General features: G+C 37.1%; 10 protein-coding genes across 25 annotated transcripts; 7 read left to right on the plus strand and 3 right to left on the minus strand.

The window, feature by feature from the left end:
• Positions 1 to 1,114: 1,114 nt before the first annotated feature.
• septin2 (septin 2) lies at positions 1,115 to 14,263 on the plus strand. 2 transcript variants are annotated; one of them, XM_084412153.1, is made up of 13 exons: positions 1,115 to 1,259; positions 2,314 to 2,355; positions 2,527 to 2,641; positions 5,242 to 5,328; positions 5,515 to 5,638; positions 7,810 to 7,944; positions 8,065 to 8,182; positions 8,265 to 8,366; positions 9,234 to 9,379; positions 9,626 to 9,709; positions 12,637 to 12,700; positions 12,795 to 12,886; positions 13,166 to 14,263. In XM_084412153.1, exons 2-12 carry the CDS (start codon positions 2,332 to 2,334, stop codon positions 12,858 to 12,860), a joined length of 1,065 nt encoding a protein of 354 aa, XP_084268279.1. In that variant the 5' UTR covers positions 1,115 to 1,259; positions 2,314 to 2,331; the 3' UTR covers positions 12,861 to 12,886; positions 13,166 to 14,263. The 2 variants fall into 2 exon arrangements, with proteins under 2 accessions (XP_084268279.1, XP_084268280.1); XM_084412154.1 differs by lacking the exon at positions 1,115 to 1,259 and adding an exon at positions 2,135 to 2,182.
• Positions 14,264 to 14,973: 710 nt separating this feature from the next.
• Positions 14,974 to 25,380, minus strand: stk25b (serine/threonine kinase 25b). Its single transcript, XM_084412152.1, has 11 exons — positions 24,967 to 25,380; positions 24,319 to 24,549; positions 23,334 to 23,390; positions 23,097 to 23,205; positions 22,816 to 22,973; positions 22,335 to 22,520; positions 21,705 to 21,850; positions 21,422 to 21,530; positions 18,769 to 18,840; positions 18,464 to 18,600; positions 14,974 to 15,235 (listed from the first exon to the last, which is right to left on the minus strand). The coding sequence occupies exons 1-11, from the start codon at positions 24,994 to 24,996 to the stop codon at positions 15,196 to 15,198; spliced, it is 1,275 nt and encodes a 424-aa protein (XP_084268278.1). The 5' UTR covers positions 24,997 to 25,380; the 3' UTR covers positions 14,974 to 15,195.
• Positions 25,381 to 30,693: 5,313 nt separating this feature from the next.
• On the plus strand, positions 30,694 to 35,498 carry bokb (BCL2 family apoptosis regulator BOK b). The gene is made up of 4 exons (XM_084412155.1): positions 30,694 to 31,623; positions 32,042 to 32,170; positions 33,713 to 33,876; positions 34,665 to 35,498. Exons 1-4 carry the CDS (start codon positions 31,389 to 31,391, stop codon positions 34,782 to 34,784), a joined length of 648 nt encoding a protein of 215 aa, XP_084268281.1. The 5' UTR covers positions 30,694 to 31,388; the 3' UTR covers positions 34,785 to 35,498.
• Positions 35,499 to 36,060: 562 nt separating this feature from the next.
• Positions 36,061 to 37,708, minus strand: thap4 (THAP domain containing 4). 2 transcript variants are annotated; one of them, XM_084412157.1, is made up of 5 exons: positions 37,553 to 37,708; positions 37,154 to 37,307; positions 36,975 to 37,084; positions 36,780 to 36,883; positions 36,061 to 36,619 (listed from the first exon to the last, which is right to left on the minus strand). In XM_084412157.1, the coding sequence occupies exons 1-5, from the start codon at positions 37,575 to 37,577 to the stop codon at positions 36,503 to 36,505; spliced, it is 510 nt and encodes a 169-aa protein (XP_084268283.1). In that variant the 5' UTR covers positions 37,578 to 37,708; the 3' UTR covers positions 36,061 to 36,502. The 2 variants fall into 2 exon arrangements, with proteins under 2 accessions (XP_084268283.1, XP_084268282.1); XM_084412156.1 differs by having other exon boundaries at positions 37,154 to 37,322; positions 37,553 to 37,702.
• A 4,169-nt stretch (positions 37,709 to 41,877) lies between these two features.
• LOC311292618 (F-box only protein 15) lies at positions 41,878 to 47,972 on the plus strand. The gene is made up of 8 exons (XM_084412347.1): positions 41,878 to 41,978; positions 42,039 to 42,272; positions 43,877 to 44,074; positions 44,158 to 44,284; positions 45,413 to 45,495; positions 46,361 to 46,494; positions 46,947 to 47,068; positions 47,346 to 47,972. Exons 2-8 carry the CDS (start codon positions 42,106 to 42,108, stop codon positions 47,610 to 47,612), a joined length of 1,098 nt encoding a protein of 365 aa, XP_084268473.1. The 5' UTR covers positions 41,878 to 41,978; positions 42,039 to 42,105; the 3' UTR covers positions 47,613 to 47,972.
• On the minus strand, positions 47,923 to 51,957 carry agxtb (alanine--glyoxylate and serine--pyruvate aminotransferase b). Its single transcript, XM_084412346.1, has 11 exons — positions 51,489 to 51,957; positions 50,642 to 50,834; positions 50,491 to 50,555; positions 50,263 to 50,363; positions 49,918 to 49,988; positions 49,722 to 49,806; positions 49,509 to 49,607; positions 49,348 to 49,417; positions 48,669 to 48,764; positions 48,448 to 48,576; positions 47,923 to 48,360 (listed from the first exon to the last, which is right to left on the minus strand). Exons 1-11 carry the CDS (start codon positions 51,738 to 51,740, stop codon positions 48,253 to 48,255), a joined length of 1,269 nt encoding a protein of 422 aa, XP_084268472.1. The 5' UTR covers positions 51,741 to 51,957; the 3' UTR covers positions 47,923 to 48,252.
• A 4,036-nt stretch (positions 51,958 to 55,993) lies between these two features.
• kif1ab (kinesin family member 1Ab) lies at positions 55,994 to 91,076 on the plus strand. 14 transcript variants are annotated; one of them, XM_084412330.1, is made up of 49 exons: positions 55,994 to 56,629; positions 58,898 to 59,084; positions 61,209 to 61,282; positions 61,429 to 61,608; positions 61,757 to 61,822; positions 61,903 to 62,081; positions 62,793 to 62,904; positions 63,151 to 63,228; positions 63,320 to 63,385; positions 63,475 to 63,492; positions 63,578 to 63,656; positions 63,819 to 63,897; positions 64,545 to 64,687; positions 64,889 to 64,927; positions 66,415 to 66,617; positions 66,718 to 66,797; positions 66,905 to 66,980; positions 67,059 to 67,138; positions 68,144 to 68,334; positions 68,435 to 68,615; positions 68,821 to 68,893; positions 68,994 to 69,087; positions 69,235 to 69,383; positions 69,496 to 69,674; positions 73,686 to 73,823; positions 74,198 to 74,497; positions 76,266 to 76,384; positions 76,873 to 76,958; positions 77,108 to 77,234; positions 77,479 to 77,653; positions 77,978 to 78,068; positions 78,169 to 78,287; positions 78,379 to 78,434; positions 78,515 to 78,623; positions 78,751 to 78,817; positions 79,406 to 79,490; positions 79,664 to 79,769; positions 80,085 to 80,108; positions 80,245 to 80,359; positions 80,556 to 80,689; positions 80,864 to 80,925; positions 81,051 to 81,196; positions 81,306 to 81,491; positions 81,780 to 81,851; positions 82,149 to 82,267; positions 83,175 to 83,288; positions 84,999 to 85,191; positions 85,320 to 85,438; positions 88,762 to 91,076. In XM_084412330.1, the coding sequence occupies exons 2-49, from the start codon at positions 58,979 to 58,981 to the stop codon at positions 88,802 to 88,804; spliced, it is 5,430 nt and encodes a 1,809-aa protein (XP_084268456.1). In that variant the 5' UTR covers positions 55,994 to 56,629; positions 58,898 to 58,978; the 3' UTR covers positions 88,805 to 91,076. The 14 variants fall into 14 exon arrangements, with proteins under 14 accessions (XP_084268456.1, XP_084268469.1, XP_084268462.1 ...); XM_084412343.1 differs by having other exon boundaries at positions 66,484 to 66,617; positions 88,762 to 89,646; XM_084412336.1 differs by lacking the exon at positions 80,085 to 80,108.
• Positions 91,077 to 92,990: 1,914 nt separating this feature from the next.
• On the plus strand, positions 92,991 to 112,644 carry espnlb (espin like b; the record flags this gene model as incomplete). Its single annotated transcript, XM_084411456.1, has 10 exons — positions 92,991 to 93,284; positions 93,568 to 93,758; positions 102,555 to 102,741; positions 102,855 to 103,037; positions 103,159 to 103,290; positions 109,413 to 109,529; positions 109,610 to 109,748; positions 109,876 to 109,997; positions 110,735 to 110,908; positions 111,018 to 112,644. The coding sequence occupies 10 exons, from the start codon at positions 92,991 to 92,993 to the stop codon at positions 112,503 to 112,505; spliced, it is 3,027 nt and encodes a 1,008-aa protein (XP_084267582.1). The 3' UTR covers positions 112,506 to 112,644.
• A 1,986-nt stretch (positions 112,645 to 114,630) lies between these two features.
• Positions 114,631 to 120,704, plus strand: rab6bb (RAB6B, member RAS oncogene family b). Its single transcript, XM_084411758.1, has 8 exons — positions 114,631 to 114,846; positions 116,738 to 116,796; positions 116,905 to 116,958; positions 117,050 to 117,155; positions 117,314 to 117,425; positions 118,495 to 118,588; positions 118,797 to 118,863; positions 119,711 to 120,704. Exons 1-8 carry the CDS (start codon positions 114,777 to 114,779, stop codon positions 119,773 to 119,775), a joined length of 627 nt encoding a protein of 208 aa, XP_084267884.1. The 5' UTR covers positions 114,631 to 114,776; the 3' UTR covers positions 119,776 to 120,704.
• A 1,699-nt stretch (positions 120,705 to 122,403) lies between these two features.
• Positions 122,404 to 132,058, plus strand: aire (autoimmune regulator). The gene is made up of 13 exons (XM_084411547.1): positions 122,404 to 123,743; positions 123,889 to 124,063; positions 124,143 to 124,277; positions 128,055 to 128,120; positions 128,219 to 128,332; positions 128,484 to 128,623; positions 128,763 to 128,884; positions 129,734 to 129,800; positions 129,968 to 130,078; positions 130,563 to 130,684; positions 130,781 to 130,853; positions 130,932 to 131,015; positions 131,138 to 132,058. The coding sequence occupies exons 1-13, from the start codon at positions 123,597 to 123,599 to the stop codon at positions 131,216 to 131,218; spliced, it is 1,437 nt and encodes a 478-aa protein (XP_084267673.1). The 5' UTR covers positions 122,404 to 123,596; the 3' UTR covers positions 131,219 to 132,058.
• Positions 132,059 to 140,951: the final 8,893 nt, after the last annotated feature.

Genomic DNA, 140,951 nt, shown 5'->3' on the forward strand with positions numbered 1-140,951 from the left:
ATAAGCAGACATACAGTATACCCTTTAAAAGTTTCCTTTACACCTGCAACTGAAAAACCACCCAGATCTCTCCTTAACTTACACAAACACTCAATTACAAGACTATATAATTGTCCAGAAAGAGGACAACCCTGTCTAAATACCTCTTGTGACTGTCACTGGGACACTTATTCCTCCACCAACCTTAATTAACACTGATTCATCAGAATATAACAATTTAACATTTTAAATAAAATTGATCACCAATTTCAAAACTCTTTAACACCTTTAAAAGACTGAATGCTTTTTCTTGATCTATTGACATGACACCCATATTAGAATAATTTATACCCATAGACAACTACTGCTTCTGTTAATTCTCCATATGTCCATTTGTATCATCCAAAGCTTTTCTTTTTCCTTGCTCCAACTGTGGTAGATCTTTAAGTAAGTCCTTTGCACTATCAGGATCACATTCCTCAGCACTGTTAGTCTTGCAGGAGAAACAGGTTCCCATGTACCTGTTTGGCATTTTTTGTAACCTGTTTTTTTGGGACCCTAATGGTGTCTAGGTAAGAATTTTTGATGTTGCCAAGGTCAACTAAATGTCCCATGGGATTTGTTTGGCGGCCATCTTAAAGTGATGTCAGTGCTAGTGGTGAAAAATGCAGATTTTCATGTCTCCTGAACCACACAGAATACAAAGACAAAATGTACCCACTTTTTCATATAATTATGACACCAGAAATAAAGTGAAATCAAATTGGCTGGCCTTTGGAGATAATTGCCTTTGCAATCATAATCCGTCCCTGGATATTGAATTATGAAATTAAAATTTACAATATGAAATCCAGAGAATTTACATCCAGAGAATTTACTGAAATAAATGTTCTGTTGAAGAAACAGTTGTTGAAAGACTTTTTATATGTTTAAAACAAAATTTAGAGCTAAAATCTTTTTTCTTTTACTCCATATAAAAAATCCTCCATATAATGAAATCTGGAAGAGGAAGAAATCAAATACACAGAAACTGTAATAGCCCGATTTTAATAACAATTTAAATGGGACGGGTTTGTGCATAAATTCTGAGACTGTAAACAACATTTACATTCATCTGTGATGGGACTTTTATTTTGTAGCAATGAGACTCTATAGTTTCTTACTTCACACTTTTGCTTTTGCTGGCGGCGTCAGAGAGAGTTCCGGAATCTCAGGAATTTGGGCTGTTCGACTCCTCAACCCCCTGCAGTACCAAATTTAAGATTTTCCGCGCCTGAAAGGTATATCTAATTATTTTATTCACTTTCTTTCTGTGTCTCAGATCACAGGTCAGATTTTATCCGATGCCTGACTTTTGCTTCTCTGAAGATTAGCGTGTGTCACTCACTCTTAACCTCTGTGAATGAGCTCCGTTATCAGAGGTGTGTCATCGTCACTAGTGCGCGAGAAAGAGATCAAACCACCACAATCCTACATCATCCCACGACAACAAAACGCACTTTGTTATGCATTACAGATTCACACGTTATGTTTTTCCTTGCCAGTCGTTTTCTGTTTGCTTACTGTTGGTACTTGTAAAGCTACTTTAAACATGAAACGTTACTTTAAAAAGAGCTGTACTGTACGAATAAGACACATTGATTGTACATATCAGTTCTAACCATTTCATGTTTTTATAATGTACTTCTGTGGATTATTATAAAAAGAGTACACTGTTCAGAGTACAGAACAAACAATCGTTTTTATCTCTAAATCGTATCATCAATGTCTAACGTTACTCTGCACATTTGATTTATATTGATTTATATGGTCTCTGTCTGCCCTCGAGTTCATATCATCATGCCTGGAGCATTTCATCATGTTTGAGTCCCAAACGTGCCTCAAAACCTATTGTTTCACTTCTACAAGGATACGTCTAAATCAGTGATGCTCAGCCTTTTTGACTCCAAGACCCTCCAATGTCCACCACAATAATATTCAAACTCAAAGCCCATAACTTTTTCTCTTTCTTTCACTGCATTCAACAAAAATACAATATACTTTCTTTATTTGAATTAAAATGAGTAAACAAGTCCTTGCTTTTAGTGCTCTTAAAATGGCTGGTGCAGGTTTGTGGTGAGACTGATGCTCACAGACAGGAACTGACTTCCTGTTCCTGTAGAGCTGTGAAACTATTCACTTTATCGACAGCTTTCTCGTACATGTAGGTTCAACTCGTTCTGCGACATAAAGATGGTCCATTTTTTTTTTAACACTTAAATTTGTTCTCTCATATAAAGTGGTTACATCCATACTGTAAATAAGCCTGGTTTAAAAAAAATATAATTTTTGCAGGTTTGGTTCGAGCTCAAAATGTCTCAAGCTGAAAAACTGAAGGTAAGGAAATGAGAGCTGACGGGTGGATGTTGCACAGGGTTTGGGTTTTATGTTGACGTGCAAAGAAATGGTTTTGAGAGAGATTTGAGAGAATCAAGTATTTTAGAGAGCCGTGTAGTAAGGCTTTTTAAATGAGCGTCTTCATCGATTGTTCTGTTCTCTTGTAATCAGCAGGGACAGTTTACAAACCCAGAGACTCCTGGGTATGTGGGGTTTGCGAATTTGCCAAACCAGGTACACCGGAAATCGGTGAAAAAGGGCTTTGAGTTCACTCTCATGGTGGTGGGTAAGTAGCATCGATGTGATGTTTTGAATTTGTCTGATAAACTTGGAAATATTACCAATATACACCAATGAGACTTTTGAACAACTTTTTTTTTCATAAAATGAAAATACAAATTTAATTATATGAAAAGCCATCTACATAATTTCTCTACGCTAAATATTACGAATTATTTTTATGTCAACCATAATATAGTGAACAAATTCACTTTTACTTGAATTAAGTAGATTTTTTCCCCTGATCTTCTACTGTGTAAAAAATATGAATCTCTCTAAAATAATTAGTCTAAACCTTTTGCTCATGCTATTTGTGTTTTGAAGACTCTGTAGGCTGTACAGCACTTTTATCTTGATGTGATTTATATCCTAACCAAGAGACACCAAGTTTCCTTTTTTCTTGCCAATAATAATGTAAAACCTACAGCTTATGCTGCTTTCACATGCTATCAGTATTATCGTAAATACGAGATTCCTATTCGGAAATTGGACATGAACACCCTCTCAACTCGTATTTAATACTGGGAAATTCTGAGATGATTTTGATACCTGGATTTCTGAGTTGGGCAGAGTTGAGTTTAAACATGGCAGAGGGGAGAACGATTGCTGCTGTGACTGGTATGCTTTATTCGTTTTTCCACAGAAGCTACAGCAGCTTGTCTTTTTATTAAAGTAGTACATACTTGAATAACAATTTTAAGCATATTGTATACCAGGGCTCGACAATAAGGGCTGACCGATGGGCCGGGATCAGCGTAAAAGACCACTTGTAAAATTGTTGTAAAATTGCTGAATTGCAACGAAAGTCAATCATTTGTGTGTGTTTTTCCACAAGTGGAATGGAGTTCTTATTCACATCTTCTTGCGCTTGCATGGAAAAATACACATAACAAAAGTGTCAAAAAGCCCGTCTTGGCGAGTCTCAGTCTCAGTGACAGCAGCCTAATATACTTAAATGCTGTTTGTGTCATAATCAACCAACAAAAGACAAAAAGAAAATCACTCACTGATCTTGACTGAACATCTTTTGTAGTTTTAACAAGGATTAACCTATATTTAATTTATACAGTGAAGACTAAGCAATATTATTTATTTTACTAGTTTTATTAACTGCTGTTTGACCTACCTGAAAAACTTAAAGCACTGTTTATTTAATTTGTATCTTTGTTGAGTTGTATTGTTTTTTTGTGCTGTTGCGTGTAATTTTTTTTCTTCTTATTTTATTACTGACTATTCACTTGTCTGCATTCTGCAATGATGTTTCAACTTTATAGTAGTTTTTGCTGTGGTATTGAAATTAAAAGCAAGAGTTGTGAAATTTCACTGGTGTCTTTGGCAGCGGCACAGCGCTGATGAATCGTAGTTTTTTTTTTTTTTTTAAGGCGATCGGACTCTCCCATCAGCCCTGTGAGTGTGTATGTGTACAGATGTTGACACACACATGAGATCTGCTGTGGGGGGAGGGAGCCCGCTCAGCAGAGCCCATTGTACAGTCATCCCATCGTCTTAAAATAAATCACAGAGGAATGCAGAACCTCAGCCGCGAGCCCTTTCACTGCTGCACAGCTTCAGCAAATGATGGAAGACAGCTCGACTGAGACGTAGAGAACAAAAACACTGACTCGAGGATCTGGGGTCTTATTTATAAAACTGTGCGTAGGATCCTTACTAAAAGTGTACGTGCGCCGAAAGCCAAAAATGGCGTACGTGCATAAATATTCAGACTTATTAAACCATGCGTGCATTAGAACCTGCGCAAAATTCCCTTTATAAATCCCAGTCATCGGAAGATTGTGAGCACATGTGTTTCCACCCCGAAATAACCATAGCAGCAATCCTCGTTGTAGTTAAAGGTTGTATCAGCGATTTCAGGCCCAAAAAAGGCCCAAACACAAATGATCACATTCATCTAATCTTTCGGATCGTTAGGAAAGATTAGATGAATGTGATCATTTATGTTTGGGCCTGAAATCGCTGATACAACCTTTAAAACAGTAAAAAAACAGCATGCCACAGGAAAAGTGTTCAAAACCATTGCATCCACTACAAATATTTCTGTTTATTAGAATACAAATTTTTTTTGTAACTTCTCGGTAATGATTTCATGTAATTTAAGTGCTTAACTCCATTAATGAGAATGGCATATTTAATCTAAATGTGTATATCAGAGGGAAAACATAGTTAAAATCATTCTTTTATTTATTTAAACTGTTATTGTGAACATGCACTGTATTTATGATTAGGATTCATAAAGAAGATTTTAAGTGGTTTTTCTTCATCTGCCGTCAGTCCCTCAGCTCACCATCGGTGTCGCCAAACTGCTCCGTCTCCAAAATGTTCGTAAGCATGGGTCAGAATTTGCGTGCAGGTGCGCACATTTTTCCGTCAAGTTTGTTTTTAGAAATCACAATTTATGCGTTGGAAGTGGCGCACGCCTGTTTTGTGCGTACGCAACGGTTATAAATGAGGCCCCTGATGATTGCGTATAACACTTTGACGTTCTGCTGTTTGTTAGTTGCGTAGAGAAACACAATCTGCCTGTCAAATTGTTTTTATAGTTGATATGATGAGTTAATGTTTCTTCATTAATACTTCTTCTGTTTTCAGGTGAGTCGGGTTTGGGGAAGTCCACGCTTATCAACAGCTTGTTCCTCACTGATCTCTACCCGGAGAGGGTCATTCCTGGTGCTGCAGGTGAGAGTTTCAACACTGATGAAATTACATCAGATGTTATAGAATATTGTTCAGGTTTTTAAACATTATAATGGGGAAGGGTAAAAATAGTGGGCTGATATTTATGAGGCAGTTTTGCACAGAAGGTTGGAACTTGTTTTTTGAGCCTTGTCTGATGTATCTTTTACACGTGCTCTTGTTGTACAGAGAAAATTGAGCGCACGGTGCAGATCGAGGCCTCAACGGTGGAGATCGAGGAGCGCGGAGTGAAGCTGCGTCTCACTGTGGTCGACACGCCTGGATACGGTGACGCCATCAACAGCCAGGACTGGTGAGAATTGCTTTGATGGTCATTAAAAATACGCGCAGCTCAAATACAGGAATCTTACATTTTGTGTATGTTGTGTGGTTTTGGCATGATTTCCCATTTAATGCTCTTTTTTTTGAAAAGGGACAATTCACCCAAAAATGAAAAAGTCCATGTAATGCAAGAGAATGGTTGATATTTTTCTTATACACACACCTAGTGTTTTGTTTCAGAAGACAGTGATATATTCACTGAGCTTGTAGTGATTAGTCACGATGGCTGTATGTGCTTTTTGGACCTTTGGTGTCCATTCACTCACATTTATTTGCACGCTAAGTCGCTAACATTGCACCAAGGATGCATTTATTTGATTAAAATACAGTAAAACAGTAATATTGCAAAATATTATTACAACAAATATTCCTGTGATGGTAAAGCTGAATTTTCAGCATCATTACTCCAGTCTTCAGTGTCACATGATCCTTCTAATATGCTGATTTGGATTTATCAGTGTTGAAAATGGTTGTGCTGCTTAATATTTTTGTGAAAACTTGATACTTTTTTTCAGGAAAAAAAAAAAAATTGTTAGTTTAAAAGAACAGCATTTATTTGAAATGGAAATCTTTTGTAACATTATAAATGTCCTTACTGTCCTTTTAGTTAATGCATCCTTGCTGAATAAAATTATAAATGACTTTAAAAACAAATCTTACTGAAACAAATCTTTTGAACAGTAGTTTGTCACAGAGATGGATTGTTTTATTTAAATCCTCTTGTGTTTTAAACATCTGGAATGGTGTGAGGTTGAATAGATTAGATTTATTTTGGGTGAACTTTCTCTTTGAGAGAACTTTGGTTGACAAAGAGACATTTGATAGTGTAATTGGAGACGGTCTTTGGTAGGAGACACAAAGACTAGAGAGAGGAATGGAGGAAGAGGTGGTTTTTTTCCTTCTTTTTTTTTTTTTGAGCTCTGGGAATGCTGTTCTGCTAGTGTGGAAGTGGTGAGACAGGAAACATGTGTGACCTCTTCCTGACTGCTCCCTGACCCACTTGAGCACAAAAACAGCAAAGAGAGGATATTCAAGTGCTCATGTCTGAAAAAGGAAATGTATGCCCTCACATAACTATTATACAAGTGAAAATTGACATTTTAATGCCCTGGTTTTGTCCCAGACCAGTGTCATAGAATATATCTCTACAGTGCATGTTAAAATTGCTTTAGCCTTTTTTTCTTGAAGGCCTGGTGCATTTTTCATGTCTCGTTGTTTTTACATAGATGTTATAGAGTGCAACAGTGGCCAAAGCACTTTTTCAGAGGCCTTGGTTCCGGAAGTATTTTTCCCATCGGGATTTAAAAAAAGTCTTTATACACACTTGTAAAACTTCAATTTAAACTGTTTTTTAAATCATAGTTGGTACGTTAATTTTACTGTTTATTTAGTTAGCAAGTCCATTCTTTGTGTTTTTTGAATTGATAAACAGCATCGGGAAAAAACTATAATCTCTTGATGCATTGCAATGACATAATCAAATTAAATACTATGGATACATTTGAAAAATATAAAAACTATTTATTTATTTATTGTTGATTATGTTCATAGAATATGAACTAATATTTAAGTAGTTTTTCTTGGGGATTTTGAATAGGATGGTTTACTTTCGGATGTTGCACTCTTATACTTTTTAGTTTGAGGCTCTTTTAAGGGGTTATATCATGAGGAATCAAATTTGCCTTGAACTTTTGAGATGAACGATGAAAACAATGTAGAATTCAGAATTCAAAACTTCCCCCCGATAAACGGCATTTATGTACAACGAGCTGCAAAAATGATTTAGAATGAAATTTACTGATACCTATTGGGTGGTGAGAAATAGCCCACCCAATCACGACGAGGAGGATAGATGCTATCATTTCTAAACAAGAGAAAAAATAATAAGAGTAAAATGTGGGAAAAATGGTGCTGGATGCATGTGGCCCTCGCTGCTCTGTATATCCTTCAGAAGGATCCTAACATTAAAAACAAGTTGAAGATCCCTGATCAGTCATACAGTTTGTTCTGCACTTTTTTTAATTTGTCATTTGGATGGAGCTTTTTAAATCTATATTTGACAAACTCCTTAAATGTTTCTGTTGCTTGTGAATAACTGTCTTTGTAAGTGTTTAAAGAGATGCTCTGTCTTTTCCTGGGAAGTTTTAACACCATCATCGCATACATCGATGACCAGTTTGAACGCTACCTGCATGACGAGAGCGGACTCAACCGCAGGCACATTGTGGACAACCGTGTGCACTGCTGCTTTTACTTCATTTCCCCTCTGGGTCACGGGTGAGATCTTAGTTGAGACACTTTTTATGACAGCTTCCACTGTTGTAGGTTTAAGTGTTCGCATAGTTCTTGTCTGGGTTTAAATGGCTGATTTCCTTGTCTCATGTTCCAATTTTGTAGACTGAAGCCTCTAGATGTCCAATTCATGAAGGCCATTCACAACAAAGTGAATGTTGTTCCTGTTATTGCTAAGGCAGATACGCTGACGCTGAGGGAGAGAGAGAGACTCAAGCGCAGAGTAAGCATTCTGATTTCTTTTCAGACATGGATTGATCATAAGTTTGGCTTGTTGGCTATATGCATCTCTTTACGTGCTCTAGATTCTGGATGAAATTGATGAGCACGGCATTAAGATCTATCACCTCCCTGATGCTGAGTCCGATGAGGATGAAGATTTCAAAGAGCAGACAAGGATTCTCAAGGTATGTTAATACAAAAGCATAAATGTGTTTTTTTTTTTTTTTTTTTTTTTTTACTGGTTTGAAACTTCAAAAAACACAAAAGCACCATGAATACACTACCATTCAAAAGTTTGGGGTCAAGATTTTATTTTAAAGAAATTAATACTTGACAAACAATTCAACAAATACACATTAAATCAATCAAAAGTGTCTGTAAAGACAGCAGTGTTACAAAAGATTTCTATTTTTTTTTAAATGCTGTTCTTCTGAACTTTCTATTCATCAAAGAATTAAAAAAAATGTATAACAGATTTCACAAAAATGTTATGCAGCACAACTGTTTTTAACATTTGATAATCATAAATGTTTCTTGAGCAGCAAATCAGCCTATTAGAATGATTTCTGAAGGATCATGTGACACTGAAGACTCAAGAAAAAGATGCTGAAAATTCAGCTTTACCATCACAGGAATACATTTGTTTTAAATACAAGTTATTTAAATTGTAATAATATTTCACAATATTACTGTTTAAATTGTATTGTTGTAATAAATGTAGCCTTGGTGAGCATAAGACTTTTAAATAAATTAATAAATAAATAACTTGCTGCCCCAAAACAATGAATTATAGCATATCATAAAAGTGGTCCATATGATTTGTTTACTATATTAAAAGTCGTATTGTAGATTTATGTGAAGAACAGACTAAATGTTGAAAAAGAATTACTAGCAGAACACAATTCAAGCAAATTTAGACCAACATGAGGGTGAGAAAATGTGTTTTTTTTTATCATCTTTTTTTACTCTTCTCCTGGAGAGTAGGAAACCGAACTAAGCATCCAAGCAAGGCCGCATTCTGTCATAAGTTTCCTGTGGTCTTTCTGTTGTAGGCCAGTATACCGTTTGCCGTGGTGGGATCCAACCAGCAGATTGAGGCTAAAGGGAAGAAAGTGAGAGGGCGTTTGTATCCATGGGGCGTGGTGGAGGTGGAAAACCCAGAACACAACGACTTCCTTAAACTTCGCACCATGCTAATGTGAATAACTTTTAAGATATTTTCTGTTTAATGTTCTAAAATTCTTGATATTACACAAATGAGGTTGTGAGGAAGCTTGGAGTCAATCACTCAGTCGACAAAACTTAATGCTAAAGAAAAAAAAAGTTAAACCATTAAATGGACTGTACTTCTGTCCCTCTCAGCCTCATATTCATTCTAAGATCATGTACTTTATCCTCAGTCACTGTTGTTATTGTCTAATGATGGTTATTGGCGTCTGTGCAGCACCCACATGCAGGACCTGCAGGAAGTCACTCAGGACCTTCACTATGAGAACTTCCGCTCGGAGCGCCTCAAACGAGGCGGCAGGTTGTCCTCCCATGGTTACATTCTGCCTCTGTCGCCTGCGTACGTACTGCTCTGCCTGTCTTTCCCCACCTCCTCCCTCAACCTCCATAAAAAAAAAGCAGAGCTTTGTGAGTGTAGTCAGATTATTTGAAAATCACAACACTGGCAGGACTAAGCAGATGTATTGAAATAGCACAACTTTACATAGTCACTTCTCATTTTGCTAAAGACATACATAAGCAGTCAGCAGATAGCAAAAATAAAAGGAGAAGATAAGCTTTGGTTTAAGCTGAATAAACTGTCTTCCATGGACTGTAGAGAGATGAAATCTTGAGTTTTAATGTGTGCTGTGTTGAGTTAGTCTCATGGATCTGCAGCAAGCTGTGGGATCTGTTCATCAGAGGATAGGAGGGGGAGGTACTGCTGGGAGCTCAGTCACAGCTCCACCTGTCCTTCAGCCTGACGCTAGCACTGCTAAAACACTCTCACTCTCGCTCACACAAATACTCACGAAGTAACTTTCTGCTCAGCTTGTTACACGCTTGCACTACTAACTTGGGTTTGTCTTTTCCTTCTTACCTAAACTCTGCATCGCAAAACACTCTGCCGGTGGTTTACTAATTCACAGTTTTTGTTCAATCACAATGTAAATCTGCTGTGTAATTTCAATGGCTGTCAATTCAAATAATATATATATATATATTTAGATAATTTTTGTTTTTACAAAATTAGCAAAAATAAACAATTACTGCCCCTTATTTTCCTATCATCAGAGCACTTACATTTTAAATGCCAGACTTTTTTGTGAGATAAGAGATATATTAAATTTTTGTCAGGCATATAAAAGTTTTTTTTTATCACTATAAGATTATATATATCATTTTTAATTCTTACTTGAATTGTACATTGATTAATCGTGTAATATATATGTATATGTATGTATGTATATGTGTATATAGATAGATAGATAGATAGATAGATATATAGATATATATGTATGTATATGTGTGTGTGTGTATATATATATATATATATATATATATGTGTGTATATATATATATATATATATATGTGTATATGTATATATACACTCACCTAAAGGATTATTAGGAACACCTGTTCAATTTCTCATTAATGCAATTATCTAATCAACCAATCACATGGCAGTTGCTTCAATGCATTTAGGGGTGTGGTCCTGGTCAAGACAATCTCCTGAACTCCAAACTGAATGTCAGAATGGGAAAGAAAGGTGATGTAAGCAATTTTGAGCGTGGCATGGTTGTTGGTGCCAGACGGACCGGTCTGAGTATTTCACAATCTGCTCAGTTACTGGGATTTTCACGCACAACCATTTCTAGGGTTTACAAAGAATGGTGTGAAAAGGGAAAAACATCCAGTATGCGGCAGTCCTGTGGGCGAAAATGCCTTGTTGATGCTAGAGGTCAGAGGAGAATGGGCCGACTGATTCAAGCTGATAGAAGAGCAACTTTGACTGAAATAACCACTCGTTACAACCGAGGTATGCAGCAAAGCATTTGTGAAGCCACAACACGCACAACCTTGAGGCGGATGGGCTACAACAGCAGAAGACCCCACCGGGTACCACTCATCTCCACTACAAATAGGAAAAAGAGGCTACAATTTGCACGAGCTCACCAAAATTGGACAGTTGAAGACTGGAAAAATGTTGCCTGGTCTGATGAGTCTCGATTTCTGTTGAGACATTCAGATGGTAGAGTCAGAATTTGGCGTAAACAGAATGAGAACATGGATCCATCATGCCTTGTTACCACTGTGCAGGCTGGTGGTGGTGGTGTAATGGTGTGGGGGATGTTTTCTTGGCACACTTTAGGCCCCTTAGTGCCAATTGGGCATCGTTTAAATGCCACGGCCTACCTGAGCATTGTTTCTGACCATGTCCATCCCTTTATGACCACCATGTACCCATCCTCTGATGGCTACTTCCAGCAGGATAATGCACCATGTCACAAAGCTCAAATAATTTCAAATTGGTTTCTTGAACATGACAATGAGTTCACTGTACTAAAATGGCCCCCACAGTCACCAGATCTCAACCCAATAGAGCATCTTTGGGATGTGGTGGAACGGGAGCTTCGTGCCCTGGATGTGCATCCCACAAATCTCCATCAACTGCAAGGTGCTATCCTATCAATATGGGCCAACATTTCTAAAGAATGCTTTCAGCACCTTGTTGAATCAGTGCCACATAGAATTAAGGCAGTTCTGAAGGCGAAAGGGGGTCAAACACAGTATTAGTATGGTGTTCCTAATAATCCTTTAGGTGAGTGTATATGTGTGTATATAGTACTGTGTACAATTATTTTGTATATATAAATACACATGCATGTATATATTTAAGAATTTTATTTACATATAAAATATATCTATATATAATATAAATTGTGTGTGTGTGTGTGTGTGTATATATATATATATATATATATATATATATATATATATATATATATATATATATATATATATATGCAAATATTTCTTATGTATACATGCATATGTGTGTATTTATATATACACGATTAATCAATTCTAACATGAAAGTTTGTTTATATAACGTGTATATTATTATATTTATATATTTATAAATATTATTATATTTATATATTATGTATGTGTGCACACACACAAAAGTATAATTATATGCCTGCTACAATAATTTTATATCTTTAGTTAAAGTATAATTATCTAGTATAATTTATTTTATATTTAACGATATTCTGAATAATTGATTTAAGCTACATGGCATTTATTTCAGTTATAATTTTTCAACATTTGGCAGCCCTAGAAATTTAGTTTTGCCAACAGAATAAAGTAATTGTTAGATCTGTGTCATAAATGATCATTTATTAAACTTCAGTGCTCAGTACAGCTGTGTGTGCGTCCCCTCACACCTGCTTTGTGTTTTGCAGGAAGGGTCAGGAGCAGCCAGAGGAAATGGACAAGGATATAATCTTGCAGGAGAAGGAGAAAGAGGTACAGTCTCTCAAACCAAACAAGCTGAACTTGTTAAACAACTGCTTGAGTGTGAAGCTCAGTGTGTGATTGTGTTTGTGTGCGTCTCTCTCAGCTGAGGCGGATGCAGGAGATGATCGCTAAGATGCAGGCGCAGATGCAGAAGCAGGGAGACGAATGAGACGGCCCACACCTGTGAGAAACACGGTAAGAGCACATTACAAACACAGACATTAAAGCAAGCAAGTAAGCCATGCCTGCTCTTCAACATTTGATGTTATATTTGATATTATTGCCTTTTAGACTCTTTTACTTTGTAAAAATGTAATATTTTGTAAATGTATTTTTATGCAAATCTATGTATTTTGCATAACTTGAAATATAATTTAATATTGAGTCACTCTTTTGTTTTAGAGAAAATTGGCAATTTATTTTTGGTATTAAATATGCAGTTAGGGAGATTGTTTTTGTTTGTATTTCTTATAGATGCCGACTTGTGATTCGAGCTTGACCCATTCAGACACAGAACGAGAAGAGGAAGTGTTGCTAAATGTGGAGAAAGAGGAGAGACTGATCCTTAGCTCATCTTGCTTGCCATTTTCTTAGTTTCTTTCAATCTTGTATGAGGGTTTTCCCCCAAATTTTTTAAGCAGTGTTAACGTTTTTTTTTTATTATTCAAATACTGTTGCTAATATTCATAATTTTTTTTCCTGTTCCAGTAACCAAAAATGAAGAACAACCATCAGTAATTAAGATAAAAGTATGTTTTTCTTCTGTTACAAGAGCCAAATTCTACTGAAGAGCAGCTTTAGTAGTAGTGTAGCTCCAGAACACTTTATCCTGTCTAGCTAAACAACACTGTGAAAATACAAGCAGCTGTTGAATTTGAGTGTCACAGTGGCATTTGTTGCATCATGTTTTTGGAGAAATCATTTTATACTGTTTGTAAGTATTGCCAGAAAGATTGCTGTTCCTATTCAGGAGGTTTTTCTCTCTTCCCTGCATGAAGTCTTGAAATATATTTGCTGTTCAGTCGAATGGTCCCCTAACAGATGCAAAATATTATACTGTGACCCATGATTCATTCCCAATGCTATCTAATGAAGGAGAATACGGTTTTTTTTTCCGATGTTAATGCTCATTTTGCTTATTTCTATTTGTACCTGAGTGAATAATGTCATGTATTTACTGTCAGACATTGGTTTGGTATGAGTGCAATGTAAAATTTCCTTGGTGGACATTTGGATACATTGAAAAATGCTGTTGTGCTCTGACATTGATGCATGCCAAGTTTTTACCTTCTTTTGGGATCTATGGCTAAAACTTGTATCTTATTCCTGTGGTTAAAGCAAATTTCTATATCATAAATAATTTCTTATTCAAATGTTACAATGAAATAATATCTGAAATGTGGGTTTATATCTGTTACACAAAAGCAAACGTAAACAGTTGAGCTTTACTTTCCATATTTGGCCATGAAAACGGCAGTTGCCCACATTCCAGTTTCACTTGAAAACTTTCTATTAAACCATTATTGTCTATAATCTTGTAATAACATTTTGTATTAAACAGTTTTTGGGGTTGTGCGGATATCAATTTGCTGGTGATTATAGCGGGAAGGTCATAAAGGACGTGTCAAAATGGTGGCCTAATTATAAAACAGTAACTCGATGGCCACTAGAGGTCGTGAAACAAACTGTACCAATGAAGTTTTTCTAAGTAATATCGTTCTTTCCGCATCAAATTAGCTTATGTAATATTGAAAGTGTAAATGTGAGAGGCCTGACCTATTGACAGTACATGGATTAATGGGCTCGAGCTCAGGTGAGGACAGTATCGTGATACAGATTGAGAAACAGAACACAGATGCTACAAGATCCAGAACCATTGGAATATCATTTGAGCGTATGTAAAAACAAAGGACATTAGAGCATTTATTAAAAATAAAAGATATCAGAGCATAATTAAAATAAAATCTTTGAGCATTTTCATGCTCAACAGTCTGATAACAGTATCTATTTAATAGTAATGTTATTGTGTTATGCATGCTTTTTGCACAATGGTAACGTTAATATACCACAACCATACATAGTTTTGTATAAGTTTTGGTTATAGATAAATATAAGACCATAGACTCCCCTACATGTCTTTATAAATATAACTGTAAATGCCCCATGTCACCTGAGAACCTTACTTTATGATGCACATTGTATAATTTTCATTAAATATTTAAAGAGGTCTTGACAAATGTGTAATTACCACAATTCACACCAATTACCACACAAACACAATGTTTCCATAAACACTTTATAATAGGATTTTGATCTAACAGGTAAACACAGTTCGCTCCATGACATGGCTTTTTCTCTTAAATACTTTCCATTCTATAAAGAAAACTGTAAAAATATTTAATCATAACTAATTAAAAGTTCTCTGGGAGTAAGAGAGGGTGGAGGATGGGCAGTCGTATTGTGGTCCTGATGAAGGAGGGAGGAGCAGCAGCAGAGGCGGGGCTTCACCGTGATGATGGTTTGGTGTTGCCATTCAGAGCAAACCTGACACAAAAGAAGAGTTTTTTTTACAGCAGAACATGACATTTATTACATTAAAAAAAATTAACCCTGTATCCTTGTAAACCCTGGGTAAAAGGAATCCTGGGTTATCTTGCTTCACGTTTCACATTGCTTCTAATTTACCCGGGGTTAACAATTACTCCTGGGTATTCATGGACTTTTCAGACTAGAATGTAATAATGAAACGGTCTCTTCTTTACTCCAATTGTCACTTTCAGTCACTATTTGACATTTCCCCCTCAAACACTGAGACAGTTTCTGTGACTGTCCAAAGCATGTGAATATGAAGCACGTGATTGGTTGTTGGTTGCTGAGCATCTAGTCGTAACCAGACATGTTCACAAGTCTTTGAGTCCAATTCAAGTCTCAAGTCTCTGTTCTATTTTTAGCAATAGTTTTCCTAGTTTTTGTTAGTGATGGGACGGTTGATACCGGGGCCCTGATGCTCTGACAGTTTTCAAAGCACTATTGTATCACACGCTCTATCGATGCTTGTATCGAAATGACAATACCACGTGATTGATGACGTTTTGAAGCTTCGAACGTCATGTAGTATCAGAGAGCTGGTCTGAAAAAAAATTGCTGTATCGTGACCCCACCTGATGCATAAAAGGGAAATGATTATCCCGTCACTTCGATGGCCGTCAGACACACAAACAGCTGTGTGTGTGTGTGCACTTATTTGGGATTCAGTAGAATAGTTTTGAGTCAAATGTAACCACAACACCAGACAGAATCTGAATGCACGTCACACCTCTAATTGCATTTAATCATGTTTTATAGCTGGGTTCTACAGAACATAAGGGTTAAACAGCTCACTCTAAATATTTTTTCAACTACTCAAGTCAAATATTAATTATACTTGTATATTTTATATCATTGATCAATATGTGAATCCGTTGACCAGGCTACACATGACATGAGTTGTGGTCTCATTAGCACAAATTAATTTAGAACTGTACTGATCCCAGATTGATTCCACTCTTGTATGTCACAGACTTCCGAAGCTTTGTTTGGTCACGTGCTTTTTCAAACCGTATATCCTCTGCTCCGCAATGATTTGTTAGATATGGCGGCGAAAACAAGTCCACCCACCAGATGTAGCTAATGCGCACTGTGTTAAAAGCTTTGAGTGTCGAATTTGATGAAAGCTTCAAACGCTTCAGAAAGCCTCGGTTTCCCATCACTTTTTTGTAAGTACCAGTGTTTTGAACTATCAAAACTGATTTCTACTTCAAAAATGTCTAATAAAGCACACAAAGTATCACTTTAATAAATCATTTATTAAATTTTTATTCACAATCAAAAACTATTACTTTCAAACCATATAACATTTTACCATTTGGAAAGCAGGGCCAGTCACCTCGAGAGAGAAAAAGTGCTGTATATTTTGAGCTGTTTGAGTTGCCGTAGTTTGCTGTAGTTCTCAAGCAGTGATGGGTAATGTAGTTTTCCAGTGTGCACCGGCGGTAACAAAACCCATGTATAAACAAGTGCTACAGTAAACAACACAAAGAACAACATTCCCGCCTGCGTGTTGTTTGTGATAAGGCGATATAATAATGCACCCAGACTCAAGATTTGTGGAAACGAGTTGGACAGGGTTCATAAAATGCGAAGTTGTCCAGTCCATATGAAAGTTAACTTGATAAATTTGGATATTATATGCATATATGGTAGTAAATAATTGGGGAAAAAGCATGAAAAGGGCATGGAAACATGTGTACTTGAAAATGGACAGCAAGCAAGCCCTTGACAGATGTGCAACACCGCAGCTCCCCTTTGGATGAATTGCTTTTCAAATTAAAATGACACAAACACGCAGATTATCACAAGTTAAGACTTGGAAATATTGTTACTGTTTGTTGTTCATTTATATAACAGCTCTTTTCCAATGGGTGATGAATATGGGTGCCTTCAGATGCGTCACACGCGTATAGAATAACGCTGGCTTGGTGTGAATTAAGAAAGAATATTAAAATGTTGTGTTTCATGCTGTCATATGGGGTAGTAACGAGAGAACGTAATCGGGAATTCTGTACCAGAATGACTTGTTTTTCACGAGTCTCTGTCTTCAACTCCAAGTCAAGTCACTTCACTTAAATGAAATTTCTGTCAGTAAATACTCACCCTCATTGTCGTTCCAAACCTGTAAGACCTTTATTCATCTTCAGAACACAAATTAAGATATTTTTGATGAAATCCAAGAGCTGTCTTTAATACCTTTCTCGGCCTTGAAAGTGGTAGTGGCGTTGTTGTCTATAGGGAGGTCAGACAGCTCTCGGACTTCATAAAAAATATCTTAATTTGTGTTCTGAAGATGAACAAAGGTCTTACAGGTTTGGAACGTCATGAGGGTGAGTAAATAATGACAGACATTTAATTATTGGGTGAACTAACCCTTTAAGTCCGTAGTTGCAGCCTCGAGTTTCTATCTCTGGTCGTAACGTTCTAAACTTTGGCACCACAATGCAGGGTTAACACTGCAAAGCAAGGTTTCATAACACTGGGTAAAAAGCGGTGCTAAAACCGCTTCTAAATTACAAGTGTGAAACATTCCTTTATGTGGGGTTAAAAGTAGTGTTTAGAACGATGATAACCCAGGGTTAAAGGGTTAGTTCACCCAAAAATGAAAATTCTGTCAGTAATTACTCACCCTCATGTTGTTCCAACCCCGTAAACCTCAAGTTAGTTTACGTAGTGTTTTTGCGCAGCGCGTCTGTGTTACACGTCACCATGTAGGCTCACATCATGTGTGTGATGCGTGTGATGTGTAACACAGACGCGCTGCGCAAAAACACTACGTGAATTCACTCGAGGCCCAGAGAGAAGGAAATGAATAGTGGAATAAAGTCGTTATTTTTGTTTGTTTTTGCGCACAAAAAGTATTCTTGTCGCTTGATATATATTGATTGAGCCACTGTAGTCACTTGGACTATATTAACGATCTCTTTAATACATTTTCTGGGCCAGCAAGTTTCGGTCACCTAGAAGTCTATGGAGGAGCTCTCAGATTTCATCAAAAATATCTTAATTTGTGTTCCGAAGATGAATGAAGGTCTTACGGGGTTGGAACGACATGAGGGTGAGTAATTACTGACAGAATTTTCATTTTTGGGTGAACTAACCCTTTAAGAGCAGTGTGAAAAGCCCTAAATAGTGGCATATATTCTATACCACTGTTCTTTTTCTTCGTACAGATCTGCTCACCTGCACACTCTCTCCATCATATGTGTGACCAGGAGGTCAGAGATGCCAGGGCAGGACTCTTCTGCCAGGTTGAAGGCATTCTCCAGCTCCTCTATGGCACCCATTCCTCCTCCACACGCCCTTCTCTTCTCCTTCAGCTGGAGAACAGATTAACTTACATTTAACTCGATAACATAGAGCTTATCACTGTTTATTACTTTACTGCTGCATTATCTGCTGCCACCGTGATAAAAAGCATAAAGCTTACAGAGAGAACTCCAGTCAGGATGTATAAAAGGTGAGAGTTTGATATTGTGCATTTTTACCTCTCTGAAGATGGGAGAGACCAGCGCCGACAAACATTGTGACTTGGGCTGCCTCTTTACCGTCTCAGCTGCCTGTAAAACAAATTCAAACCATAACATTATCTTTCATGTAGGGATGTCAAAAGTACTGGTGCTTCAGTACAAGGTTAATGCTGAAAATGAAATGGTGTAAAACAGGTACACCGAAGTGTTATTTCAGTATTATTGATATACTATTATAGTTTTTGTTCATTTTTTAAATTCGTAATATTTTTTCTGTTTTCATTTGAACTTTAGTGTACGGTTTAGTAATTTAGTTGTTTTTGTCAATATTTTTAATTTTTTTTTAATATGTCTAGTTTTTATCAAATAAAAGCTACAACAGCTCCCTGTCCTTTTACCTTACACAGACATGCACTGAACCTTTAGCCTTTTATGTTCAAACCAGAGTCAGACAATGATGGAGAGACTCAAGAAGTGACAACATGTAGAATGCAACAGAACATTTCTGAATGGTTAGTTGATGAATTTATGTAGCTGATGTGGAGTTATCTTCTAGTCATTGATTAGCATATTCTGTCATGCTAATCTATAAATCACATTCCCGGGGGCGGGGTTTATGTAAATTCTCGGATTCATGACGTCACTAACCCGGGAGGAATGTCGTGTAGTCCCTACCAGCTGTTTGTTGTAGTCCTTGAAAAACAATTTCTTTAAAAGCAAATATCTTCCTTTGCTTTGAACTCTGAGCATTGTAACTGAGCAAGCAGATGTTGTTTATGCTCAAACAGCAACATTACACACTAACTAAAGTTAGAAAAGTGAAATCATAATCAACCACCCCTTTAAAAAAAAGGCAATACAAATTTTTTTTACTGTGCCGATACTAGTAAAATCTCTATATTGAATGAATAATGTTCTTAATCCTTAATTCTTGTGACGGGAAGGCCCACAGTGAAACCACAGGATTTACCTTAAAGGGATACTTCACCTCTGGGAAGATGAATGTGTATTTAAAATAGGTCATTTAAGTAGAAGAAATGTGAAGAAATTTTTGAATTTGGAGCTTTCTAGACTGAGAAAAGCCAGAAAATGTATTTTTGGCTTATGTGGATGAAAGACAACAACTCCCAGAATGCACTTGCTTCGCTGTCTTAGGAGGCCACGCCTACCGGTAAGAGTGCGCAGTTTAAAACAACAAAGCTAGCCTACGTGATGAGTTTGCGAGGGATTTAGAGATAGCCCAAAATGTCCGGGATTCGCCTTTTGCGTTCTACAGTCGCCATTCATTCATCATGTTTACTGTGGCGAGCAGGACGAGGCTGACGGCCGCGGGAGAACAACGCGAGGCCGGTGGCATGATCACTGAGACGCGCCGGGTCTCGCATCTCTCACGGAGGAGCGGGAATTTTTCTTAGCAATGGTAAAACGCACATCAACCGTGTACATTCTGTGAGTGAGATCCCACCCTGTATGGGCGGGCTGAAAACATGCGGAACAACGCCATCTACTGGCTGTAGTCTTTAGCCTCTGGCCAGAAAATCCTCCGATGACGCAAAATGACGATTTTTGCGTCATCGGAGGATTTTTTCCAGACAAAAAATACATAAATCTCTTGTCTCAGGGGGATATGAGGGTGGAAAGCATGGTAATTCTAAAATACTACAGGTTTTCTACCAATACAAAGCTTAATGCTAAATCCTGAAGTAACCCTTTAAATTAAATGCCAGATACAGTTTATTGTGCAACCAAAATACCAATAATTCCCAGGGGGAAAAAAGCATAATGTGGGAATTAATATAAACAAGTCCAAAATGCAGCAGGACTCTTATTTTGAAATGCCCGATTTACCTTTTCCAGCTGCTCATTCAAACATATGCGAGAAATAAAATATGCACTTTTACAACACATTGCAATATAAATTTTGCAATTTGCATACATTGCAATCATCAACTGTAGATCATGAGCAGGGTTGCCAGGTCTGCACAACAAAACCTGCCTATTGTGCCTAACTGCTAATCAAAACTAGCCCAATTGCATTCCCGTAAAATTCCGGGATGGCTTGCTTCAACCCGCGGCAACAGTGTAAAAGTACCCCAATACAACTTGGCATAAGCAATTGCATGGCGGCATAAAGGCATGTTATTCATCGACTGCAAACTGCTCTGAAACCATGACCCTGTAAAAATGTGCAACAGTGCCGCATTTTGATGCAAATGTGAAACGCTCATATTTATTTAAATCATATTAGGCCATGTATCGCGATTACCGTTTACATGTCATCAAATGTAAGACCCCACAAAATTATGAATTTTGTAATTCCATATATAGACTTTTTGTGACCTTAAATTTGCAGAAACCCTGGAGAAAAACACTACCTAGTCTTCATTTATTTGAATAATTACATGAAACATTTGAAGCAATGTTGCTTCTTTGAAAAATGAAACATTTTAATGTTTTTGTTTAATTTATTATAATTTAATTTGAACTTCTTTTTTTACTTTTGCTGTGATATCAAAATTGGTAACATGAATAGTGAAATTTCACAACTAAAATGTTGGTATTGTGAACTTTCTTCCTTTAAAAAAAAAAAGAGAAAAAAAAAGATGTACAATGACAGGACAACCCAAACTGATGCATTTCTAAACCAAATATGAAATGTTGGAATCCTCACCTCTGAGTCTGTGTTTGTGTAGCCCTTCTGGAGCTTGTTCATGGAGCTGGGTCGGACTGTGGGGAACGTCCACATGGGACACTGGTCTCTGTCATCACTATCGCCATCCCTGTTCAAGTACGAGGAGAAACAGAGGCTGTAACTCATGAAGATCAATTCACCAGAGATGTAATTAAAAGGACAGGGCTCAAGTAATAAGAAATGAATAATACATCATGATGAATTAGAGGGCCGTTATTGATTGTAGAGTATGTGCATTATGATGGACAGATGGATGACATACATGTCAGAATCATCAGAGCTCGACTCGTCTCCGTGGCCTTCAGACTTCCAGCGGCGGTATCGGTCAATCAGCTCCGTCAGATAGGAGGTTTTCTTGGTGTAGCGTGTGATGAATTTGTGCTTCAGTAACTCCTTGGCGGTGGGCCGCTGCACATAACCAGAATAGTGATGCCTTGCTCAGGATGCTCAATGTTTTTACCGCCTCATGTCAAAAATCTTGAGATGTCTGTCTACAATTAGAGCTTGATCATTTATTTTAACAAGTTGTGTGCTATATTACAGCTACATTACCAATCAAAAGTAATAATTGTGGGGTGGGGGGGTTTAAGTCTCTAATGCTCACCAATGCTGCATATTTATTTAATGAAATATTGTTAAAAAAATATATATATTGAAAAAAAGAAAGAGCTGTTTTCTATTGTCATATATTTTAAAATGCAATTTATTCCTGTGATGGCAAAGCTGAATTTTCAGCATCATTACTCCAGTCTTCAGTGTCACATGATCCTTCAGAGACATTTCTTCACTGTTGAAAACAGTTTTTTGCTGCTTAACACTTTTGTGGAAACAGTGATGGACTACAATTCAATTAAAAAGTTTGGGTAAAAGAAATGAATACAAAAATACTCACAAAGCGAGGGTCTTTATTGAGGCACGCCTCCACAAACTCTTTGAAGGGTTTGCTGTAGGAGCCCTCCAGCGTCGGGGGAGTGTTCTTGGGAATGAGAAACAGCACTCGCATCGGATGCAGGTCGGAGTTTGGGGGTTCGCCCTTCGCTAGTTCAATAGCTGTAATTCCCAAGGACCAAATATCTGCCTGCAGCCAAAAAAGCAAACCAAATAGTCTTCACTGATCTCAACTAGATATTATACAAATATGTATATGATTAGCTGCTACTACGCTAAAATGTAAACTCTGTTAGTGACTGGTTTCCATGCCTACCACTTAAAAAAGAAAGAAAGCTGAATGCTTGGGAACAGTTTTACCACTCCAGCCTTTCTGCCAGAGTGCTGAACGTGTGTTTTCACAGCTCTGCAGACACATTTGGACATTAATATTCACGTTGTTCTTTTGCACGCTGAGAAAAGACCATTTATCTGGATCTCCGCACCTTAAAATCATATGCAGACTGTTTGATGACCTCTGGTGCCATCCAGAAAGGAGTTCCCACAAAAGTGTTTCTCTTGATCTGGGTGTCTGTGAGCTGTCCCGCCACCCCGAAGTCTGCCAGCTTCACATCCCCCTGCTCAGACAGCAGCACGTTGGCAGCTGCCACAAGACACAACATGAATCATCAGCACATAGTTCAGATTTCACACAAAGCAAATGATTAAATCTGAAGCCATTCCTAGCCGGCCTGATTCGAGTAGGCAGACGTGCATGTTATCACACCTTTGATATCACGGTGTATCTTCCTTTCCGAATGCAAGTATTCCAGTCCCTTCAAAATCTCCCTCAGTATAGTGGCGATGTACGTCTCCTCTAGCGGTCCTGGTTTCAACTGAGACGTGTGGAGGAAAGTAGAAGACAAATTATATTTCCTAGTCGAAAGCTGAAGGCTCTTATGATCACATGAATACGCGCATGAAAACGTTCCCATAACTGAAGAGCCACTGTTGTTCTACTTACAAGATCTAAAGCAGAGCCGCCTCCTAAATACTCCATGATGATCCACAGCTTAGTTCCCTATAGAAAAGGGCAAAAATAACAAGCACAATTTCTTCAAGTGTCACATGACATTTGTTGTATTTAGTGTTCATATTTCAATAAGACTCCAGTAGGTATGTGGCTTAAAATAAAGGTTCTTTATTGGCATAGATGGTTCCGTGAAGAACCTTTAACATCCATGGAACCATTTTCATTGCACAACAGCAGAAAATGAGATTCAGAGTGAGAAAATATGGTTCTTTAACCTTTAACTCTTGAGTAAAGTGTTTTTGGGGTGCCCAAAATTGTTGTGAAAACATTTTAAGATTGAAGGTGCAGATGAATTTGTCGGAAATCATGACAGATATGGTATTTTGCATCTATGTCAACATAAAGCAGATTTATAATAAATACATAAATAAAAGGTAATTGCAAACAACAGGTTATTTAATGAGAGAAAGTATAGGGCGGGGTTGATATTATCCATAAGAAATTGATTTGACAGTGGACATTACTTACTAAAAGTGAGTTTGAAAAGGGCTCAATGTTTGCAGATGCAGTTATTACACCATTGAGCAGCAAGGAGCATATTTTAGCTTTTGACAGCCATTCAAATTGATATGTTTGATATGAGTAAATATAACACATTTAAAAATTGCCCATACTAGACAAGTGCAATTGAGATGAATGGGGAATGCTAACAGATATCTCTATCCAGGTATTACACAGATCTCCTTGCAGTTTGTAGAAACCTAGCAATTTGGCCATTGGTTAACATAACTTTACATCCTTTGTAAAAAGGTATCATTTTTTTCTTTGGAATAATGCATTGATAAATCATGTCAACATGCATTAAGAAAGTGATTTCATGTTGATATTAAAAGATGCTGTAATGACATACAAAAAAAAACCTCTTACTATTGTTTGTCTGTACACGCCTGAGATCCCAAACAATGGGAGAGTGTACCTTCAGATATGAGCCATAGTATTTGGTGACATAGGGGCTGTCACACTGGCTGAGCACCGTGATCTCCTGCTGAATGTCCTCGATCTCATCTTCCGCCTCCTCCAGGTCGATGATCTTGATGGCCACCACCTCTTTAGTGCGATTGTTGATGCCCTTGTAGACCTCACCAAAAGACCCCTTCCCAATGCGCTCTTGCTTTGTGAAATACTCCTCCGGGTCAAGCCGGGAATTCTGTGTGAGAGAGACAGTAGAGTTGTGATATGAGATTCAATGAAAGGTGTAGAAGAAAATCAGTGAGCATTTACTATGGACCCTTGTAGACTACATTACATCCTTTAGGATGCTCTACTATGAGCAACATATGAACCATTTACATATATATAATAATATTTACAATTGAATTTAAGATATTACATGGAATGTAACAAAAAAAAAAACACAACAAAAAACAGACGTTTCTTTCAAAGGATCTGCATTAAAATAGTTACCCAGACACAATTTAACGTCAAGACTGCCCTCAATTTAGTCAATTACTCTAAATCGAGATATGTCATGACATGACAGGCTCACTAAACATCACTGTGGTTTTACTGATTATGAGATTAATCGTCCTGATGATGAACAGACTCGGCTGGGCAAAGGATTTACCTGGTTCTGCATGTCGCGGAGGTGCGCCATCCTAACAGCAGGTCGGTGTGGATGAGAGCAGATGTAGCCCTTTCTGCCAAAGGAGGGGTGCTGTAAAACTCTTCCAATGCTTTGCTGTTCCTCCTCCGATCCCCTGCTTAGCTAGCTAGCTTTTACATAGAAAAACACCTCTTCATGTCCTGTTCGTCTACCGTGTTTTCGGCCTCCAATCCCCTGATGGCGGACCCCGCAGCCTGGCGAGAATGACAGTTAGGTGTCGTGTGACTCCATGTATGAAAGTATCTGCGTACGAGAAAAACGCTTTCCGCTTGTAATTGTTTTGTCTTGATCAACGCACGTTCCGGCGACTCTTCATTTATTGCTTGCGGGAGAACAAAATAATTGGAGCCACAGCGCATGCGCAGCTTCTGATTCAAGGAACGGGGAATTGTGGGAGTTGTAGTTATACTGGCAGCAGGGAAAGAATTTAAAGTTCCCCTATTACGGACTTTTGAAAATGACCTTTCATGTAGTGTGTAACATAGCTCTAAGTGAATGAAAACTTCCTGCAAAGTTTTAAATCTGAAAGTGCACCGTATATAAAGTTATTGTCTTTAAAAAGTAAGAGTCCACTCTGAGTCAATTAAATGAATCGTTTTTCAAACGAGTCATAAGCCGTTTCGTTGTGACGTCAAAACGAAACATTAGCATATTGCCCGCCCACTTATTGCATGTGCAGACACCAGGGAAAACTTGAACCTCAAACCTGCAGCTGATTCCTGTGGATACTGGATAACATCATGTCGAGAAGACGCTGTGCTGTACAATGTGGCGCTAAAGCCAGTTTTTTTTTCACTGCCAAAGGACGAGAATCAGTGTTAAAATTCATCTTTACCATGATATCACAGCGGTATAATCCTAAACTTTTGCTGTGTTCCCTTTATTTTACTGACGACTGATTCTCAAATCTCGGAGTTCAATGCAGGATTTGTAAACCGCTTACTCTTGAAAGATGGTGTTCAAAATACTTAGTTTTGAGTTTTATATTGTGTAGGTCTCCTGCTAACTGGCTAACTCACATTATCATCATGTCTTACTGAAATACTTCTGCTAATCAGTTTGTGGGCCACTATTACCTAAAATTGTGTCTATTAATGCAGATTGTCTTGTCGTTCTCACTACTTTGAGGAAAGATTAAGCATGGAGCAAGATTTGTTTTACCAACATTTGTTACATCAGTCATTCACGCTAGAGCTCGGCTAATGCACTGTTATTGATAGTTTCCACATGTTCACCGCAATAAATTTAAACTCGGTAAATAAATAAGTACAAATAAAAATAATCGGTTTGTTGATGGACATGCACTTGGTGTTAGTGCATTACATGCAGGGCTTGACATTAACTTTTTTGCTCACTAGCCAATGTGGCTAGTGGTTTTCCAAAGTTACTAGCCACACAGCATTTTTACTAGCCACATTTTTGTTTTTGTGAAATTACCTGATAAAAGTTGACTATGGCGTGCTAAAATTTACTTGAACTAGATTTACAACCCTTTTAAATGTAAAACCACTCTACTCACCCAAATCAAGACTACATAAATATATAACAATACAGGTCATTATCATTAGCTCTGATAAGGTTGTGTGTAAAGCTCCTTTTTAAAAATAAAACCATGTATTATGTAGGCTATTAAATGTCGCCACATAGCTCCACACCGGCATACGACTTAACTCCAGCAGGGCATGCAGCTAACTGTCTCTTCATTTCTGTGTTGTCGGTCACAAAGTTGTCAAAATTGCTCAAAAATTACGTTCAAATATTCCCTCTAAAAAAAAAACACAGCCTATATTCGAACTATTCGAACATCTGGTTGCGCATTTTGTCAATGACGCGCATTACGTCAATAACAGGACAAATGAATACAAAGAGACATAACTACTTGTATAGGTAGTTTATTTAAGTTTAAACATATTTGACAACGTATTACCTACACAAAAACAAGTAAATCAACTATGGCCAAGACCGCAGACCTCACACTCTCTCTCTCTCTCTCTCTCTCTCTCTCTCTCTCTCTCTCTCTCTCTCTCTCTCTCTCTCTCTCTCTCTCTCTCTCTCTCTCTCTCTCTCTCTCTCTCTCTCTCTCTCTCTCATGCTGCGTTCACACCAAACGTGAATAGAGCATCTGGCGCGAGTGTAAAGACGCGTTTACGCACGTCTGGAGGTCTTGCGGCGCGAATGAGGCGTCACGCTCTCTGTGCATAACGGTTTAAATGAACAACAACAATAAAGTGCAAGCAATTTAAGGTCGCGACTCTTATATAGCAGGCTTCATTCAGTGATTGAAACAAATATTATTTACAATAATTTAAGTTTTACAGTAGCCAATATAAAACCGACATTGAACGCTCCGAGCGAGCTGTGCTGTGGTAAACATGGAACTTTTCCTTGACATGAAACAGTCAATAATCAAACCAGTGGAAGCCTGCAGTGCATCATGAAACTACTGTATCTAACCTACCTTATTCATGCAATATCAATTCAGTCAATACAGTAGCCTACACTTTAGTAATGTTTCTGTTTAACGTTAACACTTCTTCCTGTTACCTGTCCCTGATCCCTCAGGCAGCGCGCCCACTCGCAAAGCAGACAGCCGCGCCTCTGCTACCGCGGGCGTTTTTCCACATTCGAATATTCATTTTCACCATCGAAATTCTGTTTTTTAAACCTATTCGAATATATATTCGAATTTAGAATATTTGTTGACATCCCTATGGGAGTTGTAGTGTCACACTTATTTCAGATGCGTTTTGAAAAGACTACAATTATTCAACCCGCCAAAGTGGCTAGTTGGAGTGACTGCGTTACCCGCCACGAGCAAAATCCACCCGCATTTGGCGGGTTGGCGGGTGTTAATGTCAAGCCCTGATTACATGCATTGTTAATGCTGATGGTGAGGAATTACAGTTGCAACATCTCATAATGCAGTTCAAACTGATAAGTGTATCACTGAGAAACGTCATGCTCGAGTCGACCTTGCGATGGAGGTTCGGGTTGAATAACTAGTTCTTACAGTCTTTCATCATCATCGGACTCGCGCTAGAATTTATATGGTAAAATCGACGTCATTGTTCGTTACTGTGTTTAGTTTACGGTGTAGGAAGCCTCAGGACAGCGTTTTTGTTTTCGACACAGTACGCGGTAAACCAATCAGAACAGACTGAGCCGTCTGGCCAATCAGAGCAGAGTAGCTCGCGGAAAGGAGGGGTTTAGAGAGATGTCATCTGACGAGTCGTTTGAGAATCATTGAAAATGTGGTGATGTGCAAATGTATATTATGAGAAAATGAAACCTTTGATGCATGTAAACCTGTTGTAGGAGACTCCAAAACAACATTAGCAAACTTTAAAATAGCATAATAGGGTCACTTTAACAAACATCATGTGAATTTCAGAACTCAAATCTTCCTCTCAGCAAGACAACAAACAATTAAGCATTTATGTACAGCAAGCTGCAAAAATGACTTAGAATTAAATTTAGTGATGCCTAATTTTGCAGATAGTAATCACGGTGTAAGGACAAAAGCAGGATTGATGCTATAATTTCTAAACAAGAGAAGAACTAATGATAAGAGTAAAATAAGGGACAAATGGTCAAACCTTGTGGCTGCATGTGGCCCTCGCTGCTCTGCATCCTTCAGAAGGATCCCAGCGTAAAAGTCAGCATGAAACAGAAGTTGCAATTATTCTTTCCTTCCTTGTGACGTATATCTGAGTGAAATGGCTTCTCAAACAAGAAAAAAAAAAAAAAGTATGGCAGGACTTGATTTGGTCCATTTAGAATTGATTGGTTGTGGTTTGCTATTGGTCGACGTGATTGACAGGTTGTCCCGCCCTCGCGCCAGTAAACACATCATCAGAGAAGAGTTATTTTGATTAAAGATTACGAGGGCATATTCATTTTTTTTAAAGAATAATGTTCATGTATAAATTTATTATAAATGAATGCAATATTCCATAAAAAAACAAGAATTGTCCATTTTGATGTCATGATGACTTTAAAGTCAGCATGAAATGGAAGTTGCGATAATCTTTTCTTCCCTGTTGTGATATAAATCTGAGGGAAACGGCTTTTCAAACAAGAAAAAATGTAGGACGGGACTTGATTTTATCCATCGGGAACATAAACAACATCTGCAAATTTACGACGCTCAAAGTTCAAAGCAAAGGGAGCTTTTATTTTACAGAAATCCTTTTTAAGGACTACAACAAACGGTTGATAGGGACTATAATGAACTTATTTACGGGTTAGTGACATCACTAACCCTAAAATTTACATAAACCCCGCCCCCGGGAACACGATTTATAGATTATCATGACGGAATATGCTAATCAATGACTAGAAGATAGTTAACTCCACATCAGCAACATAAATTCATCAACTAACCATTCAGAAATGTCCTGTTGCCCTTCTTGAGTCTTTCCATCTTTGTCCGACACTGTTAACGCAAGCAATCTGTGCCAGGAGAAGCAGCTCATTTGCATTTAAAGGGACACACAAAAACGGTGCGTTTTTGCTATGGTTTCTGCTCACCCTCAAAAAGTGACAATTTTAACATGCTATTAAAAAATAGTTGTGGGGTATTTTGAGCTAAAACTTCACATACACACTCTGGGGACTTCAGAGACTTATTTTACATCTTGTGAAAAGGGCATTATAGGACTCCTTTAACAGTATAATGCGATTGCATAAAAAAAATTATATTCGACAAATACAGTACAAATAGGCTATGCACAGTACTTGGTGCATGAGCAGGATAAACCAAATAGTCTATGATTTATAGTTTGCATTAATTTAATATCAAATGTATATCTGTCAAAACAAGCAGTTTTGCTACCCACTGAATCCACACAAGTACTTTTTTGATCAGTCAGATTACATTATTTTAGTTGTAGTATGGCATGCAGTGAATGAGCCAAATTAATAAAACATGATGGATGCAATGAATGAAAGTGACATCTCTGTAAACGTGAAAAAATGTAGGGCGGGACTTGATTTTGTCCATGGGAATTGATTGGATTGTGACACTTGTTTGTACCGCCCTCGAGCCAATAAACTTGAATTTTAAAACGATGATGTGCAGGGATTAATCATTTAGAATACTGCAATATTCCATAAAATATTGGGTGGACAGTAACAAAGTACATTTACTTGAATACTGTATATCTTGTGAAAAGGGCATTATATCACCACTTTAAGTACACTTTTTGAGTAACTGTACTTTACTTGAGTATTATTTTTTCTGGAAACTTTTAACTTTAACTCCACTACATTTGAAAGACAATCATGTCTAACTGTTTGTTTAAGCAGTTAGCGTGTAATGTCGCTGTTTGAACAAACTGAATCCACACAACAAGTAGCCTACTTTTATCAGTCAGATTACATTATTTTAGTTATAGTATGGTATGCAGTGAATGAGCCAACTATGAATAAAACATGATGAAATTAATTAAATGAAAGTGACATCTCTGTAAACTTGACTTGCAATTGAACTCTCATACATTTTAAACTGTCTTCTGGGATTACCACTGTCACCATTATGTGAAATATGACTATCAGATAAAGATATGCACATCCACACTGAGGTCTATTCACGAGTCATAGGACTTTAAACTGTTGTGTTGGTTTGTAGTGAGAGGATTAGCTCGCTAAACATAGACAGATAATAACTTCGCCTACATGGTCACCATTAGAGCAAAGCATGAATGAACTTCCCACTGATCCTTAGGGAAGAATCATTATATGAAATAAGCATTATATGGGAAGCCTTCACGCCTGGGTCTGTTTGATAAAAGTCTCCTCTTTTAATATGAGTGTGATTTTTACGAAATTAATATTAATGTTGCATGCTCTTTTTGTATTCATTTTATAAGTAACCTAGGATTTGAAGGAGTTGATATTATTTGATATAGTAGTTCCATGGACTAAAAGCATTGTGAGCCGTGCCAGGATGCCATTTATATTTGGACTAAGCCGTTCATTAGTGGTTACCTAAGCGTTCCAGGTAGAGAGAAAAATCGCTTCCAAGTGTACGATTCAGGGCACAAGCGAACAGCAACCTCGGACAGAACGATGGAAATATAACTGAAAGTGCATTTCAACATTGTAGGTTGTCGTGCGAAACATGGAAGAGACATTGAAGATGAGAAAGGATAAAATCGGTAAGCGGAGCGTTAGTTGGTCGATTGATCAATTTGTTAGCGAGGGAATTTAGTTTGGGCTGTTCATTTGTTTTTCCTGATTGGTTCTTGACGTTTCGGCGAACCTGTTTCATATTTAATTTGCCTAAACTTTCGTCGTTAAAATGCGCTTCGTACTGTTAGTGGAGTCTGTGGGGTGTTTATGTAGGCTACCTGTCCAGTGAACACAGCTCGTGCCTAACAAACATGCGGGACACGAGCGTGTTCGAGCGATCCACCGTGACCGTGTTCGCCGCGGAGATGAAGGTGTTTGATCGGACTCACACGGAAAAAGAGCTCGTCTCTCAGTCCAAGGAACTTTGTAGAGACTTCATTCACTCCAGAATCATAAGGGAAGGATTCAGCTGGTCAAAAGTTGAGCCAGATCTGCCCGAGCCACATGGTGCTCTTATAGATGTATCTGTGGTGCTTCTAAAACTGGGTAAGAGAAACAGGAGTGCGTGTGAATTGATGCTCGTAACAGGTGTAATGCTATTTCAGTATTTATCATCTGACATAACATCAATATGTGAAAATCAAAAGTCTTTCTTTCTTTCTTTCTTTCTTTCTTTCTTTCTTTCTTTCTTTCTTTCTTTCTTTCTTTCTTTCTTTCTTTCTTTCTTTCTTTCTTTCTTTCTTTCTTTCTTTCTTTCTTTCTTTCTTTCTTTCTTTATTGTTTATCTCTATTTTATTTGGGGTCTGGATTAATTGTCTTTAATGTTGTAATTTTATACTGATTTATAACAAGAGTTTATCAAGGCTGCACTGTAAAAAATTATATGATCAGTAAATTATGACAACACCTGTCCCTCTCATTGTGTATATTTAAGACATTTTACAGGTTTTGCTTTGTTTTACAGGTGATGAACTGGAGTGTATGCGCCCATATGTGTATCGTAATATCGCAAAGCAGCTGAACATCAGTGTAGCAGTCGAGGCTGTGGTTTCAGATGCGTTTCTCTCTGTAGCTACAGAGATCCTAGCCATGGGTAAGTGAGCTTGAAGACAATATAACAGGTGTTTCATAGGCAGTGTTTGTGGGCATGACCTTGCTGGCCCTGCATTAAAGTATTTTTGTTTTTTCAAATAAATGAAATGAAAATATGAAATATTGTCCATCCAGAATTGTGCCGAGAAACATGTCATCCGAGAAGAGAAGTCGTTTCAAGTTGAAGGGGAAGTTATTTTGATTAAAGTTTACGAGGGCATGTGAATAAATAAAAAAACGTATGTCATAAGTAGGCTAAATCATTTATAATAAATACTGCAATGTTCCATAAAAACTCTTTTGATTTCATGGTGACTTTAAAGTATTTTATTATTTTTATTTCTTTTATTATTATATTTTTGTTATTATTATTGATACTATTACTATTATTATATTCTGTACATAATTGAGGCTGGTTTGGGACCAAAAACAAACTGCAGCATTGCACATGAGGGCATCTTTACTATAAATGGTGGGAATTTGGAGATTGTTGGATTCGTTCCAAATGTAAATGAAGCGATGTTAGCCTGAGTTTGAGCTTTAAAAAAAACAGTTCAGGACATTATTTTCATTATGTTTGTTTTTATTAAACTACAGTAAAATTGTCTTTACTGGAAGAGCGATTGACTTATTCAGTAGTTATTTCAGTAGTGTGTTTTGAGAGGGCCACTTTGATCATCAGCATCTCTTGTGGTTTAATGACAAGTTCTTCAGTGGTCTTTTTTCGGAACATGGAAAAACCCCTAAAAAGGACATACCCACATTCTTCTCTCTGTACATATTTGGTCACATATTTTATCTTGGTTCTGCTTCTTCTTGATGTGCATGGTGGTTGTGATTGAGCCCAAAACCATGGCAACATCATTCTACTCTGCCTGACAATCTTCTCACAACCTATCTTCTATAGTAAGGTATAGATCTGTGAGTATCTTAAATGAATGCTGAAGATGAAGGACGTAAACAATTGGCATAGTCCCTGACTCTTGGCTCATCATTAGTGAAGCACGACAGTGTGTTAATGCTGGTTTTAGCCTTCCTGTTACATCATCAGCACAGCAGAGCTGCGCCTCTATGTAGTCGAGTAGATTTTCAAGGAAACGAATCTAAACTGTTAGATGCTGTCTTAGATCTGGCCCTGTTTTATACTTAAAATGTGTTTCATGGTGGAAAGTCTGTGTTGTTAGTTGTAGACAGTAATCGGAGGTTGCCATTTCTAAAATAACTACATCATGCTTTAAGGTAGTTTAACTATTTATTAATTTAAATGTCCTCTGAAGACACTCTTGATTGAAAGAGCATAATTATAGCAGCAATATTTTGTGGAGAAAAAATGGTTTGATTTCTTTTGCGATACATTGACATTTAATTTGCATTAGATATGAGCAAATCTAGAATTCTCATTCTAAACTGTTTTTAATATTATTTAGGAATTTAATTTCTAAAACGCTAGTATGATTAATGCGAAAGCAAGAGAGAGTTTGAGGTGCTCATAGCTCAGTAGCCCTCTGGTTCTTCTTCTCACAGAATTGCTTTTACTTTCAAGGGATCACATGGGGCAAAGTGGTGGCCATCTACGCTGTAGCTGCTGGGCTGGCGGTGGACTGTGTGCGACAGGGCCATCCAGTCATGGTGCACACCATTGTGGACAGTCTGGGAGAATTTGCACGTAGGAGCCTGGTCCCGTGGCTCAAAAAGAGGGGAGGATGGGTAAGTGTTCATTCTCTGTACTGCCTTCTGCATAAACCAAGATTGATCCTGACCTCTAGGGGCCATATGAGGAAATGAAGTATTGCTACCCAACTGTAGCCTTTCTGTTAAAAGCGCATCTAATTATTTTCTTTGTGCTACTGCAATTTCATACTTGCATTTCAGCAATCCTGTTAGTCTGAGGAAGGGCCATGTGAGGCCCGAAAGGTCACTAATAAAAATTTTTTTTTGAATGGGAGCTTATTCGGTGTGCGGATCTGTTACTTACTAATACTTGCATTTCAGAGCATAGCATACTACACATTACTGTTCAAAAGTCTGGGGTCAGTAACCCTAATTTAAAAAAAGCAAGAATAATGTTACAAAAGATTTCTGTTTTAAATAAATGCTGTTCTATTCATCAAAGATTCCTGATTCCCACAAAAATATTAAACGGCACAACTGTTTTCAACATTGATAATAATAAGAAATGTTTCTTGAGCAGTAAATCAGCATATTAGAATGAGTTCTGAAGGATCGTGGTGTGACACTGAAGACTGGAGTAATGCTGTAAATTCAGCTTTACCATCACAGGAATAAATTACATTTTAAAATTGAATAAAATAGAAAATATATTTTAATAATGTTACTGTTTTACTGTATTTTTGATCAAATAAATGCAGCCTTGATGAACATAAGAGAATTCTTTAAAAAACATTAAAACAATCTTACTGACCCCAAACTTTTGAATGGTAGTGTATGTGATAGCATTTCAAATGACAATGCTTTCTTTTCATCTTTCATTCCAGGGGGACATTTCAAAATGTGTGGTGAACATAGACTCTAGAGCTCATGCCCACTGGTTATCAACAGCTGTGTTAACATGGAGGGAATTCATAAAGACCATGTACATCAACCTGACGAAGTAGCCTTGTGCAGGAAGCCATCCTGTTGACCGAGAACTGAATCTTTCCATCCCAGAACTATTTGAATGGACCATTGTACTGTTTGTGAAGCCCTGGGGAGCAAACGGCCCCTCACAAAGGTTATAGCACATCACCCAGGTTTAACTGCACCTTAATCATCTTTTACTTTTTATTATTTCTTTAAAATACTTTCCCTTAAAATATTAAACATAGAGTGAAAGAAATACTATGAGCTGATATTGTGTAGAGGGGATGCTACTGCTATATTCATTGGTGGAGCTACATAATATCTGTCTTACTCAGTTTAAAATGACCCTGAAATAAGGTGTGCAGGTAAAGGAGCTCCTTTCGTGCTGAAGATGCATTGCATGGATTCATTCTACTGAGATTTTATACTCAATAACTGTGGCTTGAGTGAAACGTTTTAAATGTTTGACAATGTTCAGATTTTTTTTTTTTTTTTACAAAACTGCTTATGATGTTTGGAGTGACACTTTGCACTTTCGGTTTATACAGTTTGTGTGGTGTGTGTAACACTGTTGTCACCAGCTGTATACATCTTTAAATAAAGATTTTAATGTGGGCACTGAGGGAGAAATTCAGTTGATTCCAGCAGTCATGAAAAACCTGGAAATTATTTTGTGCCCCGGAACTAATAAAGTCACAAAATACAATTTTAATATCACTTGATTGGTGAAATCGGATTGGTTGATTTGTTTTTGAAAGAATTCTCTTATGCTCACAAAGGCTGCATTTATTTGATCAAAAATACAGTAAAACAGTTATATTACTATTCAAATATAAAATAACTCTTTTCTATTTTATTACAATTTTAAATGTAATTTATTCCTGTGATAGCAAAGCAGTCTTCAGTGTCACATGATCCTTCAGAAATCATCTAATATGCTGATTTACTGCTCAAGAAACATTTATTACCAATAATGAAAACAGTTGTGCACCTTAATGTTTTTGTGGAAACCGTGATAGTTTTTTTTTTTTTAGGATTCTTTCATGAAAATAAAGTTCAACGGAACAGCATTTATTTGAATAAGACATATTTTGTAACGTTATAAATGTCTTTACTGTCACTTTTGATTGATTAAATGCATCCCTGCTGAATGATACTTTAAAAACATTAACAACCCCAAACAACATTTGAACGATATTACAGAGTGGATGTTTTTATTGATCTTATCATCGTGAATGCAATCTCTATTAACTGATTTCTTTAAATTATTCTCCATTTGTTCATGATTAGTAGAAATGCCATGACAATTCATCAAAAGGTAAAGAGCTTTATTGAGTCTATAAGTGAATTAATGCATCCCCCTGAATTACCATTAAACACATCAAAGAAGACATTTAGTGTTAAGTTTTACTGGAGAGAAAATGTATGCGATGTGACATTCTGATTATAATTCAATTTGTGAACTTAATCTTATGGAAATAGACATGTGAAAACGAACAGCATTTTCTTCAGAGACAGACTTTGCCATGAGCTACCTCTAAATTTTTATTCATTGTAACAATATTTGCAAAGCTTTTTTTGTTGGTAAGACAGGTCAGATCACATCTATTTACTTTAGATAACATTCTTAGTCACAAATATATTGCCATCAACTGCAGGTTGCTATATATAAACCATCAATATTTTAGGTCAGATGAGTACATTACTTCCAGGTGCTTTTCAGAAATACATCTTCCTCCCATGTGACAGATAGTTAATCAGTCCTGCGGTAAGTGATGTGCAAATGCTGCGTCAGAGGCTGTCCTTCCAGTGCCATAGAGACGGTCTGTTCCAGCCTTCCATCTGACTTCAACTGGATGTGCCTGGAGATCTGATCAAAAATCAAAATTCTTAGTCAAACATTTGTTTTAATAAGTACACTAGTTCAGCACAATTCATGCCACATTTTCTGTATAAAAATATTGCTACAGTAGAGTTTATTGTTTCATTGATCTAACAAGGCACAAGTCAATCAGTTTGATTTATGAGACCTGTTGAACATGAGGCTGCTTGGCAAAAGATGTTCTAGCCAGGGCAGCACTGTGTAGAGTCAGCTGCTGTCCAGTGAGTTCCCCCTCCTCAATTTCCACAAGACCTGAAAGAGGTATAAACAGATACAAACAATAAAAAAAAGAAAAGATATGCCGTAATATAGATGAACCTAAACGTTTTTATGAATCAAACACCTGAGTTCTGGGCAATGATGAAAGCCACTCTGTTGGTGCCCGGCTGAAGCCTGATGAATCCACACTCCCTGTGAAGAGGCCTTTTGCTCTCAGCATGGAATGCATTAAACCTGAGGAAAAAGTTCACAACTTGCACTGCATTCTGAGTTGCAATACCTCTGGTTTATTTTGTTACTTACATGAAATTGACCACGGGCTGTCCTACATGTGAGAAATGAAGAGTCTCTGTGTAACGAAAAGGTGCGATGGAGGGGAAGGAGCCCTCTCCTGGCTCATCGGACTGCCAGGTTCCCAGGAGCCAGTCCAGCGGCAGCACTGCGGGGTTCAGCTCCGCTGCGGAAACACAGGCTGCGGGTTAAATCAGATCGATGAGCGCTTATCCGTGATGTAAATTATGTTCACGGACACGGTCACATTCTGATGCACCTGCAGTTTATTTAATGCTTGATTCATTTTAATTATAACAAATTTGACGTTTGAGCTACAGACGACAGCTCGGAAATAATAAGCCATTAGAAATAAGACAAAAATCAGGTGTCTTGTCTATTAATTTAAATGCAATCGTCATGTTGTCCTACCAGAGTGATTGAATGGGCATGACATTCCGCTTGAATAATTTCAAATAACTTTAAATTTGAACTGTATAATTGACACTAAATGTATTACTCGCTGCGGCTGCTGAACTACTATATCTGTTTGCCATCACAGTGCTTATCTACTTCCTGATTAGACACTAAGAACTCTGGGAGATGTAGTTATTAGGCGTTCTGATGATGACGCGGGATCAAGCTGAAGAACGAAGACTGGAGAAAACATTTCCTCCACTACGCATTTCATACAGCACAATAAAAATGAATGTATATTTACATATTATATTGGTAATGCAATTTGATACAGGCTCGTCTGCAAATAGCTGAAATTGTAAAAAAGAATGAATTAATGAATGAAAAGACTAAAAACCAATAAATAGAGCTGTCAAGCTAAAATGTAAAAATATACATAACGAAATTAAAAACATTTTATTTACTTTAATTTTAAAATAATTGTAATTTACTATTACTTTTCTTTTTACTTTTAAAACACGGGGTGGTGACAGCCCTAAAAGGCTTCTTCGTGAAAAAAAAAAAAAAAAAAAAAAATTAAAGAAAAGAAAAGAAAGCAAAGCTGTTTATGTGTTGTTTATAGAAGAAACATATCTGTAGCACAAAGCAATACAGTAATTTTAAACCATATGAGGGTCATTAATATATCAAACTGTGAGAATCCAATATAACAGATACATGATTTAAAACCATTAACCCTTTCATGTATATGTCACTACAGTGGACAGAGCTATTCAGAAATCGTTTTCTTGCATTAGCATGGGTTTTGATGGTTGCACATCAGCCTCTACAGTGGTGCATCATCCTGACATGTCAAGCCGTTGTCTGTGGATTTTTGCCCCCAGCTCCAAACCAAGATGGGCAATGTCAGAAATGCCAAGTTGCTCTGGAATATCCACCCATTCCTTCTATCCTAGGAGACTCTTGCAGGTAAAAATAAATAAAATGTTGTAGCATCAAGCAATATCTAATGAGTCATACCACAGTTCGATTTTTCAGGTATTGATTTTAGATTGGAGTAATATTCTGATTAATCATCTGTAGTGGACCTCATGCATAATGGCTATATTTTGGCTGCAAGTCATACTATTACTGTGACTGTTGTTTTTGAAAATACTTAATCTGCAGTAACTTTTTTGACAGTAAATAAATATTTTATTTTAATGTAATTTGCATTAACAATAAAAAAGTACTGTGATTACATTATGTATGTGACTTGTAATGCATTACTTTACTCATTACATCAAAAAGTAATCTGATTACGTAATGCACATTACTTTTAATGCATTACTCGTAACATCAAAAAGTAATCTGATTACGTAATGCACGTTACTTGTAGCGCATTACTTTACTCTTTAGATCAAAAAGTAATCTGATTGCGTTATGGATGTTACTTGTAATGCGTTACCCCCAACATGCACTGCTCATTTCAGATGAGATTGAAAACACCTGATCGCTAGGTTTTCTTAGAGGAGAGTTATGTTAGAAATGTATCCATCTTGAACATAATCAGAATTATCAGCTAATAAGGGTAAATTGACATACTCTGGTGGTTCACTGGAGGGAGCATCTGAGTTGGGTTTCCACAGTTGTACCTCGGCAGGCTGCATGTAGATCTCTGATGGAATCACAACACATCCTCATGTTTCTAGCAGAGGTTGTCAGGTTTTGATTTTTTATCTGTTGGTATTTGATCGAATCCATGATGCCATGTATCTGAACAAGATGTCCAGGACCTCTGGTGGAAAATTGGACCCACAGCATTAAATATACAGCAGAGTATTTCATTTTACTCATGGTTTACTTTTTTATTTATAGGAGAGGACTCAGAGCTGTTATCTTGGAAAAAGGAGGTTGCAAAAAGTACTTAATAAAAGGGTGCAAATAATTGTTCCCAATATGTTTTGGAGAAAAACATTTATTTCATAATGTTATTTCCCCCCCCCACTTTAGATTAGCTTAAAGGTTAGATGTTGCATTTTTTTTAAATAGAATATCAAAAGGATAAACAATGCAGATTAATTTTTTACAGCCATCTTTGATAATATTTACCAAGGGGGCAAATAATTCTGACAAGCACTGTAGTTGAGAATCATCTTTATACAAAAAACAAAACAAGAATTGATTGGTGAATGAAAAAAGAATAATTTTTGCCTATACATATAATTTCTTGTCATTTTATTTTTTAAACAACTGAGTCCTGGTGTCCAGAGTACATAGCATAACATATGGAAAAAAAAAATCACTTTAAAAGTTTTTTTTTTACCATTTGTTTCTTATGCTCTTAACAATGTGATACATGAAAAATAAATAAAAAATAAAAAAATAATATTTTTTTTCCCCTGGGTCTCAGGAGGATATATAATTGTATTGATTGGTTTGTTGAATACACACAATATTGCTGTGTTATTATCTCTTGAGTTTAAACTAACCTCTAAATCTGAAAATCTCTTTGAAAAATATGTGTAAAAATACAACAACATTTCTAATCTTGTTTTTCATGCCCTAAGAGCAATAAAAACACATAGGGGAAAAATCTGAGGTTAACAGAATTCATGCATGAAAGGGTTAAACTGATTTTAATTTGATCTTACATTTTATATTTTAATTTATTATCTTAATTTGAACCTAATTCTAAAATCATCAGTTACATTTGAACTGAAAATAAAACATTGTCTTCGGTATCTCTTCAATATATTATATTGCCCTCTAGTGTGTTAAGTTATCAGTCGGGTTATCAGTAATATGTGAGTGAGTTCAAACGCCTCGAAGTCATCATGGCTACTGGTCTTGGTGATTTTCTCCGACGTTTAAGACAAGGCCACGGGAAAGATGAAGAAACTACACTCGGGGAGACTCAGGAAGGGGAAACTGCTCGTGCTGAAGGTGCAAAAAGGTAGACAGCCGAGTTATTTACAAACTTGTTTTGGGCTACTCATTCACTAATGGGATAGACTGAATGCTTATTTTCCATTTGGCATAGGCGGAGAGATTGCAACACCTCCTCGACGTATTTGCAACGTGAGCCGTGTAAAACTGTGTCTGTGTCTGAACAGTGCAGTAGGGGCAGCCGTGGAAATTACTTCGATAGGCAAGTTAATCAATATTTTATACATATTCCCCCGGTTTCACAGACTCAGTCCATTAGAATGCGTGTTTGAGCTTTTTTTTTAAAGGGGACCCTTTGCCCTTTTGCCCCTTTTTACAAGATGTAATACTCAGGTGTCCCCAGAATGTGTCTGTCATTTTTGAGTGGAAGAAAAAACATGTTTTCATATCTTAAAATGCAAATGAGTTGCTTTTTTCCAGAAGAGGGCGGAGCCTATACAGCTCGTGCCTCTGATACTCTGTCAAAAACTAACAAAATATCTGTTTGGTTTTTATTATCATCTCTATCACAGTCACGCTCACATGATATTGCAGTTTTCATCATCATGAAAGTTTATTATCTGCATGTGTTTTAAAGCCATATCAGTCTAAACTTCTTTATTTATGGTTTTCTGAGCGCACACATCCGAAGCACGCGGATGGCAGGTGGCGCATCCTGTGAGTATTAAACTAGTTCTCTTTCATGTGTTATTGCACTTAAATTGTGAAATACACGCAAGGTTCACATAAACATATGATGACAAAATATGTATGTGAATGTAAACAGCAAGTAAAGAAATCGCAAGTCAAGTGTATATTAGATCTGTGTGTATTAAAGTGGAAGCAGTGTAATATATGCTGTTAAAATGAATCAAACAAAAGAAACACAGAAAATCAAATAAATAACTTTAGTAGCTTTAATAAAAATAAATGTCTTACTTGAATGCCGCTGTTAAATGCTCTACCAAGGAGATAAACATGGAGGACTGTGTACAGCTCACTCAGGGACCGTCTGCAGTTGTGGGAGAGGCCTAAGCATTTGTGACATCACAAAAGCTGCAATCTGCAAACGGCTTGTTCTGAGACACTGCTTATGATTTATGGGGATTAAAAAAAGAGGAGTGGGTGGATTTTTACCATTATTGGGTGGTTGTATACACACACTGCCGACACATTTATGTTCAAACACCATGTAAAAGGGAATTTTGCATAATGGGTCCCCTTTAACTGAAAGTAACTTGCACTTGCATATCTTTAAAATTTGTCACTGACATTGTTTCTAGTGCACATTTATAAAAACTAAGGCCAAATCCTGGCTTAATCTAAGCCTTGTCTGTGAAACCAGGCCTATAAGTTTCAAATGTATTTTATTGCATGCCATTGTAGTCTTTCATCATACAAAAAACTGCACTATTCCTTGTCTGTCCAGGTTGCCTTCTGAGATAATCCTGAAGATTTGTTCTTTTCTGGATGCCTCCTCTCTGTTCAATATCAGCTTTGTCAACAAGCGGTTTCATGATCTGGCTAGCAGCAAGTGAGTTCATGATATAAAGAATTTGAATAAGGAATAATATATATTAACATAGATGCCCAGTGCTCTGTGGTCTGTGTTGTATGCTTCTCAGCTTGAGAATAAAAAGTGGAGACCCAGAGGAAGCGTGATGACAGAAGCCGTGAGCAGCACAAGTGTGGAAGAGAAACCTGCGGGATACTGGAAGAAGCTGCTACTCAAGGAGATGGCTGGTTGCAAGGACTCCAAGTGGAAAACAGAGCTAAAACACATGAACCCGCACACGGGCATGCCAGCTCTTACAGAGCATGTTCTCAGGTAGGAAATTAGTACTCACTGCTTTTCTTTGAACAGGGCAGAAAAAGAAATCTTTTGGGACCACAAATGCCATTACCTGCGTTTCATTACCTGCATAACATATATTTAATATTACCCAGAACTAAAGCAGACCCAAAAAGTAATTAAGCACTTAGCCACACCTAAACTGTATGAATTCCTCAAAATATCAAACCAAGTGCGAATAGCACAAAGTAACACACATTAAAGCAACACTAAGGAACATTTTTTTACCTTAAAATAATGTTTCCAAAATAGTATCAGTGATTCATCAAGTCGTAACAGGGTGAAAGGCACTTCTGGATTCGCTTTGCAGCCCTATATCTGCTATAACCACACCATGCAAGTTTGCCAAACCGGGTCGCATTTCTGTAGTTCGAATGAGACATAAGAAAACGAAAAATTTGACTTGCTTTATGTCAAGCGTTACAATAGTCATTATTTAGTTTTCCTTCATTTCTGATGTCTCACTACATCATACTTTCATGAAATCATGCAACATACTCTACCTTGTCAGTGGACATCGTTCATTCCAAAGCCGGTGCTAGATAAACAATAATTCGCCGGGGCGGCGAAATTATTTACGACAGCGGTAATGGACAATTCCGCTTCCAACCTGTAGGGCGACCGAAGAGGAAAAGTTCCTTAGTGTCGCTTTAAGCAAAGCATTTATGAAACAACAAATTGTTATTCAAAATTTAGTAGAGATTGAGTAATATAATTTTTTTCCAATCGGTACTGTTGTTTTTTTTCTTTTATTTGTTTAATGTTTGTATGTCCAATAACAGATATAAAAAACATGCAGAATATTTGTAATCGTTTTAATATGATTTATTACAATAATAAATAAATAAGCATTGCTTCACCACGAAAACATAAAATGTATTATTAAATATTTAAAATATTATTTGTTCAGTAGTGGCCAAAAATGAAGTTATTTACATAATCATGCTTTATTTAAATATTATTAAAAAAATGTTTTAAAAGATTTTTTTATCATATTGCATAGTTGCGCTTGGAGTCATTTGTTTTATTTGTGATAATGCAATAAACATACCAAGTTGTGCGGACATAATTTTTAGCCTGGCTGTCATAATTTCTTTTTATAAACACATGCAAAAACAAGAGAGAACCAATGAAATATAAATAACTGATTATGTTGTAGTCAGTGTATGCTTTTGTAATTTTATTTTTGTATAGTAAAATAAAACTTGTAGCTGTAGTTGGGCGCTTTTTTGCCTTTGTGTCTAAATGGTCAGACATTTAATTTCATTGTTTCTTTTCATTTATTTCCTTTGTTTTGGAATGCCTCATATAGCATAGCAAGGCATATATTATTTTAAAATATATGTCTTGCTATGCTATATTGCTCTTGCTGTGATATGAGAGACAAATAAAAGTAAATGCATTTTTAAACCTAAATAGAGTAAATCTATTGAAGTAGAAAAGGGTGAATACAAGTAAAAAAATAGTATTGGTTAAAACGATTGTTGGTGTATCTATAAAGTTTAGAGCATCTGTCAAACGTAAGTGGAACGTCCATAGTAAAAACGAGGAACCACATCTCTGGTTACTTTGTTTTACAGGAGATTACACATTCAGTGGGAGATCACACTCATAAGTAAGAATGGACGTGAAAGTGTCTTTAAGCAGACGCACAGTTTCTTTGAAGATTCATCGATTACGGTGTACTGGAACCGTGGTGTCTGGCCGTTCATGAGCAGTCTAAATGGCCTGAAGCTTCATGGAATAATGGGTCCATCTCTACCAGCTTCAAGAGACAAGTAAGGAACACAGCTGAAAAATCTGAAGCATGCATACGCTCATACATTCATACCCTCATCTGACTAATGCCTCTTATGTGTAGGCCAAAATGGCGCTCTCTGATTCACAAGACAAGTTTTGATAAAAGTGTACACTGGTCATTCCTTGGTGCTGACAAGCTTGTGAAGTTGCTGCGCTTTAATAATGGGATCATTGTCGGAGTCTGGCGGGTATGTTGATATATTTAGCAAAATTCTGATCATTTCAATATATTAGGGATGCACAATTCAGTACAGTATTTCTGTACCATATTGTTTTTAGTTTTTTTTACTGGTTAATATTGGATATTTATTTGTGCATTTTACATTTAGATGCCATCATCTAAGCTCACTTAAAGGTAATTATTAAAACACTGATAATAGAGCTGCAAAATTAATCGTTAAAAGATTGTGATCTTGATTCAAACACCCATGTGATCTTATTCCTAAATTACTACCATTCAGCTATGTCTATTAAACTTTTGACAACAAGTACGATCACATGAATATGTGTTGGCGCTTCCGCTGACCCAGATAAAACAGTTGTCATGTTTAGGTATGAAACAGTAATCATTATTTACGTGTTAAAATAATTCAAATTATTACTGATGTACTGGGATAAAAGTTTATAGTTCGAATATAAACACTGTTGTCTACAGTCGTGATCAAAATAGAGTAAATCAGTTTGTGATAGTACTTTGATGCTTCAAATAAAGATTGTATCAATTATGCAAGATTAAGATTGTATTAAGCCTTTATGTGTGAGTCATTGAATCATTCATTCAATTTATTCAAACTGATTTATTTATTTTAAATAATCGATTCGAATTAAATATTTTGTTTAAAATAGACATCAACATTTAGTCAGAACCTAGTAAATGGCAAGTTATTTTGTGTAGTTGCCCATTCAATATCATGGGAGAATTGAGTTCTCTATTTTAAACAAAATTTCCAGAATTGTGCAGCTTTAACTTATTTAATAACACTGTTAAATAGAATCCATAGCAAATCTAAAAATGTATGTCCATTATTCACATTGTACCTTTTTATGTTGTGATGCCTATATTTACTTGCAGCATTAAAAATTAAAATCAGTAATTTAGACAAAATAGCGTAGTGTATTTGAATATCAGCCATTATCACACATAACATGAAAATAATTATCTATTGGCTGATTGGTGCATCCCTAATATAAATGATTCAGATTTTCTTTTAGAAAATAAACTTTATATTGTTATTGCGAACATTATTTAACTTCACGTCTATATGGAAGTTTTATCTATGTTGTTTCTATTTTATGTTCATTGGTGTTGTTTGCAGGGAAATTGGAAAATTGCCTTTGTCATGGTCAACCTTCACTTCAACAAACTGATTGAAAGAAGTCTCCTTGGGTCATCATTTTGGTACTGAACTCTTAATGGGCATTAAAGGAGAACTCCGGTCAATTTTAACATTGAGCTCATTTTTTTGTACATTTGGAGTGCTGTCAATACAGAGAACAACGACAAAAATCGGTGTTGCCTACACCGAGTTATTCTATTTTTAAAATTTGCACCCTATTGACTTCAATGGGGCAAGTAGTAAGCCTGCTTTTTAGCCTCTTAACATCCTTTAAGTGTCATTACAAGTGCACAGAAAATGTGAGTGATTCCTTCGGAGTGAACGCGGGTGAATCTGACTGCAGTAGATGTGAAAGATATTAATAAAAATGAAGTTAATTCAGCCAGCGCTCATACCTTTGTTTACATCCTGTTTTCGGTCGAAGTCCACAGTAGTCGATTGTCGAGTTCACGCGCGTGATCATATGTACTAAACCTATGCGCGTGAACTCGACAATCGATTACTATGGCCTTCCACCGAAAACAGGATGTAAACAAAGGTATGTGCGCTGGCTGAATTAACTTCATTTTTCTATTCTATCTCTAACATCTACTGCAGTCAGATCCACCCGTGTTCACTCGGAAGGAATCACTCACATTTTCTGTGCACTTGTAATGACACTTAAAGGATGTTAAGAGGCTAAAAAGCAGGCTTACTACTTGCCCCATTGAAGTCAATAGGGTGCAAATTTTAAAAATAGAATAACTCGGTGTAGGCAACACCGATTTTTGTCGTTGTTCTCTGTATTGACAGCACTCCAAATGTACAAAAAAAATGAGCTCAATGTTAAAATTGACCGGAGTTCTCCTTTAAGGTTATTTAGTATGCTGCTGAAGTTGATAACGTATAGTCCCTTAACATGTAAAGTTTCTTGGTTCACATCAATAGTCCCTACATCCCCACGGAGGACACTGCTCTGGACTCTGACCGTGGACGACATGGATACACCCTGCACATTGTGCTTCACAATCCACTTCAGCGAATCATGTGTCAGCGCTTTTCCCCACTCTACATCAGCAGAGGTAAATATATAATTCGTTTTTGTAATAAAATTAATACAATTTCAAATAGTGTGCTAAAACTGAAAACTTCACTAAACTAATTTATTTTCAACATATTTTGATATTTAAATAAAACATTTATTACCATAGTAAATAAATAAATAAATAATCATCATGTTTCTAAAACATAAAATGTATCATTAAATACTATTTTCAATAATATTTGTATATATTTCTAAATATTTTTAAGCTCACGCATTTAATTTCATTGGAGTGTCTCATTTAGCCATAGCAAGGCGTATATTGACGAAAACCCATTTTTACTTTCTTTTTTCGTAGTCTGATGTGCTAGAACTCGAAACTTCACTAAACAAATTTATTTTCAACAAATTATGATCAAGATTTTGCTATTTAAATAAGATGATATGAATAATATGAGTGTTACTTTGCACATTTGTTCTTGTGCTTTACAGCGCCGTTTCATGGGGACTATGTGCAGTTGGTCGCCATTGATTTGGCTGATGTGACTCAGCACAAGCCTGTGGCAAAGATCAGTGTCCCATGGCAAGCAGAGGGATTGCAGGGAGATGTTGAGGTACCTATGATTGATTCCTAATTCTTACACTCAAGACTGTATTTCTCCCTGGAACTGACTGGTTAGTGCTGGCATGCTATTCTTTGGATATTGCCTATAAAGAGATGGGTAGGTATCATGCTGTGTGTGAATGGGGCAAAATGCTGAAGACTTACTGTACGCGTTGTAATAGACAAGTGTGCCCTGTTTATTATTACGCATTTTGTTTAGATATGCATGTCTTAAACATTCCTTCTTTATCGAAAAGTATTAATGTTTACTTGCTCCACCCGCCTAGCGCTGCTGTATGATGACTTTGACGGTTCTGGATGAGGCTCAGCGTCCCTTCTGGTGTGTGAGTTCTCCTGTTAAGATGTGCAATAAGCTCAGAGTGGTGGACTTGGAATACGCAGGTGAGCAGTTCATCATCATATACGAGGATCTGGAGGGAAAGGTCAGAATGACCTTTGTGTGGATGGAAGACCTTCAGCAGTGCTTTTTGGTGCAGTTAATTACTTCATTCCCAGCAGCAAAAGTGAAAAGGCGCTTTGGGGGAGAATCTTGAAAATGTTGCAATATCTGGTTGGTTTCCATTTAGAAAAGTTGGAATGATTCTGCCAGTGCTTTGAGTTGTAAATATCCAAAGATGATTTTATTTCTCGTTTCTTATTCATGAAAATGGTGCCTATTTGTCAGTTTGTTAATGTTTAAGTCTGACATTTTTTGTTGTTGTTGAGTTTCAAGGACTGTTGTTTAGTCTGGAAATGCCAGAGTGCTAAATTTAAATTTTGTAAAAGTTGTTCATTTTTGGCATCCAATTTTTCATAGTTTCATGAAGTAGAGTAAATTCCGTTAAGACAATCAATAACACAATGGTGTGTGAACATCATGTTTACTGTGTAACTAAAATCAAATTTTGAATTTGCATGAATGATTTATTTCTCATTAATGTTTTTATGAAGGTCAAGTGCTGGAGTGATGCTTTTCGAAAACGTTCAAAGGACATTGAGAAACACTGTTCAAAACGGCTGGATTTGATTGATGTATGGAGGCACAATTTAGAATCAGCTAAAATTCTTCTCCATTATACCAGCTGTCATGAAAACATCATATATAATAGCTCTCCCTTTACATGAATGTGTAATATCCACACTACAAGCATCACCATAAGAAATTGCAAACATTAACAGGTAAACAGGTTGCCTTTAGGCGTTGGTCTTTCGACACTGCTTTAAAGCGTCTTCCAGAGCTGCAAGAACCATCGCAGCGTTGGCCTTGTTGCAGTTGTATCCCATGAGTCCAATCCGTATTATCTAGAAATCAGTTCAGCGGATAATTATTCAGTATGTAGTTGAATGTGTTGTCGTGCACTTATGTCTTGTTGACTACCTTTTACTCACCATGCCAACAGAGGGCCCTAGACCTCCTGTAAACTCTATTTGGTGATGCTTCAGGATGTAAGCCAGCAGTTCCTTCCAGTTATATCCCTCAGGGATGGCAATGGTGGTTACTGAGGGTAATCTCAAATCCTTTGGAAATGGGAATATAGTTGAACTGCTTTCTCTTTTAGGGTATATTATTATTCTCAGAATTAGCAAGTGAATTCAACAACAAAAGTTACCCTGTCCTTGATGAACAGCTTCAAGCCCAGGTCTTCCAAGCCTTTCCAAAGATACTCTGCAACTTCTCTATGATGCCTCCACGAGTTCTCAAGACCCTTGAGCAGGCATTTAAGAATTATTAACCCCATGACATCACATACTACTCATTAAAGATCCTTTAAATGTATTAACTGCCATATTTTGTAACCGATAAACACTACTGTTCAAAAGTTTACTGTCAGTAAGATTTTTATTTCTTTTTTTATATCAAGGACATGTTAAACTGATCAAAAGTGACAGTAAAGACATTTATAATATTACAAAAGATTTCTATTTCTATTTATCAAATAATCCTGATAAGGACTGATATACAAGCAGCAAATCAGCATATTAGAATGATTTCTGAACTGGATCATGTGACACTGAAGACTGTAGTAATTATTTTAATTTGTATGTTATATCATAGTATTTCTGTCTTTACAGTATTTTTGATCAAATAAATGTAGCCTTGGTGAGCATTAGAAAAAAAAAGGAAATCTTACTGACCCAAACGTTTGAATGGCAGTGCATGTAATATCATAGATTCATAAATCTGAGTACCCAGGCTGTTATAGTTTAAACAAAAACACATAGTTAAGAAAACAAGCATCTAAGATTGAATTATTATGTCCAGCTAGGTGTTATATATCTAGCCCCTACCGTTTCAGCAAGGATGGCTAGACTTTCCCTCAGGGCAAAGAACCCAGACACAGGTCCTGTGTGATGATATCTGAAACATAGTTCAGTTAGTTTTACGCAATCCTTCACTCAATCAACTATTGAGTCTCGCAAGAGAAACTGTTTGTGTTTACCATACTTACATTCTGTCTGGCTTGCCATCATTGCCCCAGTAATTGGATAAGTAGGTCATATCAAGGAGGTAGGATACTGGCTTTGTTTTCCTGTTAAACATCTTGTGGCTATATCACATTTGAGGGGAAATAAATAACATTAGTTGATTCCACTAATTGTTAGAATGATTCTGTGTGTGCAAAAACATACTCATGTATATATATTCACAAGTCTCTCCTCACCATGCTCTTTCGCTAAATGAAATTGGTGCTGTGCCGGGTGGAGCATTCAAGGCTTTTTGGGATCCAGTGTACAGAATATCAATATCTACAAAGAAAAAGAGGATTCATTATGTAGGACACAAATGGTTGAATTTAATCCACAGGCTTTTACATAGAGATTTAGAATATGCACATGAACAAATGGTCTTCTACTCACTTTGTTGGTCCATTAAAAGTGGTGCAGCTCCCAATGATGCCACTGAATCCACTAAGAGCAAACAGTTGTATCTGTATAAACAAAACCACGCAAGAGCACATCAGTGGACAATACAGAATTTTTTTATTAACATTATTTTAACATTCCTCGGACCTCATTTATTCCCAGTAGCCAGATGTTTATGTTGTTTTACACTCCTGACAGTTGATTTGTGAATCTTTACAGTGTAGCCTATACCAATCATAAAATCTTCAGAACAGACCTCAAAAAGAATCATTAACATTTTCAGAAAAATAGTACTATAGAAGTCAGACATTAAGCTAAATGATTGTTGAATATTCTTACTTGTGACATATTTCACCAATGCCGTCCATTGGGTGCACCAGTCCAGCTGATGACTCTCCGTGTGTGAGAAAGAAGAGAACAGGCTTATGTTTAGCCAGAGCCTGTAGAATGACAAATGTTGGTTACGGAGCAGTGATTTGCTTTGCTAGTCATATAACATACAGAGGCCATAATAGAAACAATATGCAATGGAAACTTATCATTTATGTAAGAAGTAAACATTTTAACCTGTTCAATTTCTGCATTTGTAAAATGTCCTCCGGGTGGTTTTACCAAGGTGTGAACCTTTGCACCTATGGAAAGAAAGATGTTTAAAGTGGTGCTCTCATCAACAGATAAAGAACCAAACAATGGGATGACATTATTATTAGATTCATACCCATCCGCTCAGCGATTTCTGCAACTCGTTCTCCCCAGATTCCATTGATGGCAACGAGAACACTTTCTCCAGGCTCCACAATGTTGAACACTGCACATTCCATCGCCGTGTGGCCGGAGCCACTCATGGCCAGAGTCATGTTGTTACTGGTCTGAAAAGCATACTGGATTCCTTTCTTCATATCATTCATAATCTATGACAAAATGTGTGCATTGACTGTTAGAATCTTCAAAACAATAGTTTCAATAGAGTTCAATAGTTTCCACAAAGGCAGCTCAGATCTATGAATCATAAAATGATGACTTGATTATTTAGATTTTTTGTTTTGTTTTGAAAAATCCAAACATATAGGTGGTGAAGCAGCCCAGAGATTATGTCCAGAAGAAATGTTGGCACAAGTAGTTTGGCATGTTTTTTTTTTAAATGATTATTTCTTAAATGCTTCATTTTTTTTAATACTATATCATTAAATAATAAAGTATTTAAAATATTTTGTTAATAAAATATGATTTAATATTTAAACTTTAAGTTTTATAAAAAGACGTTTTGAATATAAATATTTGAAGATAGTTTTTTTTTTTTTACCTTGAAAAATATGTTTTAAATACGTTTTTGAAAATAATGCTTGTTTTTATAGTCATGAAATCATTTTAAACATAAATTATTAGTTTTAGGCTAAATGGTAGGCTATTAACGATTTAAAAAAATTTATGAAACCACCATGATTACAAAAATTACATTTCTAAGAACTTTGAACGAGCGTTTTAAACCCAGACTTTCTTATTTGCCATCGGCCCATATCAAAGTTATACAATGCGTTGGTTCAAAAACGCAACGTAAAATTTACCTCAAACATTTCCGAGTGCATATGACCTATTATAGGTCTCCCCCCTGCCGCTAAAATACGAGGCGGCACATTGGAGGGTCCTGGTCCAAACAGGTACCGGAATGGAGCCTCGAGCGGCCGGAGCATGCACGCCGGTGGAGGGATGGTCACGGAGGACATCCCGCGATGGACGCTGTGTTTGGTGGACCGCGCGCATTCCAAAGGCACCTTCGCCAAACGCGCGCATCTGGATAGGACAGTCCTTGGCATCATGTTTCTTCTCTCTGCAGTTCGTTAAAGGGACAAAACTTTGCGTTCGTCCATTTTAAACAAACAGGTCTCTGACCCCTGGAACTCAGAGCAACATGCGTCATGTTTTTGGCACAAAATCCCCCCGCCCTTCATCTTTCAAACAAGGTATAACGGTTCAGGGGTAGATAAGAGGGATGTTCTGAACAGCATAACAAAATAGAACAGCCAGTAGTAGCACAATGATCGAGAAACTTATCCTGTATTATTATGTAAGGCTGTGTTTTTTTTGTTTTGTTTTTTCGTCCTTTGATTCGATATTTGAACCCTTAGTTTCCTGAAACCTCACTAAAATACGTAAACAGAGCACAGGTGTTTATCTGAACTTTTTCACAAAGTTAAACTGCCCTGTACTGAGAGATTAAAATGTTGCAGTCGATTAGTCATTGGGTGGACAGGTATTTAAATACAGTAGGCTATTTTATATTTTGAATGGATATCTAGCCTATATTTATTCATATTGTTAGATTAGGAGATAAGTAAGTTTGATGCTGGTTTAGTTAGTTTAAAACTTCTATATACCCTCTTCAGGTAAAGAGAAATATGTAGAAGTAATAAGGCCCATATTTGCATAAATGTTTTATCAAACAGACAAAAGTGAGTTTTTGTTTACATCCTTTACAGAGTGCTGTATTGATTCATTTATTGTCCACTTGTTTACCAGCTCAGTACAGTCGATTGGTTGTTGTAAACACACACACACACACACATGAACAACATTGGTAGGCTACTCATTTGTCTCTCACTTGGTCTGTGCAGCACATTGCATTAGTTCACATATAATTCTGATATTTCAGTTTACAAACTTTAAGCAATTTTGTTATTTTGATTCTCAATTTTTAATGTGGTTTTATTTCAGTGTTTAAAAGAAACTATAAAAAATTTCAGAATTGTTTCAACAAATGTCTATGGTAATAGTACAGTGAAGGGCAACTGGTGCGCTACTTAGAAAGTTCACACCAGCTGAACATTATTAAGACTTAGTATATATAACTTCAAACTAGTTTTTCCATATTATTTGCATTTGAATAATCTCTATAATGTAATAATGTATCTAGTAACTAAAATCTTTTAATTATGTAATGATTTCCTGAGTTTAAATATATTTAATATTCAGCTATATTTAATTTGACCATTTTTGTATAAATGAATGAGCAAAGTGTTAACATGAATAGATTGCGCTGTTCCCATTCAGTACTAAAATGCTTACTCTGTACAAAACTAGCTGTTCAGAACACAGTGATTCTCCAAAAGCACACCAGTCTTGTGTCATAGGAAGCAGATGCTGATGTCAGAGCAGGGACTTTGACCAGAGCACTGGTCCCCATCACTTATCCTACAGTAAATAATTAGTCTGCACAGTAAATAAGTGGAAACGCAATGTTTACCCTTGTGTGCCCTTTGCACTGTGGTGGGGGTCAACACCCACTTCACAAGCCAGAGTAAGAGAGATGCAACTCTTGCCATGCTTTTGTGAAAGACAAGACATGTATGCAATGCATATTGACCATATTGACGTGGTTGACCTTCAAATGCTAATTCAAAAATTGATTATATATTTAAATTGACATCCACTTGTGCAATAGTGAGCAGAATGATGTCAGCTGCCCAGTAGATGGGGCTGTTCTGCTAAAACTATTTTAGTCAAAAACCTAACTTCAAACCAAGTACATTACCAGACATACACCTCTCTTCTACGCTTTGTAATACCACACTCTTCCTATCTCTTTCACGTTATTTATATAGGGCTTTTTTTTTTTTGCCCCTGCAGCTACCACTTTACACATAAAAAAATAGGCATACACTAACACATGTTTTCCTACCCCTTTTAACAACGTAATTGTGACCACCTAAATCACTAATCAATCTACCCAATCACTAATAATACGTCGCAGCGTCTGTCAACTGTACTGTTTTTTTCGGCCCTGATATTGTCCCATCTCATTTCCTTCTGTGTGTCACCTTGTTGTGTTTTAGGTGTTATGTGTTTCACTCTGTATGTGGTGCTTTAATCCCCCATGCCCTTATAAGGACCCAGGGTCTTGCTAAAACATGGTGAAAGGTTATGGTAGGACAACAGTTAAATGCACTGAATATAAATGTAACTTGAATGTAACATATTGTGTATGTACTTAAAAAAATATATTGCCTTACAAAAAAATTTAAATAAAATAAAGTTGTCCTCCGAAGAGGGGGTTAAAAAGAGGTGGGTTAAAAAAAAAAAAAAAACTATTTTAGTCCATTGAAGTTATTACGTTTTTTATTTGACTAGTACAATAGATTTATCTCCAAAATATTTTTTTCTTGTTTATGCATCAGAGTAAAAAAAGATAATTGTGTCTCTATATTTCACAATGTTACTTTTTATCTTATCTCAAAAAAATGTGTTATACTTTTTATGTTTTACATTGAATATGTTTTTTCCGCCCAAAATAACCACCAGATAAAGTCTGAGATATATTTTTGTTGTTGCTATGGACTAAGTTGACTAGAGTGATTTAGAAGTATTCAATGTGAAGCTTAGACTGGTAGCGTACCTGAGAGAAAACGGATTTCACATTAAGTGATATCATTTTCAGCAGTAAGAAAAATGACTGCTTGTTGTTTTGCAGAACATCAGTTATATATTATATGAGAATAGTAAGGCCTGTAGTTAGGGAGTACATGTTATTTAGGAAAAATATAATTATATTTTTAGGATGACAATTTTTGACAAAAAAACGCCCCTAACTTGTGGTAAAACGCCCCCAGGGGTCATAGCTTCCCATAATTACTGTAGTTACCATGGTATGAACCTCACATCCTTTGTTTTTCCATCAAATGTAATCTATCTAGGTGGGTGAATAAAAATATTTGGACTTTATATGCTTCTATATGTGTCTTCAGTGTCACATGATCCTCCAGTTTAACTGTAACTTGGATGCTAAAAATTAGCATCAGCTAACAATATTTTTCAAATAGGCTGCTTTTCAGCATGGTTTATATTTATTAGCATATTTATCTATTGTTATTTTGGCTGGCCTTTTTAATTTTAAGCTAAAACTGCTTGTTCTCGGATTTAAATGTATAAAGCAAATAGCTTTTTTTCAGAATGGGTCATTTTACCCCAGCGGTGTGGTACAAATTACATTTTTGTTACAAATCTAATAACATGAAAACTCTGGACATTTTTCACACTTGGTTTTATAATTGATGTCATTGTCACTGAAAACTAGGAAAACTATTCAAGACACATTTAACTTTTGTTTTTAGAGAAAAAAATGACATGCTTAAGGGGGATTTCCCCCCACTCTACCACACACACCACTGATAATGGTTCAGTCGATATTACTTTGTATACAGCTATCAAAGTAGTTTACATTTTTTACATAAAATGTATGTACACACTGAACCAAAACCTTTGTATGTAAGATTTTTTATTGTTAAGTCTCCTAATGATCAATAATTTATGACAACATATGCTTTTACATTGCTTTAACTCATCAAAATAAGTTAAGCAATTTGTAACTTTTTTAAAGTCAGTTTAATGTAATTTAAGTTGAAATTACTTAAACATCTAAGTTGATTGTACTTAAAAGTTTAAGGCAGCGAATTTTTTTAAAGTGTATGTTCACCAATTAAGGCGTTATTTATTTGATCAAAAATATTGTAAAATGATGTGATATTACTACGATTTAACTGTAACTTGGTTTACTTTAACTGTTTTCAATTTTAACTTATTTTAAATATATAATTTATTCCTGTGATGGCAAAGCTGAATTTTCAGCAGGCGTTGCTTCAGTCTTTTCTTATTTCTTATTATTCAAACATATCTTTATCCATGTTGAAAATATTTGTGCTGCTGCAGTCTTCAGTGTAACATGATCCTCCAGAAATCATTCTAATATGCTGATCTTGGCATTCAAGAAACATTTCTTAATATTATCAATGTTGAAAGCAGTTGTGCTGCTTAATATTTTTTTCAGGATTATTTGATGATTGAAAGTTCAAAAGCTTTATTTGGAATATCAATCTTTTGTATCATTATAAATGTCTTTCCTATCACTTTTGATCAATTTAATGCATCCTTGCTGAAAAGAAAATTAATTTCTTCCCCAATTTTTTTACTATTATTATTAATTAAAAAATAAATACAAATAATTCAGATCCCTTTTTTTGAAATGAACCCAACTTGTTTGTCTCCTTGCATAGCTGGCACCCTCTAGCCTTCATAATGAGTTCATTGAGAGGGGTCTGTGCTGTGCAGGCTGAGACACAGACTCTGCTGGCTAAGCTTGGAATTTAAAATGAGCTCTTTGTGCTTTTAACACTGTGGTTTATAATATATTCGAGGACACGAAAGCAAATCCATGACCGTGGTCTTTTTTAACAGTGTCCTGTGATGCTGTTATCGCACCCTTTCTGTCTGTGGCTCTCAGCCTCCCATTCTCTCTTTCGCTCCCTCCCTCCCTCCCTCCCACTCCCAGTGCTGCATCAATGCCGCTAGCTCCCACACTGATGATGTCATCAGCGACTCACGGCTGATCAGCATCCTTGGCTCCACCATAAGAGCCATTTTGTGTTAGTCTGAAGAAACGCTCTCTCTCAACACATCCTCACATCCATTAACCCCTCCCTCTGCTTGGCCCTTGATGCACCACTGCGTACCAGACCCTGCAAAACCAGTCTCCCTCAGTCGGATGGTCTTGCCAGGGGGGGCTCCACCTGCATTGATGTCGCTGAACTAGGGAGAGGCTGAGAGCCCATAGGAAAAAATAAAACAACTGAGTGAAGAAGACGGCGGATGGAAGCAGACTTGATGGAATAACTCGCTGCTTTCCGCAATCTCAACAGGATATTGCCATCAGGAATCAGTTAAGTGAGATCTTGATTCTTGTTTGTTTAGGCCTATATTTTATAACCAGTGTTTGTCTCTAATGAGAATAAGGAGGGTGGTGCACTATTCCACTCTTGTTTTGTCTGGAAAGCCACACAGAGGCTGGTGGAATACAAAACCGTCAGCAAAAAAATGAAAAAGATCTGGAAATAGATGTTTATAAAAGGAAAACTCTTCACAGAATAGATAGAATTATTTGTAGATAGAAAATTTGATCTTGTACTATAATGATACTATTTTAGCATATACACATCAGTTGTTTTATTATTATTGGATATCAAAGGACATTTAATGTATAATGCTCTAGTCAGTCTTATTTACATGTACAGTATTGACAGCTCTGAGATTGGCCACAGTGCTGAAGGATGCTGTTTATGTTGAAAGGGTGAGGCCATGTCATGAAATCTGGGCCTTTTTCATCATTTAGATGGTTTCAATTTCAAAGGCCGGTCAGATTGAACTGATAATTACTGAGTGAAATGCCTTCTGCATGAATAGCCTATATATAACGACGTAACCGTATTATTATTTTTTTATTAGTAACGTTAGCCTATTGTTATTTTGAGGTGCGTTCGGGTATTTAAAGTAGCTACGCACTCATATTTGTGGAGGAGGAAACGATTTACGTATTTAATATCGGGAATGCGAAATTCTGTATATTTGCTTGTGCTCTGGACTCAAGATTCTGATAAAATAGTGCCATAGTAACAGACAGACTTGAACACCGCAAGTCTACCGCGACGCGACACCCTCGAGCGCTCCTATTGTAGGCTACATTGCAAACTAATGATGTCGATTATAATTGTGTAGATAGTTTCATTGATTATATTGGAAGCGTTTTTTATTTGTCTCGTCTCTTGCAGTATATGGGGTGTTACTGCCGCATCGCAGCATCTACGCAGAGGCAGCTCTAAATATAAACAGATGGAACATAGCCTACTTATATTATAACCTTGTTTAGGATATCTGCTTGTCCTCCGTGATTTGCTTAATGGCCGTTGAAACGGATTCATTGCGTTTGTTTTGCCGGGTGGACTGAAGGATGCTGACGCAAATGCCCGTCCATCACAGCTGATTCATGACTGTATATAGGCTGACGGGCAGCCATTTTCAGTAGATTCTACGAGGACTGTGTGCGCGAATAACATTTGCTCAATGCGCCGTATTGTGTACAAACATAGGCTAACTGTGATTTTCCACTCGAAGGATGGCACTCAGCCCAGTCTTTTTCTGGATATGAGAACAGTCTATGGATAAATCTTTTTCAAATTTAGGGTAGGCTACCCACAGCTTGTTTTTAGTAGGCTACATTATATTTTTCATTTTCAATATTTCACTTATTTTTGACAACGGGTAGCTATATCCCACTTCAACACTTGAAGTTGCCAGTAAAACAAAAAAAGAATCAACTTGAAATGAACAGGATAATTTTCCATATTAAATGTTGAAATATAGCCTATATCCTAAATTTGGTTCTTTTAAAGAATAAACATGGACAGTTTTTCTAATCCATCACTGAATTAAACCATGATTTGTAGCCTAATATATTTTGTATTACGAAATCATTTAAGCTATGTAACTTTGACCCACTTCCTTTTCTTTCCCCCCCCCCCTTTTCCCCCTTTAATGGATTAAGATATCTAGTTGGGCAGTTATCAAATGGGTTATTATGTGAGATGTCATAGTCTCTTAAGAGTTGTTAAAATGAAATGTCACTAACCCACCCAGAGTATGATTTACAGCATGTATGCATTGTAACATATGTTGTGAACAGGCTGTTAGTTATTTTGTTAAGTAAATGTGCCCATATGAATCCTAAACCTGTTTGTAAGCCTGTTTTGCTATACGGCTAGTTTTAGGGGTTATGAATTCACATAGCCATATCAAGTGTACAGTAATCTGCTGAATGCGATAGTCCTGATGAGTCATGGTCTGGTCCATTACCTAAATTAGATTATCAATAGCGTAACTTAGCCAGGTCAATATCCTGAACAGATTCATGGGATTTATCCAAAATTATTTATTGTCTTTATTAGTTCTAAGTGAACTGCTGAGGTACTAAATCTAAAGTGTAGGCCTTAACACATTTCTTGCCTCGTTTTGCATCTATACTGTAGTACTCTTTATTCTATAGTGAAGTAAGTTTCACATATACAAAGAATAGAAATGTTCATACCCCTTTTTTTTTAATAAAAACAAAAATGTATGATTGCAACACATAGCATGTCAGTGTTTCTCTCTACAGGTGGCAGGTGGCCTCTGATTCCTGGCAGGGCTTCGTCCAATCAGATCCTGTGCAGTAGCAAAGCCCCAGCACTCAGACACCATGGCATGTGCCTCGGTGAAAGTAGCTGTGAGGGTCCGTCCCTTCAATTCACGAGAGATTGGAAAAGATAGCAAGTGTATCATTCAGATGTCAGGCAACACCACCAGTGAGTGCTCTTTCAAAACATCTGTTTTCACTTGCTGTCAATGATCATTTGAACTCATTTAAGTAAGAGATGCATGCCACTGTGCTCACTATGCTGTTGTAATAATTTATGATCGTAATGAAATATTTATTTTGATGGTCTCTCATCAGCACCCCCATGAGAGAAAATATTGCATCTCTAGGCTTACGGGTTTGAAAATGTCAAAGGGGTCATGCTTTTGGTTTTGGTAAAGGTTAGCTTTAATTGATTGGGTGTGCTGTCACCACCTGACTAGATTTGTTGACTTACTATTTGTTTTGTATTTAGTATCGAATTTTAGTAATTTATATGTAATATTCTTGCATTAATCCATGAAAACAAAAATATGAGGAACAAAATCACATTTTCACTTAGAGATGGGGACTGGTTCATCTCATATAGTTTGATGCGGAGAGTGGCACAATAACACCAATTATTTGTTTCTATGATGCTAGAGAAACGTAAAACAGCAAGATAATATTGCCATAATGATAAAAAAAATTGTAATATTTTTAATGGTAAATATTTAATGGACAGTAAGAAATATGGTAGAAACACTTCATTTTAATGGTCCCTTTTGAATGCTTCTTGACTATAACTAATTTTGCAACTGTCAACTAACTCTCATTAGAGTATTAGTAGACTGACTGCTAATATTTGCTAATTCTTTATGGTGATGGTCCTCCAACAGACATTCTACTGACTATAAGTAACTTTGCAACTACATGTCAACTTATTCTAACCCTACTAGTCTACTAATACACTCTAATGAGAGCTAGTAGACATGTAGGTGCAACGTTACTTAGAGTCAACAGAATGTGTTAAAGGGACCATCAAAATAAAGTGAAACCAGAAATATTCATCTCTGTTTCATTTTCTTAACTCATGGAGCAAAAATCTTTGTATTCTAGCTGTAAATGTTCAGAAACATTGCCAATTTCAGGCCAATCTGTGGCATTTCCAGCCCCCGTTTCTAGAGCATCTCCAAAAACTGTAAAGCGTCCTGTTGTTCTGCCTGCAACATGAGTGGGAAAACAGAGTCAGCTGATGCAGAGTGTGAGGTCAGACACACTGCACGGCTTTGTGCTAGTGAGAGGATGCAGGGAGGTTCATGACCTCATTCCCAGAACCCAAGGGATGGCATGATTCACGCTTCCTTAGACTCATCTGTCTTGAAACATGCCTACATTATGCATATAGCCTTATAGGGTATATTACCAGTATGCTGTTATGATGACTACATTGAGATATTGAATGATTTTTTTATATTTTTGTCATTTTTGGACATGGCTTTTGTGGATAAATAAACAGACAGTCAGGTCTTAATTTAATCATTTCTAATTATAGTTAAATGTAAATTATTTGTTTATTTGGAGTGTACTTTACTGTTCAAAAGTTTGGGTTTGGTAAGTTTTTTTATATAAGTTTTAATATTTAGGAAAGAAGTCTGTTATACTCACTTAGGCTGCATTTATTTGATCAAAAATACAGTAAAAATAATAATATTGTGAAATGTTATTACAATTTAAAATAACAGTTTTTCTATTTTATTTCAAACCTTAATTTATTCCTGTGATGTCAAAGCTGAATTTTCAGCATCATTACTCCAGTCTTCAGTGTCACATGATCCTTCAGAAATCATTCTAATATGCTGATTTGCTGCTCAAGAAACATTTCTTATTATTTTCAATGTTGAAAACAGTTGTGCTGCGTAATATATTTGTGGAAACTGTTTTTTTTTTTTTTTTATCATTCTTTTATGAATAAAAAGTTTAAAGGAACAGCATTTAACATAAATCTTTTGAAACATAAATGTCTTTACTATCACTTTTGATCAATTTAATGCGGCCCTGCTGAATTCAAATATTATTTATTTAAAAATAATAATAATTTGGACAGTAGTGTATAAATTTATGTACAAGAATAATGACGTTCTTCTATCCTCATTATACATAAGGTTTTTAGCACCATCTTTTGGCATAAGAGATTTCAGGTCTGATCAAGAATGGAATGAAAATGGGGAAATAGTTGAATGTATGGTAGTTTGTTGTTTTGTCCATTAGATTGTAGATTTATTCTTATAGACATGTTCTTTTTGCTTTCTAGCAATTATAAATCCAAAACAGCCAAAGGACAACAAGAGCTTCAACTTTGACTATTCCTATTGGTCGCATACGACGGTGAGTTTCTTGATGCATTAACTGGTGAATCTGCCTCTTATGCAACTCACTGCTGCTATTTTTAAATCTACTATGATCATGATGGCTGTTCTAGAGACATTTAAGATGATTTCCCTTGGGGATCTGTGTGTTTCTGTCTTCAACAGCCGGAAGATGTGAACTTTGCATGCCAAAGGCAGGTTTACAAAGACATAGGGGAGGAAATGCTTCTGCATGCCTTTGAGGGATATAACGTCTGTATCTTTGCCTATGGGCAAACTGGGGCTGGAAAGTCATATACCATGATGGGCAAGCAAGAGAAAGACCAAGAAGGCATCATCCCATTGGTAGTATACTATAATTCAATGTGTTATTGATATTATCACTGTCTTTGATATTGTAGCAAATAGCTCAGATGCTTCCAAGTTTGTGGAAAAACTTTCTTTAATGCTTAATTCTTAATGCTTTCTTTAATGCTTAATCTCTCTGTGACAGCTTTGTGAGGACCTGTTTACCAAGTTTAATAACGATAATGACAACAGCATGTCATACTCAGTTGAGGTAAGAGCAACACCTTCATAAACTGCATTCTTAACAGAATCTGTAGAGCAAGTGAAAATTGTTCTGTTTTTTTTTTTCAGGTCAGTTACATGGAGATCTACTGTGAGCGTGTGCGGGACCTTCTGAACCCAAAGAACAAAGGGAATCTGCGTGTGCGAGAGCATCCTCTGATGGGGCCGTATGTGGAGGACCTATCAAAACTGGCTGTTACTTCCTACAATGACATTCAGGACCTGATGGACTCTGGAAACAAGGCCAGGTGACGCGAATTTAAGTGCAGTATGGGGCATCTCTGAATTACACTACCTTTCAAAAGTTTTGAATGTTTTTGAAAGTAGTTTCAAGACTGCATTTATTTAATCAAAAATACAGTAACAGCAGTAATATTGTGAAATGTTATTGCAATTTAATAATAACTGTTTTCTATTTGAATAGAGTTAAAATGACATTTATTCCTGTGATGGCAAAGCTGCATTTTAAGCATCATTACTCCTATATTTTCATCACCACATGACCCTTCAGAAATCATTCAGATATTCTGATTTGCTGCACACAAAACATTTCTTATTATTATCAATGTTGAAAACATTAATATTTTTGTGGAAAACAAGATACATTTCTTTTTTTCAGGATTGTTTGATGAATAGAAAGTTCAGCATTTATTTATTTGAAATCTTTTGTAACATTATAAACATTATAAACTGTCACTTTTGAATTAAACTATTAATTAATTTTTAAAAGAAAATAATACTACTGTCCCCGAACTTTTGATTGTCAGTGTATTGCTGCACATCATTTTGAGGGTATAGAGCCTAAATGTAAAAAAGTTGAAAGTTGTACTTATCTAGAAGAAGCACAAATCTTTTCTTTGTATTTGAATGGCAAGAAAATGTATTTATGTTAAGCACTGAAATTGAACATATCAATTCACCACTGCATCGCTTTTGCTTACCATGCTGTTCATTCGCAGGACTGTGGCGGCCACCAACATGAATGAGACCAGCAGCCGCTCCCATGCTGTATTCAACATCATCTTCACACAGAAACGACATGATAGTGATTCAGAAAACACGTCTGAAAAGGTACCGCATCCTCGCCTTCAGCCTTTCCCACCAGGCCTCCATGTATAGCTGTGTTTAGCATTGTTCTATATGAGAATATGTGACTGCCTGATCAGAAATAGACTAGAATGCAAAAGTAGGTGAGTGGACTCCCTGCATTTCGAACATCACTGATGGATGTTGGCAGTTTGACAGTTGCTGAACTTGCTGGTATGTGCATTAGAGCGCTTTACTGTTCTGAGACACAACATTTTCGTTCTCAAACAGGTCAGCAAAATCAGCTTGGTAGACTTGGCAGGGAGTGAGCGGGCGGATTCTACTGGAGCTAAAGGCACTAGACTTAAGGTGAGTCACTATAAGTTCAACAGAGTTTCATGAGATGTGTCATTTCAGATGAGTGCATCCATTAAATGTGCATGCTTTGTCCCTTTTCTAGGAAGGAGCCAATATCAACAAATCTTTAACAACACTGGGCAAAGTTATCTCTGCGTTAGCCGAGATAGTAAGAATTCTTTCAATTTAAATCGGAATGATGTTAAAAGAAAAGTTAAGATCTGTAAACATTTTAAAAATATTTCTTTTGTTTTGTAGGACTCTGCACCAAACAAGGTGAGGATCGGTTGAATCTATCTGTAATAATCAAGCATTATGGTTGTAGCTTTGACAATTGACATGGCTTCTGTTCTCCCTACAGAACAAGAAGAAGAAGAAAGTTGAGAGCTTTATTCCATACAGAGATTCAGTTCTGACATGGCTGCTGAGGGAAAACCTTGGTACGAGGCTTCATGCACCTTGCACACACCTTCTTAACAATAATAATTGCTCTCCATCAATTAAAACATTTCATGTTGCAGTCAACATGGTCAGTTTAACTGTGGTATGGTCCAAAAACAATAAAAACTTTCCTGAAGGTCACAATGTTTTTCATTTATCAGGAGGTAACTCTCGCACTGCCATGGTAGCAGCTCTAAGCCCTGCTGATATTAACTATGATGAGACACTCAGCACGCTCAGGTAAGAACAACATGATGCCATAAAGGCATTACTTAATATTAGACTAATAGGGTCACGAAATACTACACACTTTTTCAGTATGTGACAAGAAATGCACTTTATGGAAAACAATGATCATTACCCTCATGTTATTCCAAACTCATATGACTTTTGTTTGTGGAAGTTTAGCTGAGTGTTAATGGTACTCTTTTGTCCATTTAATGAATGTAAATGGCGACCAGAAGCTGTCAAGCTCTGAAAATGACTAAAAAACATATTTCAAACAAATCATTCCTGAAGACTTTGGATTCAGTGTGCAAGTGTTATGGGTTACTTGGTTATATGGATAATGTTGCTGTAAAGGTGTTCACGTTCACTTTCATCGTATAGAAAAAAATGTGTGAACATGCTACATTTCTTCTTTTCTGTTCCATTGAATAAAAATAATAATACAGGATTTGAATAACAAATTTGAGCAAAATGACAGAATGTATTTATTTATTTTTAAGTTATTTTATTTTTCGGGCTAAAAAGCCATTCTTCCGGGCTGATGTAGGTGTTCAGTCTGAGTTGTGATTACTACCAGTTTATGTTGATTCTAAATACTGGACTATTTCGGACATTCTGATGCTGTTTTTGGATAGTTAATAGCAATATCACTGCCACAGATATGCTGACCGAGCCAAGCAGATCCGTTGCAACGCCGTCATCAACGAAGACCCCAACAACCGCCTGGTGCGCGAGTTGAAGGAAGAGGTGGCTCGTCTGAAGGATCTGCTCTATGCTCAGGGTCTTGGAGACATCATTGAGAGTGAGTCACTTGTGATGCATTTCAAACAGAGGAGTTACAACATTTCACTCTTCTTAAAATTGAATTTAAAATGCAAATGCTGCCAAGACAATGATTCTAGAAAAGCAAATATTCTCTACAATTACATTATCAGAAACCTGAGGGTCAGACAGCTCTAGGAATGTGTCTGAAGGATTTGTCTTCTCTCTCTGTTTCTCTCAGCATATCGGGCACAAGCTCCTGGGATGTCTGCTCTCAAATGTGTGTATTTTGGCACTCTAAATGCTTCACAGCTTACAATAACCCAGGGGTCGGCAACTTTTTTTTTTCTTAAGTTTATTTTATTCTAATTTTTTATTTGTAATAAAGCCATATTTTTTGAACGCAAAAATAAACAAATCAGTGCCAAAGTTTGTCACCCATGCAGCGCTGTGAACTGGACTGCGCAACTCATAGGAAATATACATTTATTAAGGTTGCACAGGTCAGTTTTTTATTTGTCTGATACATCATGATTTTTCTTACATTTTTGCTTTGGTGGCTTAAAGAGATCACTATTTAAGATTTCACCAATAAATTTAAATTCTGTCATTATTATCATCACCCTCAAGTCATTCCAAACCTACTGTACATGGCTTAATTTCTTCTGCTGAACGTAAAAGAAAATAGTATGAGAAATGTATTTTTCCCAATGGAAGACAATGGGGTCCAATGTTGATTGGTTACCAACATTCTTCAGAATATCTCCCTTTGTGCTCCATAGAAGACAGAAAGTCATACAGGTTTGGAGCGACATGAGGATGAGTAAACAATGACAGAATTTTTATTTTGGAGTGAACCTTTAATATGAGGAATATTGCCACTTAGAGTTTTGGAGAATTATGGATAAACTTTATGGAATTATGGAGGTTTATAGGAAATTAGCATGCCTTTAATCTGAATTGTCAGTGAGTGTATTATTTAAATATTTAAATATTATTTTGTTTTGCAATTCAGATTCAGATCATACAACATTTGCTCTCCAAAGACTATTTTTACCCATATTTGCTGCTTGACGAGTGTTAATTTTGGACTTTGACTTCAACATTTTATAATAAACAACTAAATAATATTACAATCATATAACAATCATAAATCCTCTGTCCTTTTCATGTGTCTGCCAACATTGACCAATTCGTAATGTTGCCGACTCCTGCGAGAACCAAAGCAGGAATCTCTGGACCACCAAAGTCTATGCTGTGTGATTTTATCTAATCAGTTTAAATAAAACGTATTATTCTGACATAATTGTACGTTGCTGCTCTGATGGTCCAGAGGCACTCTAGAGGTTTGCTTGAAATTTGCCTCTATGTAAAGCATAGGCATGTAGTTCTGTGCAGTCACAGATCAATATTACATTGAGTGTTCAGTTCATCTCCATGCTCATTATCTCAAGCATGGTCCAATGAATTTGAGGCATGAGGGGAAAATCCATTAATAATCATGTTTTTGATCTTCTGATTTACTTTAAAAAAAACCACACACACACTCACACACTGACACACAACAGCGTCTGAAGTCCTCAAATTGATGCCGTCTACCCCGCGCCCTGCAGCTTTATAACCTCTTTAATTCGTTGTTGAGCTTTATGTTTGACACTTTCTACTCTTCCTCCTTCCCCTTCTTTTCTGTTTCCATGGTTTTCCTTTTTCTCTTACCTCAATTTTCTCCCTTGACTCTCCAACCTGTCATTCCCACTTGTTGCCCAGACTTATCCAGTTACAAGACTAATATCAATAGCATCCAGGCTGTCAATCAAAGGGGTGATTTCTCCACAGTGACCAATGCCATGACAGGGATGAGCCCCTCCCCCTCTCTCTCTGCCCTGTCCAGTCGAGCTGGCTCCATCAGCAGCCTGCATGACCGGATCATGTTCAGCCCGGGAAGCGAGGAAGCCATTGAGAGGCTGAAGGTGAGCGAGAGGGTGGTGGGATGACTGGATGGATGGTTTGATCAATGAATGAATAAGGGCCAGTGTTGATCTTTTTAATGTCGACCTCTTTTCCAACTAGGCAACTGAGAAGATAATCGCAGAACTCAATGAAACTTGGGAAGAGAAGCTTCGCCGCACAGAGGGCATTAGAATGGAAAGGTTGGAGATCCCTGGGAGGGCTTTTATCTTGAAATGTGTCTGAAATTATGTGTATGAAATTATTCAAGTTTCTTAGTTCATTTGTAAAGAACATCTATTGTCATTAGGGAGGCACTTTTAGCTGAAATGGGTGTGGCGATGAGGGAAGATGGAGGAACTGTTGGAGTCTTTTCACCAAAGAAGGTTAGAGGATTGATTAGTGTATTCTAAAAGGAAGCTAGTCAAGTCATATGCTTCAACGAGCACTTCTTTATGTTTCAGACTCCACACCTGGTCAACCTCAATGAAGATCCACTAATGTCTGAGTGCTTACTATACTACATTAAAGATGGAATCACCAAGTAAGAATGTTGTTTATTTACAACCAAGATTTTCACCCTTGGACCTTTGGGAAGCCTCAAAGGCATTGCATAGTCTCTGTGGACAGATATATAAAAAGGCCCACCTTGCCACCTTGTATATGTATAAGATTTTTAAACAAAACAAACAACATTTATGATTTATTTTTACCCAAAATCTGTTGCTCCATCAGTGTTTAATAAAAACAATCATACACTATGGGAGTAGTGAAAAGCACATTTTTGTTGAGGTGTGCCTTTAGCCCCGTTGTACCCTAAATTAAATCCAGGATAAAAATGATGGTTTAAATGTAAACCTGCATGTTTTTAAACAAGGTTTATAGTTTGGTGCACAGAATTATTAGATAAACCTTGAATTTAAGCTTAATCTTTATTGGTGCAACCAACCCTTTGTGTAGTAAGTGATTCACATGATGTTATATTTCTGTGATTTATCATCTATTAAGTGAATTGAACCATATTAATGATTATGTTTAATTAGTGTTAGTTTTACAGTTTTGAGTAATTCATTATTAAAACTGTGTAATAAAGACAATTTGACCCACTGTTCTAAAGTGAAAAGAATATCCAAATTAATTATTGATTTGTATGGCACTCATTGAGTGATTATTCAAGTTTATTCACCAGTAATTATGGCTAAGTTGCTAGTAATACAGTACTACTAAAGATATTTCTTGTGTGTTCATGCTTAATTACTTCATAATGGCTAATATTCCTGTACTATATGTTCAGTTAATCATTAACTACTGGTGGGTTGATGCTTAACTACCACATTATTATGGATCCTTAAAATATGGTGTTACCAATATTTTTTTATATAAAAAATTCATATTTATTGATATTAAATTATCATTATAGTAGAATTTTAATAAATATTAATCAATATCAGATTTTTCCAATATCTATTTTGTATTTTCCCATGGCATTTATCTATCTGTATCTTTTCCCCTTTATTCTGATATATGGCCTCCGTATTTTCCTCTGCAGGGTTGGCCGTGAGGATGCCAGCAGTCGGCAGGACATTGTCCTGAGTGGCCATTTCATTAAAGACGAACACTGTATCTTTACAAGTAGTACAAATGCCTCAGGAGAGGGTACGGTGGTCCTGGAGCCCTGTGAGGGAACAGAGACTTATGTTAACGGCAAGAGAGTGACAGAGCCCACTGTTCTCAGATCAGGTAGCTCTTCAGTTTCCAGACTAAAAACAGATTCAGTCTGATGAACAACACTTTTTTGGTGCCTGTAAGACCCAGATTGTGACTTCGTCTGTAATCTTAGGTAACCGTATCATTATGGGCAAGAGCCACGTGTTCCGTTTCAATGACCCAGAGCAAGCACGGCAAGAGAGGGAGAGGACCCCGTGTGCAGACACACCTGTGGAGCCGGTGGACTGGGCCTTTGCCCAGAGAGAGCTATTGGATAAACAAGGCATTGATATGAAACAAGAGATGGAGCAAAGGTAGCACTTCTGTCACTAGCCCTTTTGTGGTTCTAAAACAGCATGAATTTTTAGCATCCATGACAATTACATCAAAAGGCACAAACAGCCCATCTAAAAACACCAGATAAACCAAATAAAACTAGCAAACCAACCAAACTATGATTAATTCCAGGTACGATATCTAGTTTTTGTGGCTTTATTCTGATGCTTACATCATTTACAGGTTACAGGAGCTGGAGGACCAGTACCGCAAGGAGAGAGAAGAAGCAAGCAACCTTCTGGAACAGCAGAGACTGGTAAGACATTTTAGACTAGTAAGAACTTAATTAGTCTATAAGTGGTTAAAACCGGAAGAAGCTGGCAATTTAACCATATGTAACATTAACTTTTGTTTAGGACTACGAGAGTAAGCTAGAAGCTCTTCAGAGGCAGGTCAACTCCAGATATTACCCAGAAACCACAGAGGAAGAGGAGGAACCAGAAGAAGAAGGTGGGTAACATGGGTATCATCTGATTAATATATATCAAATACAGTAATAAGTTAGCAAATTTGTAGATCACTGATTTTTTTGTGTGAAAAAGTTTAGATGCTTCTGAGATATCTCATTTCAAACGGGTTCATATTTTGATCCTGCAGTGCCATGGACAAAGCGGGAGACAGAACTGGCTCTCTGGGCTTTCCGGAAATGGCGATTCTATCAGTTCACCTCTCTCAGAGACCTGCTCTGGGGAAATGCAATTTTCCTCAAGGAGGCTAATGCCATTAGTGTGGAGCTGAAAAAAAAGGTACATTGAAATCATTTTAGGTCAGCCTGATGATCATTGTATGAAATCATTGTATTACAAGTTACAGTCCAACTTTTGAAAAATTATAATTTTTTCCTTTTTTTCTCTGCAGGTTCAGTTTCAGTTTGTGCTGTTAACGGACACACTGTACTCTCCACTGCCCTCTGACCTCCTGCCCCCCAGCATAGCCAAAGACAGGGAGAAAAGGCTGTTCCCTCGCACCATTGTAGCAGTAGAGGTCCAGGACCAGAAAAATGGTGCCACACACTACTGGACCCTGGACAAACTCAGGTGCAGTGAGATTAAATATACATAATATGGCCACAAGAGTGAAGTCTTGCCCTGTAGTTATTGATCAGGGCTGCGTTCAGCCCCGACAAAACGTTGCACAACATTTTTTAAACAGAAACGGTGATGCGTTGAACACACTGTTCTGATGACGCAAGAGTTGCAACTATGGCAGCTGAGAAGGCCATTCTTTGTGTTCTTTGTGAAGAATTTTTGGAGCCTGATGAAGTCGGTATAAATATGTGTTTAATACTACAAAATATGCCCGATGTCACAGTTACTGCACTTGCCGCCCAGAACAAAAGAGAACATCCCAATCGAGTGAAGGGATTGCTGAAACTGAAATGGAAGCACACATCTTACCTAATTCAGACTAAAACACATCTATTTAGCCTCACATACTGACTTTATTTGTAGTTCATACTGTTTTAATACCCTGTATTTTCTTTCTCATTTTTAGGAAAAGCACTTAATTATACCATTGTTTATTTCTATACCAAATGTCATACACTTGCAATGAAGCTAAAAATATAAACAACTATATCATGTTGATATCCTATATTTTTACAATAAAACTTACGACAAACATGTCTTCTAATATCCTCAGTTGTTGCGTATACCGAGCTGCATTGAACACATTTGTAAATTACTTTCCTTGAACCCATTGTGTGAGTTCACTTTAATACCGCGTGCTTTATATACATGTTGCTGCTGATTGGACTGCAGTTCTGATACATCCACCAAACAAGAGAAAACGTATCTCAAACACCGGTGCACGCCGTTTCCAGGAAACATGACGTTCAACCCGGAAACCGTAGCAAAACGTTGTGCATCGTTTTGAACTTGAACGTGCCCCAGGAGTAAATGACCAATTAAAAGCAGTGACGCCGCTACTAACTACGTAGCTCATTTATTTTCAAAATGGTACGTCGCTTTTCCAGTAATTGAGCTATTTTTTACACCAGAAGTGGAAGATATCATATGAATGTAGTTCAGACTGTTCATGTAAATAAACAATTCACTGATTCCTTGTGCATCTTTGAGTTTAACAACCCTCATTGTTTTGCACTAGCTAAATACTTATCTGATTAAATGATATATCATCTGTGTATGCATTAAAAATCTTTCTTTGCTTTTTTTTGTAAACTAAATTTTTCAATTGAGTAGCTTGGCTGTATTTGAACTACTTAAAATTATGATTGGCCTGTAGCTTGTTGACATCCTCAACAGTCAAGATCTCAAACAATATCTAATTTTCTGCTCTATCAATGCTTATGCCCTTGAATTTACCTCATAGCTATGAACCATTAATTTGCATTGCTAATCAGAGGCAGGTGGTAAAAAGCATTTGATTTGACAAAAATTTAGATATGTAAATTGCAGAAAAGCAGACAGACGAAGCTTGATTCCAAAATATAATAAAGCTTTAATGTACACAGGCAGATGAACAGGACGCAACAGCGGGGAGAATAAATACACAGGGTAAACGAGGGAACTAACTAGACACAGGTGGATGAAGGTTAACTAATCAGGGACTAACAAGAACAGGTGCAGACAAGACAGAATACAATTGTGACAGATACACCATGTGCAGAATGTGTTATCAACATTTTTGCTGTTCTCCTAGAAGATAAATATTGTACATTTTAAATTCTTATAGCTACTAAAAGTTAATTTCACCTTTTAGGGGTAGACTAGTATGTTGATGATCTCAAAGCTAATAGGCTAAAGCTAATGGGGTTTAAAGTGCCCCTATTGCGCTATTTTAAAGTTTCCTAATGTTGTTTTGGAGTCTCCTACAACAGGTTTACATGCATCAAAGGTCCTCATAATATACAGTACCAGTCAAAAGTTTGGAAACATTACTATTTTTAATGCTTTTGCAAGAAGTCTCTTATGCTCATCAAGCCTGCAGTAAAAAAAAAAAAAAAAAACGGTAATATTATTATTACAATTTAAAATAATGGTTCTCTTTTTTAATATACTTTAAAATGTAATTTATTTTTGTGATGCAAAGCTGAATTTTCATCAGCAAGTACTCCAGTCTTTGGTGTCTTATGATCCTTCAGAAATCATTCTAATATGATGATTTGATACTCAGTTATTATCAATGATGGAAACAGTTGTGCTGTTTAATATATTTTTTTTGGAATACTTTTTTCAGGATTCATTGATGAGTAAAACGTTAACAGCATTTATTCATAAAAACAGCATTTATTCAAAATAAAAACATTTCTAACAATATAAATCGTTACCATCACCTTTTATCAATTTAACGCATTCTTGTTGAATTAAAGTACTAATTTCTTTAAAAAAAAATAGTTGTTCCCAAACTTTTGAACGGTAGTGTATATTGTTACAAAAGATTTCTATTCTAAATAAATACAGTTCTTTTTAACTTTTTATTCATCAAATAATCCTGAAAAAAGTATCTCAGGTTATAAAAAAATATTAAGCAGCACAACTGTTTCCAACATTGATCATAAATCAGCATATTAGAATGATTTCTGAAGGATCATAAGACACCAAAGACTGGAGTACTTGCTGATGAAAATTCAGCTTTGCATCACAAAAATAAATTACATTTTAAAGTATATTAAAAAAGAGAACCATTATTTTAAATTGTAATAATATTTCATAATATTACTGTTTTTTTTTTTTTTTTTTTTTTTTAACTGCAGGCTTGATGAGCATAAGAGACTTCTTTCAAAAGCATTAAAAATAGTAGTGTTTCCAAACTTTTGACTGGTACTGTACATTTGCACATCACCACATTTTCAGTGATTCTCAAAAGACTCGTCAGATGAATCAATCTCTCTGAATCCCATTGCCAAAACAACGTCATTTGTCCTGAGGTTTCCTACACTGTAAACTAAAGACAGTAACGAACAATGACATCGATTTTACCATATCAATGCGAGCGCAAGTCCGATGATGAAACACTGGAAGAACTAGTTATTCAACCCGAACCTCCATCACAAGGAAGACTCGAGCAGGACGTTTCTCAGTGATACACTTCTCAGTTTGAGGTACATTATGTTGCAACTGTAATTCCTCACCATCAGCATTAACATGTCCATCAACAAACTGATTATTTTACTTGTACTAATTTATTTACCGACAGTAATATAAGACAGTAATAATGTGAGTTAGCCAGTTAGCAGGAGACCTACACAATATAAAACTCAAAACTAAGTATTTTGAACACCATCTTTCAAGAGCAAGCGGTGTGCGAATCCTGCATTGAACTCCGAGATTTGAGAAGCAGTCGTCAGTAAAATAAAGGGAACACAGCAAAAGTTTAGGATTATACTGCTTGTGGTATTGTGGAGAAGATGAATTTTAAGCACTGATTCTTCACATGCTCGTCCTTTGGCATTGAAAAAAAACTGGCTTTAGCGTCACATTGTAGAGAACAGAGTCTTCTCGACATGATGCTGTCCAGTATCCACAGGAATCAGCTGCAGTGTTTGAGGTTCAAGTTTTCCCTGGTGTCTGCACACGCAATAAGTGGGTTGGCAATATGCTAATGTTTCGTCTTGACGTCACAACAAAACGGCTTATGACTCATTTGAAAAACAATAAATACGACCTCACGTTATGTCAATCACGCTTGTACACAATCAGGTTCGATTTTCTGCGTTTTTCAAATCGGTAGCAAGCATTTTGAATGGTGTTTTGACAATTCAGAACCACCGAATCACGAAAGCGAAAAAACGCATGCGATAATTTCGGACTCAGTGTGCAAGGGCCTTTAATTTTGAAAGACAATAACTTTATATACGGTGCACTTTCAGATTTAAAACCTTGCAGGATGTTTTCATTCACTTAGAGCTATGTTACACACTACATGAAAGCTCATTTTCCATAATAGGGGCCCTTTAAAAGCACGTTCAGACTTATTTTTTGTTTTGGTTTATGCTTAAAAAGTGAGCAAATAAAGAGAACATAGCAGATAAACATTACAGAGTATGTTTTGTTGCTTTTGCTGATGCTTTACTATTGCCCCTGCAGACAAAGACTGGATTTGATGAGAGAAATGTATGACCGAGCAGCAGAGGTACCCAGTACGACAGTCGAGGACTGTGATCATATGATGTCCGGCGGTGACCCCTTCTATGACCGCTTTCCATGGTTCCGACTGGTTGGTCGGTAAGTAATCAATAAGTCAAGCACAATCTGTATGCTGTGCAACTCTAAAGTGTCAAGTGGATGCTGGTTTTTCCACTGTACAAGACTGGAAACTGCCTATGATTTGCACTATTCCTTCACTTTTGAGTGGAATGGCAAGCTATGTGCAGGCTTCGTTCAGTGAGCAATTTTGCACAGATTTTTCAATATTCAGACAATCCAAATGCTAAACCTAAGCTTGAACACTCCTTACCAAACACACTAGATCATTAGCCGAACACAGATTTGGAGACTCATGGCTGGGTTTATGCTGGCATACAACAATGCCTTACATGTGAGCAAGTGTGTGCACGTGTGTTGTACTAACCCAGTTCCCGTGTCTCCGGCTGCACCAGCACTCCCATTCTCAACACGTGCATGAGCGAGCGCATGAGTGACCTTACCCTCTCCCCCACCCTCTCCGACCCCGACTCTGACATAACCGAGCTTGCCGATGAGCGGCATTATGGGAAAGTCGAGGTGGAGGATGAGGAGTTGGAGGACCTGGACGATGAGATCTTTTTGGAGGACCCTGGCTCAGAGCTTGGGAGAGAGGAGGAGGAGGAGGAGGATGGTGTGGGGGAGCACTGCCCACGTGTCAGCGATGGCCAGGACCCCTTTTACGACCGCTGGCCTCTGTTCAGTTTAGTGGGAAGGTTGGTGAGGTTTCAGGAGCATGCTGTCAGAGGAAACTAGCTCTTTCACACTGAGACACAGACAACAGGGTCTGTTACAAGAAGCTCCTACCAGGGCATCAAACACATGAACAGCACCGGCAAGGGTCACAATATCTGTTGCCAAGATTGATTAAATAAATAAATAACAATGGCATTATGTCAACAATATACATATCCATTTATTAATAAAACTAGTCCAAAAATAATAACAATTCACAGTTCTCTAGATCACATGATTTGAGTTTGAAAGTGTAAAACTGTTGGCCTGATCTGAAGGAAATTTTAATGCCTCTTTCTACATGTTTTGGACAACAACCCTTTTACCTTTTTCCTATGCATTGATATTCTAATATTGTGGCATACAGTGTTGAATAGGCCATTTCAATGGTATTTGAAGTGTTCAGTAACTGAATGAGAGGAAACCGAACAAAAGGAATAGCAAAGTGAAGATACTTCCTGTGAAAATCACAGTAGACTACTGGTGACAGATCCCTAATGGATGTTTATCGTTACAAGGGGCAACTTTTTCGCGTTTGAAGTAATTTGAACATGGGTGGCTCTACATTACTGAATTAATATGCAAGTGTTTAAAATGCCAATCACATCAATTCTGCCCTGTTTTGAAAGATACGGCATTGAATGGCAGCATAATACATTTTTGTCTGCTCTTTTCTGAAATGAAATTGGCATTCTCTGCAGAATTTCGCTGTTTCTGTGATCAGTATAAATCAGCAGATTGTTTTTTTCTGAAGAGCTACAGCGCTCAAGATGAAAGAGCTGGTTTCGACTACAGCAGTTTCAATCAGGCATGCCAGAGCTAAAATTTGTATCGGGTTTTGGATTGGCTCTCACACTCTCACTTCCTTGCACACATGCAACATACAAGATTTGTGACGTGTGTTGACTTTGATTTCTCTTTTAAGTTGATGGCGATCAAATTCATGTATGTTAATGTCATTTCAGTTTTTTGCTTTCCAGTTTGCATTTGGCCCAACAAGCCAAATTTGGAGTTTATTTTCTCACTAAACATTTTGTTTATCTGAGCATGCTGTATTTGCGCCTCACCAATCTTGTTGTAAGCTCCTCCCCTCTGGCCACGCCTCCTGCCACTCTTGACCCCTGCCTGTCAAGCTTCGTCCAGCAATACATTGGGATCAAGAGGGTAGATCTGAAGTGAATTATTGAATTTGTTGGCCAATCTGTCACCAAACTTGACTGCATACAATGTCAGGGATTTCATAGACACATTATTGTGACATTGAATTGTAGTTAATCCTTCAATCAGTTACTGAAACATCAATAAAATCTAGATGTGTGACAGTGCAAATCTTCACCTGTGACTTGACAATTAAGACAATCAATCAGTCAAAAGTTATAGTGTAAAGTAGCTTGTGGTGCAGTTCTCCTCTATATGCATGTTCTTGAAACACTTCACCAAACTCCACAGAGACCAAAACCCTCGCTATCACCGCTTTCTGTATCATTTTATGAGAATGGGGGCTATAATAAAGTATTCACAGATGAGCCGCAGACCTACAGGGCACTTTTAAGCTATCGCTGGAGCAGCTTCTTGTTTGGTTGCTTTTTTTGTGTCTGATGTTGTGTTGTCTAGTGGCAGTGTGGCTGAGTTGATCTTCACTGACATTTTTTCCCAACTTCTTTTTCCATTAATTTTAACCCTCTTTTTTCTTTTTACCTTTCTCAATACCCTCTTCTTTCTTCGGCTCTCCACCTTTTTCTCTCATAGGGCATTTGTGTATCTGAGTAATCTGCTGTACCCTGTGCCATTGGTGCACCGTGTGGCCATTGTAAGTGAGAAAGGCGAGGTCAAGGGGTTCCTCCGAGTTGCAGTACAAGCCATATCAGGTAAGATCATCTTCATGATGCTTTGACAAATCTATTTTGATCAGATTCCAAACAGAAATTAAACTGACTGGAAATAAAATTAACGGGAAATAAAATTGATTAATCAATATTGTTCAAAGTGTTTTTTTTTTTTTTTTTTTAAAGTAGTACTACAAGGCTCAGTATTCAGACCGATTATGTTTTCTTATTTCATTGGTTAATTCCTTGTGTTTTATGAATATAGGATTTTGTTTTATTTTGTTTCTCATAATTTGTTGCCTCTGGTCCTAATTATGTTTAGATGTGTTTTGTATCTCACCAAAATGATATACAAAACATAAATAAATTAAATATAAATAAATATTAAAATGTTGATAACATATAATCATGTACAAACAAAGTTTTCTGGTCCCTGTATACAGATCAGCCCTCCAAAATCTCTGGGCCCCCTGTACTTTTCCCCTGTACTGATTAAATGTTCAGCCATAATCTTTTATTTCTTGTCACAGCCGACGAAGAAGCTCCTGATTATGGCTCCGGTGTGAGACAATCAGGAACTGCTAAGATTTCATTTGAGGATCAACAATTTGAGAAGGTTGGTTGTGTCATTTTATGTAACTGTTCATTCTCACAATTATTATCTCAATATTTGAGTAGGGCTTTGGACGTTCAGGCATTAAATTGTTTTCATAGAAGGTGAGACACCATCAAGAGTAAAACCATCAACCTTTTCTCTCTGCTCAGTTCCAGACAGAAACATGCAGCGCTGGGACAAACACATCTCAAGAGGAGCTGCGCATCGTAGAAGGAGAAGGACAAAACTCAGAGACGGGGCTTGATGCTGATGAGGTCAACAACAACACCTGTGCAGGTAATAAGTAAAAAAAAAAAAAAATCATATTCATTTATTGATTAGAGATTGATATACATTTTGCACAATGTATTATGATGAATTTATGCATGCCTCAACATAAAATAAAATGCCAAATAATCATGCTGTGATAATTCACTGTTAAAGTAGTGGTATATGTGTAAATAGTGACTTGCACAAGATAAGAGTCAGCAAGTGTTTGTATTCTAATCTGATCTTTTTTCTCATGCATTGCTCCATCTAGCCTCTCCTGATGTTCCTAACAGTCCTCTGAAGGGTTTTCTGGAATGTCCTCTTGATGTGGCTCAGGAAAAATCATTTCAGCACTTAAAAATCGGCAGCAACTTCACCTTTAGGGTCACAGTGCTTCAGGCCTCCAGTATCTCTGCTGAGTATGCAGATATCTTCTGCCAGTTCAAGTGAGTAGATGTATTCCAAGTAATTGGTGTTCATTCATAGATTTATCAGGGCTTTCCATAAAAAAAAAAGTGCTGCACATTGTTGTAGCTGACAGATTTTATGGTTAGAAAGGCAAACACTTATGCAGATTATGCATGTTTCTGCCACAGTGTTTTAGACAAACGCTTTAAAAAAAAAAATTAACATTTTTTTGTGAAAGTTGCCACTCGAAAATAACATTCCCTCTCAGTTTTTAATGGGATTGACGCTTCTGCAAACACTGATCCAAGAAACTTGCAAGACATCTGATGCAATCTTGTCTCAGCCACCCTGTCTTTTTCCAGCTTTATTCATAGGCATGACGAGGCATTTTCCACTGAGCCATTAAAGAATACCGGCCGAGGGCCTCCTCTGGGATTCTACCATGTACAAAATGTAATCACAACCTTTGTGCCATCAAGTAATTCAACCGTATTTCAGATTTTAGAAATAAAGCAAACATAAATTATTTATGTGCGGTTTGCTACTATTGCAGATATCCGTAGAGGTCACCAAGTCTTTTGTGGAATACATCAAGAGTCAGCCAATCGTTTTTGAGGTATTTGGCCACTTCCAGAAACAGCCCTTCCCTCCTCTCTGTAAGGACTTGATTAGGTGAGCAACTTTTTTTTTAGATTATTATTATTTATTTATTTATTTATTTTTAGTCACCTAAAATGTCAACTAAAATCTTCCCTCCTTATAGTTCATTACGTCCAACAAGAAGGCAGTTCCCTAGGATTATGCCTTTGTCAAAGCCAGGTGAGTTGATATTTTGACTAATTTCTTGACCATATCTTGTGGTCTGTCCATGTCTGAGCTCTGCCTCTGTCTCCCCCCAGTGCCTGCCACAAAACTGAGCACACTCACACGCTCCACCGCTGGCCCCTGTCACTGCAAATATGACCTTATGGCATTCTTTGAGATCTGTGAGCTGGAGGCCAACGGGGAGTGAGTATCTGATAAACTCATGACTTGTAGGATATCAGTGCCTAGTAAGTTACTCATTGAAGCCTGTATGTATGGTAGTTTATTCATATGTTATGTAACCCTTGTACCTGTTTGTGTACTTTCTTAGCTACATCCCAGCTGTTGTTGATCACAGGGGTGGAATGCCCTGCCATGGTACATTCCTGTTGCACCAGGTAAACATGCATCCATCTTTCTGTCCCTAACAACTCAATGAATGGTAATACAGATGATATATTATTTACACTACCGTTCAAAAGTTTGTTGTTGTTAAGATTTTTTTTTTTAAATAAGTTCACCAAGGCTGCATTTAATTGATCAAAAATTAATAAAAACAGTAATATCGTAATAGTATTACAATTTATACTGTTTTGTATTTGAATATATATAAAACATTTGATTTATTCATGTGATGTCAAAGCTGAATTTTCAGCAGCCATTATTCCAGTCTTCAGTGTCACATGATCCTTCAGAAATCATTCTAATATACCGATTTGGATAATATTTCATATTATCAATGTTAAAAACATTATCTGTGTTAGCGCAGCTTAATATTTTTGTGTAAACGGTGATACTTGTTTCAAGATTCTGAATTTATTTGAATTTGAATAATTTAAATTTATTTGAAATAGAAATATATCCTTAATACAGTACATCCTTGCTGAATCCTTACAGACTTACAGACCCCAAAGGTTTGAACAATAGTATAGTTTGAAATTGAAATGAGAGATTTGCGATTTTCACCTTTGACACATTTTCCACAGGGCATCCAAAGGAGAATTACAGTCACTATAGCCCATGAAACCGGCAACGATATTGAGTGGAAGGAGGTTAAAGAGCTCGTCATAGGTTAGAAAATGCGACTTTTTTTTCTCTCTCTCTCTTAAAAAAATTATTTATCAGAATTTCTGGCTTCTATCGCATTAAATGCCAGCTGGCATTGAGGACAAATGAAGATGTTATTATAGCGAATGTTCAGGTAGTGTTTCAGATTACTCAGCATCACATCTGTTCTTTTTTAGGGCGCATCCGTAACACACCCGAGGCAGATGAGACTATCATTGACCCCAACATCCTGTCCCTCAACATCCTGTCTTCAAGCTACATACGACCATCTTATGATGACAGGTACACCACTGATATGTAAAGTGAGATCCTTCCTCCAGTACCTCTAAATAATAAAATGTTTTCAAAAATTTGAATTAGCAATGTTAGCAATACCAAAATATTTAAACAATGTGTGTGAATCAATTACAGTTTTTTTAAAATTACTAATTCAAGTGTTAACAACACTAAAACTTCATAACTTTGATGTTAATTGAAACAAAGTATTTCAATTAATTATATTCTTAATATTCAAATTTATTGATTTTTATATATATATCAATTAATAAATAACAACATTGTAATTCACTAACATGGTAATTTAATGTTTCCTGTCAGAGTGTCATTGGGAATTGACCATAGGTATGCTTTTTTTACCCTTCAGTATACAGTACAGTTTTTTTAATTATTGTAACCCATCTTAAGCCTTCAAAATTGCTCAAATAAAGAAAAAAATTAAGCACTGATATAATTCACTAAGCCGTTTCCTACTTTTCAGGACATTTTACCGCTTTGAGGCAGCATGGGATAGCTCCATGCACAACTCCCTTCTGCTGAACCGTGTCACTCCATATGGAGAGAAAATTTACATCACCCTCTCTGCCTATCTTGAGGTGAGGAAAACTCACCTTTTCCCACAATAAAGTTATCAAATTATGACATTTAATCAATGTGGTATATTTTGGAACTCATCAAAAGCAATATCAACACAATCACAAGTATAGCTTTTTTTCATTTTTATAGTGAATTCAAATGTTTGCCTATTAGTTGGTTATGAGATGTTCCACTAAGTTTTTGCTATAATTTTAGATGGAGAACTGCACTCAGCCCACTGTCATCACTAAGGATTTTTGCATGGTGTTCTACTCCAGAGACGCTAAACTTCCTGCGTCTCGCTCCATTCGAAACCTCTTCAGCACTGGTGCCTTTAGGCCATCTGAGAGGTGAGGAAAGTTTGCTTGCCTCTTTCTGCAGTCGAGTAAATTGCAACCAATGCACCATTTAGAAGCTTTAATGCTCAAGACTTGATATTTGAAACCAGTTTTTCACTTGAATTATCACCACAATAGCAGAATTAAATGTTTTGTTAAACACTACGGTGGTCTTTTGTGTCTCAGTAACCGTGTGACTGGAGTGTACGAATTAAGCCTCTGCCATTTGGCTGACATTGGAAGTCCTGGTAAGTTATCGTGTACAAACTCAGACATATAACCTCATTTTCATATATTTATATATTCATATATTTGTAGATTTAACTTGTCGTTTGTTTCTTTTTTTTGTTCCACTTTGACCATGATGGTGCAGGTATGCAGAGGAGGCGCAGACGGGTGCTGGACACCTCAGTGGCGTATGTGCGTGGAGAAGAGAACCTTGCTGGTTGGAGGCCCCGCAGTGATAGCCTCATCCTGGACCACCAGTGGGAGCTGGAAAAACTTAGCCTCCTACAAGAGGTACAATATGGTCCATCTGAATGTTTAAGGGCTTTTAATCTTGGCTATAATCTGACTTTTGTTTTCTTTCAGTCAAGTGCATGACTCTGAGGTGTGTGTTTGTTTACAGGTGGAGAAGACCAGGCATTACCTTCTGCTGAGAGAGAAGCTAGAAGCATCTCTGCTGCTGGGACAGGACTCTTTCTGTGGCAAAGACCTTATGGACTCACCTAAGGCCTCCAGCCCCCTGATCAGCCCGGTAGTCAGTCTGGGTCTGGACAGTCCCAACGAGAGGCAAAGGGAGCTGGCTGCCAAGGTGATCGTCTGCAGCTACATATCTACATAATGTCACACTAATAGCCTATTTCCACAAGTCCAGTTTGACTAAAAAAATATTTGCCAATACTGTTTTGCAACTCCGCAAACACTGCAAAAATTACTTAATTACTCTTATTTTCAGTAAAATATCATCTCCCAAACAAGACAAATTTATTTGAGAAGCAAAATCGCATAGATGGATGGCTAGATAAAAATGTTTTTATTACTGTTACTGTTATATTAAATGTATTTTATTCCTATTTTTCCTGTTTTTTTCTCTCTTCAGTGTGTGCGACTGCTCATGCACACCTTCAACAGGCAGTACAGCCAGGTGAGCAGCAGTCTCAGTGAGAGCAAGGTGAGCATTTACTGCCATAGTGTCCATACAGACCTTGCCTCATTCTCTCGCCCGTGCAGACCAGATATCTCTCTCTCTCTTTCTCCCTATATCTCTCTTTCTCATTTAGCAGTCCTTTTGTCATTTAAAGAGAATTTGTGTTCACTTCACTTCTCTCGTTTACTCATTTAGAGTAGAGCAGCATGATTAGTGTAATAGATGCTTTAAGGGTAAGCATGGCATTTTCTGGAATATGATGTGAGACACTTTAATGTGTTGCCCACTTTATCATTTGGTGGTGCTTTATTTTTTTTTAAGCTGTCAGAGATGTCCGCATCCTTTTTAAGAGATGGTTCTTCTTCACCTCTGAGCACTCTGACACCCTCCTCCACCTGCCCATCACTGGTGGACAGTCACTATGGCAATCCAGACCTCAGGTCAGTGTATTTTCAACACAAAACCCAGAGTCCCCTTGTAATATGATTAGGGCTGGAACAACGCATCGACATAATCGATTACGTTGATTATACACTGTTTATGTTCATTCCTAATCCCCTGTCATGTTTCACACAAAACAAAACAAAACTATGGCAAGTATGGCTGTGCCGCTTTATACGAGCCTGCACATTTTTAGGATTTGCAAGAACTTTCAGCAACAGTATCAAAAATGGCAATGTCCATAACATTGGGACGTTTTATCACAATTAACAGCATGTTATTAAAAAAACGAGTCCAATCGAGGCGTGAGTTCATCAGATATAAACAACCAACAAGGACTTTAAATGCTTAGTAACCGAGAGCAGTCCGTTTAAGCGCCTCGCAGCTCACACCCAATGCAGCTCTGGTGGATCTGCGGATAAACGCAAATCATTTATCTGACTCAGTGAGTCAACTTAACCCATCATGATTATGCAGTTAACTGTAGTTCTCAAATTAGATGACGTGTCAGACAACTAGTCCAGTGCGGTTCTGTTCATTCAGTGCGGATTAGTCGAGAATGTGGTTGTGAGTCCTGAAAATGTGCCAGTTCCATTTATAGAATGGGGTTGTCACACTTGTAAAAAAAAAAATGACCGAAACTGTGTTAGGCAGCGCTACCATACTAGCCATAAGCATCTGCTGTAGAGTTTTGTTTTGGGTGAAAAAATACAGGGGACTAGGGATGAACATAAATGGTGTGTAATCGACGTGATTACTTCGACACGTTGTTCCAGCCCTAAATATGATCACAGTATGTCTAATACGAGTTCTCTGAGAATCAGATTATGTACTGTCTGTTCACTCTCAAAACACCTTAAATACATTATTTCTAACAGGACTTTCTTGTTCTGTGTGATTTTACAGAGGAGCTGAGGCTAACTCGGGTGCCTCTAGCCCTGATCTCGACCCCTTCAGCCCCATAGAGAGAAAACACAGGAGCTGTGCCTTCATCCCGAACATCCAGGAGATTCGTGTCAGGTAGCACCCCAAACAGTCTGTTTAATTTAACTTGACTTTTTGAGGGATCTGACTTGATCTGAGGGGGTAAAAAGCAAGGGAAAAAAGCCCCGCCTCCACTCACTCACACCAGCTCAGAGATCCACTCGCTCAACGGAAGTAAACGCTGCACAATAGAATCGCTCTTTACAACGTCGGACACATAACTGTAATTAATATGATTAGCCTTTTGCTTGACTATGTCATCAAACAGCTAATAATGTGTTGCTAACGTTACACAAACCATGTTTCCGTTCGCTATCTCAAGAGTCAGACAGCTGCCTTCTAATAATCAGCATCCTTAGAAACGCTTTGAACAACTCCGAACTCCAGTGGAGAAAGGCATAGAGTTCATGATAACATCGTAATATACATTATATACATAATTCACCCTGCTATATTGCTAAATGTACCTGATTTTTCATATCAACAGAAAAATTAACCAGAATAACCTAGCTTCTCTTGAGACTCCTCTGCTTCAGAGAATAGTTAATGATATGCTAAAGCCCCACCCCCCTCGTGACGTGATTGGTTACAAGGTAGTCTGTGACGATTTCAAACTGCGTTTTTGAGACTGTCTTTGGTTCACTGCAGTTTTAAGGTGAAAATACTCAGCAATGGTGTTGACTTATGAATTTGCACATGGTTTGCATTAAAACATATTAAAAACACCACATAGACATTTAAACAATGTTAAAAACTTGGTTTTTACCACAGGGTGTCTTTAAATCATTGCTATATCTATATCTATTCAACTATCTGTACAAATTAATCAGATTGATCACTTGCAAAATGACCTAAAGATCAATTAGAAAAACAAACCAGATTTGTACGCAGTTTGAACAAAGCCTGTGTAATACATTTTTCCATCCAGTTTTACAACAGAAGTAGTACTCGTATGAGTAAAATAATGTACACTCACATTAGAGTCATACAGTATCAGTAGCCGGGAAACCATTTTTTACATAGTGGCTGCCATGTTGAGATCACATGACATGATCACATGTTTCTTTTATCTCTTTAATTGTCCCAATGGACCCTTTTCACTTTTCCAGGGTTCTTAAAACTGGAAGTTGTCAAAAATATAACTTATTTGCTCTAGTAACAAAAGAAAAATCCATGATAGTTTTAAGTTTATATGACTTTATAAAAAATATTGAGAGATTGATTACGTTTGTCAGAAGTGAGAAAGTTGCCGTCACTTTCTCAGCCGTTGTATAATAAACACTCGTATAGCAGTGTTAACTACTTTTCAGTAATTTAATGACAAGGTAATATAACACAATAGTGTTATAAATGTAAATTCAATTTCATAAAAATGTTTAAAAAAAAAATCTTATGAAAAAGGGTCCATATTGTACACTTTCAGTTGCAAAATGAATAAAATATGCATGCAAATATTTCTACAATGGTACTGATAACTGAAACTTTTGCTTATGTATGACGTTGCATCCGCACCACTAGGTGTCAGTATAAAGTCCAAGACCACTGTTGAATTGTATAATGAAACATATATGTACTTTAGTGCTAACTGTTCTTTTAAAGTTGCACTAAAGACAATTAAATATATTTACAGCAAGTAGAAAAACTCACTGTCCTTAACTTTTCTTTTAACATCCTAATGTATCATGTTATTGATTGCCCTGCAAATAATTTGTTATATATCTGTTATAATATTTCCTATGACTGCAGCCCAATTGTGTCAAAGAAAGGCTATCTACACTTTCTTGAGCCACACACCAGTGGCTGGGTGAAGCGGTACATCGTGGTGCGACGGCCTTACGTCTACCTGTACCGCAGTGAGAGAGACTGCGTGGAGAGAGCCGTCATCAACCTGTCCTCTGCTCAGGTGGAGTACAGCGAAGATAAGCAGACCATGCTGAGGGTAAGAGCCATTTATTCCTCATCTAATGGCATTATACACATGATTACTGAGGAAAGTTGTCAGCTAGCTATAGCTGTCTAGCTTTTTGTCAACTGATTTTGTCAACCCATGTGATGTTTTGTTTCCAGGCTCCTAACACTTTTTCAGTATGCACTGAGCACCGCAGCATTCTCCTCCAAGCAGGCAATGACAAAGAGATGCATGACTGGTTGTACGCATTCAACCCACTGCTGGCAGGAACTATCAGGTATTCAAAATAAATTCAGTGATTTCCTTTCCTTTAGCACAGTCACAACACCACATATAAAGTCTTCGTTCAATAATGGTCTCTCTTTAATTTTATGTAACAGTGCTTCTCAACTAATTTTGCTTTAGGATTTTTAAGATTTTACATTGAACATTAAGTAGCAACCCAAAACAATAACAAATTTCTTTATAAAGCAAAAAATAAACAAAAAATGCCCTTAACTTTTCCCCCGCCATTGATAGAATTATCCGTCGTTTGTGAGAAAATGATTCCCCTACATTGACAGAATTTTCACTGTTATACGGTAGGGGGCGCTATTACGCATCTTCTGAAAGAGTACTGAATCTCCTGATCAAAACACATGCGAAGAAGATGCAGAAACAAGCGATATCTATGTAGTTATATGCTTATGTAAAATAACACAATCATTAACATATAAGCATATAAATCAAAACTGCCTAATGTTACTGAATGAAACGTCGACCCAGGACGAGGGATAGGACTGTGCAACCCACTGTGCAAGGGGTGTTGTGTACACGATCTACTCAATCTGTGTTTTGATTTATCGTTCTGAATCTGATCTGGATATAGTCTTTAACAAAAACGTGATTTTAAAGGTACAATATGTACGAATTTTGCATTAAAATATCCCATAATCTCAAGGCCAGTGTTATATATTTTGTTAAGTTGATTACTTACAATATTCCAAATGTTTCCAACTATTTTTAAATCGTGAGAAAATTGCGATTTTAACCAAGGAAACGGGGCGTTAGAGCAGGGGGGAGCTGGGAGTCGCCAGTCAATTGCGTCATATCCGCGTTACCCTCAGTTTCCGCTCGTACTGCGTGGAGTCCTTGACAAATGCGGAAATTGTAGTTGTAGCGTCTATCAAGCAACAAACGTTAGCTTGTTTCTTGCTGTCGTTATGGAACACAATTATTCTTTACCGATTTCTGCTGGTTCTGTCGACAAAGCATGCTTAATTTAATATTTTCCAAATGTAGCATTCGGTAATAGTTATGTTTATGTAAGGGAAGTATTATTGCTTTAGATTTGTGTTTAGTTTATTGACATTGTTTATCACGTCTGGTGTTTATGGCCATGTAAATAAATATAGCATGTGTTATACATAAAGATTAATCAGTATTTTTTGGCAATGTTGTGATGTTCGAATGTACTTTTACAACAATTGTTTAGAACACGTAAAACTGCGCCGCGTTATCACAACAATGAATTCGACATACAGTAACATCTATGATAACCAATTTAGTATTAAACCTTACTTTTCTTGCGGTTAATTCATTTGAATGAAATAAAAGTGTGATGAGGTTCAAGAGTCAGGAAGGAAGAAGACAGGGGTCGGCGTGACTGGGACTCGTACTTTATTAAAATAAAACAAAACAAAACAAACAAAAGTCGCACACAACGCAAACGCCGTGGTAACCGCGACGGCACAAAACAGTTCAAAAATGAGAGCTCGGATCCACCGGTTTTCTTTCTCTGCGTCCAATTTTCTCTCCAGTCTCTCTCTCGTTCCGCGCGGCTTATAAGCGGTCTCTCCACGCGGATCACTGCAATAAGACACAGGTGTTCGTCATTTGCACTTGACCTACTTGCGGGACGCTCGTCTCTTCTCTCTCCCATTACAGACCGTCACAAAAAGCATGTCAATATAAAAATAAAACTTAACCTCATCCATGAACATGATTTTTCGATTCCCGTCTGACTGATTTACATCCACGGTGGAGTTTAAAATGACAGTTCCCATCATTCCACGCTCCTTCACATCGTCATCAAGCTACGCCGTTGTTGTTGTTTGGAATGTCGCGCCCTCTAGCGGCAAAAAATTCTTGCATATTGTACCTTTAATGTTTAATGTTTTAATTTTTTTTAATGAAACCTACCTTCACCTTGCATAGTTTTTTTTATGTCAAAACCTGTCTGTGTTGAACATGTGTTGTTGTTGTTATTATTAACAAATTTGTTTTCATTAATTGAAATATTGGTTGAATACTTAGCTGAAAACTTAAACTTTCATAAAAAATATATATATATATAAAAATAAAAATAAATGTGAAACGTTGCATAGACAACTCACTGAAATAAAATAAGTTTAAGTACTAAAGTGACAAAGTTATATTTAAAAAAATAAAACTATTAAAATTGACAAAAGCACAAAAGAAAATGACTAAAACTAAAATTAAATCAAATCAAAAATTCTAAATGAATAAATACTAATAGTCTTTTAAAGTGCCCCATTATGCTTTTTTTCAAATGTTACTTTCATCCAGTGTGTAATATAGCTGTGAATGTAAAAATTCTGAAAAGTTATAAAAATGAATGTGCACGACAAAGAAAGTTATTGTCTCCTAAAAGACAGATTCGATTCTGAACTGCCGAAATGAGACGTCAGCGATTCCAGTCTCACTTCCTGTTATATAGCTACGTAACAATGTAATACATTTGCATAATGCCAGTCTATGATGTTTATCGGCTGCCTGCGAATAACATCAACTTTGACCCGCCCTCAAACACTGTAGTTGTAAATGAGACTGGAAAAACCGACGCCATTGTTAATGTTCATATCACTATGTATCAAGCACTGAGGAAGCCTTCAGAGCTGGAATTCAGATGTGTTAACAAGAGTTTCATTTCCGACACGCACTGTAAACGGTAGACCAATCACAACAGACTGAGCCATCTGGCCAATCAGAGCAGAGTAGGCTCTCAGAAATGATGGGTTTCTCAAACTCGGTCCTGGAGGGCCACTGTCCTGCACAGTTTAGCTCCAACCCTGATCAAACACACCTAGCTGTGAGTTTCTAGTGATCCAGAAGACATTGATTAGCTTGCTCAGGTGTGTTTGATCAGGGTTGGAGCTAAACTGTGCAGGACAGTGGCCCTCCAGGACCGAGTTTGAGAAACCCTGGTTTAGAGAGACTGAATCTTCGAACAAACCGGTTTCAGACTATTTGAGAAATAAGGTGATGTGTTGTGCAATGTATATTACTGAAGTTTTTATTTATTTATTTTTTTACCTTGGATGAATGTAAACTTATTGTCAGAGACCTCCGAAACAAAATTAGGAACCTTAAAAATAGCATAATAGGGGCACTTTAAATAATACTAAATTAACACTGCTGTGTTGGCACCTGCCTAATTCCACCAAAATGTCATAGTGACATTAAACAGTTAGAAATCAAAGTCATGTCAAAACAGGCCTGTTTTTGGGTTGTAGCTCAGCAGTTGAGAACCACTGCTCTAAGTGGTCACGGTTATTGATATCGCTGAATTTCTCCTAATCTCTCTCTCTCTACCCACAGGTCTAAGCTTTCCAGAAGAAAATCAGGACAGATGAGGATGTGAAATAAAAAATTTTTCTCTGGCTCAAACCATAAAAAGGCCCTAACAGGCCTTAGTGATGTAATTAGGTCATGTGATTATAAGTGCCCTGTCCCCATGTCATCACAGCTGCCTCTTGCCTGCCCGTCCCAGCATTCCCCCTCAGTCTGTCCATGCCAACCATAGACTGCGGGCTTGGCTTCACAGAATGTGTGTTTATGTGTGTTTCAGGCCCTATTTAGTGTACATTTACAACATCGAAATATATTTAGCACTTCCCACTAACGTACAGTAGCTAAAAGCTAGAATGGCAAAACATAGACACTGCCCTACTCTTAACGGCATTCATTCATTTGTAAATTCGACTCGATGCTCTGTTTCTGTATGTGCTGCTTCAGAGTAATGTCAAGTGCTTTTACCTGGGCTTCAGTAGTTGCCTCTTGCTTTTGATCATTCTGCCGTGATCATTGCGCTTTTCAAAGGGATGCAGAGCTTGAGATAGAATTGAGACGGATTTTAGACTAAAAGAGGTAATTGTCTGTTATTTCGACAAAAATCAGCATCGCAAAAGGACAAAACGTCTACCATACAGAAGTTTAGTTTGTGTTTTACTTTCATCTGTAATGTCTTTTTTTACATTACATCTTTACGTTTACTTATTTATTAAGCATTGTATGTTTTATAAACATAATTTATTATGAGGTCACTCTTTGTAGTGTGCTACAAAAAAAAAAATTCACCTTGCACTTTTGATAATGAGCTTTATTTGCCAGGTTCGTTTTGGTTCATTTGCACTAGAGCTCTGCTGCTAAGAGAATCAGCTTCTTTAATGCTCACTTTTCATCAGCTTATTTTTACGCACAAAATTAGAGAGCGGTGTTGCTAAATTTCCTGTTACTGATACACTGAACGCAAATACATTATAACACACATTTCGAATAATATAATGCAGGAGGTTTATGTTCAGAAACACTGTATCTTGATTGCTTAGTTCCTCTTTTGTAGCTGTTTTGTTTAGGTCATCCCAGCCTTACATGTTACTATAGAATATCTGTATTCAAGCCTATTACATGGTGTTTTCCTAGGGAGGCGACATCTTGCAAGAGAAGATCCAGTTTTAGTGTTACAACATAAAAACAGAAAGTCTATAAACTCAGATTTTACTGAAAGTTTTGTGATCCCCAATATAGAGAAACGTTTTATTTAGCTCAGCTGTAGAAGTGTATCTGTTATATAGTTTTTTTGCTCCACCCTTTGCCTTGTACGATGAAGATGTGTGTATACCAAGTATAGAAAAGCCGTGTTTCCTGTCATGACAACGACATCTTAAAGAGGTATTACCAGATGCTGATGAACTCAGAAATCTCTTGTTTGGTTTGGGCTCGTGCTATTGGTCAGTCAGCCATTTAGTATGTTGCTCATGAGGATTGATGTTTTGTGCAATGGGTCAGCCAACCCAAAGAGCACAAAATGTTGCAGCTGTGAGTGTATCTGAGAGATTTGAGCGGTTCTGGTCTTCACCTCTCAAACCGGTTTCTTCATAAGGAGAAGTTTAAGTACAAGTATGCCTTTATAGACTCTTACATTATGGATCTGAAGTGTAAATGAGGGACAGACGATTTTTGGACAATATGTTGACAGTCATACCTCCCAGTGCCCTGACGTTTTTTTACCCATTCCTGTCTTTGATTATGCTATGTACATGATAGCATGCTGTACATATTTATTCAGCTTTTAAATGAAATGTATCAAATGTATTCCATTTACCTCCATACAGTATAAGAGTAGCATTTGCATAAAAATAATAGATTCAGTCGTATTTTACCGCTTTGAAGGATCACTGTCGACTATGAGCATTCAGTGTTTGCATTTACATGATGCCCTGAAGACGAAGCATTCAACAGGACTTTGTCAGCATACATATATATTGGAGATAATCAAGATTTTTAGGGTTTGTAGTTGATAATGTGTCTCTCTTTCACTCTCAATGGAACCACATCTTTCTGAGCATCATTTTGAATAAACCTCTTTCATCCATCCAAATATTCCAAACTTAAAAAAGAGAAACTCAATATAAACTAAGTGTAGCTACTGTAATTGCTTCAATATTTGTTGATTTTCTCTGTATATAAACCCAACTGTGGTCTAGCACACGGCTGATAACCACTTTATACCATAATGAATGGGCTGTAGTGTACTCAGTGCTCAACTTGTTTGAGTGTTGGACCTGTGTCTTCTAATGTCTGTGGACACTTAACACTTTGTCTGGTGTGAAATAAATGTGAAATATGCGCAACGTTGCAAGAGTTTGGACTTCTTATTTGTATAGATGCAGAGTAAACTTTTTTTTACTATAAAGGGCCAAACATCAAACTTGATTGAAAGTACTTGCTACCTTGCGGCTTTATCAGGCAATGACTTTGCAGGGAGCATTTGAGCACAAAGGTACCTCACGAAACTGATTTCGGACAGGCTTCTAATGCAGCATAACGGTTTAATGATTGAGCTTAGGTGATGACTAACGGTACTTCAATGGTTATTTCTAGCTAGAAAAGACATCAAAAGTGTTTAAAAACACATTTACACACAAATTGACCACCAACAGCAACTTTCAGACGGCATCTTTATTTTTTTTAGCTCAACTGTAACAGATCGGAACTCACAGGATTGTGGGATATCATAGGCAGTGAATGATACATCTATGCTGACTTCAAAAATCGATCTGATGAAGGTATCAGGAAAAAGGAAGTGAAGCTACACTGCAAAAAGTAATCAGTTGACTTAAAAATGTGAGGAAACCCGTTGCCTTACAATTATTACGTAAATAAACTTAAAAATACAAGTTATCTGGAATTGTCAAGTTCACATAACTTAATTTTTTCAAATACTTAATTTTAGGGCTATGGGTTCCCTCACTTTTTTAAGTTAAGTCAACTGATCACTGTTCACAGTTTTTGAATATCAAAGTTTTTTGTGCATTTATTACTGAGGGATTTGTGGACACAATATTTCTAGATTTGCAGAGTAAAATCTTTTGTATTATTATTTTTTAAGAAAAGAATTTGGCTCTTACGGGCAAGATGCACCCCTCACCCCAGAACTGGCACAGAAGACCCAGGGTGGCATGTTGTTACAAGTGTTACTTTTTGGTAAAAAAAAGGGCTTCTGGCTTCTTTATTTTACAGTACGTGCACTTACAGTGTACTTACCTAAGAAAATACAGGTAATATAAGGTAACTACATGGGTAAAGGTTAGGTTTAGGGGTAGGTTCAGGGTTAGTACCTAGTTATTGTAATTACTATAATAAGTACATGGGAAACGGGACTGTAAATAAATAACTACCCTATTTTTTTAATCTAATACTTATTGTAATTAATGTTTTTTTTTTTTTTTTAATTCTATGAGTTGATGTACATTTCATTGTCGCTTTTCATTCACTTTGAATTCAAAGTGTTGCTATTATGACCTATGTCCAGTTAAAATATGGGTGATTAAATATGTATAAAATTCATAGAATAACTTTCTATAACTAATTTTGGTAACACTTTATTTTATAGTGTCCTTGTTACATATGTTACCATAGTAAAAACAGTAAATTATGCATAATTACATGCAACTAACCCTTAACCAAATCCTACCCTAACCTTATAGTAAGTACATGTAGTTACTTAATACTACTCAGTACTTACATATATAATTACACTGTAACAATGACACCTTAAAATAAAGTGTAAGCCTAATTTTTAACTAATTTAAGTCCTGAATAACAATTTTTCAGTTGAGTCTCTTTTACTGGGACTCTGCTTTGCTTTTGCTTGTCATCTAGATTATCTAGTACCCCGCTTTGAAGAATTTTACATGTGCCATGACAACTAAATTAGTAAATGTTTCTATTTATTTCCCTTAATAACACACTGGATGATGCATCATCACCCAGCACATGCTAAACTTATTGTTGCACATTGTTCTTAAGCGGAGAATCTTCTCCCATCATCCTACTTTGTTACTGTATCTGAGAATATAAGCAGATATAAATGTTCAAATGAGGGCTCTCGTTACATTTCTGGCTCAGCTCTATCCACCCCCTTCATCTCTCCCATGGACATCTGTCAGCAAGCTCAGGTATCATTTTAGAGAGGGAGCGAGAGAGATAGTTGGGTACAGCCCAAGGACCCCTGCCACTTTTGTTTCGACTTGCCGAGGTCTAGCATGGTGCTCCACAGGGCCATTCAGGCAGCTCGTGAGGGGGATGTGGAGGCTCTGAGGGCCCTGCATGTGTCCGGATGCCTCAGTCCAGCCATCACAGACACCCAGGGAGCTTCACCTGTCCACCACGCCGCCCGCTGCGGGCAACTGGGCTGCCTGGAGTTTCTGGTAAACGAAGCTTGTTTCCCCTGCCACACCTGCACGAGAAATGGAGCTACGGCCGCCCATGATGCTGCTGCCACCGGGCATGTGCGGGAGCTGCAGTGGCTGCTGAGATGGGAGAAGTGTGGGATTGAGGTGAGTGCCATGATCTATTGAGAGAAAAATTACATTTGACAGGGGGATTGATGGCGTTCTTGAGGATGGGCTGCTGTGTCAGTTTCCTTTACTGTCAATTACACAGGTCATTGATGATGGATGCACAATGGAAGCAAAGAAGCACCTCTTATTAATATCACTGATCGTATAATGGCGTACGAGTGTATTGAAAGGTCATTGTGATGTACTTACTATGCCCATAATTCAGAACTCTTCAAACTGGGTATTGGATGCTGACGCCTGTCTTTGTTTTGGCCTACAGGACCGTGATGGCGAGGGAGCGACGGGCCTGCACCTGGCTGCCAGGTTTGGCCATGCGGAGGCAGTACAGTGGCTGTTGTTTGAGGGAGGCAGTACGGAGGCACAGACGCATTGTGGAGCTCGACCTGTCCATTACGCAGCAGCCAGCGGAGATCTCACCTCCCTCAAACTGCTCATGTCCAGCTCCCCACGGTGAGGCTCACTGTCTGTTATACGCCATCCCTGACTGGCTAAAAAGCTTCCGCTTTAATTCACCTTTCAGTATACTTTGAACCTCAATCTTGTCAGAAGCTTCTCGTAATTTAAAATCGTTAAACTATTGGCAGACTGCTCTTTTGAAAATGTAGTTGGGTACAAACTGCCAACAAAAGGTGTTTCAACTACATTGAAGCAATTCTGTCATCGTTTACTGACCCTCATGTCCTTCAGACTTTTCTTCTGCAGAACACAAAAGAAGATATTTTGAAAATAATTTTTAGTTTTGTCCTCATGGGAGTCAATGGTAACCAAAACTGTTTGGTTACCAGCTTTCTTCAAAATATCTTCTTTTGTGTTCTGCAGATCACACAGGTTTGGAACGGCATGAGGGTGAGTAAAATTTTGACAAATATCATCAAAATTGAACAAAAAAACATAAAAACAAATGAAAATAATATCATTTAAATAATTGATATAAATGAGTAGAAAACGATAAAGAACAGCAGCATATAAATAAAAAAGAACAAACGGTGAATTTTTATTTAATTGGTTTCTTTACACAAACTAAAACTGATTCACCAGAATGAATCAGACTTTCACATGCTGTATCAGAGAAAGGACCATTTAGTATGAATTGATTCATTAAAATCAATCAAGCTTTTGAACGCTGTATATGAGAGAGAACTGTTTAGGATGAATCGATTTATTTGAATGAATCAGAAATTTTAATGCCACACATATGAGAAAGATATAAAAGCCTACAAGAAAAAAATGGCATTCTTTGGTAAATCATAATTATGACAAAATGTCAAAATTGTGACATACTAACCCCCGGTTTCACAGACAAGGCTTAAGACTAAAATGCATGTTTGAGATGTTTTAACATATCTTAAAATATTGTTTTGTCTCAAGATTCACACCAGTAATGTGTTAAAATACATGTTTATAAAAGCTACTTAAATGTCCTAATTGAACTAAGGCCTAATCCTGGCTTAATCTAAACCCTGTCTGTGGAACCAGGCCTAAGTCAATTATGAGTCAAAATTATGACATAAAAACAATTATGACATAATGATATAACCAGTCATAAAAATGTCAAATGTTAATCTCATAATTGACTTAGTATTTCAATATGTTGACTTTTTATCTCATAATTGACTTAATATCTCATCATTTAGACTTTTTATTTCATATTTATTACTTAGTTTCTTGTAATTTCTACCTTTTATGTCATACTTATAGCTGTCATAATTATGATTGACCAAAGCATGATTGTTTTTCTTATGTAGTCACTCGGTCACTATTTAAATATATTTTAGTTCATCACTACTTTTATATGCTCCACATAACTTGTGTATGTTTGCGTATGGACAAAACTATGAGTCATCATGCTTAAACAAATACACATGAAGGCAGCAATTTAGAGTCAAGTTGCCCTTTCTTGGGAGCTGTTACTCATCAGGGAGGCTGGGAAAAGGTCATCTGACACATGTCAAACCCACCATCTGGGCTCTGTCTATAATACATGTGGAGCCTCTTACCTGCCACATGACGCCACCTGTGTGTTTACTGTACATCTGCACAACCACCAACTTCTACTTAATGATGCAATAGAGGTATACCTCTTAACAGCTACGTTTACATGCAACCAAATAATCTGTATGTGAGCTCTGAATGAAATTTCGATCGGATTGCAAGGGGCGGTGTAGACCTGAAATAATCAGATCAATTAATCATGTAAACGCTCGAATCTGACTATTTTCTCAGCGGCAAAAATATCTTTCACATACTATATGTGCTGTGCTGTGATGCGTATATTTACATACATTTTACGTCTTACGAACGTGAATGGTCAGTGCAAGAGACTAAATATACTAAATATTTGCTAAAATTTGAAAAATAATTATACTCTTTCTGAACACAGCGACTGGGCATTTTGTTTGGAATAGGCCTACATGCAATACACATGTAAGCGAATATGTGAATTGGATTTGAATAAACAGAATTTTCTGAATTGGACTGGATTCATTTCAAAGGATGTAAAGCATACCTGACACCCTGTAGTCAATTTTATCCCTTAAAACTCATCTTTGATCACCAAAGGGTTTTTTTCCCTTGAAAAAAATTATTCATGCCTTAAAGGATTAGTTCACCCCAAAATGAAAATTTCCTAATAATTTACTCACCCCAATGCCATCCAAGATATCTTTCTTTCCTCAGTGGGAGAGAAATTATGTTTTTTGAGGAAAACATTTCTGGATTTTTCCTCTAACAATGGACTTCATTGGTTACCATCGTTTTTAAGTCCAAATCGGTGCGGTTTCAAAAGTCTTTGAAGTGTTTAAACGGGCTGTACGCGATCACAGCTGAAGAAGAGGTTGTTATCTAGCAAAACGATAGGTCATTTTCAAAAAATATATATAATTTATAGACTTTTTACCTTCAATAGTTCGGATTGAGCTGATCAACAAACGGACAGGGAACTACGTCATCACGTTGAAAGGTCACGCCGGCGCCGGCAATACTATTTGAACTACTATTCATATTCATCATAATGTTATTCATATAATATTCATATTCATATTCACTGAATAATATTACTATATATATAATAGCAAACAATATTATTTGAACTATCCTCCTATGTACGGTCGCATTGTAAACAGTGGGGCGGTACTTCTGCCGGCGCCCGCGCGACCTTTCAACGTGATGACGTAGTTCCCTGTCCATTTGTTGATCAGCTCAATCCGAACTATTTAAGGTAAAAAGTCTATAAATGATAATAAAAAAAATTGAAAATGACCTATCGTTTTGCTAGATAACAACCTCTTCTTCAGCTGTGATCGCGTACAGCCCGTTTAAACACTTCAAAGACTTTTGAAACTGCATTGATTTGGACTTAAAAACGATGGTAACCAATGAAGTCCATTGTTAGAAGAAAAATCCAGAAATGTTTTCCTCAAAAAACATAATTTCTCTCCCACTGAGGAAAGAAAGACATGGATATCTTGGATGGCATTGGGGTGGGTAAATTAGTAGGAAATAAAAATTTTGGGGTGAACTAATCCTTTAAAGCCCATGTTGCAGGTTTTTTTTATTTTTTTTTATTAATATAACCTTGTATGAAAATACCATATGAAAAGTAAATGCAGGATTAAAAATTGTTTTGCAAGACATAAGGGCACAAATTTAATAGAAAACGTGACCATTTCCTTGACCGTGTTGAAAAAGCGCTTTTTTTCACCACCGCGTCATATGACGTCACACGAGGTAGTCGTTTGGCTCTGCGTTCGCGCTCAGTGCAGAGATAGGTTGGTAGTCAGTTGGAGCGGTCATGATTCAGTGTGTTTTCTGTGCTTATTGTATTTCAATGAATCATCGTCGTGGTAAATGATTGTGAATTATGGCCTGTCAGGACATCGAGTCCACAGGTTTCCGAATAAGAAAAAGGACGGTGCAATCTTCCGTGCCAGTGTGCGTTTTGTGCCGGGTAAGAGACGGGACTTCACTTCTGCTTTGAAAAACGCGGTAGTGTGGACCGAATGGTTATAATCCCGGCGACATGTGCACACTGTCCCAGCTCCTTCATCGGGTCGCCCGGTGACGGTCCGCCATCAGCATGTGGTTCGGCCGCCAGCGGGAAACATGACGCTCACGGATCCGTCAGAGATCACTTATTGTACATCTGTTTTACAAAATGCGCCTTGTCTTAATTTAATTCATTAACATATCCTACATAAACTTGTTATGTAATGCATTTATGTGTTTGTTATTAGTCTGCAGCCGACACTATTATTATTATTATTATAAATATAATATATTATGTTCTATAATTCATTTTCAATCTGTACAAACCGACTTTAATGTTTGTGTTGGCTGTTTCTACATATAAAGTTTTTATACAGTAAGACAGTTGTGATTGTGATCATTTATTTTATTCATCGTCACCAAATGGGTCAATTCAAACTAGGGCTGTCACGATGTTAGATTTTTCACACCACGGTTATTGTGGCCAAAAGAATTCACGATATCGATATATCGCGATATCTATAGAATCTATGGGGGGGTACTCAATCTATGGCAAATTTTTGTGAAGGAAGACAAGCATGTGAAGTTTATCTGGTTTCAAACTGAAGCCAAACACTGTCTGAAGGTTTCCTGAAGAACTGAAAAGCTCTTAAACCTGTTGTTGCACTGGCGTCAATAAAGTCATGCAGATAGCAGATTTGAATAAAAAAATCAAGTGCAAATACAAATACAAAAATAAGATGAGTAAAGAAAACGGGGTTCTTAATTTTAATAATCACCCTTTATTAAATATATGAACACAGAAACCCCCTGTTAACAGTTAATGTCACGTTTCCCATTCCATGATGACTAGTAAAATAATAGCCGCGTCGCGTCTATGACAACTCGAGGTATTGCACACCGGACACGCACTTTCTCAGTTTATGGCCAGCAATATCATTATGTTTAAGGACATTATGGAATTGAGATAATGTACTATGTTATGATTATACTGTACAATTAAATACAATAGTTGCTGAGTCTGTGATCTGAACACTTTTTTCTGCGCTCTGCGTCGCGGCAGGATTTTGAACAAGGTCCTGAGCCGTTGCTGGGCGCCGCGGACAGACGCCGAATAGAACCGCGCTGTGCTTCTCGTCCGGTGTGTGTACACTCATACAGAATGTGTTCGAATTTTAAAGACGTGGCGCTGCGCTTCTCGTCCAGTGTGCGACCACCTCTAGGTGCTGTTTTCTTTGAAGCCGAAGAACTCTGTTGTTAATACTGGCGAGCTCAGCTTACTTTTTTCGGGTGTGGACAGAGTGTTTCACTCTAGCTGCGCGGGCGCGGACGAGCGCTGCGTCTAGAAAACGCCAATATCGCCAATACCGGTATATTGTATTGCTCTAAATTAACACGATGTCGATATTTCATGCTTTGAATATCACGATTATCGTCAATACCGGTATATTGCGACACCCCTTCAAAGCCTTTATAAAGTCCCCCTTCCTCTGGAAACTGTCTCCTAATGGCTGACACACACAACACATGCAGGTAAGGGTCTAAGTACTAGCTTTGCTATTGCCTGATACATGATGATAATAATCTGTACAGTATTGTGATCTGAGCATAGTGTTATACATATCGTCGGCTAACGTGAATACATCTAGCTGCTATAAGCTAAAGGGCCTTACACACCGGGACGAATATCGGCGCGCGTTATTCGCCAGCGTTTTTCAACGCGTTTTTTGTGTTCACACCCAAGCGATTTTCGCTGACGATGAGCCGAGTGAACATGCAAATTCATTCCCTGACATTAGATGGCGCGATTGTCAAACGTTCGTGGGAAAAAGTTACAAGCCTATGTACATGAAAGACAAAATGAAACTCACCATCAAGGCCCATTTGCTCTGCAACACCACTCCAAAACAGTTCTCTTTTATCAAGATTTTTGTAGTCGCGTTTGTCATATAGTTCTTTATGTTCCGACACCAACGAGGCCAGCAGCTCTACATTCATCTTGCCTTGCATCTTCCTCGTCTTATTTCTTCCCAGCAGTGTAGACGCTATCTTCTTCGCCTGTATGTGTGCTCGGCAAGACCGTTTTGTGTTTGAGCGCCCCCAAGTTGTGTTTTACTGTAACTTCAGAAGCTCCAGACATGTGAGCAAAAGCGCCAATCTCATTGGTCGGATAGTTTTTGACGCGGCGCGTCAAACCAAAAAAACGAACCCGAGGCGTTTTTTAAAAAATGACGCTTTTACGCGTGGCGTTTTTCGCGTCGGTGTGCACACTCACATTGGCGCCCTTTGTTTAGTCACGAGGCGTTAAACGTCGGCGAATATCGCGCGCGAAATTCGTCCCGGTGTGAACAGGCCTTAAAGGGCCTTACACACCGGGACGAATATCGGCGCGCGTTATTCGCCAGCGTTTTTCAACGCGTTTTTTGTGTTCACACCCAAGCGATTTTCGCTGACGATGAGCCGAGTGAACATGCAAATTCATTCCCTGACATTAGATGGCGCGATTGTCAAACGTTCGTGGGAAAAAGTTACAAGCCTATGTACATGAAAGACAATTAAGTAAAATGAAACTCACCATCAAGGCCCATTTGCTCTGCAATACCACTCCATAACAGTTCTCTTTTATCAAGATTTTTGTAGTCGCGTTTGTCAAATAGTTCTTTATGTTCAGACACCAACGAGGCCAGCAGCTCTACATTCATCTTGCCTTGCATCTTCCTCGTCTTATTTCTTCCCAGCAGTGTAGACGCTATCTTCTTCGCCTGTATGTGTGCTCGGCAAGACCGTTTTGTGTTTGAGCGCCCCCAAGTTGTGTTTTACTGTAACTTCAGAAGCTCCAGACACGTGAGCAAAAGCGCCAATCTCATTGGTCGGATAGTTTTTGACGCGGCGCGTCAAACCAAAAAAACGAACCCGAGGCGTTTTTTTAAAAATGACGCTTTTACGCGTGGCGTTTTTCGCATCGGTGTGCACACTCACATTGGCGCCCTTTGTTTAGTCACGAGGCGTTAAACGTCGGCGAATATCGCGCGCGAAATTCGTCCCGGTGTGAACAGGCCTTAACACTGTTCTCTCGCCCTGTTCTCCTCACACCACAAATCACCGTTGTTCTGTCTCAAGGCCTGTTCACACCGGGACGAATTTCGCGCGCGATATTCGCCGACGTTTAACGCCTCATGACTAAACAAAGGGCGCCAATGTGAGTGTGCACACCGACGCGAAAAACGCCACGCGTAAAAGCGTCATTTTTAAAAAAACGCCTCGGGTTCGTTTTTTTGGTTTGACGCGCCGCGTCAAAAACTATCCGACCAATGAGATTGGCGCTTTTGCTCACGTGTCTGGAGCTTCTGAAGTTACAGTAAAACACAACTTGGGGGCGCTCAAACACAAAACGGTCTTGCCGAGCACACATACAGGCGAAGAAGATAGCGTCTACACTGCTGGGAAGAAATAAGACGAGGAAGATGCAAGGCAAGATGAATGTAGAGCTGCTGGCCTCGTTGGTGTCGGAACATAAAGAACTATATGACAAACGCGACTACAAAAATCTTGATAAAAGAGAACTGTTATGGAGTGGTATTGCAGAGCAAATGGGCCTTGATGGTGAGTTTCATTTTACTTAATTGTCTTTCATGTACATTTGTAACTTTTTCCCACGAACGTTTGACAATCGCGCCATCTAATGTCAGGGAATGAATTTGCATGTTCACTCGGCTCATCGTCAGCGAAAATCGCTTGGGTGTGAACACAAAAAACGCGTTGAAAAACGCTGGCGAATAACGCGCGCCGATATTCGTCCCGGTGTGTAAGGCCCTTAACCCTGGCCTGTCCTGCTCACTTGGCTTCATATCAGGCTCATAATTATATGATATCATCATATATATCAATTATAAATAAATTATATCATATGAGTAAACATTTAGGCTACAATTCCCTTTCCGAGCTGTCATTGCGATCCATTGCTTTCCTATTCGCTGGTTGATTTACTTTGACCGCTCTACCTCATGTTACGTCACTTCAGGTTCGGCGGTTTAAGCGATTTTCAAATGCGGAAGTAAAAATTTCTCACAAAAACGACTCCAGAAGCCTAAATAGCGTTTTATAAGTATATGTTTATATTTAATTCTAGTTCCTACATTATTTTTCTATACATTGGCTTACTGGGTACTCTAACCTGCAACATGGGCTTTAAATTAGCTTGAATGTAACTCTACACCCATGCCTAATTTAGTATAGGCCTACACTGTTCTATAAATTTTATAGCCCCGCCTCCTCTCACTCACTCCAGCTCAGAGATCCACTCGTTGACGATCACACCTTGACCTTATTGGTTACAAGGTAGTTTGTGACGTCAGAAACACCAGCGATTTCAAACCGCGGTTTTGAGACTCTCTTTGTTCACTGCAGTTTTATAGAAAATATTCAGCAATGGTGTTGACTTATTCATTTCGCTCATAGTTTGTCTTAAAGCGTATTAAAAACACCACATAGAAATATAAACAACATTAAAAGCTGGATTTTCATCATAGGGGGATTTTCACTGGTATGAGCTGTAGGTCGACTTGAACTCTCCCAGCCATTGACGGGATTTTCCGTGTTTTCACTGTTATACGGTAGGGGGCGCTATTACGCATCATCTGATTCTCCGAATCCAAACACGTCCGAGGAAGATGCAGAAACAAGCGATATCATATGTAGGCTAATCATATGTATATGTAAAATAACGTGACATTAAACATTAATAATAAATAAATAACATTAACATTAAACATCGTATAAATCAAAACTGCCTAATGTTAGGCTACTGAATGAAATGTCGACCCAGGATGAGCAGGACTGAAAGAGGGGGTGTTGGTGATGGACTCGATCTCCTCCATCTATGTTTTGATTATCATTCTGAATTCGATCCAGTCGTAGTCTTTGACAAAAACGTGATTTTTTTCCCCAGCTTTTTGCTCAGAATGTTGCTTTTCTATGAAACGTACCCACGTGTTGATAAAAAAAGGAATGCAGTGAAGCTAGAATAAAACGGTTTTGTTTCAAAGCAGCTCGGCTCTGTTTTTTCGTCTGATTTATTGCATGTTCAAATATTCATACAACAAAATATTCTGGGGCCCATTAAATTTTTGTGAAAATGATCAAAAATGCTGGTGATGGCTGGCAATTTTTTATTTTATTTGTAAATGCTGGCAGGGAAAGAGTTAAGCAAAGATTTATATTATGCTGTAGTCTAGGTGCAAAGTCTAAAATGTATTTGTGCAGGTGTGTGGACTGCCAGACAGGTACTGGGGCCACTCCACTGTATCTAGCCTGTCAGGAGGGGCATCTGCATGTGGTTGAATACCTGGTGAAGGACTGTGGTGCAAATGTTCATGTGCAGGCCAAAGATGGCATGAGTGTGTTGCATGCAGCTGCCCACATGGGACACTACGCCTTGGTGGTCTGGCTGGTGAGTTACAGCTGCTTCAGTCACTTTTGCATGATTTCCCTCAAGTTTTATTGAATATATTTGAGAGTTGTGTAAGAGTTATCACTGACTCTGTCTCTGATGTGGGTCTTTAGGCCTCCTTCACGGATCTGAATCTGTCCTGTCAGGACAAGGATGGAGCCACAGCACTGCACTTCGCCGCTAGCGAGGGTCACCATCGCATCGTGGAGCGTCTCTTACTCATGGGAGCAAAAGTCCTGAAAGACCTCTGGGGTGGGACCCCCCTGCATGATGCAGCGGAGAATGGAGAACTGGAGGTGTCTGTCAACGTTCCTTCAGTTCCAATCACAGATCCTTATCATGACAACTCTGAGGATTACACAGTTTAAGTAGTGTTTGAAGGTTTTGAATGACAGCTGTAATCTCTCCTTCCCTCAGTGCTGCCGAGTGCTGCTGAACAATCACATCAGTCCACTGGAGAGAGATTCGGATGGGTTTTCTGCAGTGGACCTGGCAGAATATAATGGCTATCACGATTGTGCCAACTTCCTCCGTGATGCAGATGCTCATGTAAGATAATTAGTACTTTCCTCAGCACAACTTCTTTAACTGCAAGAACAGTTTTACATAGTTAATTCTGTCCATTTTCATACAGTTTCTTCCATATACACAAATGTTCAAATATTTGGGGGTCAGTAAGATTTTTCCAAAAAGAAATCCCACTTTAATTCAGCAAGGACATATTAAATTGATCAAAAGTGACAGTAAAGACCTTTATAATGTTCCAGCAGATTTCAATTTAAAATAAATGCTGTTCAGAACTCAAACAATCCTGAAAAAATGTATCACAACTTCCACAAAATTATTAGGCAGCACAAGTGTTTTCAACACTGATAATAATAAGAAATGTTTCTTGAGCATCAAATCATCATGATTTCTGAAGGATCATGTGACACTGAAGACTGGAGTAACGATGCTAAAAATTCAGCTTTGCCTTCACAGGAATACATTTAATTTTTAAATATATTAAAATAGACAACAGTCCTTTCAAACTGTAATAATATTTCACAATATTACTGTTGATCAAATCAATGCAGAATAAAACCCGAACTGTAATTAAGGTAAATTATGGATACTGTGTCATATTCCACACTTGGATAAAAAAGTTTTCCTCATTTAATTATAATACTTAAGTATACCAATTAATTACATTTACTTAAGTGCTTTACACCCATTAATATTGCAAACATTGACAGCTGATGGTCTGGGTCTTGGTAATGCTCCACCTTGTAATAGCAAACTGTTACTGCCACCTACAGGCAAACACTCCACTTCTCTTGCATGAATATATTTGAGCTAATGAAATAGTAGCTCATATTGGCTGAGTCATGCTACAAAATAGAGGACAAGGAACACATTAAAGTGCATTTATTAAACCCCACACTGCGACCAACTGATTCATTCCTGCTGAAGAAGTTCTCCATTATTTATCAGATATGGGCCTAGATATTCTTCACAGGATCATTCAGAAGGCTAAACAGATACCTTTAATCCTTTAATAACAGAGGCATCAATAATTTGATTATAATTTGATCCACGTCTGCTAAGAGTAAAAGTGTTGACAAGTGTGTATTTATTCTCTTGAAGAATGTTGTCATTGTAAAAATGGTTCTTGTGTCATCTAATCTAATGATTGAATTGCCTAGTCCCTTTATGTGCATTTGTAGACTGATTATTTAGAGTGTAGCTGAACATTTTATGTCATCCATAACTTGAGGTTATTTTCCATAACAAAAGGTCAGAATCCAGTCGAGAGAACTCAACGATGAACAAGACTTCTGATAGTATCATAAACATCAATGCTCTCTACATAACTCACTTAATACTTCTATTTCAGCTCCGCCTCCTTTGTCACTCCTTTGCAAAAGGGCATCAGATATGTCATTTGTTCATAAATGAAGTGGAAACTATGCAAGCGTCACCCTTTCTTTTGATAGCATAACTACGATGGCATATTAAAACGTTATGGCCTGACACAAGCTGATTAGCGAGACACTCAGTACTGTCTGGTTGGCGCATGAAGGACCTATCAGCTATCACTCACGCCCCTCTCAGCATGAGCTCCAGAGCCCCAGGGGTGAGGACGATATAAGATCCTCAGTCTCAGGTGTCAGGCAGAGGCTCATAAACGCAGTCAGTGGTTTTGTCAGAGGGCATTTTACTCCTGTGTGATTGGAGTCACTCATGCTCAGTCAATCCATCACAAAGCTGATGAGAGAGAGACGTGCCGTTCTCACCAGTTTGTGTGCCGATGTTTTGTTTGTTTATGCTGGCATGGCTTCAGTGTGTACGGGTGTCCCCAAAGGAAAGTGTGAGAAGCACAGTGGGGTTCTTGACAATAATTATTGTTTACAGGAGGAATAATCATTAGTTCAGTTTAATTATTACAACAGAAAGCTAATGGAGTAAAGGGCAGACATAATGCAAAATAGATGGGTTAATTCTAATATAATTCAAAACATTCACTCACAATATTGGCACATGGCACTAAAAATCTTTTCTTTATAAAAAGCACTTTGTAAAATAATTTATAAATGACACTTTTCTCTACAGCATATAATCTCCAATAAAACCTTGTTTAATTTGGCATGAAATTAAAAATATATTTAAAAAAAATTATATAATATAAAATAATATAATAAATAATAAAATAGAGCCTGTATAAAGTACCTGCACATTAATAGAATTGATATGATGCTTAAGAATTGCTTAATCCATTCATATCTCTCTCTCTCTATATGTATATATATATACACAGTTGTAATCAAAATGATTCAACCCCCATTGCAAATCAGGTTTATTGGCAAAATGTACAGACTTTCAGCTGTTTGCAATGAACAAATCAAACAAAAGTAATTGAAATAGCTCAACACAACAAATGTTTCAAGTGGTTTCCGCAAATTCAACTGAAAATGCAACTTTTAATGACTCAAAATTTTAATGTCTCAAAATTATTCAACCCTCTGAATAGAATCCCTCACAACAGCACAAATCTTCAAAACAGGTGTTGTATCAAGCACACCTGATGCAACTAATCAAGAGTTTCATTAGCTGCACAAGGTGTCCTTGAGCTAGAACACATGAAATATCTGAACTGGCTACACTGTTAGAAAAATCTGTAGAAATTACAGTATTACTGGCAGCTACTTGCCAGTAACTTACTGTAGATTTAAATTTATGTTATTTACTGGCAACAATTTGTTCAAAATTAAATGAACATTAAACATTAACAAGTCTTTATCTTTACAGAATAAAACTAAAATAACAGCCTCATGCAAAGCATTCTGGGAACCAAAATCTGAAGGAAAAAAAAAACAGAAAAAGGTTGATGAAGATTTCTGGTTCCCAGAATGCTTTGCGTTAGATTGTTATTTTATAGTTTTATTCTGTAAAGACAAAGACTTGTTAATGTTTAATGTTCATTTAACTTTGAACAAACTGTTGCCAGTAAATAACATAAATTTAAATCTGCAGTAAGTTACTGGCAAACAGCTGCATAACTACAACAAATTTTTTACAGTGTAGGTTTGTTGAGTGTCACGTTTGACTGCATGTTAGAAATATGGCTAAGTCAAAAGAATAATCCAAAAAGTTAAGAGAATATATCATCACCCTTCACAAACAAGGAACAGGATACAAAAAAAAAGATAGCGAAGGCACTAAATGTTCCTATAGAGACATCGTTGGAAGCATAGATCGCAAGTTCAAAGTTAAAGGAACAATGGTTACACTACCTGGACGGGGCAGAAAAAGGAAGCTATCAATGGCTGCAACCAGATTTCTGAGAAGGCCTCCTCGAGTGACTGCAAAAGACCTGCAGCAAGATTTGGTGGCAACAGGCACTAAGGTTTCAGCTGCACAGTAAGATGTCTACTAAACACATGCCAGAACTCCAAGATGTACAACACTACTACTGACCCAAAAGCACAAGAAAAGTTGGCTCCAGTTTGCTCAAAATCACATAAATAAGCCACAGAGGTTTTGGGATTCTGTTCTGTGGAGCGATGAAATTTTTCAGCCCTATGGATCAGCGGTATGTCTGGAGGAAGAAGAAGGAAGCATATGCTGATAAGATCACTCTGTCTACAGTCTAGCATGGTGGAGGCTCGGTGATGCTCTGGGGATGTTTTGCATTCTCTAGCACTGGAAAACTGCAGCATGTGGAAAGCTAGATGGATTCATTGTAGTGTCAGGAAATCCTAGGTGAAAACGTCAGTGAGGAAGCTGAAGCTTGGGCGTCATTGGAACTTCCAACAGGACAACTATCCCAAGCATACCTCAAATTCCACCAAGGCTTGGTTGCAGAAGAAGTCCTGGATGATTCTACAGTGGCATCACAGTCACCTGACTTGAACCCCATAGAAAATCTCTGGTGTGATTTGAAGGTGGCGGTTGCGGCATGCAAACCCACGAATATTACTGAACTGGAGGCCATTGTCATGAAGAATGGACTAAGATTCCTCAAAAACACTGCCAGAAGGTGGTGTCTGGTTAGTGGTTATACATCTCGTTTGCAGCAGGTCATAACAGCAAAAGGGTGTTCTACTAAGTACTAAAGATGCTTGCCATGAAGGGGTTGAATCATTTTGAGACGGCAAAAGTCATTAAAAGTTGCATTTTTAGTTAAATTTGGGGAAACCACTTGAAACATTTGTTGTGTTGAGCTATTTCAATTACTTTTGTTTGATTTGTACACTGCAAACATTGTACATTTTGCCAATAAACCTGATTTGCAATGGGGGTTGAATAATTTATTATTATTTATTAATTATATATACAGTATGGAATAAGTTGTCTGACAATTGAGGGAATTACATTTAAAACTGTACTAATTTGAAATTAAAATTTACATATGTTTACATAAATGTTTCCATATTTAATAAAAAAATCTGTAAGTATAGCAATATAATATAATAATACAATAGAGCCTGCATGAATTGCCTGCAAATGAATAGAGTTGGTGTGATTTGATGCTTAGATAGAATTGCCTGATCTGTTCCTCCTGCATATGTAATCGTCTGTGTAACTGATGTGTGTTGACCTCTTTGCTCGCGGTCGGTTGAGGTGCCTGTGACAGAGAGGTATTAAGTGAAGCTCGTTTAAATTTGCGTAACAGCAAATTAGTTACGGATAGATACTAATGTGACACCACAATAGAGATTAGAACTGTCTGTTCATGTTTGTGTATCGATTCACCATCAAGACCTGTTCTTTGGTCTTTGCCCTTTTGTGGAACTGAAGTAATACTCTTACCACATTACAAGACATTCAGAACAGCAAATAGTGTTTAGTGACTGTAAAGAAAAAAAAAAGAATAGTGAGAAACACACACTTGTGCTTTGGTGAAGCATGGCAAGGAATGTGTGCTGAGGAACGTGTGGCAGCCTTTAGACTTTTAAACTTGTAAAGAACAACGGTTCACCTAATCCCACCCTTTAATTATTTATACTTTACTATGAAGACCTCCCGTCTGAGCTCACTGTTTATAGTGTGCTGATCCTTAAGCATTTGGCCACTGGATGGCTGGAGCACTGATGCTCTCATTACACTCCACTGTTATACTTTGTGACGACTTGACCGGTGAAGGTGTGGACTGTAAGTTATTTCAGATTTCATAAACATTCTTTTACTCTTTTATATATTTTATTATGTGAAGCCTATTAATTAAATGTGTAGGATTTTACACATTCATAGAAAATAACACTGCTAAGAAAATAATCTTTGAAATATCTTCAAAATAACATGTATTGCTTCTTGGTTTGATCAATCATATAAGAGTTTTTCTTGGGTGTTCTCAGTAATGCTTCTCTAAAACTGTAAAATCAATATCAGATTACAAAACAACTGCCTTTGGGAAAATATTGTGCATATCATGAATGTTATCAAGAAAGACTATATTAAAGCATGACTAATAACATCCTGTCATTATGGTGTACACAAATAATTAGGTAATAGATGAAACCATTTATGCTCAGGAAAGATTTCTTATTATTATTATCATTGTTGAAAACAGTTGTGCTGCTTAATATTTTCGTGAAAACCATGGTCATGGTTTTCAGGATCATTTTGATGAACAGAATGTTCAAAAGAACAAATTTATTTGGAATAAAAATCTTTTGTAACCTTAGAAATTACTTTACTGTCAATTTAGATTAATTTAGTGCATCTTTGCTGAAAAATTAAGTATTCATTTCTTTAAAAAAAAACGTACTGATGCCAAAATGTTTTACGGTAGTGTATGAATACATGTTTACAGTGCATTGAAAAGGTTATGTCTTCATTTTCTGCTGCTGTAATGTAACTATGGCACATTATGAATGTTAAAAAATAATTTTGCAAGCTTTAAAAGCAAGAAGAGAGTTCGCTAATGGCCATAAAAGAAGTCAATCACTGCAATTGCAGGTATGGGTCATTTGAACCATCCGATCAGATGACTGAACTCTATAGGCAGTTTTCCTTTGTTAACTAAGTGGGAGGTCTGCTATGCTAAACAGTTTGAGCTCCTGTTTCGCTCGCTGGGGGGCAGATCAAGATGTACATTGTGCTTCAAGACCTGTATTTTGCACCAGAATACTGTGAAGAAATTGAGTTTTAATTCAGAAAAACACTGTTCTTGCATTGCTTTGCTCCAGCAGTCTGCAGACTTTGTTCTCATAGAGGAGGAAAGGACCTTGTTTAACACAACCAACCCCTACCAGGACATTAAGAATCAGTCCTGTGAACATAGTGGCCGGATGGAAAATAGCAAGGTGATGATTTTTAATTATAAACAAATATGACAAGACACACTTGTTCTTAATTGCTTCGGCTGTTTTGCTGTTCCCAGCAGCCGGTGAATGAAGTGCCTCCCCAGCCCCGGCCCTCTCCAGCATGTCTGGATTCCTCAACCGCAATACCGGCCTCTTCACAGGCTAAGAAAGCTGGAGCTGGAGCTGGAACCATTCAGCATGTGCAAGTGGCCTCTACAGGTGAGAGTGTATGACCCTGCATTTGTTTTTACAGACCTTTACAGACTTCTAATTGACAAAAAGGTCAACATTCATAATAAGAAAACATATTTCTAAAGTTAATTCATTTTCTGTCTTTGGTATATAGTTGTAACTTCATTTAACATGAAGAAACACCTTGAGGAAGAGGAAGCGGTTTTATCTCATAAGTCCATGAAGTCACTGAAACAAGCAGGAATCACAGCGGTCTTCACTGGACAAACAATACATGTATGTGCTAGCCTTAACATTGAAAAAGTCAACATGAAAGCACAATTTACCCTATGTACTTTCTTATCTTTCAGGTCTCATTGTCCTCACATCATCAGTGCATATTATATTTAAGTGCATATAAGTTTCTTCATAATTTGTCATCAAAATGTAATGACTTAAACATTTTTCCTTTTCAGCTGATGTAACCTATATATTTGAAAGCCTGTTTTCGCCAGAAAATTTTTTGATATAAACTTTAACTTGTGAGAAATAAATGTGTTACAAACTTGCAATCCAGTGATAAAAGTCCGAATTGCGGGATGGTAATTCAAAATTTTGAGATATAAATATAAAATAAAGTCAGAAGTGTGAGAAACTGCCACAGAAAAAAAAATAATAATAATCTGTGGCAGAAGTAGGCTATTTTACAGTATAGGCTTGGACTTACTGTATTGGGTAATGCAGCCTCTTAAAAATCAATTATTGTTCTGATGCACATTTTACTGTACAAATCATATGAAATAAATCAGTAATTTAATTTACAAGTTTAGCACTTGATTAGAACTTGACCTCAACTTTCTCAAAAGTGAGTGTGATCAGTGTTTCAAGAGTGGAGTGGTAAATTTACATTCAGGTCTGAATGTACAAATGTAAAATAGTTTGCAAATGCCATTTTATTTTGAATTGAAGTGAATGTATTTATTTGCAACTGAGGCAGTATAGTGATATCATAGTTTGTATGAATCTGTTTCCAGAAAGGAGAGAATGGAATTGTTCCGCTTGCAGAGTTGGAGGCAAATCTTGCTGACATTGATTCTCTGATCCCGACCCATGATGAGAACGGGAGGCCCATTGCTGAATGGAAGAGGCAGGTTATGGTGCGCAAGCTTCAGGCTCGACTGCAAAAAGAAGACAACCCCTGCAGAAAAGTAAACTGCTTAAACCCCTCCAACATAAAACTGTATTGCTAAAATATCCTTCCATAACACACCATGTCATATGACAATATGACAATAACAATTGTTTCGTCTTATACAGGACAACGGTGATAAAAATATTGAGGTGGACGGTTGGAGGTATTCCCAAGTACACAATGTAATTTTGGGCCCCTTTGGAGAACTGCTTACTGAAGATGACCTGGTCTACTTGGAGGGACAGATCGAAACAATTTCCCTTAAAAAACGATGCCAGGCCTATGAACTAGAGCTTGCCCGGCTGGCGGAGGAACTAAGGGCCATCCTTCCTGCTCCTATCGTTAATATCACCGTCAACACCCAGTGCCAGCAGCTCCAAAACATGGAGGAATCTCTACCTCTTCCTGTGTGGTACAATCGGATCTCAAATATAGTAAAGAGCATGTCACTGCTCCTGACAAACCTCTCAGAAACAAACGGCGAGGATGGAATCTGTAACACGGATCTGGCATCGGTCTTCACATACCAGCCAGAGAGGCAAAGTTCAATCAGAGGACGTAGGCAGAAGGTGGAACTGGAGATCCAGCAGTCAGGAGTATCTGTGAGAAATCTGAGGTCCAACTTTGAGGGTCAGATAGGAAACATCTACCCATTTTCTGGCCTTTTAAACAACACATCTGACACAAGGCAGCAAAAACTGTCTACGTCAACAAATCGAAACATGCAGTCCGTGGGGACAATCCAAAGCACTGACATAAATCACGTTAATGACAGTGCCATAAAATGCCAACAGGCACCAGGCAAAGATGCAACCAAAGTGATGGAGACCACTTGCTTGCGGAAGGAGCGTATCGTTGTCCTCTTTTTGAGCCACTGGAAAAGGTCTGCGTATGCAATATCAATGCGAGCCAAGATAAAACAAGAGCTTGGCACTCTTACAGGAGAAGGAATAACAATTCCAGTATCCAAGCCAGGAACCAGATCTCTGTATCATCTCTACAGGCAAAGAACCGCAATAGACAAGATGATTGGCAACTGGAAACGCGTCGCCTCAGGGGTCCCATCACGACAGATCCGGAACCTTCAGAGGAAGCGTGTGACCTACTCGCCCGAGCAGTTCCTTCCTCGCGTGGACGGCGCTCCTGTTGCTTATGACAGCCTGACCCTTGATCTGTTTATGCTCGGCTATTTTCACATTCTCGAGCAGGACCTCCCAGCTGAGGAGCGCAAGATGAGGCACCTGTTATGCTTTGAGGTGTTCGACCACATAGGGAACTTTCCCTGGGAGACAGTCCGAGACTTCCACCGGGCCGTCCTCGGGGACATTGAAGCTGGGAGACGCGAGTGGAAAGATGGTTTCGAGGACATCAAAATGCAATACTTTGGGAAAAGAGAAAATGGGATTTTCAAGGTATCTGTAAAGGATTCTTGTGCCGAGGTTAAAGTTGTGCCACAAGTTATCATCGAGAATACCATACCAATTGATGGAGGACATCTCAGCAGAGATGGAAGCAATGATTTCTCAGTTTTTAGTAATGATGAAATTTGTAAATATATTGATCGTAGTTTCACCTTCTGGAAGGAGAAAGAAGCAGAGTTGTTTGATTTTTGATATTTTTCAATGCTGTGATGGTTTATACTGTATATGAACACAATATAATTGATCATTTTTTGAATAAAAAATTGTTTTGAATAATTGTTTGGACTTATTTTGAGGCATTTCGAATACAGATAAACTAATGTCAAGAAAGACTTCTGTGTGTTATTTAGTACTTTGTAATGCAGTATCAGTTAAATATTATGTACCATTACATAATGATAAGAATCTGGCCAAAAGAGTGTTACAGCCATGTACATTTTACAAATTTTGATGTTTGACCTCTCTTTTATAAATAAACCTTTATTTTGTTTGAAAAGTGCTATTTCATGTGATTAATCACTTCTGAGTCCCTTATAACTTGCTGTTACACTTTCTTTCACAAGAAACAATTTGACCTTCAGTACATTAATATACATGTATGGCAGTGGGTGAAATGTGTGTGTGCTCAGCAGGGATGTTCAGACCGCCCTGAGAGAGTGGTGAAACATGTATAGGATGGAGTGTAACACTCATTATATAACAGCAGTACTACACAGTATAGTCTAACACAAATAACACTGAGCATACACCTAAGATAACACATCTGTACATAGAAGCAACAAATCCCTCAACACATTTTATCAAGCAAGAGATGTTGTGTGTTTTATAACATCACGTAAAAGGAAACCTTAACTCAGGTTAAGGAAATGACTTAATGCTCCTAGCTTGTAAACACCATTCTCCTGCTTGACATCAGAGTAACAACTACTCAACTGAAGAAACAATTTACTTCATGGCAATTCAAGCTCTCTTACCTTGATAACAGTACAAAACCGATATAGAAAGTCACAAATTTGAACATATACTGTCCTCTCACAATATGCTGTAATTGGCCATGTATCAACATTATGTTTCAAGCACTCATTCCCTCATTCATATCGAAATATTAATGATTTGATCATTAAATTATATTTCATATGAGTTACATATACATGCTATTTCTATTTAATAGAACAGTAGGCTAATCGTATGTACCTGGTTTGCATCCTGACAATATACAGACTTCCACGCCCACCTTGTGTTGTATCATATCCAAGAGTGCATCGTTCAGTATAACATAAAACTAAGAGTCATTATAGATTCTGAATGATGTTTGTCAACGTCATCTCCAGTAAACATAGGCTATAACCTAGTTTTCTAATCTATTTTTTTTTTTTAGCCCCAGGGCTGTAGATTATGAAGAAAACTGCAGACAAACAGATTGTCAGGGTATACATAACATGCATTGACATTTTCAGGACACAGTAATGATCTCACCACTAATATTAGGCACAGCCTTTAATTTAATTGGGATACATTTTAAAATTATCCTCCACTGTTGCACAAGATTTCTGAAAGGGTTTCCATTTTGTGATTTATCTGCTGAGAAAAAAAAAAAAAACATCATTAAATATGTCTCTAAAACTTTGCTCCCTAATTTTTCATCTCTTCAGACAACAATGTACTGGAAGAGAAAGATTTATGAATACAATAAGTAAAAAAAAGGCATGTTTGGTGATATAATTTGCATATTTTACTGCTTGCAGTTTTGTCTTTGACGTCAAAACAAAATGTATTAAATCATGTATTATGGACCTATGGCAAACCTACACATGATACTCATTTTGGGATTCCTGGTTTGAATTAGCCTATGTCCTTCTCTCCCTTGATTTTCCTGTTTTTACTCTACCATAAATTCTCTTTATTTAATTGCTTGTAGGCTACTATATTTCTTTATCTACTGTATAAATTACTATGTATAATGTTTCTTATTTTCGATATCTCCTATTGATGTCACATAAAGTAACAACAACTTTTACAGTGTAATGTGCACATAGTCTGACACAGACAAAGCTTACAACAGTTTGTTTGACACCTTCCATTCATAATTATTCACTTGTAGACATATCGACAGCTTATTAATGCAGTCTTCGTCGAGTGTCTGCAAAAGACACAAAAATGGCATTTAAGTATACAATTATGCGTTGAGCTTAGAGATGCGGATGCAAACATTGCTGAACGGATGCCTATGGCCTGCGGTTTGGTGTACGAAGAGAGCTTACGGGGACGTTTCCGTAAACACACAGTGATATCAGACGGGCGTATCGCCACCACTGCGCATGCGCACAGGGCTGGAGAATTGACATCGCGGAGCAGTACTGCAATATCCATCGATTCGCGACCGAAGATTATCCATCTGCATTCTCGCAAGACTGGTATCACCTGTACATATTAATCCATAACAACTGTGCCATTAAAGCAATCATGTCCATGGGAAGTGACTTTGGGAACCCTTTACGGAAATTCAAACTTGTTTTTCTTGGGGAGCAAAGCGGTGAGTCTTTGGGTTTGCCACGACTGGGTTTAGACACGAACCCATTAACCTTTCAACACATGCATGAAGTACATTAGTGTGTTGTTGCTTCTTTTGTGTATCTGCTTGTTTGTGGTGTTATTTCAAACGATGAAATAGATCGATTCCCTGTCAAACAAGTCGGTTGCATATGTTTCATTTTTGATTAGTCATGAAAATGTATAGCTATGCAGCGTCATTACACTACTAAACGTGCACCTGTGAATATAACGTAATATAATCGTGATTTGAACAACTGTTAATGATTGTCACTCGCATGTTCCATTGGAGGCAGAAGGTCTGATTCAATTATTGATCGCTAATATTCTAGCGCAGTCTAAATCGCTCAAAACAATGATATGAAATATTTCATTCGAAAGAAATGTAAATCGCCTTATTTGTATAGATGTCCCTGTAAACATCCACTGATTGAAAATGTCATGAAACAGAACGGCGCAGAAGCTTTGCATTTCCCGTGTGTTTTTCAGGAGACACACCCAGGTTGGCAGTCAGTGTCTATGGGATTCTTCAGCAGAGCAAAGATAAAAAAAACTCATGCATCATTTTATGAGCAGTTATACGATCAGCTTATATAATAGGAATAGATATCGTGGTTTATTCTTTTGGCTGGATGATGGTCTTCTCAGTGTCACTGTCGGTGTTTGTGAAGACGTAATCAGACGGGCATTTGAGATCATGTCTGTCAATTGATGACTGCACATCCAAACATTGCAAATAATAACACTGAACATGGCGTCACCGTAAAGTTCATGTGTTCTTGAGATATATTTTTTTGTCATGAGTAATGCATTTATTTGCCATACATTACCCAGTAATGCTTATAGCTCCTGGTTATGTCTTCATCATTCACTGTTCGTATGGAGAAAATGGACAGCCAGTCAGACAGAGGGCCCCATGTATGAAGAGCATTAGGTTTGCGATAAGTGATATTTGGTTTTAATCATATTTTTTAGAGACAGCTGTCTGTATACTTATCTATGAGAATCAATACATTGCAGCCTGGATATGATGATAGATATTACCACACCTGCTAGAATGTTTTTTTTTCAGGATGTTATGCCAACTTAATGAAAAAGCTCTCATCATTTACTCACCTTTATGTTGTTAGACCTTTCCTTTTTTGAACACAAAAGGAGATGTTAGGAAGAATGACACTCTCAGTCACCTCTCATCTTTTTCCCATATAATGAAAGTGAATAGTGAATAGTCATACAGGTTTGGAGCAACATGAGAGTGGGAAAATGATGATAGGATTTGGGCGAACTGTCCCTTTAACGTCAGAAGACCACTTGTCTTCTGCTGTCCATGGTCCTGAATATAAACTGTTGGTCAGATTTGCTGGATCTTGTTTCAAGATATAAGCAGAACAACCCTCATTCTAAAGCCACAGAAGAATAGGACTATTATTCCCCCATTGTTCTGTGAGCTCCAGGATAACTATTGGCATTGTGCTTTTTGATGATTTTAGTATCTCAGCTCAGCCTGACTAACAGGCCTGACCAGACTGGCCTGAAAAAAGCAGTGTATGAAATATGTACTCAGGAATTTTGCTGTCACAGTGGCTCCATGCTCTGCCGCATTTTTCCGAGCTATATTTCATGTCGTTGTTGTAACTCTAAATAACAGTGATGTCCAAATGACTGATCTCTGTGTAATCCTTAAGAAATGCACTGTCATTTGAAGGACGGAGGTTAAGACAGTGCTTTGTTTCAGCATATGGTAGTGTAATTCAATTAGTGCAAACACAGTGAATAGGGTTATGTCAGGACAAACAAGCCATTAATTACTCCACTGTGTGTGTGTGATTCATCAAAATCTGAACATTATCCTGTTTTGTTGGTTTATGTTACAGTTGGGAAAACATCGCTGATAACAAGGTTCATGTATGACAGTTTTGACAACACTTATCAGGTAAACTCTTTTTTGTGTGTGCGCATACATTAATGTAGAAGTTTACAAAGAGTTTTTCAGATGTCTATGTTATTTTGTATCTTACTTTGAATCTTATTGTCATTACAGGCAACTATTGGAATTGACTTTTTATCAAAAACCATGTATCTGGAGGACCGAACTGTAAGAAGCTTTGAAACTATATATATACATTAGTGCAGTTATCAAAATGTATAATTATTTATACAAATATGTCTTGTATCTTTTTTTGCAGGTGAGGTTACAGCTATGGGACACTGCAGGGCAGGAGCGGTTTAGGAGTCTTATCCCGAGCTACATTAGAGACTCCACAGTGGCTGTGGTGGTGTATGATATCACAAGTGAGACACACACACACACACACACACTCATACACACTTTGAGCAATTAAATGATATATGTAAAAGCAACTGCTTTTATGTTGCCATGTTGCAAAAGGCATTTAACAAAACAACTTGATACTCCAATTAGACTGAGATTTTTTCTTCTCTTGCTCCAGATGTCAATTCATTCCAGCTAACCTCCAAATGGATTGATGATGTCAGAACAGAGAGGGGAAGTGATGTCATTATCATGCTGGTCGGAAACAAAACAGACCTAGAGGAAAAGAGGTGGAGTCATTGATGATATTAACTAGGGATGGGCATTGACAAATTTTCACGATTCGATTCGATTCGATTCGATTCAAATTCAATTCACAAGCTTACGTTTCGATTCAGTTCGATTCAATGTCAATTAATTCAGGCCTATCAGATACAGTACATGGCAAATTTCCTCAAAGGAAAAAATGTCTCTCATGCTGTAAACTATACAGGGTTAATTATAATATTATAATATTTAATTATAATTTTATAATTAAAATGAACTCATTTGTAGGCTACTTAAATTTAAATTACACATAAGGAAATTTTAACTCTCTAGAGTTCATTTTTCTAGCTGACTAACGAGTTTTGAATGGCTTTTCTGAGGTAAATGAAAGATTACCTGACATATTGTTTACAAGCCGTTTTATTGACATCTTTCCGCAGTTGAAACGCTGATTAAGCGATTACATGTCACGATATGGATTTCGATAAGTTGTACTGTATTTTTCAACATACATTCTGATGTTCATTCATGTTCATTTTGTGCTGTAACTAGTAGTAAAGCGGAAAAAAGAGGTTACATTACAATAGGAAATAAATTAACGTGCACTTCGCGCTGCTGCTTCACTTGAACTGAGACGCTACAGCGATCTGTCACACCGCATTAAAAAGCGTCATAACTGTATTTATTGTTTAAATTTCGTAATTGACAGAATTTCAAAACAAAGACTTCAAATCAGAAGTAACAAAGCTCAAATCTTATTATGATTTATTGGATGGGAGGCATCCTGGGCTTTGCTCAAAGCTTTGTTCATCCATCAGCTGAAAACAGCATAGACTGAAAGATCGATTCTTGGAATTTAAGTTTTTTTTTCAAAATGAGAATCAATTAAAATCGTGAAATCAATATTTTTAACCCAGCTGTAATATTAACATTTAATATAAAAATGGTGCTAGAATTCTTCATTTGGAAGTGTCACTACCGTATCCATTTAATTTTTTTCTTTTCTTTTAAATGTATTCAATTAATTTACACAAAACTATCAGTTTAATTTACTTTAATTGTAATGCATTATGATGGCATTTGCTCTAATAGGCAAATCACTATAGAGGAGGGGGAGCAGCGGGCCAAAGAGCTGAATGTGATGTTTATCGAGACTAGTGCAAAGACTGGCAGCAATGTTAAACAGGTAAGTCTCAGAGCACTACTAAGGCAAATGGACTTGATCCAATAGAGTAATTTCATTAAGCTCATGCCCTGTAACGTGACACATGGAAAGCTCTAAAAAGATTTGATTTAGCCACTGAGTTGTTGCCCAAAAGGGCTTTAGCTATACCAATCGGCTCTGGAAAAAAAATCTTTGTCTGATTTCATTCTCTTTCTGTTTGGTTTAACAGTTGTTTCGGCGAGTGGCTGCTGCTTTGCCCGGAATGGAGAGCTTGGATGATAATAACAAAGAAGGAAGTATCCTTTAATGCGTGACATTTAAAGGTGATATGTGTTGTTTTTGAGGATGTGTCCCAGAGACAAAACGAGTAAACCAAATGAATATGCCATTTTTGGTTGATTTCCCTGGAAAGTATAAACCCTTGGCTTTGTGGTGCAATCAAAATGTTTGTTTAAGCATCCTGTCCATCCAAACACTGCAACAGTGTCCCAACCAATACTGTGAGTTTGGGGTGGGACTGTCTGTTGGTTCGACCAATGGAAGATGGAGAGAAAACTGAAAACAATCATTATTTTTCCATTCACATTTCCGCTAGTGAAACTAAAATTACACAATTCACTCAGCTCAATTCTAGTCAGTCAACATGAACTTTCCTCATCTTTTAGAAGATGATTTACTGTAGAAGTGCACATATATTTTAAAATCTAAAATCTAAAATGAAATAGCTTGCTCCAACTTTATATATATAGTTGACATCATCAAGCCTTGTTTTTCAACCCCTCTCTACCAACTGCCTGGCTCTTTTTCCAATAACACCAACTTGTCATGATAAAATCAATATTCACTATACATGGTTTACCTTTTGACTGCGTTTTCACCCCAAATACAATCATTTATGGAAGTAAAGTTAGATTTAATAAGACACATTTAATAAGAGATAACAATAATAGTTCATACTGAAATAAATTTGGTGTAGGATTTACTTTGAAACGATCAGAATATTAAATGTGAAATCTTGAAGTAGAATGATTGAAATAGTATTTTCTTGTAAAACGTACTCTAATCTTTTTTTTTTAACAGCGTGTAGAGGAAAGCTACTTAACACCATTTCTTTGTTTTCCTTGACACACATCCCCCTCCCAGTGATCGACATTAAGCTGGACAAACAGCCGGATCCTCCGGCCACTGAAAGCGGGTGCTCCTGTTAGTAGAAAGTGGTTCGGACCTTCATTAACACCACACGCTTGTTCTGTTGCTTCCTATGGGTCCACGTCCTGTTGAACTTTATGATCGGATATAGGCTTTTTACATCTATCTGAATGGGTCTAAAATTATACTCCTCAGTTGCAAGAACAAAAAAACTAAAAAATCTGCACTGTCTGTTCAATTGCCAAAATAATATCATAGGTAATTCAAAGTGACTAGCTAACAGATTCATATAGGACAGGAAGTGGCATGTGTACCATCTTTGGACAAAAACATTCAGAGTGGATTATCGGTTGTTATGTTTTGTATTTTTGTACATTACAAAAAGCACTAAATAATGCCTTCACAAAAAAAATGAGTTTAAGATTCAAGACGGATGGCAGAGTAACTGTCTTTTGTCCATAGCATGCATGTAAGACAACTTTTAGAATCTGTCATGTCCTTTGGTCCATTCACGTCAATAATAATGAAACGAAGAACTTAATGAAAAAAAGACAAAAGAGAGAGGTCCTGTTCAAAGTCTTAGTGTGGGTCTGTGTATACATCCTACATGCTAATCCAGTACCAGCCTCCATGAGAGGTGTGCGTACTAACCTGGCTAACCTTTAAAGTGCTGTGGCACTGTTGCAAAGAACCAATGGATTTTTCTGCTAGCTTCATGTATACACTTTAGATCCGCCAGGCGGTACTGTATTGTATATAGTATTTATATTATTGTGAACATCCATCATTTAGACGTGGTTTATGTTCACCTGTACAAATGTTTTTTTCTTCTTTTTTTAATATGACAAGGGCTTCACTCTTATTTTGTCGGTCTCACCTGTAGCCATACACTGGTAGTAAACTATTATTTATAATTTGGGCATTTTGCTGTTGCCTTATACCGTTTTACTCACATCTTTTCTGAAAGAATACAATTATTCCTGTTAAACCCCTTGATTTTTTTTACCTTTTTTTAATAATGTTTTAATTAGAATGAGATAATTGTCATTCGTTCGGTTGGGGCGAGAAAGGCGATTTTGAGGAAACAACAGATTTTCATTTCAAATACATGCACTTTGTTATGGGTTCTGACAAGGAAGTGTGTGGTTCACCACATCATAAAGTGATGAAACAGACAAATGATTGTCGTATCCCTCATGTATCTGTGTAGTAAAGCTCTTGTAGTCTCCCGCACATGTCGAATGAATGTGTAGATTCAAATTCTTAATGTTGCAGATGAACACTTTCATCTCAGAGAATCCTAAATCGTGAAGACCTTTTTAAAACCGCACTGAGAGAGAATGAACCCGCCTGTAGTCCACTCACGACATTCTGGTTATTGCGACAGTACGTTCAAGAAATGTGAGTTGTTTACAAAACTCTGGAAACATAGTATCTTTAATATTTAATGTATTTGTTTTTTTGTTTTATATTTTGAATCGTTTACATAAATGCACTGATTAACACCACTGATTGTATAGAGATTAATTTAGGATATATTAGGTATTTATAATATATTTAATGTTAGTGTGAGTTTCTTTCTGGTGCCAATACTTCTATTAATTCAATCAAAAATGGACATGAGGAATTACTGTGACTGAATTGTTGGTACTAGGCTTGACTTTAGCTTCTCGGATAATTATAGCTGATATTAACTATGGGGAGGGACTGATGTTAATGAGTTTTGCATTAAAAGTGCACAGAGTATGTCATCTTTCACATTCACATTTCTCAAGCCTCCGTTTCCTCTTGTTTGCTTTGTCATCTTTCACTTTTTGTACACTAGTTGTGCCTTCTGTTATTGTGGCATCACAATGCAAAGCTTTCATTGTATGGCTACCTGAGAACACATACGTTATAGAAGGGAAGTCACCGTGTGTGACCAGACAACTGACGGATTTATGATGTTGATCTGTGATGAAATTGTTGTATTCACACCATCTAGCCAATTCACAGTGGTTGAGAAGAATTGCAGAAAAGTCCCATGCAAGAGGAAGGTTGTATGTAAGAACAGGAAGTTGCTGCTGATAGTGTGAGCGGATTGAATCTGTCAAAGTTGTTGCCGTAGGGTTGTGTAGAGCAGTGTAGTTGGCTCTTTATTCACTCTGTAAGGACATTTATGAGCATGACATCTGTCTGAAAAAAGAAATCAATAAAATCCATGTCTTAATACCATACTGTCTACTGCTACAATGCTGAGTGTGATATTGATTTTATAACAGCTGTATACAGTAAAAGTAAAAATGTTCAAAGTATGCACCTGTTCAATCCAGCAAAAAAGAGGGAAGTTTTCATAAATCTAAATTCACCCGCCTCACTATTTTATGAAAATTTAAGACAAATGTTATGTTCTAGGGATCATTAAAAGCTGAAAGCAATTATAACTTGGAGCATTACCTTGTTGGAAAATCTCAAAGACCACACAACATTACAAATGCTGCATTAAAGGTATAGTTCACCGAAAAGTGAAAATTGTGTCATCATTTAATTACTCACCCTCAAGTTGTTCCAAACCTGTATGAGTTTCTTTCTTCTGTTGAACACAAAAGAAGATATTATGAAGAATGTTTGTAACCAGACAGTTGACGGCACCCATTGACTTCCATAGTAAGAAAAAAAATAATACTCTAGAAGTCAACTGTCTGGTTACAAACATTCTTCATTATATCTTCTTTTGTGTTCAGCAGAAGAAAGAGGGTGAGTAAATCATGTCAGAATTTTCATTTTTGGGTGAACTATCCCTTTAATGGCTAATCCACATCCAGTACATTTATTGAGATGCACAGAGACTGGGATTCCCCATGGCATGGAAACTATAGTCCTCAGGAGAGACAGGTGACTAAAAGTAGATGGCTCACATGATTGAGAAATCGTTTCTTGCCCAACTGTGGACTTTCCAAGCCATACCGCACAAATGAGCATAAATGCGAACAAATGAGGGTCAGGTATTTTTATACAACCTACAAGGTGCGAGTTAGTGTTTTAACTGTAAATAGAAATTCAATGTCACCACTTATCACAGCAGGACTAAAGGTCTTATGAATCAATGGCCCCTAGAGGCCAAGAGCACAAGAGCCATTTATCCACCAGAAATAAGGCACGTCAATCACTGACACCAAATAAAAGGAAAGCAGCTAGGAGATTACAGGTATCTCTAGTCCTCATCGCCAGCATCTGTTGTAAGTACTATGTTCATTTTTAGTGTGTTTAATGTCAGGCAAAAAAAAATCGATATGTACCATTATTTCTAAAGGTTGAATGATGACTGATAGTTTTTAATTATTTAAGATACGGGTCTGTGACTCTCGGGTCTGCAGCAGTATTCACAATTACTGTTTAATCTCTTTTTTTTTTTTGTTGAGAAAAATAAAAAGGTTAAACCAAAATACAACATTTATTAATTTAAGTTTACTTCAATCTTCTCTGCACATTAAAAATGTATGGTAACACTTTATTTTACAGTGTCCCTGTTACTTACACACCTTACATGTAATTACTCTAGTGAATTATGCATAATTACAAGCAAATAATCCTAAACCAAACCCTAATCCTAATTATGTACTAAGTAATATTACTCAGTATTTAAATGTATACTTACACTGTAACAAGGACATTTTAAAATAAGATAACCAACTGTATTAGAATTAATTATTGGTCAGTTTAAATACAACACTTCAATTTATAATATGTAACGGGTTCCCTTCTCTCCATGTATGTGATAAAACATAACTGAATCGATTCAAATTAATATCCAAATATTTAGTGCTCTCAGAACATCAGGACCAGAAGTTCAGTGTGAGTTTAGTTGTGGTCTATACTACAGGACTCCACATGTGCAAGCATGTCTAGGGTGGAAGGTTACGGAGAGTCTGACCTGCGCTCACAGCTACGAGCATGTAGGACTGAGATCGCCATGGCAATCCACGATCCTTTCCCACTGCTGTATGGGCTGGCGGATCAAGACATCATCTCTGAACAGATCCTGAGGGTGAACATTTTCATACAAAAGCACTATTTCAAGTCAGCATGCATAGTGTGAAGAATGTCTTCATGTTTTAATCAGATGTTTGTACAGTCGTAGTTAGTTCCTGAAATGCTAAAACAACAAACTAATACTATCACCGACTTATAAGGAGACTTTAGAGCGAAAGAAAAAGGATGGGATCCACAAAGCTGTCTACTCACTGCTCACTTTGCTACTGGACCAAGACGCTACTGTCCTCCAGGCCTTCTGGAGCAATCTCTGTAAAGAGTACAATAAGGATTGTTACCCAAAACTGGAAACCCTATTTATGAACCTCCCCAAAGGTACAGTGCACAGGCCTGGCAAACAATAACTGTGTTGGAGGATAATGACTGTTTAAGTGATGATAATCTCATTTGGCAGGGTTAAAGCAGGTGGCCAGACACACTGGGACACGCTGGGTCCGCAGCCAGTCAGGCAGAAAGAGACCGGTGGCCGAAAAACACCTGAGCCATCGGTCCCATCACCACACCAAGAAAGCCATAACCTCCAGCTCAGGTAATGGACACGGCACACACAGGAACTTATCACTCAGGTTCAGGTCATACCAAAATGGTGCAACGAGGGGTGTCATTCCTGGCACTTCTTCCTACAACTGTGTAATTTGATAGTCAGTGCAATTTTCGTTTAGTTTAATGGATTAACCAAACAAAATTGCAATCGATTATTATTTATTATAAAACCTGCTTCCGTTTTCACTGTTATTAGGCTACTACTACTTACAGGCCCAATAATGTTGAGAAGTGCGATTCATGACGTTCGAATCAATTAACCAGTCAATTTTACGTTGTCACTTACGGTGATGTTGTGAACTGTTAGTAGCCTACTATTGAATTATGAATGTTGTCTAGACATATGGATTTAAATCAGCAGCTTTGTTCACTGTAAGGGTAAACTGCACCTGATCTCTGTTCTGTGAATCAGAGGCTGTTCTTTGTAGTCCTTCAGCAAAAAATTTGGTTCGCGTTTGATGCAGATTCCCTGTTGTCACGCTGCTTGCTACTCAAAAACTTCCCGTTTGGCCGAGCAAAACTTAAATGTTCACGTAAGGCTAACATTTAAAACTAGACTAAGTGACGAATCAGTCTTTTGTAACAGAAAACAATGTGGACAGACCTATTTTTTACAGTCTATGGGACAGACGCGCGCAAGCAAAACCTCGGTTCTTGTTTTGCGTTCGAAACGATGCAGAATGTACACAAGACAGGGAACAATCAACAAAGTAAGACACTTCCATTGAGACTACACAGTTTGAATTTGAGAAGAAATGAGAAAAAAAAGAGAAAGAGAAAGAGGAGCAAGTATGAAGACAAACAGGTAGCTGATATAGACATCAAAGAAAAATATTACATTTATTACAAACTGAAACATTTGAACAAAATCACATATAAATATATTAAAGGAGGGCTTACATTTTTTTCCATTTACAAGTATGAATATTAAATTTACCCATCAATAAAACAAAATTTACAACAGCAAAGAAGGGTGAATTTAAATCACACTTAAAAAAGAGCACATCTTGTTGGGTTATATGAGGAATTGTTTCCATTTTTACTAACAACCAGCTATGTATATCAAACCAAAATTTAGAAGTAACCTCACAATAGGTGATCAAGCGTAAAGCGTTTCAGGAGAAGAACATAAGCCACAATGATCCACCTCAAAATGAAATTGTTAAATCATTAACTGGGTAAATCTTAAACATAATTTTGTAATGAGTCTCCTTGACCTTTGGAGCAACTGGGTATGCCATATAACAAGTAAAAGCTTTATCCCTTACTGAGGTATCGACATCTCCCAGAAAATATCACTGATAATCACCAGTGATAATACGTTTATGTTCTTTGTATATAAGTTTGTTTTTGCACTTACTGTCTAAGAAGTCTATATTACATATTTTTAAAGAGGGAAGAGAAACAAGAAACAACAGGTCTAGATAAAGGATCAGAAAAACAGCTGTGGATTATTCTTAACAATCCAGTGGGTATAGCATTGCATACCTTATCATAACCTTTCATTGTAATTCTAACTCTATATTTGTTAATGAAATAATTATGACACAAGAAATACCCATTATCATCTAATAAATCATAAATAAATAAAAATGCCTTTACTATACCAATCACTTTTGAACAGAGATTTTCTATTAATAACTACAGCCCTATTTTTCCAAAGAGTGCAGTTGTGAGGAGAGAAGTTATGGGTAAATATAATTTTCCAAAAAAAGCAGTACTTGTTTATGAAAATTGGATAACTTCAAAGGAATTTTACAGAGATCAAGATCACACCTTAACACAAATTCAAGGCCGCCAATATTTTTAAAAATGTGATTTGGAATATGGTACCATATTGAGTGTGACTTTGTTAAACACTTTCAGCCACTTAATTCGGAATGTACCAAGAAGAGATTCAAAATCAATGGCTGTCAAGCCTCCATATTCGTACTCTTTGACCATATGAAATTTACGTAAATAATGTGTTTTATTTTTCCATATAAATTTAAATAAAATTGAATTAACCGATTTAACTACTTTTGGGGTAGTATACAAAGCATGGGATAGATAGATAAGTTTAGATATTCCCTCAATTTTAGTCAAGAGGATTCTACCCAATATAGATAAGTCTCGAGATAACCAGTGATTTAAAGACTTTTTCATACTTTCTGTTTTAGAGTTAAAATTTGAAAGTTCTCTATTAACAACATTTTTGGTAATCATAACCCCTAGGTACTTAACCTCATTTTTCACTGGAATGCCCTCTATATCTTCTAAATCACAATTATGGATAGCCATTAATTCACACTTTTTTAAAGTTTAGGGTCAGGCCTGATGCCTTAGAAAAGATTTTATCAATAACTAATGGAAGCACCTATTTATTTTTAAGTAATAAAAGAGTGTCGTCTGAAAATTGGCAAATAGTAAAGGTCCTACCAAGAATGTCTATGCCTACAATGTCCTCAAAATGTTTTATGAACAAAGACATTAATTCAACTGCAAGATTAAAAAGTAATGGTGAAATAGGGCGTCCCTGACGGATTCCTCGTTTAATTTGGATTCTGGGTGATGAACCTAAATTAAGGGAAACACTACTGAAAATATCATTATAGAACATAGAAATGACTGAAATAAAGGACCAAAGCCAAAGATTTCTAAAGATTTAAACAAAAAAGGGTGTTCAAGAGTGTCAAACGCCTTGAAAAAGTCTAGAAATAGAAGTAAGCTTGTCTGAGGTATTAGATAATCAAGCTAATCAAGGATTATAATCAAGCACATCAAGGACTAATCTAATATGACTGTGAATACTTTGCCCTTTGATAAAAGCCGATTGTGTTTCACTGATAATTTCACCAATGCCTTACTATATTTTAGTTTGATAATGTTTTTTTATTTAATATTTTGTATTTTTAGGGGATTTTGTGGTACTAAATTATATTTTCGCTGTATTTATAATCCATTTATTCACTTTTTGAGCATAGACCTGAAAATTTAATTTCCAACTTAAACTGTCTTAAATCTTGAATGCTTTAGAGCACTGACTTAAAGGGATACTCCACTTTTTTTGGGAAATAGGCTTATTTTACAACTCCCCCAGAGTTAAACAGTTGAGTTTTACCGTTTTCGAATCCATTCAGCCGAACTCCGGGTCTGGCGGTACCACTTTTAGCATAGCTTAGCATAGATCATTGAATCGGACAAGACCATTAGCATCTCTCTCAAAAAATGACCAAAGAGTTTCGATATTTTTCCTATTTAAAACTTGACTCTTCTGTAGTTACATCATGTACTAAGACCGACGGAAAATGAAAAGTTGCTGAAGTTTTAAAAAGTGAACGTAAAAAAAGTTACAGAATTTTATGTTTATTGTTATGAAAAATGTGCAAAAATACTATTTTATATTTTTATATGAAATATATATTTTCAAATACATGTTTTACTCTAAAACTGTGAGAAAATCAAAGCCATAAATCTAAACAAGTTGAGTTAAAATTTTTTGCCTGATATCTCAAAAAATGAGCGTTCTGTAAGATTTTATTTGGCCGCAGTACCAAAAGTTTTCAGTAGGTGAAATTCGTCTCCCATTCATTTCCTGTGCAGTCATTTTTTCATTTTCAATTCTCAAGGGACAAAATCCCACCTTGCATTTTTTCTTTCCAACATGACTTTAACGCAACCAATAAATCTGACACATGCCAGATGTGAGTTTGAATGGGTATAATTTGATGCTTCTGGTTTCAAACACGCCAGTCCTGATAACTTAATATCTCTACTGTTCCAGGAAGCAAAGACAAGCCAATGAGGAAGACAGATGGTGCAGCACTTTCTCAGGTCTCAGTGGGAAACGGTAAGCACTTGATGCTTGAGGAAAATGTATCATTAGATGACTAAATATTATAGTAGATGAATGAGATTGTGCATGAATAAATATGACTCAAAACGCAGGGGTCCAGGCTGTGTCTACCTCAGTCCAGAGGGCCGTGGCTGTATCTGCCAGTGAGCATCCCACTGGCTGCGGGACAGTAGAGGGGATTCTGATCCAGCAAGTCATTGAGTCTGGTGAGCTCAGCACACTGACTACACACTATTGCCAGACTGTAATGAAAGCCTTTAATTCACTAATGCTAGCTCTTAGCATGTGTTTTGATAGTGTAACCTTGCAGTGTAAACACTTTGGCAGCACAGATGTCTCATTTGCACTTTCCTGCAGGAGGTGCCAAAAAATGCATCAAGGTTGGAGGAGAATTCTACTCTTCTGGTAAACTGGATGAGACAGCTGGAGTGCACAAGGCACAAACTGCACAAAACTATAGTCACCAGCAGGGAGAGCCAAGCACCAGAGTCATGGATGTAGGTGACCAAGATTCATGGAAAAGTACAGATACAAAAAGCGTACATGAAAAATATTATTCAGGCATAAGTTGTCATTGTGTTAACCGGGTACAGTAGGTAATTCACTATGTTTCACGTTTATGATGCATATGTTCAGGTGGAGCATAATGATGATGAGTGTGCAGTGTGTAAAGATGGTGGGGAGCTCATCTGCTGTGATGGGTGTCCTCGCGCCTTCCACCTCACCTGCCTGGTGCCGCCCCTCGCCTCCATACCCAGGTACAGAGCAGTCATGTGATACACAGGCCACTGACCCTACCAAACCTAGAGCTGACCTCATCATTAGTCTTTATCTGTCAAGTTTAAAACAGTGTTGAGAAACTGCATGAAAAAAAAAAAAAAAAAACCTCAAATATGAGACTGTGTACAATAAATACGATCCAACAGTCTAAAAGCACTAGTGAAAATGTCTAACTTGATGCATTTTATAATTGCAAATGATAGTATTAGCATAAAAATCATGTTTCAATGAATTTCATGTCACAAATTTTAAATGAACTTTCGATGTCACAAATTGACTTACCTGATAATTAACCCAAAATAGTGTAGAATCTGATTATTTTTATTATTATTTTTATTATGTTTCTTATTTTTAAATGTCACGAAATTCTTAAAACTGTTTATTTCCAGGTTTAAAAGTGAACAGGCCCCCAGGGGGCCAGAGCCCACTAGTGGGCCTCAGCAAACTTCCAAAAAGAGCTAGAGGATGACTTAAAATGTATTAGTGAATATATTATTATTATTGATACAATTAATGTTAATAATAAATCTGAAATAGTATGAATAAATCCTTAAAATGTTATGTAATTTTAAGGATGATGTATCTATTATTGAAATATATTATTATTGATACAATTAATATTAATAGTATCATATTAATCATATATTACAATAACCTAACTTAATAAAAAAATTCAAATGAAACATAAAAATAAGAAATATTTTTTACCCTAAATAACTAATCTAACACACATCTAATTTATGTTGATTAAATCATAATCATAATTATAGTGTGAAACCACTGAGATGTGCATCTCTCACTAGTTTCAGAAATGTGTTTGTTTTCAGTGGTACATGGCGCTGTCAGCTATGCCAAAGCAACAGAGCGAAGGACAAGACATGCAACCCATTGCCGGTAAAACGTGACAAGATTCCCATTAAATTGACTGAAAACAAAATTTCCCGTTTGCAATAACTAACTGAACTTGAATTACAGTCGGTCACACATATACGTACAATATGATGAGCAGTGGTGGGAGATTATTATTAATGGCAGTAGTAACTTCTCTGCTGCTCTTTTAGCCTTCAGTTCACCCTCCAGTGACAGAGACAAGCTCCAGCTCTGCTGTGGACTTCTCCTTCTTCTCCTCTCTGTCCTCCACTTCACTCTCCACAGTCACAGCTCCACCCATGGTAACACTCCCAAGTGACTCAATAAGAGATACACTGACATTTAAGGCTTTTTCACACCAAGGATGATAACTGTAACAATTACGTTTTAATAATCATTCTAATTCAATGAGACTGTGGACGTCCACATCACAACTATAACAATAATGATCATTGGAATCACTTTCAGAATGATTTTTTTCAAGCTGATGAACGATAAAAACGTTGCCAGCCAATCAGAAACCACCCGACTTTAAAGAGCTCAAGCATTTAAAGTGGCAGACAACAAAATGCAGTGCACTCTTGTAATAAACAGAGCTTTATCATATCTCGGTGTGGACGCTAATACATTTACTATCGTTATTCAGCCTAAAAAATGAAAGATCTTATTTACACACCCTCATGTCATTCCAATCATTTGAATCATATAAATCCAATTGTTATAATCATATATATCTCTGACGGGATGATGGCAATTTCAGCTATTTTTATATTTAATCTTTGTTAGTCTTCGGATGGCCAAATGGTTGGGATCAGGATGGCTTGTGGAATTTGTCATCTCATCCAGGGAGAGCTGATCACCTGCCCTCAGTGCCTGCAGAGTTATCATGCCCTCTGCAACTTCTCAAAGTACTGATCTTATTGTTATTTATTATAGAATAACTGTGAATTCTATCATGCTTTGAAGCTCAGTCTCTCTCTCTCTTTCTCTAATTGTCTCTTCAGTGGAAAGACAAGATGTAGGAATTGCTCCAGGTGTTGGGGCCCTGAAATCGAAACATCATCAAGGAGTCTTCAGGTATCTCATATACACTAGAATAACACTTTTGGGTCTCCTAACCTAAACAGATGTAATCCGTATTTTTTATTCCCACAGGTGAGTCAGCACATGAGTGATCAGGGCTTAACACCATCAGAGCAGCTGTTCAACAGAGATGAAATGGACTCTATAATGGTGGAGGTGAAGTCATGCTTCTTAACAGTATGAAAATAAATGAATACATGCAAGTGAGCAATGGAAACTGTATATACCTGAAGCCCCAGATGAGATGCCTAACAGTATATTTGTCTTGATGAATTCAGAGCCCTATAGATGGGATCCTGCAGTGGGCTTTCCACAACATTTCACGTCCTCTTTCTGAGTCTCAAGGCTATTTCCAGTGATTCAGCGAGTCGAAATCATCTCTGCTGTGGCCAAATCTCAGCATTCCTCCTCGGTGTTAGATGGACTGACATGAATAATAGAACACATTGTTTCAATAATGTTTTGGGTCTAGATCTCAAAAGTTAGTTGCTACCACAGGGTGTCTGCCAATTATAGTTTGATCTCAAACTAATTTTTGTGAAAACAAATACAATATATATACAATACAAAATTTAACTTCAACCAAAGCTAAAATTAAGAAGATAATGTTCAACTTTACATTAAAATTTTAATTTCAAGTACTGTACATCAATAATAAAGGCATTGCATTGTAAGCGTCATGAAGTATGTAAATACATGTTAGTCTTGGTAGACAGCATACTTATTTTTTCGCAGATGAAAATTAGGCTGTGGTGGATAGACTTACAATGGCATGTTACAATGGTATGCGCTGTACAAATATAAATACGTCATATTTTCAAAGAAAAAAAAACGTTCTGTTTCAAGGAGATTTTGTCAAAAGAGAGACTTTTAGAAAGATGTTTCATCTGCTAAACAGTAGTTGTATTGTTAAACAACAGTACAATACACTGAACACGCATCGTACTTCTGTCTCTCACAGCCTTTTTTCACTCCTCAATTTTTATTTTTTTTTCACTACCCTGAATAAGTTTTATAAAGGTCCTTGGCCTGAAAAATGTTGAAGACCCCCTGGCCTAGATAATTATGAAACCCGGATTTTGATGAATTATGTATTGTTCTGTAATGTTCAAATTCATGTGATAACCTCAAGATATGAGACAATGGCTCAAGCATAAATAAATGGATTTCCACCTAGCAAACATGGAAAACATGTTCCCATCTCTGCATCACTGTCGTCTATATCTGTGTGTGTGTGTGTGTGTATTTGTACAACTATCTTTGTGAGGACAGGTTTGAGTTTTAGACCATCGAAGTGAGGACAAAAAGAGAGTAAAGTGAGGACATTTTAGCCGGCCCTCACTTTCTGAGACCCTTTTAAAGGCCTGTTTAATGGTCAAGACTATGTCTTGGGTCAAGGATATAATTAGGTTAAGGGTATAGGGTTAAGGGTTCAGGTTAGGCACTTAGTTGTGATGGGTGAGGAGCTAGAGATTACACTGTGTCAATAAATGTCCTCACAAAGATAGATGTACAAGAATGCTTGCATGTGCGTGCGTGTGTGTGTGTCTAAGTGCCCCTATGTGGGCCTTCTGTGCTCTTCAGAGAATGGTTTTGACACATCCCATGGAATGCATGGTCCAGAGCCAGCACTGTCAGTTTTCCTTTTTGGCCTCCTCGGGAGACAAAGGAGAGTGGGAAAGTGAGAGAGGAAGAGAAGGAGAAAGAAAAAGAGCGCTGGAATGTTAATGAGAACCATGTGGGACTCCTGGAAATTTGCTGTTGTTAATGTCAGAGCATAATGTATGTCAACACAGAGCAAAGCTTCTCGTTTGCTTTCATAATGCTTCGTGCAAAAACAGAGAAGTGATCCGCGCAGTGGGAATTTATCAGAAGTCTCAGTTTATCGATGTTTTCTTCTACCTCAGTCTTTAAAGTGTGTGAATGCTCGCTCTCGGGCAGATGGTGTTGTGACAGGCCAGGGGCCAGACGTTGTTGGAATGTTGCAGGGTTGCTATGGATACCTGTTCTTTAAGACCCAACAAATAAGGAGTGGGGAATGTATTACAGTGGACCCTAAATCTCAGTAGAGCATGAAAGAAAATGTTTTTATATGAGAAGACATTTGGCGACGCAGACGGCATGCATCAATGAGACAGACTGCAGGATACACTGAAAGCTGGTTCTGTTTTATCTCCTGCAGTGCCAAGATACTTCATGTTTATGATGTGTTAGTCTAAGCGTTCAGTCTTGCTTTATATATATCAAAGACATTCTATAGCCTTCATGTCCTATATCATTGATTTTTAAAGTCTGAAACTGGTGCCAAAGTTCTGCCTAAAAGCAATACAGTGGATATATTAAGGAAATAAAGAAGGGCACAATAAGTTGACAAATGAACCTAAACTATGGTATCTCTTAGCTTCCATCCCAATGACAAGAAAATGTCATTTAAATTGAAAATAGTAAAATATATCTGAAATAGATTTGTGAAAATAGTGTAATTTAAATTCAAAGTGTGCATTTTTTGTTAGTTAGAATACTTTCACCTATCCTAACCTTAAAATCACCATGAAATCAAAACTGACCTTTTACTTTTATGGAACATTGCCGTATTTATTATAAATTATTTATCTGTGGAAATCTTGTTTTTCTTAATTTATGTGCCCTTTAATCAAAATAACTTCCCCTCCCTCTTGCAAGCACATCTCATCTCTTCTCTGATGACGTGTTTACATGTGCTAATTTGACTTTTTCCATTTACTTAAAACTCATTTAAAACGTTTATAGCTAGCTAAACATCTTTGACATCCCAGACAGCTACATAGTGTCGGCCCAGATCCGGCCCGCATCTGGTACACGTGGATTCCACACATACCAGATGTGGGCCTGATCTGGGCTGACACTATGTTGCTGTCTGGAATTTAAACCTTGTTACACTCCATAATTATGACACTTATTGATATTGCCCAGAGAGATAAAATCACACAAGGCCAGGGGCGTCCAAACTCGGTCCTGGAGGGCCACTGTCCTGCAGAGTTCAGCTCCAACTTGCCTCAACACACCTGCCTGGAAGTTTCTAGTATGCCTAGTATGACCTTGATTAGCTGTTCAGGTGTGTTTAATTGGGGTTGGAGCTGAACTCTGCAGGACAGTGGCCCCTTCAGGAGCAGGATTGGACACAGCTGCGCTAGGCCATTTTGTCTCACTTTTGCAAATCCACATTGTTCATTTTCCTGAACTACAAATTCCAATTACCATTCAGTCACAGTCAGTCTTATCTGCAACCCCTTCCAGATTCACAACAGGAGCATTTGGGTGTGAGAATGGATCACTGCTGGCAAGAGTGATGGGATGCACCTGATGCTAATTTTTCCTCATCGCTGCCACCATAAATTCAGCTTCAAGTCTTTTCCATGCTGAAACAGATGCATGTGTAAATTTCAAGACCGGTCCTTTCAGATTTTTTTTTCTTTTGTCTATTTGAAAAGAGGGCATGACCTCAGACCTCAAAAAGAGATCTGTAGCAATTTCAAGTATTCTCACAGATTGCTCAAGCTTTTTGTACCAAGGCCCCCTTTCCATTCATAATTACTGCAATACAGCATATTGCACAGTTCTGCACATCTATTCCAGCTGGAAAGATAATTATTGGCAGATTTAAGGCATAGCAGCATGGAAAACCAAGTTACCCCAAATGAAAGCATTGAACTTCTGTTCCTGGACCTCCATTTACTGGAATGACTCCCGAAATAATGTCAAGTAGTTCACCTGTTTTAAATTAGCTTGAAACCCCATGACCAAACTGTCTGTTGGAATGAGAAAGTGAATATTAGTTGCAATGCATAACAATAATCCCAGTAAGAGCTGCCTTCTATCTCATCTCTGACAAATCTTGCGCAAGCCACTGAAGCCAGCACAGAGGAATGTGAATAGATCTATAAAAGGTTAAGAGGCACGTATTCTGCATAACTTCAAATGAATGGTACCGCAGTTATGCAAAAACAAACTGTATTATCAGGAACCACATGTTTGTCATTTCTCCACATACCTGTCATGTGTTAGTTCTGAGTTACTACTCTTTAGTCTGTATATAACTGTCTTTTAATTGCTATGGCCTGGACAATTCGGTACACTTCTAATAGATTATAATTTACTTTTCAGCGGTTTTTATATGTCAGTGTCTTGGCATGTTTTTGTTTCTTTAATTCAACAGAATAATTTGACTCAGGTGATTAGTTATAATCTTCACTGTAAAAAAAAGTTGCTGCCTTACATTTTTAAGTATCAACTTGGATGTTTAAGTCATTTCAACTCACATTACATTGAACTGACTTAAAAATTGAGTTGAATCTTGTACAACTTTAAAATATGAAAATTACTTATTTTGATGAGTTAAAGCAATGTAAAAACATATGTTGTCATAACTTATTGATCAGATCAATTAGATGATTTTTACAGAGCACAGATGTTATTACCATCTTTCAGATTCTCTTAAAGCTGATGTTTTGTTACCCCTCTCGTCCTCGCCGGATGCGCTCTGTGAGTTTCCTGTGATATGCTGCTGGTCATGCCCTTCACATTCCTCCCATAATTCCCACGCTATGCACACCATTACTCAAAACACATATTTGTGCCAGCCTTCACTAAACATTTGCATTGTCTTTTGACTGATTTAATTGTGCTGATGTTTTAAACCGCTCCTATTGTTGTAAAGAGGATGTTATAAGTCAGGGGGAACTATGGCCAAAACAAAGCACACAGATTAAAAGCATAGCTCATACAAAAATGAAAGATGAATTTATTCACCTTCATGTTGTTCTAAACTCAAAAACAAGGAATATCCTGATCATTCTTTTCAATATATTAAAAATGAATGAGGGCCGTCAAAAAAAAAAAGCCCTAAAAACATAGCTGTTACAACGTGTCGCTATATTATTAAGTCTTCTGAAGTCTTATGATAACATTGAAGAAACCAAATATTAAGTTGTTATTGACAGAAAATCTAGCGACATCCAATTTATGAACAAATCATTCTTTTGGATGTTTACAATGAATCATTTGATCCAGTTCACAAAGCTGATCTGAATGATTTGTTCACAAATTGAATTGAATCAGTTCTAACGTTCAACTCACTGATTCAATGTTATCCAGATAGATACAAGTCAAGTGGAGTGGAAGATTCTAGTTACTATAAAGTTCAGACTGTCCATCGTAGAGCTTCAGCAGACTAAAGACCTGTTCACACAGAAGACGAGAACAATAAGGATACAGATATCTCTAAATAACAACCGTATGGTCAAATGCTGTATCATTGTTCATGAAATGATAACGATAATTCAGCAAATGTCTCATAACCTTCAAAGAACCTTGAGTGAAAGAGGTGACCTGTTGCAGTTTGACATACCGGCTCATATCGTAATAATTTTAGGGTGTCTTGCAGGTCTTTTCTTAGTTGATGTATTGTATCAGGCCCATTTCCTTAGATTACTTCTGTTACAAGATGAATGACTCTCATTTCACTTCCATGTAACCTCCGTTATATAATGGCACACTGAAGTCAATATCAGCCTGCATAAAATGGCTGTATTTGTGCCTCTTATCCACTGAAGTGTAACAGTACACAGAGAACTAGGTTGATGCATGTAAACAGAGCCTTTGCTCACATAACTTCACCCAGTTGAACAGAATCACCCAAATGGGGAAAAATCTCAGAAAATGTTTCGGCAACAAGTCAGACACCACTTACTTATATAATCTGGATTCAGATAATTACCAGATGGCAAACTATACCCTGCTAATAAACTATATTTAGCTGAGTTGGGGATCAGATGTATTACATTACTAAAAGACAATATATGTAGGGCAAAATATATTTTCAAGTTGATGTTGGAATTATCCCACACATTTTCAAATGATCAGTTAAAATGACTTGTATGTAAGGACAATCTTCCACAGTGGTAAAAATGGTCTGCTTGTGTGCCTTTTACACAATGACTCTTTTTCAATGTGACAAAACAAGGTCACTCAGCTGACAGTTTCTCAGCAATAAAGATGAGGTGTTTATTATGTGTGTAAGTACAAAACAAATAAGCATTTGTAATATGACCTTCCACCATTAAAGATAACAAGATGGTTATTGTGTTATAGGAACTAACTTTGATGTCTATAATACATCTGTCTGTGTGTGTGTGTGTGTGTGTGTGTCTGTAAACCCATACGTTGTGGGGACCAAATGGATAGTAATACCAGATATTTTTGACCTTGTAGGGAAACTTTTTTGGTTAAAAACTGCTTATAATTCATTCTAAATTATGTTTTTTTGAAAATATTAAATTGTAGAAAGTTTTCTGTGAGGGTTGTGTTTAGGGTTAGGGGTTAGAAATACTGTTAAGACTCATTATGTCTATGGAAATCCCCCTTAAAACATCCCCCCTCTCTCTCTGTCTCTCTCTATGTGCTTTTTATATTTATTTATTTATTTATTTATTTATTTTACTAAGATTACAACTGACTTAGGGTCAGTGTTACCAGCTGGATTTTGACACTTGGAAGATCCCAAGTGTGATTGAAACTCTTAAAAACCAACTTTCAATTTTGAACTTGATGCAACAGAAGATAAGAATACAAAATTGAAGTGTGGTTGATGTCCAGTGTTGCTAGCTGAGCAGAAATACATAATCATGTTTGACTTGGTCCCCTCAAAGTTGCGTTGGATTTTCTCTTCAGCATAAAGGTTTAGAGGCCCATCTATCACTGTTTTCCATGTTTGTATCTAGTTTCTGGAGTAAATATATAGGCTATAATCTGTGTGTTTACATATAGCTGTTTTAAAAATGGCAGGTGCTGGTGTTTTGCGTGCGTTCGGTCATCAGCGTACACTAACGTCACGGGTAGTTCCTATAGTGCTGGTTTAGACCCTACTCTGAAGTAGGAGCCTTAACCCTCCTCCAAATGGAGTTCCTAGAACTAAAGTCGTTCCCAGTCGGCGTGTTCGCACCGCAGGAACACACGGGTACTTTAGCCAATAGTTCTAGGAACTGTGAAAAGGTTCCTCCGGTCGGAAAGCGGCTATAGCTACCTACTTGGATATCGATGTATCCTACTGAAAGAATCACTGTAAAATCCCCACCACTAATGCAACGCACTAGATTAATCGCGATTAATCGCATCCAAAATAAAAGTTTGTGTATACATAATAAATGTGTGTGTAGGCTACTGTGTATAATTATTTTGTATATATAAATACACACACATGCATGTATTTATTTAAGAAATATTTGCATGTATATACTGTATATATTAACATATAATTTATATTATATATAAATATAAATATTTGTATATATAAATAACACATTTTTCTTAAATATATACATGCAAGTGTGTGTATTTATATATACAAAATAATTATACACAGTACACACACATTTATTATGTAAACACAAACTTTTATTTTGGATGCAATTAATCGCGATTAATCTTTTCACAGCCCTAAAAGTAATACAAACAGTGAAAAGGTCAGGTCTGACTTTGTCACATGACCACACTAATCTCTCACCAATAGAAAAAGAAATGCACATTCAAGTCGCAATTGCTGCTATTTAATTTTCCCTAATGCAATTCTGTTTTAGAAGATGGAGTGCTTTTGAATACAAAGACAAAAACCAAGAACATTGTACATTTTGCCCAGGATTGTAAAAGAAATCGCAAAAACATTTATTACAGTTGGCTGTCTAATGGTGTAATCATTTGCAATCTTTGTGTGAGTGTGATCCTTTGTACCCTCTCTCTCACAAGTGTCATAGACATTGTTAGCCTAATCTTCAACATTCCTTACTTGTAGTGTCTCACACTCAAATTCTTCTCATGACTTCCTTAGAAGCCGTAAACATGGAATGAGCAGAAAAACTGTTGTTCATTCTTGAGAATTATGGATTGCTCCATAAAATCAAACGGACTTGTTTGCAAAATTGAAATCTATGCATGACATGGGAAGTGACAGGCGATAAAACACAATTATAGATGGAGTTGGGGCAGATCCCCTAAATAGTAGTAGTTTCACTGGATCAGGAGAATGCCGTTTATTCATGTGAGTCCCCGCTTTAACCGGCCATGTGTGCCCCTGAGCAAATAGCTGCCCCCGCTACTGCTGATCCAGCACATAGTTCACACTCAGTGGTTTTGCCCACCAAGGTGATGGAGGGCATGAGGAAGAAGGATATATATAGACCCTAAAAAGTTTATGGGCATTTAAGGAAACCTTTTGACAAAATGTAACTCAATTACAACTAAATAACTGTAGCACAAAACACACACTGAAAGAGAGAGAGAGAGAGAGAGAGTTAAATATGGGTTTAAGTGAACTTTCACTCAAGCTTTAAAAAATTAGATGAACAAGTAGCCCTTTAGTTCCCTAAACTCAAAAATGCTCTTGTGACTTTTCAAAAATGAACCATTCAAAAATGGTTGGCTTTTTTAGTTTATTTAGTATTCTCTTAGCATTCTCTCAATTTTCTCTTAGTAATTGTGTGTGTGTGTGTATAGGCCACACACACAAGTTTTTTAATGTTTTAGAATGAATTATCTTATGCTCGCCAAGTGCATGTACAGTATTTGATCAAAACTGTATTAAAATCAGCAATATTGCTTATTAAAAATTATTACAAATTAAAACAACTGTTTTGTATTATTAGATATTTTAATTTATTTCACATCAGCGATAATATTTTTGTGGACCACCAAACACACCAAACTGTGCTACATAAATATCTTTCTGACCACACACACACACACACACACACACACACAGGTTTGTTTGACTTTATAAATGAGGACATGTCATAGACATTTTGTTTTTATATCAGGTTTAATGTTATTTTAAATGTCCTAACCTGACCCCTATACCTAACAGGAACCTGCATATGCACATCGCTACCCTAGTGAAAAATAAATATACCAAAATGTGTTTGAAATACATTTACATATTTATGTACTCAATATAAATACCCTGCAATTGTACTTTTGCTAAATTGGAACAACTAATTTTGTACTTAACGCACTTAGGCTATCCATAAGTAGTGCTGAGGTCCAACTAAAGTACTTTCAGTAGTAAGTATATTTTATTGTGCTAAAATGGAACCACTGCAAGTATACTTTAGGTATACTTTAAATATATTGCGTTTAAAGACTGATATTATACAGTGATCATATACTATCCGTGATATTAAAACATTTTAGACTTAATATCAATAAATGTGCATTGTAGTACTCCAAATAAAGTTTAATTATATTATTTATATCAGTAAGAGTCAAGCGATATGAGTAAATATGTTAATTTGTAGTATACATTAAATAAATGTATTTTAAATACATTTTGCTATAGGTTTTTTTTTTTTTTTTTCACGGTAGATTTAAAAAACGAACATGATTTAGCCAAATTATGAGCATTTGTAACTGTTGAGGGCACATAAACTGCTCCTGTGTATAAATAGAGCTTGTTCGTGAAATATTTCAGTTGGATTTCTTTGAAGACATCTTCCATTTATGCTGATATCAAAGGCTTGTCTATATCTAGATAAAGTGGCCTGGAGCAGTGCAGGTCCGTAAACAGCTTGGTCCATTGTAGGCCATCTCAGTGGCTCATGCTTCAATCGCATACTAAATCACAAATGTGCCATGAAAATATGCCAGGCCATTTGCGGCCAATAAAGGCATAATTGTGATGAGAATAGAGCATCCTCTCTAGTCGCCCATACCAAGAGCCTGCTTTGCATGACCAAAACAACCATCTGATCCCTGTTGTGCTGAGTTAAGTCTCTCTGTATTGTCTCCTTTGAGTTGTCTTCTATTCTAAGTCTTGTGATTCCTCTAAACAGCCCACAAAGCAGTTTATAGCTCATAGGTCTAAGATATCATGCTGGAGGCTGAAGGAATGGAGATATTCCAGTTTGGCTCCCAAAGGTGGTTGTTGGAGAAAAACAAAGTGAGAGAGCTCACTGTCAAATGGAAGATCACACTGTTAGGAGGTGCTTTGATGTCTTTCCATTTACTTCCTGGAGTGATTTCGAGGACGACTCAGATTTTCACAGATTTGTACAGACTTGCCTGTGA

The sequence above is a fragment of the Rutilus rutilus genome, assembly GCF_951802725.1.
Source record: "Rutilus rutilus genome assembly, chromosome: 6".
Classification (NCBI taxonomy): domain Eukaryota; kingdom Metazoa; phylum Chordata; class Actinopteri; order Cypriniformes; family Leuciscidae; genus Rutilus; species Rutilus rutilus.

What these genes read in the sequence shown, in the direction of transcription:
- septin2 (XM_084412153.1), top strand. Translation starts at nt 2,332, where the DNA reads ATGTCTCAAGCTGAAAAACTGAAG. An exon ending in ATTTCCCCTCTGGGTCACGG is followed by an intron (nt 7,945 to 8,064) that starts GTGAGATCTTAG and finishes CCAATTTTGTAG; the next exon opens with ACTGAAGCCTCTAGATGTCC. An exon ending in GAGAGAGACTCAAGCGCAGA is followed by an intron (nt 8,183 to 8,264) that starts GTAAGCATTCTG and finishes TACGTGCTCTAG; the next exon opens with ATTCTGGATGAAATTGATGA.
- stk25b (XM_084412152.1), bottom strand. Translation starts at nt 24,996, where the DNA reads ATGGCGCACCTCCGCGACATGCAGAACCAG. An exon ending in TCCGCGACATGCAGAACCAG is followed by an intron (nt 24,550 to 24,966) that starts GTAAATCCTTTG and finishes TCTCTCACACAG; the next exon opens with AATTCCCGGCTTGACCCGGA. An exon ending in TCTCTCCCATCTTCAGAGAG is followed by an intron (nt 18,601 to 18,768) that starts GTAAAAATGCAC and finishes TCTGTTCTCCAG; the next exon opens with CTGAAGGAGAAGAGAAGGGC.
- bokb (XM_084412155.1), top strand. Translation starts at nt 31,389, where the DNA reads ATGCGGGACACGAGCGTGTTCGAGCGATCCACCGTGACCGTGTTCGCC. An exon ending in TGTGGTGCTTCTAAAACTGG is followed by an intron (nt 31,624 to 32,041) that starts GTAAGAGAAACA and finishes TTTGTTTTACAG; the next exon opens with GTGATGAACTGGAGTGTATG. An exon ending in TCAAAAAGAGGGGAGGATGG is followed by an intron (nt 33,877 to 34,664) that starts GTAAGTGTTCAT and finishes CTTTCATTCCAG; the next exon opens with GGGGACATTTCAAAATGTGT.
- thap4 (XM_084412156.1), bottom strand. Translation starts at nt 37,577, where the DNA reads ATGTCATGCCCATTCAATCACTCTG. An exon ending in CAGCCCGTGGTCAATTTCAT is followed by an intron (nt 37,085 to 37,153) that starts GTAAGTAACAAA and finishes CTTTTTCCTCAG; the next exon opens with GTTTAATGCATTCCATGCTG. An exon ending in AGCAGCCTCATGTTCAACAG is followed by an intron (nt 36,620 to 36,779) that starts GTCTCATAAATC and finishes ATTTTTGATCAG; the next exon opens with ATCTCCAGGCACATCCAGTT.
- LOC311292618 (XM_084412347.1), top strand. Translation starts at nt 42,106, where the DNA reads ATGACAGAAGCCGTGAGCAGCACAAGTGTGGAAGAGAAACCTGCGGGA. An exon ending in TCATTGTCGGAGTCTGGCGG is followed by an intron (nt 44,285 to 45,412) that starts GTATGTTGATAT and finishes TGTTGTTTGCAG; the next exon opens with GGAAATTGGAAAATTGCCTT. An exon ending in CTCCTTGGGTCATCATTTTG is followed by an intron (nt 45,496 to 46,360) that starts GTACTGAACTCT and finishes TCACATCAATAG; the next exon opens with TCCCTACATCCCCACGGAGG.
- agxtb (XM_084412346.1), bottom strand. Translation starts at nt 51,740, where the DNA reads ATGATGCCAAGGACTGTCCTATCCAGATGCGCGCGTTTGGCGAAGGTG. An exon ending in AGAAATCGCTGAGCGGATGG is followed by an intron (nt 50,556 to 50,641) that starts GTATGAATCTAA and finishes TTCTTTCCATAG; the next exon opens with GTGCAAAGGTTCACACCTTG. An exon ending in ATTGGTGAAATATGTCACAA is followed by an intron (nt 49,989 to 50,262) that starts GTAAGAATATTC and finishes TTGTTTATACAG; the next exon opens with ATACAACTGTTTGCTCTTAG.
- kif1ab (XM_084412330.1), top strand. Translation starts at nt 58,979, where the DNA reads ATGGCATGTGCCTCGGTGAAAGTAGCTGTGAGGGTCCGTCCCTTCAAT. An exon ending in GAGGGCATTAGAATGGAAAG is followed by an intron (nt 66,798 to 66,904) that starts GTTGGAGATCCC and finishes TATTGTCATTAG; the next exon opens with GGAGGCACTTTTAGCTGAAA. An exon ending in AGGATCAACAATTTGAGAAG is followed by an intron (nt 76,959 to 77,107) that starts GTTGGTTGTGTC and finishes CTCTCTGCTCAG; the next exon opens with TTCCAGACAGAAACATGCAG.
- rab6bb (XM_084411758.1), top strand. Translation starts at nt 114,777, where the DNA reads ATGTCCATGGGAAGTGACTTTGGGAACCCTTTACGGAAATTCAAACTT. An exon ending in ACAGACCTAGAGGAAAAGAG is followed by an intron (nt 117,426 to 118,494) that starts GTGGAGTCATTG and finishes TTGCTCTAATAG; the next exon opens with GCAAATCACTATAGAGGAGG. An exon ending in CTGGCAGCAATGTTAAACAG is followed by an intron (nt 118,589 to 118,796) that starts GTAAGTCTCAGA and finishes TTGGTTTAACAG; the next exon opens with TTGTTTCGGCGAGTGGCTGC.
- aire (XM_084411547.1), top strand. Translation starts at nt 123,597, where the DNA reads ATGTCTAGGGTGGAAGGTTACGGAGAGTCTGACCTGCGCTCACAGCTA. An exon ending in CAAGCACCAGAGTCATGGAT is followed by an intron (nt 128,624 to 128,762) that starts GTAGGTGACCAA and finishes GCATATGTTCAG; the next exon opens with GTGGAGCATAATGATGATGA. An exon ending in CATCATCAAGGAGTCTTCAG is followed by an intron (nt 130,854 to 130,931) that starts GTATCTCATATA and finishes TTATTCCCACAG; the next exon opens with GTGAGTCAGCACATGAGTGA.